Here is a 131,742-nt window from a genome sequence, read left to right as displayed (position 1 = left end):
GTTGTTTGGTAATTAATCAGCCTGCTTAATTAGAATAACCTTAATGACTGGCGATGAAGCTTTATTTTTACTTTGTTTCCGTTAACTATTCATGTAACTACTAGACAAATGATTCTTTTCTCAGCTTCTCATTATTGATGGAATAACTCGACAGCGGAGATAGAATCATCGTTTAGGTTCTTGATGGTAATTAATTCGTAACTTGCTTACGGAGTTATAAAAGGGGAAAAAAGAACGCGTTATTTACTAATCTACTTTTGCTTTCTTGTGAAAAGTTCATCTGTAATTTTTCACAGTAAGGAAAATATCCTGTCGCTCCGAAAAATCTGGTAAGATAAAATTTGGATTATTTTTAAGTGTTGATGCTTTGAGATTTTTTTAAAAGGAAATAGCTGTTTAACGCCTCCCCCCCCCCATTCTTTTTTTTTTCTTGTTTTTTGAGAAGTCACGATTGCTTATTGCTTTTACTGTCCCGCGGCTGGCGCTCGCTCCTTTTCTTCACTTTGTGATTGGTACACAGCGTTTCGCAAGATTTATTGCTTGACGATTGAAATTGATAAAAGCTATAGTGTTAAAAGGATTTTTTTCTCTAGTAATGAATACTTTCATCTTTTTTTTTTTGTAATTTCTTTCGGAATGGATATAATTTGTAGTTGTTAGTTTTTCTATATTTTTTAAAATTATAATATTATTTAACTTTAAGCGCGTTTTTACTGTAATTTTGAATAATTATTTTTTAAATCAAGTCTAGCTTAAGAATTTCTTATGATAAAAATATTTAAATGTTCAGATTATGCTTTTCATTTTGTCTGCTTAAAAATAAACAGTTTTTGTTTTTTTGTTTTTTTTTTTTTTTTTTTTTTTGATATAACAATAATTCTGTTATATTTTATGTTTTCGTTTCATGCACTGAGTAGTACTCCAACACAAAATTTGCTTTACAGTTTCGATGTTACTTATCTTGCAACATTGCTCAACTCAAAAACTCCGTTAAAGTCTTGTAAGAACTCTTATGAAAACTCTCAATATTATTTTTTAAGTAAATAAATAAGTAAATATAAAAAAAGAAATTGTTAGGAAGACGCAACAGAAAAACTGATCACAACAATTTATTATACCAGCTCAAAAAAGAATGAAAACCTTCCAAAGATCACAAACACCGCACTCTTTTCTCATAAACAATAATAACTCCAACTATTCGCAACTCCAATTAACTACAGGAGGCGCTGCAGTCACTGTCTAATGGCGAATGAAAAAGTTAAAACAAACAAATGCCGTAGCTTATAACTCGCTTTGACGCTTAGTGAATGACAGTAATGTTTCATCGTGTTTGTGGGAAGATTTCTTTTCTATTCTTCTGAAATTACAGTACACCACAAAATGTCTGAAGCCTGTAATTTATCCCAAAGAAAACACGTGGAATGGAGTGTTTTACCTTTCTCGGTAGTGGTGTTAATCACCGCAAGGTAGCGTATTCAAGCTCTGGAGTTGCGAATTGCCAAATCCTGTTTACAGATTATCAAAATTAAATAAAAGCAGACGATAAATAAACAAATTTGGCAATTTAATGGTTCTATTTCGTGTTATAGTTTTCCTATTTTAACAATATTATTTTTTGATAGCAGACTATTTGTCACAACACGAAAGAAAAAAAAAAGTTTTACATGTAAAACTATGGTATCACTACGCAGTTTAATTAAAGTAACATTTCCAATGAAAGAAGCACTAATGATATCCAAGATAAATGTAATAAACATAAAGAATGTCTGAATTGTTAATTCCGAAAAGGATTAAAATGCAGTCAACTCCAGTACTCGAGGTTTACGACCACTGAGCATGGAAAGGACATTAGTGGGGAACGAAACAGTTTATGTAAGTAATTTACATGCAGATTATTTTCAACCAACTGGCACGATACTTCATTAATTCTAAGTTTTGACTACGGATATTAAAGTCCGTAGATTTTTAATTGTGAAAAATATTGCAGGTTTTCACTCGACGATGTTACTTTAAAAGAGCAAAATTATAAGATGTAGCAATTTCGCAATAGAGTAATCATTTAAATTCCAGGAAACGTAATCTAGAAGTGATCACTTGTAGTTGTAGTACAAGAGATTGTAAATGAAATGTTCATTTTTTCGATGTCTTGTTTGTAATAAATCGGTTGTTTAACAAATTTGCGATGTCGGAAATGGGATAAACATTTTTTTATTATTATTATTATTTGCGATGTCGGAACTGGGATAAACATTTTAATATTATTATTTGTGATGTCGGAAATGGGATAAACATTTTATTATCATTACTTGCGATGTCGGAAATGGGATAAACATTTTTATTATTATTATTGTTTGCGATGTCGGAAATGGGATAACCATCCTTACATTACTATTACTTGCGATGTCGGAAATGGGATAAACATTTTAATATTATAATTTGTGATGTCGGAAATGGGATAAACATTTCATTATTACTATTATTTGCGATGTCGGAAATGGGATAAACATTTTTTTATTATCATTTCGATGTCGGAAGTGGAGTAAACATTTTGTTATTCTTATGATTATTTGCCTAAAAATATACGTAGTGTCATGGCTTGATTCTTCACTTGGCATTCTATTGGTTTTACGTTCACGAATACAATTGAAGGGCTCGAGGCAGAAATTGGACAAGCCTCAAGGAGTGACTTTTGGATCAAAATTTTTGTTTCTCATAACAAAAATTGAAATAAATATTACAATGGATTATGTCATTTTTAAGTTAAAAATTGGCCTTTCTGAAAATTCACATCATGTGGCACATCGCACTCGTGTTCCGAGCCCTTCAACTAGATTTTTTCCATCGATAATAGTGAGAGGAGTAATTACTCTTAAGAAATTGAAAATATAATATTTTTGATGAATTGATATTTCACCTGTCTCTATAGTTTAAACAGAAGGGGTAGCCCCCATCCCTCTCTCTTTCTCTCTCTCACCGACAACTACCTTTCGTTTTGTGTTAGAGGTGGCGAGAAAAAATGGTGACAGAATGCATTTTTCACCAAAACAGTTCTGAAAGTGTTTTAATAATCTGTGACTGGATGGGGAAAATCTTTTTAGTTTGGAATGAACACAAGTAGGTATGTCGGTAAACTCTCTGGAGTCGCAGTTAATGCAGATTCTCATTAAAAAAAAAAGATGAAGTGTCCAATGGAACATGAGACACTAATAACATTCCATAACTAAAAAAATAGAAAGAAAAGTATGACTAAGATAAAGACTAAATGAATGAAAGAAAAACATATTCTAAATGAATTTACTCTTTTTGAAATTTATTGAGTTGTATATTATTTTAATAATCATCATTCAGAGTTATCATATCTAAGTAATTAAAGATCTTAGGTAAGCGACAAGACGTGGCTTTACCTGAAGTTCACTCGCCAAATAAAATTAGGGATCACGTTACTAATGTCTCATTCACAAGGCGAGTAAAAGTGTCACCAAACCACGGATATGTGAAATCAACAACAAGCTGTCTTGAATGCCCCAAAACATTCCAAGATAGGTTTAAAAGTATTTTTGTCATTCGGTTTGTTGAATTACTCTTCCTTATAATTGCATTTGTATCAAACAAAACAGGATGCATCAATCGATCATTATTAATCAACGTCTTTCCAGAAAAAGCAAAGAATTTTTATTTAACACCAGTGGCACCCGCACGGCTTTGCCCGTAGTAGAAAAATTAAAAAAAATTTTGATTCGCCTGTATATTTACAAATAATATATGATTAATTTCTCGCCAGATGGCTTGCCCATGTTACGGTTACACGTTGTGATAACTTGGTAATTTACTCGTCCGTCTTACGATAATTTTGCTCCGGAAAATGTTCTTAAAATTGGAACAGAAAAAGAACAAAATAGAATTTTCGAAAAATCGCTTCGAGGTGCACACCCCCCTGCTACAAGTTAATTTTGTGCCGAATTTCATGAAAATCGGCCGAACGGTCTAGGCGCTATGCGCGTCACAGAGATCCGGACAGACAGAGAGATATCCAGACAGAGAAATTTTCAGCTTTATTATTGGTTAAGAAGCAACGATAAAATTAAAAATTTAAAAAAACCCCGACTGAGTCGCAATTGTAGAATCAAGAGTTAAAATCGAAAATCCTTTTAAAAGCCTTCTACTATTAAAAATCAATTTCAAGTATTTTATTTGCTAACAAATAGAAACTGGCAACAGATAATAATTTTAAATCATTGCGTTTTATTTCCTTGTCGGCCAACAATGAATTCGGTTATCAATCGCGTGAATAAAGGCTTAGCCGTCATTAAAATCTGCTTTAAAAAGACACTATAGTTCGAATTCTATGAAACATGAATGTTCCAAACACATTCTATCAGACGCGAAAAAAAAATCTCTTTATTTTGGTATTAAATTAAAAAATATTTTAACTACGTTTTCTCTGCAAAAATCGCGAAAAACCTTCCTTTTAGAGATTTTTAATTAATGTCTTCGTTAATTAATGTCATCCAAAGATGCAACCTAGCTAAGAACACTCGGTCAACTCTCCTTTCGAACTTTTTTTTTTTTTTTTTCAAAATCTGCCCATCTGTTTAGGCGTTAAAGTGCCACAAACAGACAGACAGATACACAGACATGACATTTTTTTTCAAAATCGGTCAATCCGTTTAGGCGCTAAAGTGCCACAGACAGACACACAGATACACAGACATGACACTTTTTTTTTTTTTTTTTCAAAATCGGTCAATCCGTTTAGGCGCTAAAGTGCCACAGACAGACACACAGATACACAGACATGACAATTTTTTTTTTTTCAAAATCGGTCCATCCGTTTAGGCGCTAAAGTGCCACAGACAGACACACAGATACACAGACATGACAATTTTTTTTTTCAAAATCGGTCCATCCGTTTAAGCGCTAAAGTGCCACAGACAGACACACAGATACACAGACATGACAATTTTTTTTTTTTTTTCAAAATCGGTCCATCCGTTTAAGCGCTAAAGTGCCACAGACAGACACACAGATACACAGACATGACAATTTTTTTTTTTTTTTCAAAATCGGTCCATCCGTTTAAGCGCTAAAGTGCCACAGACAGACACACAGATACACAGACATGACAATTTTTTTTTTTTTTTTCAAAATCGGTCCATCCGTTTAAGCGCTAAAGTGCCACAGACAGACACACAGATACACAGACATGACATTTCTTTTTTTCAAAATCGGTCCATCCGTTTAGGCGCTAAAGTGCCACAGACAGATACACAGACATGACATTTTTTTTTCTTCAAAATCGGTCCATCCGTTTAAGCGCTAAAGTGCCACAGACAGATACACCGACATGACTTTTTTTTTTTTTCAAAATCTGTCCATCCATTTAGGCGCTAGAGTGCCACGGACAGACACACAGATACACAGACATGACACTTTTTTTTTTTTTTTCAAAATCGGTCCATTCGTTTAAGCGCTAAAGTGCCACAGACATATACACTGACATGACATTTTTTTTTATTTTCAAAATCGGTCAATCCGTTTAGGCGCTAAAGTGCCACAGACAGACAGACAGACAGATACCCAGACATGTTAAACTTTAACCCTCTTCCTCTTTGTGTCGGGGGTTAAAAAAGGCAAGTTGGAAGAACTCTTAATTTTATTAAAGCTTTTAAAACCCGACCACTAATACACTAAATGCTTTCACCCCGGTTCAGCTCTCGCCGGAGTATTCGTTAAGCCTTATTGTTTCGCGGAGGAAAGTTATTTATCGGGTTGGCAAAATCCACTCCAAGTCTCTCTGGGGCAAAATAGTTGGAACATCATTCCCCGATACAAATTCGAATACCGATTCCTTTTATTCAATCCCCCGATGGGGAGCCGCCGAAGTGATTCCGAAACGAACCTAAATTCCTCGCTTCGAATGTCTTTTGTTTACTGACAAAATGGCTCGTCTTCTCTGTGGAAGTGTTACGTGACATTGTGTTAATTTGATTCTTGGCAATTTCCGAAGCTCTGTCAAGTTTCCTGGTTAATTCTTTTAGTGGTTGGCGCAAAGTCGCTTCGCTGGCGTCAAATTGAGTTTTAAATTTATGGGTGAGGACCTCTTAGGGATGCGACGGAATTTGAGCTGGGAGGATATGGTTGCTCAAAGGGGGCTCATTATCGCAACAGATTCGAAGCAAAGGGCTGTCTTCTCTTTATTTTAACTTTCATTTGGGTGAGGAAAACAACCGAATAAGTTACTTCATCTAAACTTTTTATTATTTTTTGTTTTGTTGGGGATTTGTTGCAAAAGTGTCTTACCATCAAAGAGTATTGATTTTACTGGTACTGCCACATTTGCCAATGTTCGCCAATCATGATATTTTGGTGATTTGGTATTGACAATATTGAAATTTCCTACACCTTAGTGGTAGTGCCACATTTGCCAATGTTCGCCAATCATGATATTTTGGTGATTTGGTATTGACAATATTGAAATTTCCTACATCTTAGTCTTAGTGGTGATGCCACATTTGCCAATGTTCGCCAATCGTGATATTTTGGTGATTTGGTATCGATAATATTGAAATTTTCTGCAGTCCTACTAGCAGTGACAAAAAAAGGACACTAATGTGAAAGTTACGTGACGGCAACATTAGAATTATCCTCGCGTGATGGGGTCCATATGTCAGTGTAAGGTAAGGTGCTTAAGAAATCTATGGGAGAAAAAAAAAACTTTTATTTTTGTCGATCTCGCCTTAATTCATGCCACTATATGCAGTGGTAATTTGTGTAACATTTCGTTAAAATATATTTATATTTAGAGGTCGCGCAATTGCATTTCCTAACATTGACAAAAATGCGCAAAGATACGTAATTACTAATAAAGTTATGTAATATCTTTTTTCACATCTATGAAAAAGATATTATGCAATAACAAAAAAAAAATATGAAAAATAATTCAAGTACACGCAAAATCTGAAAAGCTAATCAAATCCAGATAAAATATGAAAACCAAATCTAAGAAACAAAATGCATTATAACTTATTCATTAGGTCTGAAAATATTTTTTTAGTTTATTTCTTGTAATCTCGGTATTTGTTTTCGATGTTCTTGGACCACTTGAAGAAGACGCTGTTTCTTTAAGGGGACACTGGACGTTCAAAAGAAAGAACTTTTTGTCAAATTTTTGGGCATTTTTGAAATTTTTATTTTTTGAATTTATTTGAATATGAGGACAATTTTGTGAGTTTTGTGTTATTTATTATAGTATAGAGAATGACTTAAAATAAGTTTCAGTGTTGTGAAATCAAAATAATTACGCAAGGGACTTTTCAAAGTTTTGTTAACTATCGTTAAGGTTATTTCCCTTTTTTTAAATAATTGGTCTTCTAATTAAAATGTTTTAATGAAATTTTATAATTAAGCTTGTACCTGTGTTTAAAGTATATGGTTAAAATTTCATGCAAATCCATCAATAATTTAAAAAGTTTGTTTCAAGGTCCAGTGTCCCCTTTATAGTCCTTGGCGATCGTCTTAGCAAATTCTTCGATAAAAGTCACGTTGCGCTCCCCATTGTCATTCACAACTCCCAGTTCTTTTCTCTTTCGAAGCCTCGCTAGTATGCTTTCAAAGCTCCCAACCCTCGGAATAAAAAATCTGCAGGAACCTCTTGTCGATGTTTAATAATCTGAAAAACATGTCGGCGTTTATCGTCAAAAAATCAAACTGTAGAGTGCTTTAGTAATCAGTTCCTCAGCTTCAATAATTTCATCCTCACCATCTCTTTCATGAAGAGCATTTTCCAACAATCGCTTTTCCTCAACTGCAGCTTGTTCTGCGAGATGCTCACTGAGCTCCGGGGGTCCTAAACTGGTTAAATCACTTAGTGATAGGTACAGTGGGCCCCCGGAGAGTGAAGTGAAGTTAGATGCTCACTGAGGTACCAAAAATGAGATATTTTCAGTAAGTTACCGCCCTATAGCCAGGGCTAAGGCAGAAATACAACAAATACACCGCCAGCTCGGTCATTTCAGCCGAGGACTGCAGTCGTGCTTATTAGCAATCATCAGCCCGGCTTGGAAGGGACTGAGCTGGAGGTTGAAAACCTATTAAGGAAGGTTAAGGAAGGCTCTTAAGGAGAGCCAAACAAACTGGTAGCTAATATAGAGTTAGCACTGACCAGACGAGTGACCGAAGCAATGGTTTGGTTCAACTCGAAGGTTGAAGGCAAGGCATGGTATTTTCAGTAAGTTACCGCCCTATAGTCAGGGCTAAGGCAGAAATACAAAAATGCAGTCCTCGGCTGGAATGACTGAGCTTGCGGTGTATTTCTTGTATGCCTTCAATCTTCGAGTTGAACCGAACCATTGCTTCGGTCAATCGTTTGGTCAGTGCTAATTCCATATTAGCTACCAGTTTGTTTGGCACTCTTGACTTCCTTAAGAGGTTTTCTGCCTCCAGCTTAGTCACTTCCTAAGCCGAGCAGATGAGTGCGATTAAGCACGAAACTGCAGTCCTCGGATGGAATGACTGAGCTGGCGGTGTATTTCTTGCAAAAATGAGATAGTTTGTTGATTTGACTGCAGCCATCTTACTGACGGTAAGTTCCATCTATGTAAATGTTGCCTTAACAAACTGGTGTTATATTGGTGAAACCTTTCACCAATAAGATGGTGGCAACTAAATTTTCCTTTATTTTCTTGGTGGGACGTTGAACCGTATGTCTAAGAAAGTAAGTTTTGTAACAGCCCTCCTTTCTGTATGGGTTTTCATGGTTTGCAGAGCTCCTGATTATCCGTCAGCGCATTATCCGAGAGTTAATCAGCAATCAGGAACGTGTATTTTCGCAGAAAAAACGCAAATACAACTGGATATATTTGTCGAAAAATTGCAAATTTCAACTGGGTTGTTCTTTTTTTTTTTTTTTTTGTGCTTTCTTCTTCCTACATACACTTATTCTATATTGACGTAAGTTCTGTTGTGCAAAAATAAGAACATTTTTACTGTACTGTATATGTTTCCACTGTTTGTAACAAGTATTATGCATCAATACCGCTATGTTTTTGTGGAAGGACAATTTTCACCTTATTTGTCCCTCATTTTAGTCTTTTTGAGGTTCATCCGCGATATTTATTATCCATGGCACGCGTGCCACCCAATGGGGTTGTTTCCTTCAGTCAAAAGTACTACTTTTAGTCACTGAAATTGATAGAATAAGCAAAAATAATAACATGGGCCCAGAAAATACTTTCATTTTCCCAACAGTTATTTTTTAATTAATTTTTTAAACTGTCCGTTTTTTCAAACAAGGCGTGGTCTTGATGACGTCACAAATGATGCACTTTGGCGCATCTTTCTACAGCGTTTCCACGTTATGATAATCAAGAAGCGAATTAAACATTTTGCGCTCTACGCTTGCTATCAACCCTATCGTTGCCAATACACGTGAGTAAAGATGCGAATTAAATATTTTGCTCTGTGGATGGCAACACTAAATGGCATTTCATCATTTGTGATGTCATCGGCAGAAATATAAACAATGAAAGCTCACCGATTTAAGTTATTGAGCAATCACGATTGCTTATTGCTTTCATTTGACTGTTTTTGGCGTCCTATCATTTTATTTTCCCACCGCCACCCTCCGCACCATCACCGTCGACCGGCTCCTCACGATGCTGCTCCTCTAGCGAAAGCCGTCTCCATCAGGTTGCATCCATGTCCTACACACACGCGCATACATACACAACTACACACACACGCACACACACAAACACATACACACGCATACATACAGACACCTACACATACACACGCGCACACAAAAACATACACACACATACACACAACTACCCACACATTCATGCCTGCACACAGACACAAACACATATGCCTACACACACATACACATACCCCCCACACACACATACACATACTCCTACACACAAACACACAACCCCCCCTCACACGCCTATATACACACAGTCGTGATTGCGAAAAACATAATTTGTGTGGGAAACGCCCAAGAACTGAACTGAACTGAGTAGTTACGTTTCTATAAATTAGCCGGACTCGCGCATCTCGCGGCAGTTGTTATCAGTGTGTGGCAGTCTTTAGAATGTTATCGTAGTACGTAATAGTTCACAGTCCTTCACATTTCGCGCGAGTTCGTTACAGAAATCTTCATGTTGTGTTTATTGACCAACAAGTTTTATTTGCAACTAACATTGTAGTTTATTGTGTTATAATTAAATTTTTCCCAGTTAAAAAGTTCAAGTGTTTGTCCAAGTTGCTTGTGTCACAATTTCTACACAAAGAAATAGAAGGAATATCTGAATACTATAGTTCAAATGATTTCATTGCCCCGCGACTTTTGGAAGCGTTGAAGAGGTTAAATGTATGGTAAGAGTTTTTGAATTTAGAAACTTACTTTGACGCGCAACAATTTGAATTCAAGATGTCAAAATTCAAATTTTTTTTAATTTGAAATAAGCAAATTATTTAAAAAATGGTCAGATCCAACGTTTTTAAACATGCTCTTTCAGAAAAAAATACTTTTAAATTTTGTTTATTGTATACGTGAAAAAATGATGAAGTTGCCCCTTTTCGTTTCAGGTGAACCCGTCATCCTGGAAGGCCCGCGCAACGCCACCGTCATGTCCGGCTCCAGCGTTCTATTCCGCTGCGTCGTAGCAGGCGATCCCGAGCCCGCGGTCTCTTGGCAAAAGAACGGCCGGAGCCTGCACCACGCGGGCCAGGCCAACTACAGGGTTCTGGAGAACGGAGCCCTGAAGCTGGATAACGTCGGGCTGGCCGACGACGGGCTCTACCACTGCATAGCAAGGAACCACAAGAACATGGCCTACTCGGCGCAGGCCAGGCTGAGGGTCGAAGGTGAGTTGCTGTTATGGGTCTAAAACTCTTTTAAGCATTCATTTTTGCTTCCTTTTACGAAAAAGGAGGTATTGTATTCGCGAAAAAGTTTTCACTCAAAAATCGACCTTAATTTCCATTTTACTCACCCCCAATGAATGTTGAGTGTTTTTTTTCGTCCCGACCACACGACGACCTTGGAACGTACAGACACCCGAAATATCCATTTTGATGATCCCCGAGTTGATTACAACGAGTTTTCTCGTGACGTCCGTATGTATGTATATACGTATGTATGTATGTGCGTATGTATCTCGTATAATTCAAAAGCAGTATGTCCTAGAAAGTTGAAATTTGATACTTAGACTCCTTTAGTCTAGTTGTGCACCTTCATTTTTGCGTTCGGATGTTCCTAAGGGGGTCATTTACACCTTTTTGGGGGAAAATCATTGTTAATTTCAATGCTAACTCAAGTGATGTTATAATTTGCCAAACAGTTGGCAATGTATCGGAAGCTTTTGGCCGCCAAATTTTGTTACCTGGCGAAAAAATTGATTTTTTTTAAAATTTTAAATCAGGTTTGAATTTGGCCAATGTCGGTGACATTTAAAGAGTTAATCACTGAATCACATTAAAATTGCCAATAATGGGGAAATAAATCTGTGTAAAACTTTTTTTTTTTTTTTTTTGCTTCGGTTTGCAAGGAATTATGGTGAAAATATTTAGTGTTTCTTTGCTTACTCCAAGGCGCTATTATCATCAAATTGGCGTAAAAAGAAGTAATTTGATGCATACTTCAGCTCGTTTTAAAAGCAGTCAATTACCGCCTACAAGGCAGAACTACATGCAATAAACCGACTGTCAGGTTATGATATTCAGAGATTGCAGTTTCCTCCTTGTTATAGACTCATCTGTCTAAAATAGTCAACTGATCTGGATGCAGATGACATGTCATTGAAGCTGAGAGTGCCAACAAATTGGTAGCTAAAATAAAATTAGCACAACAATGACAATCCACAGTATTAGTGCGATTCAACTCTGAAATCAAAACTTTGGTAAAAATCAGTAAGATGCCTCTCATGAGCTAAGGCCAAGGCAAAGAACTACAATGCAATGTACCAACAGCCCGATTATGAATGACATCCAGAGACTCGAAACTGCAGCCTCGGTATTGCCCTACGGCTACAAAAAAAAAAAAAAAAACTACATAGGGTTACAACTTACTGAATACATAGGGGTAGTTAATTTTTTTTCTTTTCATGTTGGCAAATGTTCCTTGAAGTCAAAAAAAGAACCAAAAAAAAAAAAAAACATCATTTATACAGATCGTTTATTACTATTTATTTGTTGTGATTTTCATCCGAAGCAGTTTAGCAGATTTGACAACTTGGGGGTTTAGCAAGATGTGAGATCCAGCATCAAGTTTTATCTGTATGAATAGTATTTTAGTTCTTATCCCCCCCCCCCAAAAAAAAAACTGAAATTTGTGTTATGTTCTGCTTTAGTATTGTTCCTTTTACACATTCCATTTATTTGAATGTTACTGCAATAATTTTCCTTTTTACTTGAGTTGTCGATGATATTTTGCTGTTCCTCGAAAAACCTTTATCTGTATGGTAGGCTTTTACTTTCAGTGCAAAACAGCACATTTACGCTTAAAATTTGTAAGAAAAAACTTTTTCAGGGAGAATCGTCAGTTTGGATTTTTTCTTTTGCTACTCTCTAAATAGATTCCCATGAAATAAATTATTTTTTCTTTATTTCTCATAAGCTTTCTGTTTTCTTACAATCAAACCAAATCTAATAATTACTGCGTTTCCAAAACGAACAAACTCCGTTCCTTGAAGTATCATGCGCCATGATGCGATTGTCTCATTAAATGCATTGTTTATTATTCAGAAATGAATACCCAGTGAATGCTCTTAAGATATTCAACGAAACTACGAAAGAATTCAGCGGAGAGCAATTCCAGCAGCGAAGGGAAATAAAAGTCAAGTGCGCTTTCTTATTCTTGGCACAATAAATCTTTATTGAGTTGGATTTTAATTTAGTTGCATCCGAGGGATATTACGGATCTGTTGCCTATTATCTAAATTGAAAAGATATTTCTGTTTAATATATGACGTTAAGGGGGCATCGGCCCGATTTAATTTTCTTGTTTCGGATTGTGTCTTGCTTTTTCGTTTTGCATCTGATTAGAAAAAGAAAGTGTTTCTGACAACTCTGCCACGATAAAATCGCCCTAGGTTATTGCCATTTTCATAGAATGCAATAGTATTTTTTTGGAATCTCTGGGGAAATTCTTGCATCAAGGAAGCTTCCACATCTTCCTATTATTGGAATATTGAATTTTCCTTTATTTCTTTTGTACATTTGCTGCACGCAAAACATGTGATTAAGTTAGCACGCAATGTTCTTGCTTTTTTCGGCTTAGATTTTTCGTTTTTTTGACATGTTTCGTGTTGTTTGGAATGATACCGAATGAAAAGGGAAAATGTAAAGGACGCCGTACAAAACCTCGGGAGTTTTATTAAATTGTATAGTTACCAGTTTTCGATAGCAAGCAATGAACACAAACGGTTGAAAGTTTTCAGTGTTATGTTTTTGTTTTTTTTCGTTCCGCGTATTGGAAATATTTTTAGCATGTCGTTCCGTGTTCTTTAATAGATTTGTTCCGAAAGAAGTGAATTCTTCAGCATTTCATTTGATTACTTTTTTAACGCAACTAGAATAAAATATAATAGAAGAAAAAAATCTTTCTGTAAATATCATGAGTCCTTGCGGCACCTTGTCATTTCAAATTTTACCCAGGGGACGGAAGACAATCGAGAAACAGCGCACTCAAAATATATTCAATAAAATAAATTAACAACTATATTCACTATGAACGCGGTAGTATTTATTTCCAGAACTTTATGAATTTCTTTGATCACGTCACAGTACTCACGTGACTTGCTATTTGCCAGTTTTGGGACACAAATCACACACATGGATGAATCAAGGCTACTAGAAAAATTGGCAACTTTGATTTTTTTTTCAAAAAAAAGCTTGCATACTAGGGTGGTTCAAAAATACATGTAAAAAAAAAGTTTCTCCTACATAGCAAGACACAACTTAATATTTTTAGACTTGTGGATAGCAATATGTTGGGAGAATTTCAGCTTCCTATTTCAACTGAACAAGAAGTATGTTAGACTTGTTATGCTCACAAATAAAAATGATAGGCAAAACTTGTCACCGGACGATCTGACATTTTTTTTTTTCATCCATAAGCTCATTTCTTATGCATTGAAAAAGGCGTTCCTTGCGACGCCGAAACACGTGTATGCAGTAATCTGCAATGTGTGCTTTTTTTTCTTCACTTTTCAGAACAAAGGTATTTATTTATCTAACATTAAATTTCTTTCTAAGCATAGTCTTGAATAACAGAATTGTCAATAAAACCAACGAAGTCTTGAGGAACCAGTTATTTAGAAAATAGGTCACACCTCTATTTTCCTGTCAGTTATTGATGAAATGTATCTTGTAATCGATGAAGGCCAGATTGTTTGATAAGCCTGTACGATCTTGGCCTATGTACTAAATTATTTTGTGTGTACATGACAAATGCATGAAAAAATAATTTAAACTATGCTCGGGATTACTAGATTTTGGGGTGAAGAAGTCGAAGTCAAGAGTAGAAGGCTTTAAATTCCTCAAGTCAAAGTCGGAGTCTGTAATTTGTCCTCAAATCGGCCAGGGCTGCCGAGTAGGAATCGGACCAAGGGCGCCCACATGCAAAATTGTAAGGGTAGGGCTCAGATATTTTCCCCATGGAAACCGATTTCGTACAGATTAGAGTTAGTAAAATTTGACATTTTTAATAACTTATTCATTAATGGCTGAAGAAGAAATATTTTTACATTTTTGCAAACAAAAAAGTACTAAAAGCAAGGAAGTTCTAAATTCTAAGGAGGGGGCTTGAGTCCCCACCTCCTCTTCCCATGTAGGCGCCCTTGAGTTGTACTGATTTTGGGGATTGTGAGGGTCGAGGAATTCGAGTCGGGATCTCTAATATTACAGGAGTCGGAGACGGAGCTGATTATTTTTCCTACGACTCCGCACCCCTGTTAAAAACTCAAGAAGACCACGTGTTCCCAACTTTTCACTGCATTTAAAAACACGGCCAGGTAACATATTTGACTAGCTTGAAACCCCGCTTTAAAGAAACGGGGAGGTGGGATAGATTTGGCGACGCGTCTCTTACCATTATCGAACAGCCGGACCCCTACCTGATTTTCTCCTTTTCAGTGTGAAAAAACATAGGCAGCCACATTTGGAAGTCTTCCAGGATGGCACTTTCTCCCGCGACTACGAAATACTAACAAACTTTATCCGATACAGGAGGATAGCTAGTTAGGGCTCATGATTCATTTTTAAAAACAAAGCAGTACTTTTTAAGTGCTCGTTGTCCAATCAAGTCGTTACCTTTGTGCAAAAAAAAAAAAAAAGTTAATAAATTTGAATTTTGACCTCTTGAATTCAAATTATGTTTTTCGCAATCACGATTGTGTGTATGTAGGCGTGTGTGTGGGAGGGGGTATGTGTGTTTGTGTCTGTGTGCTGGCATAAGTGTGTGGGTAGTTGTGTATATGAATGTGTGTGGGGGGGGTATGTGTATGTGTGTGTAGGCATATGTGTTTGTGTCTGTGTGCAGGCATGGATGTGTGGGTAGTTGTATGTATGTGTGTATGTGTTTGTGTGTGTGTGTTTGTGTATGTGTGTGTGCGTGCGTGTGTGTGTAGTTGTGTATATATGCGCGTGTGTGTAGGACATGGATGCAACCTGGAGACGACTTTCGCTATAGGAGCAGCATCGTGAGTAGCCTGTCGACGGTGATGGTGCGGAGGGTGGCAGTGGGAAAATAAAAAGATAGGACATCAAAACAGTCAAATGAGAACAATAAGCAATCGTGATTGCTCAAAAAAAAAATAATAAATAATAATAATAATAATAGTAAGAATAATAATTTGAATCTTGACCTCTTTTGAATTCAAAATATGTTTTTCGCAATCACGAGTATGAATTTCGATAGAATGAAGCTGTAGAACGTTAAAGTATTTATTCTTTACATTTTAAGTTCATTTTGGTAATGATTTTAGTACATTATTAAGCTATTATATTGAATAATAGGTGCTGGTGCACAATGGTATGTATTTACTGCCGAAAGGAATGGGGGTTTATTAAGGGTAAATAATCTAATGCCTACTTGTTAAATACGGCGAATAGTCAGAACTCAAGTTAAGAACATATTAGAGTCATGGTTAAAAAAAAAATTAATTTGAATTTTGACATGTTGAATTCAAATTATGTTTTTCGCAATCACGAGTGTGTGTATGTAGGCATGTGTGTTTATGTGTGTAGGGGGTATGTGTGTGTAGGCATGTGTGTTTGTGTCTGTGTGCAGGTATGAGTGTGCGGGTAGTTATGTGCATGAGTGTTTGTGTGTGTAGGCATATGTGTTTGTGTCTGTGTGCAGGCATGAGTGTGATGAGTGTGTGGGTAGTTGTGTGTAAGTGTGTGTGTAAGTGTCTGTATGTATGTGTAGGTATGAGTGTGATGAGTGTGTGGATAGTTGTGTGTGGGTGTCTGTATGTATGTGTGGGTGTCTGTATGTATGTGTAGGTGTCTGTGTGTATGTGTAGGTGTCTGTGTGTAGGTGTCTGTATGTATGCGTGTGTATGTGTTTGTGTGTGTAGGTGTATGTATTTGTGTGTGTGTGTGTGCGCGCGTGTGTGTGTAGTTGTGTATGTATGCGCGTGTGTGTAGCATATGGGTGCAACCTGGAGACGGTTTTCGCTATAGGAGCAGCAGCGGTCGACGGTGATGCTACAGAGGGTGCTGGCGGGAAAATAAAATGATAGCTCATTAAAACTGTCAAGTGAGAACAATAAGCAATCGTGATTGCTCAAAAAAAATCAAACACTTTGCATTCACAACGCTTAATCTTAGAACATTTACTCTCCATTTAAAAATTCTTACATTTAATGGGAAATGCTGCTGTTCGTCAAGCGGTAAAAACGACGGATAAATTCAACTACCTTAAGAAAGATTCTTTTTCGAAATTGGGAGGATGTAGTTGCGCGACAGTTGAAAGAGCGCAATCTTCTTCAAAATATCATCAGCATAGGAAAAGGGCACTCCAATAAAAAGAATGGAAAGGGAAAGAAATTCGCAAAAGCGGGGAGGAAATTGAAGAAACGCACACTGCAAGTATCACCAAATTTTCCTCTTCCGCCCAATCTTCTTTTTTACTCCCATAAAGTTTCTCTCTTCCTTATTCCCAGATTCTTTTCCCGTATGATCTACTCGAGCTTTCCCATATTCTGCCTATCTTGTTATAGGTCCTTGCTGAATCTGTTTCTGTTGACTATGAAGCGGCCATGAATATTCCCCATCCAGTTGATTTTCCTTTGTGCCCCCTGCGAGTTTGTTGGTTTACTTTTTTTTTTTTGCAGAGAGGAAGTTTCGCTGCACAAATAGGGCTACTGCTTTTGCCCTCCGCGGATTTGCTCCATCTCTTCGAAATTTCTCTGGGAGTTCTGTGTGCTGTGGATTCTGAATACCAAGTGGTGCGTTTGCTTTTATGCGAAAAGTGGAAATGCCGCGGCAATATTTAGCTTGTTGCATATAAATGGCCACTTCTTCACAAGCACACTATTTTCCCGTTTTCCGTCGAGTGTCGAGAAAATTTTCAATTCTTCTTTTACAACTTACTTGGTTTTGATAGAAAAATAGGCTTAGGAACAATATTTTTAAAGCAGAGTAGTAAACAGTTACCTTTATGAGGAGAAAAAAAAATAGGCGTAAGAAGAACAATTTTTAAACAGAGCTAAATGATTGCTTTTTAGCAGAAATTGAATAGGTTTAAAAACAGCAATTCTTGAAGAAAGTAGGCATGATAATTGGATAACATGTTTTGGTAATGTTTAACTTGCAAGGAAAGGCTTGTGACAAGGCTGAACTCGATCCGGCTACTGAACAGTTTTACTGGTAAAACTGTGTCATTTCAGGGGAATGAGGAAACGAAAACAATGAACGCTACCTACTGGAGTTTGGAATTAATCCACTGGGGTTAGGGTTACAATTTCAACTATCAAAATATCACCCAGTAGGCAATTACTTCATTCAAATGTAGAAGGGTCGTTCTTCAAAAAGTGTAACTTTTCTGTCACACCCCTTTTACAGTAAAAACTTTAAGGAACAATTCATTCAACAATAATTTTTAATTTCATTGAAAATATATCTATTCAAACCTGCCAACAATTTTTTAAAAATAATTTTTAATTTACTATATTTTTGGTTCACAACATGTGAATTCTCACCTTCGTGGCATGTCAGACACCTTGTGTGACTGTTTATGTTGCTTAATAACTTGTTTAGTTAAAAGTATGTACTTATTTATTTATTATTCCTTTCACAAGTGTCTCAAACACCAATTGTTTTAGTACATTTATTTTTTTAATACAGTTGGCTCTCTGTTTAACGACTTTCTTTAACGACGGCTTTTCCCGGTCCCAGACAGTTCACAATAGTGTTAAAAGTATTCTATTTATGGACGCTTTCTACTTTAGGACGATTTTTTGTGGTCCCTTGAAAGTCGTTAAACAGAGAGCCAACTGTATTGTGTTTTATTTTTTTTTAGTAGGACATGGAGTCATGTCACGCAATAAATCGCCTTCGTTACCTAAACACAAAATGCCTTTCCTCTTTAACACGTGGCAGTAATGACATAAAATTTTAATTTCTGTGACACAAGGGAGCACCCTTGTTCATTTTCAGCCGTAGTTGAAGTTGTGAGATTTTTGTCGAAAAACAAGAAGATAGATTTGTCTTTTAAAACTTAGTGTGGTTATTCTGACTTGTCACCTCCGTGAACTTGAATTTCAGGGATGTAAATTAGTGTAAAAAAAAGAAGTGAACATGTTTTCGTATAACAGATATGTGCAGATTGTAGCAACGAAGAAAAAAAAATTCTACGAAAAATGTATTTATTAGGCCTATATTAATGAAAAGATCCTCACCTCCGTGACAGGCCTTATCAATGTCATTATTTCTGAGGGGAAAATAAATGATGGAGGGGAAATACATCAATAATAGGCATTCTACCAGAATTATAAATTGCCAGTATATCCTCAAATTTACTAAATACTATTTTTTAAGCATATATTTAAAACTAGTAATCAAGCCGTACTTGAATTAAGAGAACTTAATATTATATTCCCACTAATCATTAAAATAGCTGATTGTTTGCACAAATAACAAAATTACTACTTTGATATTAAATCGACCTCGATTTTTAAATATTAAAAGTTTTTTCTTTTATTTCCGTGAACAAGGCATTTTTTGATTTTTTAATTTCTGAGTAAAATAATTGGAACTTAGCTGGGCCATTGTTTATGGTTACTTCTAGTCGGTAACACTTTCATGTAAGAATGAAAAAGAAAATAAATAAAAGGTTTCGAAATTGAAAATTTTTTGCGTTTAAAAATTACGTTTTCTGGAGAATGACGCAGAAGCAATTTTCACCTGCCATACCTTGACGGGCGACTTTCTAGTCTATAGTAAAGTTCAAATTTCATCTTCGTGTAGAAACTAAAGAACGACAATACCTTGGTGTTGAAAATGAAAAATAGGCTATAGAACAGCATTTCCTTAACTTGATTTTTTTTCCTTTAATATCGTATATCAATTATTTTAAACTGTTTATAGTTGTATTAAAAACTTAAAATCCCCCCTCCCCCGTTATTCTTTTATGTAAAACCTGTATGTACAAAGGATGGCCAAACTATTATAATGAAAGAAAAATTTTTGTATTTTTATTGTGTTTTATTGTTGTTACATAGTTTTATTATTTTAACACATTTTACAGTTTATTTAAAAGTTTAAAGTGTATGCTCACAACATTTTACTTTTTTTTTAATGTATTAAATGTTACAGACGTCAGTGTCCGTTAGAATTTCAAGTTACAAGCTTCTTCTTTTAAATGATGATCTTTGGAAAAAATTAACGATTTTATAAATTGTACTCGGTTACTCAAGTAGCCATATCATACATTGAAAGCATGCTACGCCGCATCCGAGCCGTGATAGCAGCAAAAGGCGGATTTACACTAAATATTAAATAATTATTTTTTACCCATTTATAGTATCAACCATTTTAAATAAACTGTAAAATGTGTTCAAATTATGTTGTTGTTGTTGTTGTGTCCAATCCTTTAGGATCTAGCGACAGCTAGATCAAATCCATAATTCCATGCACCCTCGCAAAGTCGAGCACCAGGAGTGGGTTGTCGCGGACATCCTCAAGAGTGAGCCCCAAGCAATCCAGTAGGTGTTGCGGGGAGGCCGGCAGCAGATGGCACTTGGGACACGTTGGGAAGACTTTACGGCCGGATTCAAATGACATGCATTTCAGGTGCCCACTGAAGAGTCTTGAGATGGCCGTTTGGTCCTGTCTGTCAGCCTTGAAACGTAATGCACCTCCTGGTTTTGGTCTACTGTACCAAGAATGAGCTGGAGGAGCTAGCCAGACATGCCGGTCTCTATTTTTCGCCGCAGAGAAAATTTCTTCAAAGGTTAGGTCGTAATCAGTCGTGGCCATCTCAGAGCAGCCTCTTTTTGCCAAAGCATCCGCGGTTTCATTTCCCGGAATGTTGACGTGGGAGGGGATCCACTGAAGGTGGACGTCTCTTCGCTTTGAAATAGTTTTAAGCATATTGATGATTTGAATGCTTACTAGGTCATTTACTTGGTTCCAGTCCTGTAGATGTTGAATTGAGCTACGGCTGTCTGTAAGAATCCAGATGTCACTACAGTCTGTGGAGTGGAGAATTTGATTTAAACCCTCCTTAATAGCTATTAATTCGCTCTTAAAGACCGAGCAGTGGTCTGGGTTGCGTCGAGAGAGACGTACAGAAGGATTCTCAATATATATACCACTCCCAGTATGATTTGACTCGTCTTTACTCCCATCTGTATAAATAAGAGTAGCGTAACTCGGGATACTATTTATGACCTCCAGAGCCAGTTGTCGTAGATATTCAGGGACATCAGAGTTTTTGTTGGTTTGAGACGGTAGTTCAGAGTGGAAGTGAACTCCAAGGAGTCCCTCAGTCGGACTAACACAGGGTGTTAGAGATGAGTACTCCACTGAATGGGATATAATATCCAGTTTGTCGGCCAGACCAAGTGGGCTATTCCTTTTGAGTCTCTGGTTGCTACTCCAGCTGGACAGATATTCAGATGTACGGTTCTGATTTTCATAGCTTTTTAGTTTGTTGAAGTATTTCACCAGTTTCGAGTTTCTAACGAGGCCAAGGGGAGGGAGATTAGCCTCATAAAGTACTATATCATTTGGGCAGCTGTTTCTTAGGCCTGTTATGATGCGAGCCGCACTCAATTGCACTCTCTCCAACTGGAGAAGGTTAGATGTCGAGGCGCAGAAGTATACCGGGAATCCATACTCAAGGATAGGCCTGATTAGTGCAATGTATGTTGATCTGAGTGTTTTGGCGTCAGCACCCCAGTCTCTGCCAGAGATGTACTTAAGGATATTCAGTCTCTTACGGCTCTTGATCACCAGATTTGAGATGTGTCCGTTGCTCGTAATCTCCTGATCTAAAACAAAGCCCAAGTACTTTGGATGTTTAACATATGAAAGAGGCTGATCTTGAAAGAGGACTTGGGGGTGGTACGAGTACAGGTGTTTATTGGTGGTAAAAAGTCCAACATATGATTTAGTGACGTTAAAATTCAGTTTGTGGTTGTTTGCAAACTTCCACACATCCGGTGTTCAAATTATAAAACTATGTAACAACAATAAAAAAATACAGAAAAGTTTGGGTATAATTATTTGGCTACCCTCTGTACAGTGTACGCGTTAAAGCCCTTTCACGTATTTCAAACGAATGAAATGGGGTTTTTCTGAAAGAGTATGCTCAAAAAACATAGGATCTGACCATTTTTTAAATAACTTATTTAGATTTAATATTTTTAAAAAATTACTTAAATCGGCGAGCTTTTATTGTTTATGCTTCTGTCCGATGACATCACAAATGATGAAATGCCATTCTGCGTTGCCATTCACAGAGCAAAATATTTAATTCGCAAATTTACTCACGTGTATTGGCAACGATAGAGTTGATAGCAAGCGTTGAGCGCAATTTTAATTAACTACTTCATTATCATAACGTGGAAACGCCAAAGAAAGATTTGCCAAAATGCATCATATGTGACGTCATCAAGACCACGCCTTGTTTGAAAAATCGGACATTTAAAAAAATTAATTAAAAAATAACTGTTGGGTAAAATGAAAGTATTTTCTGGGTCCATGTTATTATTATTTTTTGCTTATTCTATCAATTTCAGTGACAAAAAGTACTACTTTTGACTGAAGGAAACAACCCCACTGTAATCTGGTTTTCCTCAATCCTCTCCATCTAATTCTATTATGAAACATGCTTTTAATTTATGATGAAACACACATTGCATCCAGTTAAGTTTCCCTAAATTTCCGAAACCAGAGCACATGACTATTAAAGCATGAAACGTCCATCAAAGCTTCTTTTCTCGGTACACTATCTTCTAACAGCACACTGCGGTATCTTGATAGCCTTTTTACTCTCCCCTTTTTTATATCTATGGATCTGATAGCGAATAATATTTGCTTTTTCGGGAGGGAAAGTTTTTGACAGCGTTATGGGGTGGAAAGATTAATGCGAACTTTGCGTGTTTTAAATGAGTATTACTTTATTTGGTCTCGAGTTTGCAGGGCATCCATAAATTTTCAGGCTGTTTAGTGAAACAAGAAATTTTTCTGCAAACTGTTTTCCGGGAGAAATGGGTTAATAATTTTTAGGCGTTTAGAAGATTCCGTGGAGAATTTTAAGTGGCAATAAATTGAGTGATTAAGTCTCGGGATTTTATTTGTTCATCTATCTGCGCTTTAAGATTCCAAAGTATATTTTTTAATAGAGACTTTTATGATTTAAATCAATATATGAGCAGAAGCGAAGTGTAGAGGTTTTTGGTTTATTTGCTTTTTTATTACTATTACTAGCGGTATCCCCACGGCTTTGCCCGTAGTAGAAAATTAAAAGGCCGTTTGGTTCTGATGTATATTTACAAATAATGTATGATGAATTTCTTGCCAATTGGCTATGTTCATTTGCTTGCCCATGTTACGGTTCCACGTTATAATAATTTGATAATTTACTTTTCCACGTTGTGATAATTTGATAATTTACTTTTCCACGTTTTGGTAATTTGCTCGGTAAAATGTTCTTAAAATTGGAATAGAAAAAAAAACAAAATCGAATTTTCGAAAAATAGCTTCGAGGTGCACACCCCATGCTGCAAACTAACTTTGTGCCAGATTTCATGAAAATCGGCCGAACGGTCGACGCGCTATGTGCGTCACAGAGATCCAGACAGACAGAGAGACTTTCAGCTTTATTATTAGTAAAGATTATTATTTTAAATTTCCGCCATAGTGAAGCGAGGAATTTCTTGGAAACTGTTTCCCGGGAAACTTGTTTAATAGTTTTCAGTCAGGTTTCAATTCAGAAGGCTCTGCGGGGAATTTTAAGTGTCAATAAATTGAGTGAATAGGTTTGGGATTTTATCTGTTCATCTATCTGTACTTTGAAAGATAATAAAGTCTTGTAGTCGGACCCCGGTTTAACGAATTCATTGGGACTGAAACTTTTATACGTTAAATCGGAGTTATTCGTAATATCGGGGTGATCAAAATTAAAAAAAAAAAAAAACGCTTACCTTATCTAAAACCTATAATAAGCAATTGCGCAAAAATATCCATAATTAGAAAGTTTACACCTTTTATTCAGAATTCCACGACTTATTACACGCTAGTTAGTTTGAAATTTAAAACTACCGAGTAATAGCTGTTTGGACAATTTCCTTGATACTTGACTCGAAATAGTTCTCTTTCGACTTTATTGAGGGAAAAAAATACTGCGTCTTTTTCAGCCTGCTGCATGAGATATGTTTCAAGTTTCCAGGCCACGCAAAGCATTTGAAAAAGTAACAGTTTTTGGGAGTTTCACTATAGCTTTCAGCATCAGAATCGTTATTCGTTGGTTGCCCCCCCCCCCCTCGCAATCGCCTGTCAAAAATTGCTGATTCCAAAAAAAAAAGTTTTCCTGCTTCGGACAATATGGATTTTACATTTAGAAAAGAATCCAATTTCCTAACTCAAATTAACCAAAAAAAAAATTGCCCCCCCCCCCAAAGTATTTAGCGTAGGGACCCTCGATATCTTAATCGGGCCCTGATCTAATTTAACTATGGGGCATCAACTCTTATTTAAAATACTTTTTATCTTTTATTTGTTATATTTATTTATTTATTGATGTGGCACTGCATCAATCATTTGCTGTCTTACTGCTATTTCTCTCTCTCTCTCTCTCTCTCTTTTTTTTTTTTTTTAATACTGTCTAAAATACAAAAATACGTAAATTGTTACAGGTCAAAACGTAAGCGGATGGAATTTTTATGCATGAGCAGTTTTTTGTTTTTTCTTGGTTCCAAGACTTATTTTCGATATTGGTTGTTACTTGACATTATAAATTATTATTTTTCTGATGTTATTAGTCTTATTTGAGAGTAGATTTCCTTCTTTATTTTATATTTGTACTGCAAAACAAAATTAAATATCGTTTCATAATTTATGCATTTCTAGTATAATAAAACCAATAAATAAGGCAAAGGAATTTCTGTTTTTTCAAATATTTGGAAAAAATGCTTATGGCGGTAGCCAAGGGGGCCCATATGCGAAATTGAAAAGGGGGGGGGGGGGCTCAAATATTTTCCCCATGGTTTAGCAGGATATTTTCTCCATAGAAACCGATTTCACTGCAGATTAGAGTTATTGAAATTTGACATTTTTAATAACTTATTCATTAAGGCTGAAGAAGAAACATTTTTACATTTTTGCAAAGAAAAAAGTATTAAAAGCAAGGAAGTTCTAAGCGGGGGTTCTAAATTCTAACTCTTAACATAGCACTTCAATCTGATATGTCACGCCTTTTCGTTGTCTTCGGAAAATTAAAAGTAAATAAAACCTCGCTTTAAATTTGAGGCCGCTAAAGTGAAAAAATTACGAAAAGTTGTTTTTTCATTTTTATAGTTTTATTTTAATAAATGGACAAAGCTGACGTTTTCTATTTATTTAAATTCCCTGTAGTTTAAGCTGCAAGTTTGGATTCTTATTCCATCAAAAGACAATAGAAATATAATGAATTCACTTTAACAATTGGGTGGTTCCCTTCAGTTAAAAGTACTACTTTTAGTCACTGAAATTGCTGGAATAAGTGGAAAAAATAACATGGAGTGAGAAAAAAACTTTCATTTTCCCAACAGTTAATTTTTAATTATTTTTTTTTAAGTGTCTCGTTTTGAAAATAAGTCGTGGTCTTTAGGCGTCTCAAATGATGTACTTAGGCGCGTCTATCTACAGCGTTTCCACTTTATGATAATCAAGAAGCAAATTAAACATTGCACTCTGCGCTTGCTATCAACCATATCGTTGCCATTACATGTGAGTAAAGATGCGAATAAAATATTTTGCGTTGCGATTTGGCATCAGTGAATGGCATTTCATCAATTGTGATGTCATAGGCAGAAGCGTAAACAATGGAAGCGCACCGATTAAAGTAATTTTTTTAAAAATATTAAACTTAGTCGAATTATTTTTTAAATGTTCAGATCCTGTGTTTTTAAGCATGCTCTCCTAGAAAAAAATACTTTTAAAATTTCGGAACCGACCCCATTGTAAACTTTTTTCTTTGATGATGTTGTAATAAAAGAAATTGTCCTCTTGTTTAATAATTTACGATTTTATTCTGTTTTTTTTTAAAAATAAATACACATACATTTGTACGTTAAATGAATAGGTACTTTTAATGACCTTGTTTATATTACGGTCTCGGATCTACCATGCTATCTTATTGCCTCCCGATACGCGCGATATATCGAGCAACTACCATCGATATATCCCAGCGAAGTTTTTACAAAGTAATCCGGTACAGCCAGGGGTGATTGTGCTCCGGTATTTTACCGAATTTCCGGTTTTTCGGACGTATTTCCGGTATTTTTATTTCCGGAAATACCGGAATTATGTTTTTTTTTTTGTTATGCTTTTATCTCCCTACCTCCGCAACTTTTTAAAAATTATATAATACTCATCAAATACACCTGCAAGAGCCTTAAGATGGACACCTATCCCTTAAGAGGGACAAATGTCAAGATAATTTTGTATAACACCAGCTCAAAAGTAACTTTGTAACCCATTAAAATTTGAATCAAATGCACACACACTATTTTGACTCTGACTATTGAACTATTTAATGCTATGACATAGGTGCACTTAAGTAATAGGGGCCAAAGATTACCCCCCCCCCCCGTTCTCGCTTTGAAACTTTCAGGTATTTTTTGATGAACTCACAATCAGCCCTGGGTACAGCGTTAAGGGGAGTCAGTACCATAAATACTTTTAAAAATTCGATTTTTTTTTTTTAATACATTTTGAAACTTTATTTCAATAACTTTTTTAATGATACAAACTTCTTGATCGTGCTCATATTAAAAGTAAGTTTAAATAAGCTTTAAAAAAGGTAAACCTATTTTGATGATTTATGATTTTCCCCTTTAAATTGCAATATATCAAAATGGTATTTTTGAAACTTAATGTTCCTTTTTCTCCGAAACTAAATTGTGTTAGGCTTTGAAATTTTTACCACCTAATCCATACATCTAATTGCATATACTGAAGTAAAGTTTTTCTTATTTTAGAAAAATATTTTTTATAGAGCTGATTTCGTGTTGCAAAATGGCATTTTTTGAAAAAAATACAGTGACTTGCACAATAGAATTTAAAAAAAAAAAAAAAAAAAGAAGCTTTCTTTCTGTAAAACTTGATTTCAGTATAGATAAAAGAGTCTACTTAAGGTACAGACAAAATTTCATAATTGTATATTTAATAGATTTTCAGAAAAAGGTACACGAACCTGTGCAATTTAACATTGACGGTATGGGGATACTGACTCCCCTTAAAACAAAATACGGAATATCCGCAATGTGTTTTTATTTTTTTTTGGTAAAGCCACTAATCATATCCAAGCATAAAGAAACAAATCTTAATTAATGCTGAAGTCGTTTCTTTCCAAGTTAGATGCAAAAAATGATGTTTCTGAAGCAATGCATGACTTCCGTTTGACTCGGTACACCTGTCATTAACAATTTGCTGAAAAAACGAGTTCGGGTTGAAACTTCGCTAATATTTCATAACATTCCATTTAAAATGTCAAGTCCTCAATTAGGAGGATTCAAAAATTCCAAACCTGAATAAACTGTCTGACAAAGTGACATATATTATTCAGTGAAGAATGAACAAATAAGAGATGGCTGGAAACTGAATGGAACTGAAGGGAGTTTCTTCTACTTTTTCTTTTTCTTTCTTTCTTTCTTTCTTTTCTTTTTTTTGCAAAGAATGTATTCAATTTAATGTCCCTTCTTTATTATCAAAATAAATAACAGAACCCGAAAATATTATAAAGCTTGGGAAAACATTTCCATTTAGTCAGGAATTTATTCGCGATACTGATGAGTTGGAAAAATATTTATAAGAGGTTTTAAAAGTAATTTATTTATTTTTTTCCTTTTAAGAATTAAGAATATAACATGTAGCGGTTAGTGAATAAAAAACGAACTTTCAAAAATGGTCAACAAAGTAGACACTAAAAAATAAATCATTTTAAAAATCGTTGAAAAGGAGGGGGGCAAAAAGGAAGCTTTTCTAAATGCACGTCGTATTGAGAGTTCATTTTGAATTTACTTTCTTCATTACAACACTCAAAAATTGCATTGTATATTTATATTTATGTCAGTTCTCAAGCAGTTAATAAAATAAAAATTAAAAATTTGAGAGAAGATATATTCGGTCTACAGCTTTGTACGAATAACTTTTACTGCATTTTCTCTTCTCAAAATTTTCATTAACATTTTGTAACTGCTTTAGAGTTGAGCACATATAGTGGTGTAAAATACCCGGGTATTTATTTTAGGGGTAAATACCCAAAATGGGTATTTACCCGGGTTTTTTATTTCACAAATTTATATTCAACTAATATACTTTTCTGTATGTATTTCACTATGTATATATATAACCAACCATATACAAAACAATAAATTTTTGCCCAAAATTGTATTTTGATCACATATTTAAAGAATTATTGTGTGAAACAACTTAGCAATCGAATATCACATTAACTGTGTCGGATATGCCTAGTCTTTTATAACCCAGTAATATGTCCCTGCATGACGTCAAAATGTAACGAAATGTCCCTCAATTATTATACTATTTATTTGCCTATATCTTTTGCAGAATGTTAATGTGAAAACAATATCTATATTTGCCACGTTATCACTTAAACAGCAATAAAATAAATAACATCATAGTCTTAATAACTTCTCAGTTTATTCTTCCTATCATCCCTCATGCTTCCTTTTTTTTTTCATTTTGATATGACTAACCCAGATTGTGATTTTGAAATCCTGAAGTTCATCATTGAATTGCTTATACTTCTCCAATTATGACATTGAAAAGAAAAATTCTTTGGTTCACGATATGTTTCTTTCATAACTTCATCAAGTCTTTCAATAAAAAAATATTATGAACTGTGTAATACATATTTATGTATCAGTTTTACCAATTATTTCATATTTAGCTTTAAAAAAAATTTCCCATTCACCTTTTGCTTTTTTTTTTTTTTTTTTTTGTAATACCCAGTTTTCGAGTATTTACCCAGGCCTTGGGTAGATACCCTATTATTTACCCGATCCACGTCACTAAGCACATATAAAGATATTAAGGACAACTGCCTCGTTTGAGTGTTGTAATCAAGAATTCATGTTACTATTTTAGAAAACCATTTTTATGCGAACGATGTTAAAACACTTTATATTTTGCTTGTTCTCCAGAGTTTATTTTGGTTTGTTTAAATGTTGTGCTCTACTTACAAAAAAAAAATTGCATCTTTCAAAGAATCTGTTTCGCCCCATGCAATCTTATGCGAAAGGTAACACTACAGTAAGTGTTTTCTTTTCCTACATCACTGAAAAATTCTACGCCTGCCTACTGCTCCTCTCTGACGCTACTGCAACTGAAAAATCCATCTCTGGAGAGATTAAAATACAAAATGTGTAAAAAAAAAAAAAAAAAAAAAACCTTTTGAAAAGATCTTTTTTCAGTGGTCATCTTTTTTCCCTCGCAAACTTTTCTTAAGAGTACGGTTTTATTCTTTTTGATGGATGTTCTGCGGGCTTGTTCTTTTTGCTTGCTCTCTCTCCAGTGGAATATTTTTTAACCGATTTACATTTTATTTTACCATGACGCTCCAAGTTTTCGACTTTGTCTGGACCAGAGGTTCCCAAACTTTTTTGTTCTATGGATACTTTTCTTTTTCGTGGACTCTCAACCGAGGGTCAGTTCCAAATTTATTAGGCAGTGTAATAATTACATTTTGAGCATTTCAAAACAGAGCGAATAAGATAGTATAGTTTCACACAAGGCTTTTTAAAATCATCGTGTGAAAACGAATTATGGAAATGTCACGGGACTAATGGCGGGGTCTTTTCCAAAATTAAAAAAAAAAAATTCTGAAAAAGCATGCTTGAAAAAATAGGATCTGTCCATTTTTTAAAAAAATTGCTTAAGTTTAATATTTTTTAAAAAATATTTAAACCCTGTGCGCTTTCATTAATTACGCTTCTGCCAATGACATCACAAATGATGGAAATGCCATTCACGGTTGCCATTCACAGAGCAAAATATTTAATTTGCATCTTTACTCACGTGTATTGGCAACGATACGGTTGATAGCAATCGTAGAGCGCAATATTTAATTTGCTTTTTGGTTATCATAACGTAGAAAAGCGGTAGAAAGATGCTCCAAAATGCATCATTTGTGACGTCATCAAGACCACGCCTTGTTTGAAAAATTGGACAGTTAAAAAAATTAATTAAACATAACTGTTGGGAAAATGAAAGTATTTTCTGTGTCCATGTTATTATTATTATAATTATTTTTTGCTTATTCTATCAATTCCAGTGACTAAAAGTAATACTTTTGACTGAAGGAAACCACCCCATTAGGAATTTACCCTACGCTGAAAGTTGACGCTGAGAATTTTGAAATTCTCTCTTAATTTTATTGAATTTTTAACATTAAATTTTGGCGGAATTCGTTTTTCTGTCATATAAAATCTTATGACATAGATAAATATCATGTAAGAACAAAGGTAAAATTTTGTTTGGTGCACTTAATACCCCTATTAGGGGGGGGGGGGGAATCAGGGTTGGCAAGTTTCTGCCTAGGAGGTTAAAACCGGTATGGCAAAAACCCCTTTCTGCAATATTTGTGGCAGAAACTGGCAAAAACTAACAAAATGATATAAAAGTAATTACTGACATATAATAGGAAATGCACAGGAAAAACAATTATAAATGTTAACCAAAGTTTATTTACAATATTATCACCATTCACAATAGAGAAGATTTTACCAAGTCCAGCAGATCTAAGAGGAATTTTAATCCCAGGAACAAGCAGGATAAACAAGAGTTTCATGTATTGCATTTTTTTTAACTGGTCTGCTATGTTATAGATGATATATAATAACTTGACTATAAAAATACATTTCAGGAAATGAGGCTACTTTGTTGTGGAGATAGATATGTTACGTAAAAAAATCTGCGTTAATATTGGCAAATAAAATTCTGACATTTTCTTCTGGAGCACATGATTAACTCTGTCTCAAGCACTTTGGATGAAGCTTATAAGCTAGCAAATCCAAATCCAGCGTAATCCAAATGCACCAATTTTGCTTTTTATTGGCATAGACCTCATACAAATCGGGGGGGAAACCCAGGAGGCACCACATTGGGAACCACTGACTCAACTGTATTGACGAATCTTTTTGAGCTTTTTGGAATTTTAAATCATAGTCAGATATATCAATCATAACTTTTTTACTAGTTTGCTCCCAAAGTGTGCGATTTCACATTCCACAAAACAATTTGAATCCAAAATGCTACTGCGGTGGGTATTTTTTCGACTTGCAACCATAGATAACATGATTAATGCTAACCAGAGAACCACACGACTATTAGACGGGCAAAAGTTCGAAAAGCGCTTGTACTCAAGCAACTTTTGCCATTAGCCGATTGGGTGCAAACAGCGTGTCTTCCTCGTGGGCCGGTTTAATTCAAGTTTCGCGCGTTCGATGGCGGTCAATACTTTCCGCTACACGGTTGTGCATCTAGTTATACTACATCTATGGTGACAACTACAGGGCCGTATACAAGGGGGTTGGGTTCTTAGGGTTCAACCTCCCCCCGCCCGAAAAGTTCGGTTTGACATTTAAATGTTCGTTTATATTCAAAATTCCCAAAAAATATTGTTCCAAAACTCAAGTGTCTTTCATATGTATATTAATTATATAAAATGCTTTCATAATAGATAGCTCGAACGACTTGAACATTAGCACAAAAAGCGCAAAGCTCCGCATGAAAGTTTTTAAACCCGCCCCGAAATTATTTTCTGGTTACGGCCCTGTGACAGCACATCCATTTGCAAAGCTTGTGAAATATGTCATCCATTTCTCACTGAAACTCGCTAAATTTGGCGACTTTTTTTTTAAAATTTCTGCAGACTGTAGGGCTTCATATTTCGATAACAGGGAAACGAGGGAAAATATTTTATGCGTCTAAACACATGTTCTGCTGCGCTCTTTGGATTGCTACTTATTCAGGTTTTTTTTTTTTTTTTTTTTTTTTTACACTATCGTTAGGTTTCCTGGTAAGATTCACTCTCAAATCATCGCACTGAATCAATGTCTATCTCATACTCAAAGATTTTCCTCCATTGCATAGTTTCCTTTCCGATTACTTATATCAATTGCTACAACAGCAAGTCCAAGAATACCGCTTATTTGCAAACTAAAGGATTTGTTTTCCTTTTTGGTAAGCCCCCGAGAATAGGCCTTACCGTGAAAGCTCTTTTGTTCGCGCCTCATCGCGCAGCATTCTCTGCTTACAACATTTTTGAGCGCAACTGTAACTGGAGAATCCCTCCCTCCCCGGGGATTTTCGCTGAAAGTGCCTTTCTCGTCTTATGTTCCAACAGTGGCCATTCCATTTTTAGGCGGATTGTTTACATTTCTGATATTCTCTTTGTTGAATGTATAATCTCGGTGTTTTCACAAACAATGTTCGTCTTTTAAATTTAATCCTGGATTTTAATTTAAGACGAGCTGATGTGTGCATCACATGACTTCCTTTTACACCAATTTAATGTCATTTTCTCATTATTGGCAGTTTTAATGTGATTCAGTAGTCAACTCTCTAAATATCACCAACATTGGCCAAATTGAAATTAGATTAAAAGGAAAAAAACGGCAAATTTATCGCCAAGTTGGCGAGAGAACTTGGCGACAAAAAAATGGCGATATATCGCCAAACGTCCGCCAAATTATTACACCACTTGAGTTTGCATCGAAATTAACAATGACTTCCCCCAAAAAAGGGCAAAAGACCCCTTTAGAAACACCCGAATGCAACCAAAAGGGAAGGTGCACAACTAGACAACACTAGGAGTCTACGTACCAAATTTCAACTTTATAGGACATACCGTTTTTGAGTTATGCGACATACATACGTACATACGCAGTTACATTGAACGAGCTGATGTGTGCATCACATGACTTCCTTTTACTCCAATTTAATGTCATTTTCTCATTATTGGCAGTTTTAATGTCATTCAATAGTTTACTCTCTAAATATCACCAACAGTGGCCAAATTAAAACCAGATTGAAAGAAAAAAAATCGCCAATTTGTCGCCAAGTTGGTGACAAAACTTGGCGACCAAAAGGCTAGCGATATATCGCCAAGTGTCCGCCAAATTATAACATCACTTGAGGTTACATCGAAATTAACAAGGATTCCCCCCCCCCCCCGAAAAGGGGCAAAAGGCCCCCTTTGGAGCATCCGAATGCAACCAAAAAGGGAGGTGCTCAACTAGACCCCACTAGGAGTCTAACTTCCTAATTTCAACTTTCTAGGACTTTCCGTTCTTGAGCTATGCAACATACATACGCACACACATACATACGTACATCCAGACATCACGAGAAAACTCGTTGTCATTAACTCGGGGATCGTCAAAACGGATATTTCGGGTCTCTGTACGTTCCTAGGCATATATCCACGTGTGGTCGGGTTGAAAAATAAACTCAACATTTCTTCGGGGGTGAGCAAAATGGAAATTAAGGCCGATTTCTGAGTGAAAATGTTTTCGTGAATAAAATACTTCCTTTTTTGTAAAAGGAAGTAAAAATTCATCATAAATGCAGTTAGAACTGACACTTTTTTGATATAATTCTGTCGGAGCACGAAGGGTTACCTCCCCCCCCCCTTTTTCATTGTTGGGGGGAGGGGTGGAGAAGAATCTATCGTTTTGAGTATTTACTTCAAAGTAAATACTTCCATTCCGGGCCCCAAGATTCTACTTTTCAAAAATATCTCATCGAATGTGCACACACACACAATCTTTTGTATCAAAGTAATTCCAAATGCACTGCATCTGGTCGATTCCCTACCCTCTTTTATTGAATTGAGCTGGGGCAAAAAAAAAAAATATCTGCCCCGGTTCGGAAATGAATTCCTGTAAAAATGGATTCTTCGGGACGTTGTTAGGAACATTACGGAATGGTACGTTTGGGAGCTGGGACTTCTTGTTTTCTTTAGGATTAGAGTCCGCTATTCGGGATTTCCCTTCGATTTTTATTTATTTTCCGGCATCGTCTAGTCTTGCTTCAATCTCGGTTTTTTTTCTCTCCTTTGCTTTTTCGATCAGTTTATTACTTTCTTCTATATCTAATATATAGAAGAAAGTATTGGATTCGTGCAAATTTTCGAATTTCGAATTTTGACGGATTCGAACGTTTTGAGGTGTGCTGAGTCCATTTCGACCATTTTTGGAAAATGTCTGTCTGTCTGTATGTGTGTGTGTATGTGTGTGTGTATGTGTGTCACGTCTGTGTGTGACCAGTTTTTTGTGGCCGCTCTACAACAAAAACTACCGCATGAAATCGAACGAAATTTGGTACACATATGTGCCCCTATGTGAACTTGTGCCCATTAGTTTTTGGCGCGAATTCCTCCAAGGGGGGTGGAGCAATGGGACGTTTTTCGAGTTACGCGTGCTTGCTATTACTCAGGAAGTAACTGACGGAATCAAACAAAATTTGGTCCATATGTTGGTATTAACAGGAACAGGTGCTGATTCAATTTTGGTGTCAATAACGCAAACGGGGGTTGAGCTATAGAACGTTTTTTGTCGTCAATTGTGACTGCTGTATCTCAAGAAATAATGAACGGAATGAAAGAAAAATTTATCGGCAAGTAGCCCTTAGTGGGTATAAGAACTGATTTTATTTTTGTGTCAACAGCTAAAAAGGGGGTAGCGCAATCACCCGTTCTTTTTTTCCATTTTGAGTGTCCTATCTCAAGAAGTAATGCTACGTTCTGGTTGAAATTTGGAATATATGTGAATCCATGTGTAAACAGGCTTTGGTTCAATTTTGACGCCGATCGCTCCAAGAGGTGTTGATTTTTTTTTTTTTTTTTTTTTTTTTTTTGCGAATAAAAATATTTTTATTAATGCAACAATAAGAAAGATAAATCGTAATAGATTGTCGTCTGCGTATTTCTCGTGATTTTAATTGTATGGAAATGATAGGAAATATTATCTCAATGATTTAAAATTTTTAACTGTTGCCATCTTATGTTTGTTAACAAATAAAATATTTGTAATTAATTCAAGCAAGGCTTTTAAAAAAACTTTCAATTTTCGCTCTTTGCTTTGCTTTTGCAATAATTCAGACATTGGGATAGTCGTCAAGTTTTTGCATGTGTAATTTTGTTTTTGTTGGGAATATTGCTTCCTCGTCAAGCATGGGGAGGGATCAGAAAAAAAAAAAGAAAAATATAGAAGAAAGTTTCGTGATGGCCACAACATACTAGTTACACTTCGGAGTGGGACTGAATTCTATTGTTTCGTTTGTCGCGCAAAGTCCCTCGCGACTGAATTGTATTATTTTCAAGTAGATAGTTTTGTCTGTATGTGCGTGTGTTTGTAGGTGCAAATAAATTGATCATTTCCAAATATTTTTTATTTATTTTATTGGAAAAGCTCTCTGTTACGCTAATGCCATACACACACACAAAATAAATAAATAAATGAAATTAAATTTAAACAAAATAAAATAAAAAAATTAAATTAAAATAATCAACAAATAAATTTAAATAAATAAAAATATTGAAAAATCCCCCTCCCCCTTGAACATTTTGATGGCGTAACTTGCGCCATAATCCCCCCCCCCCTTTTTGGGCACCCCTGAGAGCAGACATTCTGCTTCGAAACTCTCTGTATCACGTTAACAGGAGCCTCTTGGTAAACTACAATAAGTATTTTTCTATGAAAATAGTTGTGCTATCAGCAGTAATGCTGTGATTTTATGTTATAACGAGAACGTAAATGAAACTCTATTCTGTGAAATAATTTTATTTTGAACTAGTGGTACCCGCACGGCTCTGCCCGTAGTAGAAAATTAAAATTTTGGTTCGCCTGTATATTTACAGATAACGTATGATGAATTTCTCGCAAATTAGCTTGCCCATGTTACGGTTCCACGTTATGATAGCTTGGTAATTTACTCGTCCATCTTGTGATAATTTTGCTCGGGAAAAGGTTCTGAAAATTGGAATAGAAAAGGAACAAAATCGAATTTTTGAAAAATCGCTTCGAGGTGCACACCGCCATGCTATAAACTAATTCTGTGCAAAATTTCATGAAAATCGGCCGAACGGTCTAGGCGCTATGCGCGTCGCAGAGATCCTGACAAACAGAGATCCGGACAGAGAGATATCCAGACAGAGAGACTTTCAGCTTTATTATTAGTAAAGAAAAGATGTATTTTTGTGTTATGTATAATGATTTGTCGCAATTTACGGGAATTCCATGTTTGATTATGTTGTGGCATACAACAATAATATTATTTTATTACTTCAATAAGCGGGGAAAAGGGGGGGGGAGGGAGGGAGTTCGCTTCTCTTGTTCTCAAAAGTCATAACTGAGTCCTGTTAGTCTATTTGTTTTCCAATCTTCTCCTTTAAAATATTATTTTTGTTCGAAATGGCTTCGCTAAGGAAAACAAATATAGCTTGATTCATTTTTGTTAACATTTCTAGAATTGTGAATGCATTTTAATATTCTGATCGCAAATTGAATGGAAATCTTTTTTTTGCTGGAATTGAATCGCTTGTCTAGCTGAAAGCCACTTAATGTTTGCTTACTAAATTAATACTAAATATTTACATTGCACGTTCAAAAGTAAAAATGTTTCTGCTGGTAACTTTCTTTTTTTAATAAAGAACAAATAAAGTAATGCAATTTAGAATAATATTTACCCTCAAAAAAAGTGAAACTTTAAACTTTCCGAAAGCGCTCTGTTTATTGATTACGTATAAAATAAATACTTGAATGTGCAGAATTTTATTTTTAATACTTGAAATTAATTTTCCTCTCTAGATTTTACATTTTTATTAATTTCAATTATATTTAAAATGCATTAGGAACGTCTTAAAAAGTCACATGTTATTATTTGCTTAAATATGAGAGAAAAAATATTCACCAATAGCTTTTTTGGTACAATGCTTTCCGCTACAAAATTTTATTTACGTTACATATGATGCAAAATTGAAAGCGAATCCTCAGAGCTGTTTTATAATTTATTTAGAAAAGTGTTAAGTAAATAATGGAGATGAGAGAGAGAAACGGGGGGGGGGGTTGTGAAAGTTTCCTTAAATGATGCATAAAATACTGCATATTCGGCGATTCTTTTAGAGCACCATATGAAAAGTTCGTCTTTTATGTAAATATCAGGACGTTTTTCGCTCTGGGTTTCGTTGATAGAGCGGCTTCAAACAAATTTGTGTCATTGAGGTGCTTAAGATGGAGGGAAGGGGGGGGGGGGCTGAAATTCTTGACAACTCAGCAAATGAATCGAAACGAATTCTAGCAATTTAACGTTCACATTTGAAAAACAGCTTTTAGTCAACACTTGATTAAATGCTCATGCTCATATTTATGATTTTTGCGCTATTGAATATGTACTCTAGCGAATAGTTTTCAATTCAAGTTCTTAAATAGTTAAGGCTGCCGTTGCTCCTAGAAGGGCTAAAATTTATCAGAAGCGTTTAGTATAAAAAAGTTAAATGCATTTTTAGAAAAAATACAAACATTTCCCGCTCGACCTACTTTAAATTTCCGAAATATTTTTTTTTTTTTCGTTTGAAAAACATTCCGTGTAGGACTTCATTTTTCTTTTCTTTTTTTAAATGAACTGCATTGTATAATGATAACGGATAAAAATTATTTGGATTGAGATGGTTTCGAAGAAAATAAGACTTATTAATTGTTATTTTTTTAATTCGCCATTCAAATTAAATTCATGTAGTTTATCACGTTTATGTCTGCAAAACTTAAATGTTATTTGATTAAGCAATTTATTGTAACAATGCTGTTAATGTTACCCGTACGTTTTTGCAGTGACGATGTGACGATCTAGTAAAAGCATTGATTGAACTAGTTTTGAAGTAAAACTGATATTTGGCAGCTGGAGTTTGGCCTGATTGAGAGAAATTCATTTCAAATCGCTTTGTGGCGTGATAATAGACAAAGAAGTGTCAAATGGGGTTGTTTCCTTCAGTCAAAAGTAGTATTTTTAGTCACTGAAATTGATAGAATAAACAAAGAAAAATAACATGGACCCAGAAAATTCTTTCATTTTCCCAACAGTTATTTTTTAATTAATTTTTTTAAATGTCCGATTTTGCAAACAAGGCGTGGTCTTGATGACGTCACAAATGATGCTCTTTGGCGCATCTTTCTACTGTGTTTCCACGTTATGATAATCAACAAGCGAATCAAATAGTGCGCTCTACGCTTGCTATCAACCCCATCGTTGCCAATACACGTGAGTAAAGATGCGAATTAAATATTTTGATCTGTGAATGGCAACACAGAATGGCATTTCATCATTTGTGATGTCATCGGCAAGAAATATAAAGCGCGCCGATTTAAGCAATTTCTTAAAAATATTAAACTTAAATAAATTATTTAAAAAAAATGTCAGATGCTTCTTTCAGAAAAAAAAACTTTTAAAATTTAGGAAACGACCCCATAATGAAGAAAAAAAAAATATAGTACACTTCTGAAAATTCATGGAATGAGCTGGATTTAATAAACTTATTTGATTTAATAAAATGAGTTTCATTAGGCCATTTTGAACATTATCCTTTCTCCTTTGTTAAAACAGAAGTGGAATTTGACTTTTTCAAACTTAAAGGAAAAAACCTTTGTAAGGAATGTGCCGTAGTGTCATCCTGATTTAACCATTTTAACAGTTCAATTTTTTTTCCGCATATTATGACCCCAAAAAAAAAATTTTTTTTTAATTTTTATTTTTACATTTATGATGCGCATATGAATTGAAAACAACAATCAAAGCTGTTTTAATTATTACTGTATTAATTAATTCATGATAATTTTTAAAAGCGATGCGGCCAAAAATAAGGCATTTTTACTTAAAGTTGGCTTTTTTCGGAAGGAGTAGCTGAACCAAAAAAACCGCTTTACAGAAGATGCGTGTCGGAAAGGAGCACGCGTTAAAAAAATCCATTCATTCATCATTACCCCTTCAAACCTGGTGTCCGGTATACCGGACAACCGCTTTAAACAGCTGCTAATCATTTAATAATTGATTTAATTAAGTGATTTTTTTTTGTAGTTGACTCTTTACATTCTACTTATTATAATCTGTGAAATAACTTTTCGTTTTGGGATTGACAACACTGACATATAAGGATTGAGAGATAGAGAGTGGCTCATTTTTCCAACAATGGATTTTCATCTGAAAAGCGAAGTTTTTTTTCCTGATTTTTTTAAAAACATATAATCTTTAATTAATCGTTTCAAACGCTTATATTATGTTTTATAATTGTTTGTAGAACATTTTATAATGAAGTTTGTTTGGTATTTTATCGTTTTTGTATATGAAATATTGATTTCAAAAATATAAGTCCGGAATATTGGAGGTGCCATAACTCTTTTAATTTTTCTCCTACAAACTCAAAATTTTGTCTATAAGATACCCTTTAACATAGTACACTGTGTACCAAATATCAACAGTTTTGGTCAAATATTTCATAATTCCGACGGAAGGGGTTTAAACTCGTTTTTTTTTTTTTTTTTTAAATGTCAGTTAACACGTTTATCCACTGATCCCTTCAATTATTAATGAAAATAATAGGACATAGTATGAAATATTTAAACATTGTAAAAATTCAATTCAGAATCTTCCAAAATTGCTTTGCAATATCCATAGAATATTTTTTATGCTTCCATTTTTCCAGTTTTTTTACTGATGCATGTTTGAATAATTTACTCTTGCAAATTTCAATAAGACTCGGTATTAACAAGCAAAACAATCTTTTAAATCAAAATTGTTGCTTTTAATTAAGTTCATTTTAACACAATTTCCGTTTTCCTTAAATGAAAGATCATTTTAATGTATGTTATTCACAAAATAAATGCATGAATAGCTTTGCTTTATCTTCATAAAAAGAAAAACTTGTATTCAATTCAGCTAAGTTTATTAATATTGTGAAGACATTGAAAAGAGAAAAAATATACTTAAAATTTTGTTACATTAAAAATTAAATATTCTGAAATGTTTATTTTATTACTAACAATGTAATTACGTTGTGTTTACATAAAAGGTCCTTTCTAAATTCATATAAAATAGCATTTGTAAATTATTTAATGAAATCTCTTAAAAATTATTTAATGAAAGTGGCAAAAAACGATACATAAGAAGCTACAGTTTTTGGAACTACAATTTTCTGTTGAAGTCCTGCGGAGTAATGTTTTTTTTTACTAGTTAAATGAGATTGTAAGTCTGGAATGTTCTTTTTGATTAGTTTACTTCGTTCTTGTGTCTTCATAACGAAATTTAAGCATTACAGTTTACAAATTTCGACTATGTCTGATTCAGTTAGCGACTAGTATACCAAATTTTGATGAACTGGATGTACGTTCATCTGGCGGTGCAATCATTGCTTTGAGTGTACAAAATATATTCTTTTCTTTATTTACACATTTGTCACGCATTCCAAATTCTAATGCATCCTAAACTTCTGTTTCACGTTAATCTAAGAAATCTAGTTTTGAGTGTCTTTAATGCTAAAGTTAACATGGTGGCAAGCAAGGACGAATACAAGGGAGGAGCGTTGGGGGCGATCGCCCCTCCTTTGAGAGACTCTACATCGGTAATTTTTCGAAAACGCAAGTATAGGCGATCTTTAATGACGTTCAGGAAAGGAATAGATTCGATTCTTCCTCCCGGAGTCTTTTCAGACTTGAAGCTTCAAAAAGGCTATTTCAGACGATCTTTGGTGATGTTAAACGGAGAAGTCTGGAGGCCTTCCCGCAGGTATTTTGTAAAATTTTAAACGTCGTAAAGATGCGATTGTCAACATCTTTGGTAGAGTTAGGAGAAAAAATGGGTTCTGCTACTTTTATCTAGAAGTTTTTCGAAATTGAAGTTCCAAAAAGCGCACTTTTAGTCAACCATCCATGATTTTAGGGGCAGGGGGTTCCAAAACATGTCCCCGGAATTATTACGAAATTGAAGTTGGGCAATTTACGGAAAAGGGAAGGAATAGATTCGGAGACCTCCTTGGATAAACCTACAATTATGCTACAGATCCCCCCCTCCCCTCTTCCGACCATGTGTAAATCAATTGCGTAGCAAGAGGTAAGTTAAAAGAAAAAAGTCAACCCCCCCCCCTCCTTGAAAAGTTTTTGGATCCGTCCTTGGTGGCAAGGGGTTGAACTTATAATAACCAAGGATCGCCAGTGATTTATTGCTCTTCTTTTTCGCTTCGTCAGAGGACAACCCTGTGTGTATAATTCAGTGGTTTTTCCCCAACCTACGGCCTACAAAGCTGATCCATGTGGCCCGTTATATTCAATGTTACGAAGCTAAAACTACTAAAGCAGGTCATCTTCATTCTGTATGAAGAATGCTTATTGTAAATTTGGAGCCAAATTGTATTTTTTTTCCTCCAAAAACGGATGAAAACTGCGTACGAACAAATATGCATTTAGCAATGATAACAGCATTTCTTGATTTTCATAATTTTTTCTCCTCTTTACCATGCTATCCAGATACAATTTACTTTAAAATTCACGTGTTCCGACCCGCGAGGTTCATCTTAATATGAGGTGCGGCCCTCGTGTAAGGAAAAAGGTTGGGCAATACTGATATGATTAATATCACTCGGGAGACATTCAGTGGTTCCTTTCTGCAATTAATGTGAAAGAAATTTAATCTGGTAATTTATTTTGTCCTTAATTTCAAAATAAACTAATTGACATTTCAAAATATTCTAATTTCAAATGATATATTTTTCTTCCTTTTTAATGATTATTATTAATATGTGGATTATATTGAAGTGTGTTTTTTTATGTTTTCAGAACCAGCGAAGCTGAAAGGGGGTCGAACTGTGTATAACGTCAGTTGGGGATCGAGTGTCCGCCTGGAATGTTCTGCACAAGGCGAGCCACCGCCAATCATAACGTGGTATCAAGACGGAGAACCGGTAGGATATCTTTAATATAATTTTCCATACTTTCCTTTTAAAATGATTACTTTCGTATTATGGTTTTCATTAAAAAAAATTGAAAACTTGAATTGAAAACAAAAACTTGTCATCGGGAGTTTAAACTCGGTTGTCGCAAAATGTATTATGCTGTACTGTGGCTGCTTGTTGAGCGCCAAGATTTTTTTTAAATATAACTGGCAATAAACTATCAGTTAATGTATTTGAAAAAATAAGATAACATTGAATGACTCAATAAAAGTTTTAAACAGTTTTTTTTTGGGGGGGGGAGGGGGTGTCCATTGTTTAAAAAAAAATAGGTAAAAACTAACTTCATGATGTCGTACACTGTATGCATAACTTTCGTTGCGTGTTGAAACCAACTAAGAATTAATCCGATGGAAAATCTATACAAAAATTATGACTTTAAAAAGTATAACTTCTTTCACACTTACATCTGTCTATGCACCCATTGCCCGCCCCCCTTCCTACTCTTTTGTTTTTGCATAAATCCGTTCTCAAGTTAGATTTTTGTTCAACGATGCATTTCTTTTTCGGGTATATTTGAAGAAGATTAATTTAAAGATTTAAGTAAAACTGTTTCATTTATGCTGTTCATTATGTTAAATAGTTAGATATTTAAGTTTCTTTAAAAACAATATAAAGAACACAGGCGTGGGAGCTCGTTAATGTTTTTCTCTCTCTGACTTCTCCCCCCCCCTCAACTCTTATTTTTGCATAAATACGATTTCAAATTAGTTTTACGCAAATCTTTTTCCCACAATGCATTTCTAATACGAGTAGAATAAGATACATTTTACGATTTACTTAAAACTGTTTTACCAACCGCTTATTATGTTAAATAATTTGATATTTAAGTTGTTTAAAAAAAAACTATATTTTAAATAACACAGTTGTGTATGCTTGGTAGTGTTTTTTACTTCCCATTCTAATTTTCGATATTGTTCTAACGTTTGTCAAATCAAGTCCTCGGAATGGATTTCTATTCTCATTACAATACAGAAAGAGTTCGCGGCGAACAAAAAGCTGGCTATATAAATATACGAATCCGTCACAAAAATAAAAGCTGCAGCCAAGGAATTGAAATCGCCATCCATATCGTAATGGAACCGTGGGGCTTCCGACGGCGGAGTTCATTTAAGGTGGCGTTCCGTTCGTAACCCCTGGCAACCGGAGCAGTCACCTGTCAGTAGGGATTCAGAACTACGCCGAACCTCAATTACTGCGGATGTCAAGCCACGCTAAAAGCCTCCTTCCTATATATACCTGGCAATAATAAAGCAAACTTCCCCCTTCGCGCGCGTGAACTGTTGTTTTCGAGTTTTGTTCTTTTCTTCCTCTTGTAGTGTTCCTGCTTGGTAGTTAGATGACGGGGGGCGGGGGGGGGGGGGGGGGGTTAGTAACATTCAGAGTCTTTCTCTTAAACAAGATCAAGGTTTCACAAAATTTGACAAGTTCCTCCGCGCGCTGAAGTGCAGATTCTGCGGAGAAATGTCGGGAACCCCTTAACGCTTGGAGAGTGCTGGTGAAGAAGAAGAAGAAAGCGCAACTTGTCTTTTCCAGTTTTAAGTTAAGCGAAAGCGTTTTGGGGATTTTTTGAGCAAATGGAATGGGGTGTGATGTGCTTGACAGTATCTGAAATATAGTAGGAGGAAAGAGTGTCTGTTGCTGGGATTAATAAATACATTTTGCGCTAAGATTTTCGCGGTACAGGAAGATGATTTTGGATTAATACCATTTTTGCCACTTTTGATTCGATTATAGTCAGTCTTTGATCTGTGTCGTTTTTAAATCTTCTTTATTTTTACTTCGTTTTACAAAAAAGGAAGTATTGTATTCGCGAAAATATTTTCACTCAAAAATAGGCCTTAATTTCCATCGCCCCCGAATGAATATTGATTTTTTTTCAACCCGACCACACGTGGATACATGCCTAAAAACGTATAGACACCTGAAAAATCCATTTTGACGATCCCCGAGTTAATCACAACGAGTTTTCTCGTGACGCCCGCATGTACGTATGTGTGTATAACTCAAGAACGTTATGTCCTAGAAAGTTGAAATTTGGCACATAGACTCCAAGTGGGGACTAGTTGTGCACCTTCTCTTTTGGTTGCATTCGAATGTTCCAAAGGGGGTCTTTTACACCTTTTTGGAGTAAAATCATTGCTAATTTCAATGTAAACTCAAGCGGTGCTATAATTTGGCAAACACTTGGCAATATATCGCCCAGCTTTTGTCGCCAACTTGGCGGTTTTTTTTTTTTTTTTTTTATAATCTGGTTTCAAATTGGCCATATTTAGAGAGTTAACCATTGAATCACATTAAACTCCCAATATTGGGAAAATTTATCTGTATAAAACGTTTTCTTTGCTTCGGTTCGCAACAGACTTCGAATGAAAGTAGTATTAAAAGTTTTTTTTTTGCTCACTCCGAGGTACTATTATCTTCAAATTGGAGTAAAAGGAAGTCATGTGATGCACACATCGGCTCGTTTTATTTTCCTTCTAATGGTTCTTCTGAGGTCCTCGCACCTAAAGCCCTAGATCGTAGCTTAAGTAGCGACACGTCCGCCATCTTGGGGCCAAACGATGCTTTCTTCTATGTCTGCTACGGTGAAGTAGCCTGTTTTGCTTCTTGAATGTTATGTTTCTTGATTGTGAATTACCATGGAATTAATCGGAAACCGCAATTAAGAATCAAAACGCGCTACTTCACCATAGCAGACATAGAAGGAAGCATCGTTTAGCCCCAAGATGGCGGACGTGTCGCTACTTAAGCTACGATCTAGGGCTTTACTCGCGCATACCGTTTGCACGGTGTATCGGTTTTAGGTGCTCAGGCAAGGGGCTGAGTAGATTTGACCCCAAAGAGTTCCCAAGGAGTCCAAGTAGTCCCAAGGACAGTTCAATACAGCACAACATCCGCTGGTATCCTCCATTCATAGGCTTATCTCCGACAGCAATTCTGTGACTCTACATTGGGTGATAGGACATTCAGATGATATAGGTAATGACATGGCAAACTCATTGGCCAAGGCTGCTGCTAATTATCCCAACTTATCTTCCTCTGGGCTCGTTCCTTTTCCAAAATCTGCGCTTTTAAATGGATCTTGACCATGAAAGCGTCTAGGGAGGTTGAAGGGCAGTTCAATCTTCAATCCTCCTGAGATCCCTTGGTTTTAGCCCATATTGCCAGTCCTAATGTTCAAGTCCGTAACATATACGACGGTTGGAACTTGAATAGTGGCAACTATTTATTTACATACTTGTGTGGTGCCCGCACGGCTTTCTCCGTAGCAGAAAATTAAAAGGTCATTTGAGTCATCTGTATATTTACAAATAATGGATGATGAATTTCTCGCCAATTTGTTATGTTCATTTGCTTGCACATGTTACGGTTACACGTTGTGATAATTTGCTCGGTAAAATGTTCTTATAATTGGAACAGAAAAATAACCAAATCGAATTTTCGAAAAATCGCTTCGAGGTGCTCCCCCTAAGTTACGAACTAATTCTGTGCCAAATTTCATGAAAATCGGCCGAACGGTCTAGGCGCTATGCACGTCACAGAGATCCAGATATCCCGACAGAGAGACTATCAGCTTTATTATTAGTAAAAATAATACAGAAGTTATACATGCAACCAAATTTTGCAGTCCTTCAATATACTGCCGTGTGCAGGTAAAGGGCAGTAACTGCAAATTTTTCATTTTTCATTTTCTTACATTTTTGTCATCTATTGTACATTATCTTTATTGTACAAGCTCGCTTATTTGGTTTCCGCTGAAAAAAAGGCGCCAAAAAAAAACATCTAATTCCAACATTTTCCTATTATTAGTATTAAATACACCACACATTTCTTCAAATATCTCGAAAACTCATTTCTGCAGATACTGCCGTTTACTTGCACACGGCAGTATAGTCGACAGCATTGTGTACAACCCGTGTCCAACGATGTGGAAGTGTTAAGACACCTGTAGTATCGCCTTGATAGTTCGAATGAAGCTGTTTACTGCCGCAATAATCTCTGGAACAGTTCTGAAGCGAATTCCGCGAAGTATTTCTTTCATCTTAGGAATTAAGTCAAAGTCGCAAGGACTTTGTGATGATGAAAACATTGAGAAGAAGCCTCTGCCGCAATAATCTCTGGAACAGTTCTGAAGTGAATTTCACGAAATATTTCTTTCATCTTAAGAATTAAGTCAAAGTCGCAAGAACCTTGTGGTGATGAAACCATTGAGAAGACGGAACCACTTTATGACATTCGCCTCAAAACTGTTCCAGAGCTTCTTGTGGCAGTAAACCGATTCAGTCGAACTATGAACTGAACAGGTGCTACTACTGTCGTCTTAAGGCTCCCACATCGTAGGAGGTGGGTTGGAAACAATGTCGTTGACTGCATTGAAGGACTGCAAAACTTAGTGGCATGTGTCACTTTCGTATTAGGCTTAAATTGCTAGTTATACAAATACAAAAGTGCCGACCAGCAACAGGCTCTGGGTCCAGCTAGACTGGTCCTAGTCAATTAACAATCCCCAGTGAAGATCAATGGCCCTCTTAAAACTATCTACTCCCTTGCTCATTACCACCTCTTCCGGTAAGCTGTTCCAAGGTTTCACTACCCTGCTATAATAATAATTTTTCCTAATATCCATGTTAGCCTGAGATTTAAATAGCTTAAAACAATGACCCCTTGTCCTGTTTTCAGTGCTAAACTTCAGCCCCGTGACATCTTTCATTTTAATAAATTTAAACAACTGAATCATGTCCCCTCGGTCTCTTCTTTGCTCAAGACTGTATGTTTTTAGCCTTCTAAGCCTGGAATCATAATCTAAGTGGCAAAGTCCACTTATTAGCCTTGTAGCCCGCCTTTGAACCCTTTCCAGTACATTAATATCTTTCTTAAAATAAGCAGACCAAAACTGAACAGCATACTCCAAATGAGGTCTTACCAAACTTCTGTATAAGGGCAGAACTTCTTTAGATTTTTTTGAAATGGATCTATTGATAAACCCAAGCATCTTACTGGCTTTGTTACTAGCTATGCTGCACTGTGTTAGCTCAACTTTAAGTCTTGACCTATTAAGACGCCCAGATCAGTAACTTTTTCTGCCTGATTAATGACTGAACCTTGCAAATAATAGTTGTACTATTAAAGTTCCAACCTTCGTATTTTCAAACTTCACGGGCATTGTCAGGGCAGTAAAATATTAATGCAGAGGAATAGTTGAACTTTGTTGTAAGAATTCGTTAGTTTTATGCGTAAACTTCTATTTACAATGTATTACAAAAACTTAAACATATCTGAATTCAAAAACATCGACTTATTCTTACAATGGGGTTGTTTCCTTCAGTAAAATCTACTACTTTTAGTTACTGAAATTGATTGAATGAGCAAAAAAATAACATGGAGCGAGAAAAAACTTTCCTTTTCTCAAAGCTCAATTTTTAATTGATTTTTTTTAAATGTCCGATTTTGAAAATAAGGCGTGTTCGTTATGACGTCACAAATAATGTATTTGGCACATCTGGCTACAGTGTTTCCACGTTATGATAATCAAGAAGCGAATTAAACATTACGCTCTACGCTTGCGATCAACCCTATTGTTGCCAGTACATGTGAGTAAGAAAGGAATTAAATATTGTTATCTGCGAATAGCAACAGGGAATATCATTTCATCATTTGTGATTTCATCGGCAGAAGCGTAAATAATGAAAGCTCACCGATAATTTTTTTTTTAAATATTAAACTTTGTCAAATTATTTTAAAAATGGTCAGATTCTATATTTTTAAGCATGCTCTTTCAGAAAAAAAAAAAAATTTAAAATTTTGGAAAAGACCCAATTTTAATAAATTTTTTCTTACTTATGCATTGTTGTTATAGCCGTTGCCACGTGATATATTTTCAACCTCAGTACATCGCAAGAATGGAATTACGCGACAATGCACGACATGTTAAAACTGCAAAATGCTTTCTAATAAAATCTTTAAAAAAAACCCAAAAAGAACATTCTGTTTTGACAGCTACAAGATTCCCTTCGGATCTTGGAATGGAAGCGATGACGTTAAATAAATGGATTCCTAAATTGGCGAAGAAAAAAATGGACTCGCTATTTTCGGGAAATGACAGGAAAAATGCCGCCCGTGATGGGGGAATTTGGCGAGGAAAATCCGGTTTAAATTGCTCGCGCTTTCTGACGCGCGGGACAAAAATATGAAAATATTCTATTACGTCGAGTGATTTGCATTCGAAAAGAGAGAAAAATACGGATTATTCACAATGGGGTTGAACGTTTTAAAGAAATCCTAAAGAAGAGATTGCCATTTCTTCCTGTTTAGTGAACAAGTGTGTCCTTTAGGTTTCGTGTAGCGTAATAAAAGGGAGGCGGGATATTTTTGCAATCGAAACTCAACACCGTGATTGTCGGTTCTGTGATGGATTCCTTTTTCAAAAAAGTGTAAAAGAACAAACTGTTTTTCCCATTTATAAATAAATGAAACAAACACATTAGAAATCTCTACATAGTATAAAATGAAGTCTCCAAAAAGCGTCTGTGTGTTTGAACTCGCAAAACTCGGGAACTACCCGGCCGATTTCGCTGAAATTTTCACAGTTTTTTCCTTTAAGTCCTGAAAAGGTTTGCAGACCAGTTCAAAAAAAAGTTTTTTTTTTTTTTTTTTGTTCCAATTTAGTCCTAATTTTCATATAAATTCCTGAATATGAGGATAAAAAATTAATTGCAAATAGTAATATTATATATAGTTGGAAAGAGTAGAATTTTCCGCGTTCTACGCAATTTGTTTCAATGATCTAACTTAATTACGGCGGGAGTTATTTACGTTTTTAGCTCGAATTGGTTTACTCTTAGCTGAAATTTAAGCACTATTTTCTTCATTGAATCTACCAATAAAAAGTGAAGGAGTTGTCCCACAGTTTTCTTTTTGACATCATTGGAAAGCGCTGCTTTTTTTTTACTCCAGATCTAACTCGACCTATGGTGGAAAGTTTAACCCTCTATCTCAATTAGAAATAAAGTTAAGAGCGAATTAAATGAAGTTCAAAAATCTGTTCTCTGCTTAAGTTTTTAACCATTTTATTTTTCGTTTCCACGGTAACGCTTTTTGAATCCATTGTATAATTTCCATCTTTCTCATTTTCAATTCTCTAACTTATTTTGTTTTGTGTTTCCATAGTTACGCTTTTTAAATCCATCTTTCTCATTTTATTTTAATTTCTTAAAGGTATTTTAATATCTGTCGTCATTGTTTGGAGGGGAAATTTTGCATGATGTTTTTTTTTCTCTTTCATTTAAGCCTGGTTATTGAATATACTACATTTGACACAATGGTTATTTTCAAGGTAGACCGGGCAAAGCCGGACAACGCAGCTAGTACAGGATAAATAAATAGAGAGAAAGTTTTCCAAAAGAAAGATGGTAAAATATTTTGGCCTGTCAAATAAAAAGGATTTGAAAGAAAAGCAAAACTCAATTTTCTTTTTAAAATACAGGGTGATTATAATTAAAGTTCCACTTTCAAAACGCTGTAAAAATAAAACCGCTGGTTAGAATGACCTCAAATTTCAACGGAATCTTATCGAAGAAGGGGGAAAACGTATGACAAAAGAAAAATAAATAGTTGGAATTTTTAGCAATAGATGGCGCTGCAAGTGTCAGAATATGTCAATCAAAACACCTGTCATGCGCCCGACTCATTGAAGTTGTTATAAAAACGCCAAATACACGTTTTTTTCCTCATTTCGCATCTGAGAAGTTCACTATGACTGTCTCAATGAAAGACCTTGCCGTCTCGATCACCTGATCTTAACCCGTGTGACTTCTGGATATGGGGCTATCTGAAAGCTGTTGTGTTCAGTGCTCCGATTACAAACTTGGCTGAGCCGAAGGCATGCATTGCGCAACATTCTAAACGTGACCCTGGAAACACTTCAATCAGTCTTGGAACATGCTGATACTTTTCTCGATTTCAACTTGTTACAGAAAACGAAGTATATAATATACTTCGTTATTATATTGAACATCTTTTGCGCCAGTCTCACGAAAATTAAAGACCGATTTGATTTTTACTGATGCTTTTTATGCGGTTTTCGGCCTCAGAACAATTAAAAAACAATTTTTCCCATCCGATGTGATATGACCTTTCCGTGTTGGATGGGCTTACTTAATTAACAGTGTCACACCAATACTCTCGTGCACACTGAGTAGTACGGAGTTTTAACGTATAGTTTACACCTCAGGTAATATTTTTTGATTTATTTGTCATTTGTAGTCGACCATTATTAAATATGATTCTTACAGCGCCATCTATTGCTAAAAATTCCAATTATTTATTTTTCTTCTGTCATCAAGTTCCCCCCTTCTTCGATAATATTCCGTTGAAGTTTGACGTCATTCTGACCAGTGGTTTTATTTTTATAGCGTTTTGAAAGTGGAACTTTCATTATAATCACCCTGTATTTCTTAGACAATCAGGAAGCAAGGTTGTTAGTTCAAAATGGTAATAAGTTTCGGTACAAAAAGAATTTTTTGAAAAATGAACTAGTCTCCGTTTTAGACAGCTGATTGGGCAAATTGGGGTGTACTCATATAAAAGTATGATTTTTCCATGCTTAATTCAAAAGTTTATCAAGACTTTTCACAGATGAAAGAAAGGGGAGATAAAATTAAAAAAATGGAATACAAGAGATGTGCTCACTATTGTTTAAAACTTTGCGGTGTCAGCTTTTCTAATCAAAAAAACTGAAGTGAACTCGAACTTGTTTTAACTGCAGCTGTACTCGCATGCATTTTTTTTTACTAGCGCGTTCTCTGTTCTCCCACTGCTTGCGGAGAGAATTCAAATCTGATAGTCTCAAAAACTCAAATGTCTTCCTGATGTATATTAATTGCATAAAAAGCTTTCGTAACAGATAACCCGACGACTTTGGCATTAGCACAAATCGCGCAAAGCTCCCCATGAAAGTTTTGAAACCCTCCCCGAAATTATTTTCTGGTTACGGCCCTGATTTTGTGTGAAAAGTAGTGCAATAAACACCAAATTGAGCTACAAATTAACCAGAAACGAGCTAATGTGTGCATCACATGACTTTCTTTTGCACCAATTTAATGTTATTTCTCCATTAATGCAATTTTAATGTGATTCAAGAGTTCTCTCTAAATATCACCAGCAGTGGCCAAATTAAAACCAGATTTAAAAAGAAAAAAAAATCGCCAAATTTGTCGCCAAATTGGCGACTAAACTTGGCGACCAAAAGAATGGCGATATATCGTCAAGTGCCCGCCAAGTTATAACACCACTTGAGTTTGCATCGAAATTAACAATGGTTTCCCCCCAAAAAGGGGCAAAAGACCCCTTTAGAATGCAACCAAAAGGGGAGGTGCAGAACTAGACCCCACTAGGAGTCAACGTACTAAATTTTAACTTTCTAGGACATACCGTTCTTGAGTTATGCGACATACATACACACATACGCACATACATACAGACGTCACGAGAAAACTCGTTGTAATTAACTCGGGAAACGTCAAAATAGATATTTCCGGGCGTCTATACGTTCTTAGGTACAAATGAACGAGTTGTCGGGTCGAAAAAAAAAACTCAACATTCATTCGGGGGTGAGCAAAATGGAAATTCAGACCGATTTTTGGATGAAAATTTTTTCGCGAATACAATACTTCCTTTTTTGTAAAAAGGAAGTAAAAATCACTGAAACATAAAAATAACAATCATTTACAAAATTTGTAACAACATGAAGTGCCGCAAAGTCAACTACCGTGGTTCAAAGTCTACCATCAGTCACTCCATCGAGACTGTTTCCCTCTATCATTCGGTAATGAGAATAGTTAAGAAACTCCTTGTGCCTCTTTCGTGTAAAGAGCGTTTCCCAAACTACGTGCCTCGGGAAGTCTTGGGGCCAACTATTCGGGAACTTATTCCATCTTGTTTTTGATGACCACGCCAGATGCCATTGATGCCTCACGGTAATGGGATGCGCCGCGGAGTTATTAGCGACAATGCGCTGCACTAATCTTCCTCGGCCTCCTCTTTCGGAGATAGGTGTTGGCCGAGTTTATTATTTCTCGGCTTCGGGTCGAATGATTCGATTCGGAGTGGAATCGGAGAATAACAGCGCTGTTGTAATTCTAACCGTAAGCGTTTACTGTTCACAAAGTGCTCAAACCGTTTTTTTTTTTTTTTTTTTTTTTTTTTTTTTTTTTTTTTTTTTTGTTCTGCAATTTTTTGCCTTTGATTTACTTCGTTTTACAAAAAAAGAATTATTGTATTCGCAAAAAAAAATTTCACTCAAAAATCGACCTTAATTTAAATTTTGCTCACCCCCGAATGAATGTTGAGTTCTTTTTTCGACTCGACCACACGTGGATACACCTAGGAACCTACAGACACCCGAAATATCCACTTTGACGATTCTCGAGTTAATTACAACGAGCTTTCTCGTGACGTCTGTATGTGCGGATGTTTGTCGCATAACTCAAGAACGGTATGTCGTAGAAAGTTGAAATTTGGTACGTAGACTCCTAGTGGGGTCTAGTTGTGCACCTCATCTTTTGGTTGCATTCGGGAGTTTCTAAAGGGGTCTTTTGCCTCTTTTTGGGGGAAATCATTGTTAATTTCGATGTAAACTCAAGTGGTGATTTTACCACTTGAAGCGCAATTTGGCGGACACTTGGCGATATATCGCCAGTATTTTGGTCGCCAAGTTTTGTCACCAATTTGGCGACAAATTTGGCGATTTGTTTTTTTTTTAATATGGTTTCAATTTGGCCACTGTTGGTGATATTTAGGAAGTAACGTATTGAATCCCATTAAAAATGCTAATAATGGGGAAATGACATTAAATTGGAGTAAAAGGAAGTCATGTGATGCACACATCAGATCGTTTCTGTTTGAGCTTAACAAAACGTTAAAAAAATATCGTTGATCATGTACTTGTGGTACCACATGTAATTCCTTCAAAAGTTGAAGTTTTAAAAAACGAATTTTTAATTAAAATGTATCAGCCAGAAATATTGCATGTTTTAGGGTATTCTTAAACCTAAACAAGTAATAAAATCTCCAAAGGTGTATTATTAAAAGTATGTTTACCATGAGAAAATTAAAAACTCACTTAGCGTCGTAGTCTGTTCATTATGGAGGATTTGGAGATACGACTTGAATGCTTTTAGCCTCAATAAAACCTATTCACTCGAAACAGTATTGGTAACTGTAACTGAACTAATTTTTCAGTTCATTAAAAAAGGCTTTTTTACAGCGAATCTCTGATTTTTTAAAAAATCTTTAGAGCAGCGATATTGCCAGTGATACCATGCCCAGTAACGGGTTTAGACCATGGGATATATGTGTCCCGACTAAAAATTGCTTATAAATTTTTTTATACGTTATTGAGGCATCAAAGTCTTAATATTGAAACGAAAAGTAATTTTTGTTTTAAAAATTACCCTGTAATTTTTTAAGCAAATATCATTGTGCCGAAAAACTAAAAAGTCTTTAATACAGTTCAATTTGGAATCCAAAGGAACACTGTTTATTATGCACTTTTATTTTGCGGCCCTTACATAACTATTACTAACTTTATTTGCACTGTGGCACAAAAAAGAATAAAAAGGGGTAGTATCACCATTCCTGAGCCTTCGCTCATTTGCTATGAGAGATAGATCTGAAGCTGAACACTTAAATTCTTGTTTGAAGTGAATGACTGCTTCTGTAAAACTAGTTCTTTTGCCGGCGGAGTATCAGCGCAGAAAAAACAACTACTCCTCGACAACGTGTTATTCACTGAAGTTTTAATAATTTGCTTTTCGTCTTAAAACTGTAGGTCATTTTAGGGGGAACGCCTTGATGTAATTAATTCTTTGGATTTCTCGAAAAGTCCTGGGGCAGTTTTTCGAATTTAATTATTGTAATGAATGAAATACAAACTTGAGGCTATTAAGGTTATTTTGTCGATCCAGCAACAATATCTTGGCCTTAGCTTTAAAAAAAACGGTCGAATAATAAAATTAAATTTGTTTTTTTTTCTGAGCAATCACGATTGCTTATTGTTCTCACTTGACTGTTTTTGGCGTCCTCTATCATTTTATTTTCCCGCCAGCACCCTCTGCAGCATCACCGTCGACCGAGTCCTCACGATGCTGCTCCTATAGCGAAAACCGTCTCCAGGCTCCAGGTTGCGTCCATATCCTACACTTACACGCATGCATACACAACTGCACACATACACACACACACGCACACATACAGACACCTACACATACACACAACTACCCAGACATTCATGCCTGCACACAGACACAAACACATATGCCTACACACACGCACACATACCCCGCCCCCACGCACACAAACACTCATACGCACAACTACCAACACTCATGCCTGCCCACAGACACAAACACACATGCCCACACACACACATACCCCGTACACACAAACACACATACCCCCCAGACACACACTACACAAACACACACGCCTACATACACACACACTCGTGATTGCGTAAAACATAATTTGAATTCCAGATGACAAAATTCAAATTAAATTTTTTTTTACACATTCATTTTATTAATTAATTCATTTTAGTTTGTCGCAACACATAGATTTTACTTTAAAAATGCCGTTTCAGGCTCATGACATCTTATTGCGCACGACTGTTACCTTCGATGAACCCGGTCTTGCGCAGTCAGGTCACTTTAGACGGTAACGGCAAACCTCAGTTATTGAATGGAATTCAACCGCAAACATACTTTAAAAAGCCAAACTAGTTGTTAAAAACTGCCACGACAACCAAGAACGCCCATTTGGGGGAAGTTCGGGCTCAAGCCCCCCCCCCGCCCCCCCCCCCCCCCCCCCCAGAAGTTAGAACTTCCAAACTTTTAGTACTTTATCTTTGCAAAAATGTAAAGCATTTCTTTTCCAGCCATTAATGAATAAGTTATCAAAGATGTGAAATTTTACTAACTCTAATCTTTACTGAACTTGGTTTCTATGGGGAAAATACCCTGCTAAAGCATCAGGAAAATATCTGAGCCCCCCTTTAAAATTTTGCATATGGGCTCCCATGACGAGAACAACCGAAAAAAATTATATTAATTTGAATTTTTGGCATCTTGAATTCAAATTATGTTTTTCGCTATCACGAGAGTGTGTGTATATGAACGCGCGTGTGTGTTTGTTTAGGCGCATATGTGTGTGTTTGTGTCGGCGCATGTGTGTGGGTGCGCGTGTGTGGGTGCTTGAATGCATGTGTGTGCGTGTTGTGTATGCAGCGCTGTGTGTGTACGCGTGTGTGTGTATGTAGGCATATGTGTTTGTGTCTGTGTGCAGGCATGAGTGTGTGTGTATAGGAGTGTGTGTTTGTGTCTGTGCGCAGGCATGAGTGTGTGTATGTGTGTGTAGGCGTGTGTGTGTTTGTGTCGGCGCATGTGTGTGGGTGCGTGTGTGTGTGCATGAATGCATGTGTGTGCGTGTTGTGTAGGCAGCGCTTTGTGTGTAGGCGTTCGCGTGTGTGTGTATGTAGGCATATGTGTTTGTGTCTGTGTGCAGGCATGAGTGTGTGTATGTGTGTGTAGGCGTGTGTGTGTGTGTTTGTGTCGGCGCATGTGTGTGAGTGCGTGTGTTTGTGCATGAATGCATGTGTGTGCGTGTTGTGTATGCAGCGCTTTGTGTGTAGGCGTTCGCGTGTGTGTGTATGTAGGCATATGTGTTTGTGTCTGTGTGCAGGCATGAGTGTGTGTGTGGGAGTGTGTGTTTGTGTCTGTGTAGGCGTGTGTGTGTAGGATATGGGCGCAACCTGGAGACTTTTCGTCATAGGAGCAGCATCGTGAGGAGCCGGTCGACGGTGGAGCTGGCAGAGGGTGCTGGTGGGAAAATAAAATGATAGCACGCCAAAACAGTCAAATGAGAACAATAAGCAATCGTGATTGCTCAAAAATAAATACCAGTGACAATTTCTTTTTCCGCAGATAAAAATGTCAGCTAGACCTAGCTAACTGTCTCTCGGTATAATTCCCAATTTTATTGAGTGAAATATTTCATGTAGTTATCTCTTCTTTCAACTATTTCCCTCTGTTCTATTTGGTTCGTCATGCGCTCTTCCCCATTCAGCGGCAGTAAATTGGAGATGTCAGAACCACGAACTCTCTCTGCGTCCATCGGCACTATCCCCGAAATACATAATTAAACCAGAAAGACGGGCAAATTAATTATCTTAATTCGGGCAGACTGCGATTTAGGGTTTCATCTGTCAGAATCGGCCCTCGCATTCATTTTCACAGCCACATCCTCCGAAAGCCCGGTGGATGGTGAATAATAGAAACAATAAAACCGTAAACAATGAGTCGAATAGTTAGTTGACTTTGAACTTCGGGAATATTAGACACTAGTGGTACCCGCACGGCTTTGCCCGTAGTAGAAAATTGAAAGGTCTTTTGGTTCGCCTGTATATATTTACAAAGAGTGTGTGGTGAATTTCTTGTCAATTGGCTTGCCCATGTTACGGTTCCACGTTATGATAACTTGGTCATTTATTCGTCCAGCTTATGATAATTTTGCTCGGTACAATTTTCTTAAAATTGGAACAGAAAAAGAACAAAATCGAATTTTCGAAAAATCGCTGCGAGGTGCACAACCCCATGCTACAAACTAACTTTGTGCCAAATTTCATGAAAATCGGCCGTACGATCTAGGCGCTATGCGCGTCACAGAGATCCAGACAGATAGAGATCCATCCAGATATCCAGACAGACTTTCAGCTTTATAATTAGTAAAGATGAACCGTATTTCGTTGTTTGTGATGAGTTGGTGCAGCTGGGTTCAAAGTCCTTGTTGAAAGTTGCAAATCTCCTGTACCAGCGGGGCTACCCATTAAATACTACCTGATATTTCAGTGTGCTCTAATAACTTTCATTACAAGCAATGACCTAGAAGAATAAAGAGCCTCAAACGCAAGCCAGTCATTTCGAAGTTTTCGGGGGGGGGGGGAATAGACAAAATATTTACAGTCAACTCTCAATAACTCGAAGTTTTAAGGAATCAGCTAAAATGTTCGAGTTATGGGAAATTTACAAGTCTCAAGAGTTTAAGGCCCGATGAAAACTTTGAGATAAAGGAATATTCGAGTTATCGAGATTCGACTGTAGATACAAATTATATTGAAAAACATCGAAATCCGAACCCACTCGTATGTATAAAAGCTAGGGGAGGGAACTCCCCCTTCCGTACCAGCCAAACAACGGGCTTTCCCAAGCAATCGCAAATTTGGGCGGGAGAGGCGTAGTTCGTACGGGATAATTTGTTAATGATTATTTCTGCCGTAAGCAGGTAAACCGCAATATATCCGCCCATGAGATGCAGAAATGTGCTTTCGAGATATTTGAAGAAACTGGTTTTGTTTTCAATGCTAACAATACTTAAATGTTGAAATTAGACACTTTTTTTTTTAGCTGAAACCAAATAAGCAAGCTTCTTTACTAATAATAAAGCTGAAAGTCTCTTTGTCTTTATATCTGGATTTCTGTGACGCGCATAGCGCCTTGACCGTTCGGCCGATTTTTATGAAATATGGCACAAAGTTTGTAGCATAGGGTGTGCACCTCGAAGCGATTTTTCGAAAATTCGATTTTGTTCTTTTTCTATTCAAATTTTAAGAACATTTTTCCCGAGCGAAATTATTATATGATGGACGAGTAAATTACGAAATTATCATGACGTCGAATGGGAGAGCGAATGAACATAGCCAGTTGGCGAGAAATTCGTCATCCGTTATTTGTAAATATACAGGCGAACCAAATGACCTTTTAATTTTCTACTACGGGCAAAGCCGTGCGGGTACCACTAGTATTCCATAACAAAGGAGCTGTGACAAAAACAGAGGAGACATTATCCTACCATTTGTGCTGATTGTCTCCGAATTTTCAATTTTGGCACTCATATCCCTTTGGTTCTCAATTGTCACCCACGCACGAAACCTCCCTTTCACTAAAAATGACACTCCCCGTAATATTCCCTAAGCTCCTGACTTTACAATGGGGCGATTTCCTTCAGTCAAAAGTACTACTTTTAGTCATTGAAATTGATAGAATGAGCAAACAAAATAACATGTACCCAGAAAATACTTTCATTTTCCCAACAGTTTTTTTTTTAAATTAATTTTTTAAGCTGTCCGATTTTTCAAACAAGGCGTGCTCTTTATGACGTCACAAAGTATGCACTTTGCCGCATTTTTCTACCACGTTTCCACGATATGATAATCAAGCAGCGAATTAAATGTTGCGCTCTACGCTTGCTACCAACCCTATCGTTGCCAATACACGTGAGTAAAGATGCGAATTAAATATTGTGCTCTTCTGAATAGCATTTCATCATTTGTGATGTCATCGGCAGAAGCTGTAAACAATGAAAGAGCTCCGATTTAAGTATTTTTTTAATATTAAACGAATTATTTTAAAAATGGTCAGATTCTATGTTTTTAAGCACGCTCTTTCAGAAAAAAATACTTTTAAAATTTTGGAAACGACCCCATTGCCTCCATTGGAAAATTCAGCTGCGACTGCGCAGACGAAAACTCATCACTAGAATTACATTATACATAATACTCCCCTACTGTATAAATTCTTTTATGACACTAAAAGAAATTTCGGAAATTTCACTAATGGCTGCCACATAAACTCGATTCACAGACGGAAGAAAAAAAAAGCCATCTAAAAGAAACGGATTCATGTTTCTTTCGGTAGGTAAAATAAGCACGTTTCCAAACGATGATAATCAAGAAGCGAATTAAATGTTGCGCTCTACGCTTGCTGTCAACCATATCGTTGCCAATACACGTGAGTAAAGATGCGAATTAAATATTGTGCTCTTCTGAATGGCAACACTGAAAGGCATTTCATCATTTGTGATGTCATCGGCAGAAGCCGTAAACAATGAAAGCGCTCCGATTTAAAGTTGTTTTTTTAATATTAAACTTAAACAAATTATTTAAAGAATGGTCAGATTCTATGCTTTTAAGCATGCTCTTTCAGAAAAAAAAAAAAAAATACTTTTAAAATTTTGGAAATGACCCTATTGCCTCCATTTGAAAATTCAGCTGCAACTGCGCAGACGAAAACTCATCACTAGAATTACATTTTATATAATACTCCCCGACTGTATAAATTCTTTTATGACACTAAAAGAAATTTCGGAAATTTCACTAATGGCTGCCGCATAAACTCGATTCACAGACGGAAAAAAAAGCCATCTAAAAGAAACGGTTTCATGTTTCTTTCGGTAGGTAAAATAAGCACGTTGCGACGGTAAAATATGCAACCGGAGTCGCAAATATAACTTCGCGAGATCACAAAAAACAGGCACGTCGACTCATATTTAATGCAGGCGCTGGGGGTATTGCGAATAGGCGAATCTTAAAATGGATAATGGGTAGGATACGTTATCCTATCATATTCGTATGCTTCACGTGAGGCATATAAGCTTTCGTTCCTGTTATTCTACGCTTGGCCTACGCCTGGAGCGTCAAAGCTTAGGATTTGTGGAGCTTAATTTTTTTGAAGCTCCCTGGGCAGCTCAAGGTTATATTTATGATTAAAGGATGATTTTTAATTTTTTTTAAAGTGCATAAAAATAAAATTTCCAAGTTCTTCCGTTAATTTGATTCTCAAGTATGAGTATGTCAAATCGTACATTTTTATATTGGCACACTAAGGTAACTAAGATAGTTACTGGCAGGCCCGTGTCCAGATTTTCATAAAGGGAGGGGTTTTAATCTTACCTGGGGGGGGGGGGATTCAATCCCTCACAACCTTTATTAGTTTGTTTTACTACAAATTATCGATTCCAGTATGGCGTTTATGCATCTGTAAGTACTGCTGTACCCACCCCTCCCCCTTCCTCTTCCCCTAGAAGAATAATTCTGGCTGCTCAAGTGACCAAAGTATTCCTTCATTTTACAGGTTCACTTTTATCAAACCTTGTTTGTTTCTTTTTAATTAAATCTCTTAACTATGCGGTTTATTGCAACAAGTATTAAAAACTCTCCACGAATTCTTTTTATGGAAGAGAATGCATATCAGATTTTATGTTCTGAAATAGTGCTTAGAACGAGCGTATTGCAGATGCAAATTACATTACTAAACACAATCACTAATACATCTTCATAGCTGCAACACATGCCAAATTCATCATTACCTCCTTACAATAAGCAATACTAATGCTTTGTATTGGTAGATAATTCAACGGTTCTACCATCGTAGTTTTTCCAAAATGTTATTTCAATCGGCAAAGCTTTAACAGTTGTAAATTACATAACATTTGAATGTTATGCAAAGTTATAAAAGAAGAAAGAAATGCAAGCGTTTAGGTCCAACTGAGTTGAATTAGAGGGAAAAAATACAGAATTACTGAGTTAAAATTACAGAAAAACTTCAAAAAGAAAGGGGGAGGGGGAGTTCAACGCAGGCTTTCACATTAAAGTTAATTTAAGTCGATCATTTTCTTCATTTGACATACTTTTTCTTTTTCAATGGGAGGGGTTTAACCCCTAAAACCCTCCCCTTGGACACGGCTCTGGTTACTGGGATAGAACAAAACTGCGCTTTTGATTTTGAGACTAAAAAATTTTCATCTTCGTTGTTTTATTTACATTTTGTTACATTTTTAAATGTATAAGTAATAAAATTTTCTATCACTACTTCCGCATGTTTTACGGTGACACGGGGGCGTGCACAGAAATTTTGGGGCCCGTCACAAATGACTTTCCCGGGCCCCCTCCATATTTTTTACCCCTATATTTCATGCTAATTTTTAAAATATTGGGCCCCCTTCAGGCTCGGGCCCGGGCCAACGGGTGTTCCTGTACACGCCCCTGCGGTGACACATATATAAATTTGTACTTTCCCATTCTTCCATACGGAGCTTAGAAACTTATTAAGAACTAGTGGTATTCGCACGGCTTTACCCGTAGTAGAAAAGTTAAAAGGTCTTTTGGTTCGCCTGTATATTTACAAATAATGTATGGTGAATTTTCTCGCCAATTGGCTTGTACCCATGTTACGGTTCTACGTTATGATAATTTCGTAATTTACTCGTCAATCTTATGATATTTTTGTTCTTAAAATTGGAATAGAAAGAGAACCACATCGAATTTTCGAAAAATCGCTTCGAGGTGCACACCGCCATGCTACAAACTAATAGGGAAGTTGCAACCTATTAAATGTTCATATTTTGGCTATTGGATATTGTTAATTGACCCTCAAAACTAAAAATTTTGAAAAAAAAAATAGAACCGACTTCAAAATTGCTCTAAAAAGTGAAAAATAATTTTATTCTTTAAACACCATCGATAATGCTTTTAAACATAATTTTTGAAGTTGGCGCAAAAACAAAACGTAAAATCCAGTGTAACCATGCTTCGTTCATATTTTTTTCAGAAAAGCATCCAAAATTACGAACGAAACATTTATATCGCTATTCAAATATACTGTCATCAATGCATAATGTATGTGATAGTGAAGAAAATGGTCCCGGTTAAATTTACAGTTGTATTTGAGTTATGGCTGTGAATGATTTTATCTATCGTTTTTGCGCCAACTTCAAAAATTATGTTTAAAAGCATTATCGATGGTGTTTAAAGAATAAAATTATTTTTCACTTTTTAGAGCAATTTTGAAGTCGGTTCTATTTTTTTTTTCAAAATTTTTTTATTTCATTCTTTTTAGTGTAAATGTAGGTATTTCAGAAATAATAAGAACTTACCATCATGAAACTTCACTTTTTTTTCTTAAAAATACTCCATACTAAAAAAAACTATTGACACGCGTTAAACTTTAAGCGATTGGCACTAAAAACTTATCTTTGTTCCTCTCTGGAAATCATGCGTAGTTAATTTAATTATAACCATTTAAGTATTACGTTTTTCCTAACTAATTTACATTCCACAGCATCTAAGTTGCTCATGATGCAATCCTGTATTTTCTTACTTAGCCCCGATCATCTGTTATCGGCATAGATGATAACGATAAAAATACTACAGAATAGTTGAGTCAAACCTAATGGTAGCATTGTGAAGGCTAAGCAGATCCTAATCACTGCATCACCTCGCTTCCAGGTTAGGTTTACCCCTACTATGGAGCAATAGCACTGAAGAAAGGAAGATTTTGATAATTCACATAGGGTTACTATAAATCAGCAGGGTTACTAAAATAAAATTATTTACGCCAAAAATGAGACGACAGCGCCAGATTCCCCATTATCGAAATATCGCTTGAAGAAATTTGATGCTTGCTTCAGAGAAGCCTTCATTCAAAATTATCATTACAATTACTATTAATGTTACTGTTATATGGCACCAAACTTTTATAACAATGAGTTTCCTATTGTCGCGTAGATGAAGATAAGGAAGACAATGTGAAAGCCAAATGAAGCGAATACTCTTTAGTCTCAACTCGAGATCTTTATTCAGAACCACGAATGAACGTTACATCTCCTTATATACAACTTGAGAAAGTGCTGGAACTTTCCAGACTTGGAAAGATACAAAAATTAATAGAAGATTCGAGAAAATACGGGAAACAGTAGAAACGAAATTTTAGTAAAATTCACGTTGTCCTAGTCGGGATTTGAACCCAGGTCGCTCGTGTGGGAGACGAGAATTCTACCACTGAACCACCGTTATCCACGGATGAAACGTGCGAACTTCGCTACAAAATCATTTAATAGGGAAATTGCATAAAATTTACTGTTTTTTGCCCATAACTTTTTTTCTAATGAACAAATATGGTCAAACAAAGTAATGGGACCTAAGTTGAGCCATCCCCTATCCATTAAAAAAAGAATCATCAAAATCGCTTCACTAGGTGAGACGCTATGAGTGGACAAACAAAAAAAAAACATACATACGGTATGAATTGATAACCGCCTCCTTTTTGAAGTCGGTTAAAAAAATTCACCATCGCCGAATTTTAATACACAGAGCTCCAGACATCCTACAGACATCCATGCATCCTCCGGACATTCAGACAGAGAGACTTTCAGCTGTATTATTAGTAAAGATAACTGATGATATTTGTAAAAAGTTTTAGAAATAAGCTAAGTAAATAACAAAACATTTTACTAATTTATTCATATACTAGTGGCATGCCCGTAGTAGAAAATTAAAAGGTCTTTTGGTTCGCCTGTATATTTACAAATAATGCATGATGAATTTCTCCCCAATTTGCTTGCCCATGTTAAGGTTCCACGTTATGATAACTTGGTAATTTACTTGTTCACGTTGTGATAATTTGCTCGGTAAAATGTTCTTAAAATTGGAATAGAAAAAGGACAAAATCGATTTTTCGAAATATCGCTTCGAGGTGCACACCCCCATGCTACAAACTAACTCTGTGTCAAATTTTATGAAAATCGGCCGAACGGTCTAGGCGCTATGCGCGTCACAGCGATCCTGACAGACAGAGATCCAGACTGAGAGACTCTCAGTTTTGTTATGAGTAAAGATTATAGTACGTATGAAAATTATAAAAAAAATTACTTTCAACTTGAGTCATGAACATTTTATTTCAGTACAATGTTTTTTGAAAAAAAATCTGTAATAGTTAATTGGTTGCTCCAAAATCTTTTAGGAACACTTTTCCAAGTTTTTTTTCTCCCTTCTCGTCTGCCGTGTTTTACATTCAATAATTTTCAATTTATTACCTTCTGAAATGTGTATATTTGTTATTTAATTTAGTTTTTGACTGCGCTGTTTATTTATTTATTTTTATTTTTTTATTTATTTATTTATTTATTTGTAATGGCAACGACAAAAGAAATTAGATAGAATAGAGGAAATGTTTTGTCAAGCCCGCGTTGAAGGCAAAAAATATTGTTTTATATTTTCACGTCAACGGTTGTTTTTATTTAACTTATTTCTAATTTATTCAAAAAGTTTTTAACAAAAATATTTACGAAAGCTGATAAATATTATTCGATTATTCGGGGAAATTACTCGATTAAGCGGGGATTTTTAAAATTGCGTCTGTTGGGAAATAGTCGGTTCCGGAAGGTTTTATTCGTATAAGCGGGGTATTCGTTTATCCGTTACCCGATTAAGCGGAGCTGACAGTACTTAGTTTTTTTTTTTTTTTCCTTTTCTTTAAGATAAAAAAAAGTAATCTTTCACTATTTATAAGCTCTTCGATGTAATATTCAAAGATGGGATATGCTTTGCTTCCGGTTCTTCTTGTTCATCGTCATTGGCGGTCGAAAAGTCCGGTGAAATTTCTATTTTCGTAGATTAACTTTCAACAACGTGGATTATCTTTACTAATAATAAAGCTGAAAGTCTATCTCTGGATCTTTGGATTTCTTCATGTCTGTGTCTAATGGAGATCTTGATCTCTGTATGTCTGTTACGCGCATAGCGCCTAGACCAGAGAAATTCGGCACGGTATTAGTTCGTAGCATAGGGGGTGAGCACCTCGAAGCGATTTTTAGAAAATTTGATTTTGTTCTTTTTCTATTCCAATTTTAAGAACATTTTCCCGAGCAAATTATGATACCGTGGACGAGTAAATTACCAAATTGTCATAACGTGAAACCGTAACATGGACGAGCAAATGAACACAGCAAACTGGCGATAAATACACCATTCATTATTTGTAAATATACAGGCGAACGAAATGACCTTTTCATTTTTCAACTATGGGCAAAGCCGTGCGGGTACCGCTAGTCTTTAATAAAGCACAAATGAAACATATTGCTTATTTTAGGACATTTCTTTTCCTTTTTTTTTTTTTTTTTTGCAGACCAGGGAAAACGTAAAATGCGAGAAACTTGTTAACAACAAACTTACAATCCGAGTTAAAATAACAGTATTAGTATACGCGGAAAACTGGAACTTGATGAACACCTGAAATGCGGGAGAAACATTAGATCGGGGTTTCGCCGTAATGAACAGTCCACACTTTCATATTTGATAGAAATAATGTCAGTCCACATTTTAAGTTTAGAATTTAAGTTGGAAACATCCCTTCAAACAAAAGTAACAATAAGCATTTAACAATTTGGATCAAAACTGCAACAAGGTGTGGAAAAATCTGACGGAAAAAAAGTGCTAATTAAAAGCTTTAAAGCTGATATCTTATAGTCGGCCTTTTGTCACCTGCCTCATCTGGGCGGTCATTCCAAGCTCGTCAGCTTGCGAGATCGAGATTCTCGCTCACGTGATCGGTTGTGACGTATAAATGTCGCAAAGTAGCATTCTAATCTACTGGAACCTAGCAGCAAGATGAGTTCGAGTAGATTAGAATGCTACTTTGCGACATTTCTACGTCACAACCGATCACGTGAGCGAGAATCTCGATTTCGCAAGTTGACGAGCTGGAATGACCGCCCTGCTAATTCTTTCAGTTGTATGCAAAATACATGTAAGAAAAAAATTGTCAGCATTAAGTTCGAAGCATGACGTTCTAGTTTCAGTGCCTAAAAAAATGCAGTTATGATAGAACCTAGTAGCCAACTAGGATCTAGTAATACAGGAAAGGTATTCGAGTATTAGACGTTAAGAAGTATTCCCGTGAAAAAGAATGTAGATAACAAAGAAAAACAAAAAGATTCCTCTCCCCCCCCCCTTTACATACACACAAATATGAATAATACGTTTCATATTACTTCGGAGAAGTTCTCTTTGTGAATCCCTGCATTCAGATATTTGTATTTCTGTTTCTGGAAATAAACTCGGAATATTTTTTAATGTATAAATCCAGTTTTGTGTCCCGGACGAAGTTGGTTTTTGAAACCTCCAAAAACATGTATACACGTTTTGTTGCCGACTTTAGCTGAGCTGTTTTTTCCCCCCGAAGTGTTGTGTTGCTTTTATTTCAAGTTAGAGCAAATGAGGTGCGTCGTTTCTTAACTGATTTGACCAGCATGACTAAATGGGGCTAAGCTTAGCCAGCCTTGCTAAATTGATGATCTGCGGTTGAGTTTTAAGTTTAGGGTTTGCTTACAGTTTTCGTTCTACAATGGATGAGAGTTGAAATAATTTTAAAACTCAAATATAAGTTATATGCAAGTAAAAATTAACATATGTTTGTGTGTGTGTGTGCGCGCGCAGTGATGTTCCCATCAATTTTTTTGAGGGGGTATACTCCTAGTAATCCACTACGCAAATATGTGTATGCGATCATATACATAATATTTCATAATATGAAAATTTTTGAAGCTTGAAGGTATATCTGAAGTATATCTCGCTGTATTATCTAAAAAATGTTTGAGACTATACTGCGTATATTGAGTATACCCTATGAGAATACCATTGTGTGTATGTTCCTTTCTCAAATCTACAGTTTACGTCGGATTTCTTCCAAATTTGACACAGAGGTCGCTGTTAGTTGAATATTTGATACTTGACTCTTACCGTCATTACGTATTTTAAAATAGTATCAACTAACTTCTTAAGCAAATATTAGTGAAATGTTTGATGCATTAAACCAAAAATGACGTTTATGTAGCCAAATGTGTTTCAAATGCGTTATGTAGCCAAACGTTTATAGCACTGTCAAAACTGGTTTAGTGTCTGTAAAACGAAGATCATTGTTCTTGAAATGGATGCCTTCATTGCCAAATCGATTAACTCCACTTCAAAAAAAAAAAACATCATTTCTGCTTTAATAGTGCTTAATCAACGCTTAGAATGTGAATTCATATTAAATTCAATACATTTCTGATACTTCGATGGCAGAAAATGTAACACGAGGACCCATTTACTCCTATGGGCAACACTATCTTCTTCATCACTTTTCTTGACTTTTTATTTTGTGGAGTTAAGGAGTCTAAAGGGCCTTTAACCTTCAAAATTTTCGACTTTCCGGAAATATATGTTATGCATATTTTAATTCTGAACAATTTGATACCTTATTTATTACCATATGCAAAAAACTTTTCAAGTTATCGTACAAATGCGTAACCTTTCCCCGTAGAGATTTATGTTAACAGCAGCTGTTTAAGCCTCTTTTTCTCAGGTGCCGGTTTCTTCGGTTTTCTCGTTTTGCGCGCATGATATCTCAAAAAGTTTCTTATATATTTCCATAAAACTTTTCATGCATGTTTGTCTTGTATATTTTTATGATCTGAACCTAAATTTTAACTAAAAATTAAAATTAATATTTTTAAAAAAAAAATTTTTTTTGGCCAAAATTTTGAAAATTTTTGATATTTACTTATAAAATTTCAAAAAAAATAAATAAATAAATAAATAAATAATTTTAAAATAAATAAATAAATTTAGGTTTCGGTCATAAATATAAACCAGATAAACATACATTAAAAGTTTTACGGAAATATATAAGAAACTTTCTGAGATATCATGCGCGCAAAACGAAAAAAAACCGAAGAAAATGGCACCTGAGAAAAAGAGGCTTAAACAGCTGCTGTTAACATAAATCTCTACGGGGAAAGGTTACGCATTTTTACGATAACTTGAAAGGTTTTTTTTGTATGGCAATAAATAAGGTATCAAATTGTTCAGAATTAAAATATGCATAACATATATTTTTTTCTGGATCTAAATCATATATAATCTAAATCATATTAGCACTATAAATCATCATGGCTAAATCTTCTGAACTCTGTTTTCCAGCTGGACGAATATGCCCTGGACACCCCCGTCTACACGCACTCTGAGTTATCTGTGAATGCGACGCGCACGATGAGCTTCACTTGCAAAGCGACCAATTCCCTCCTGAGCCTCAACTCCTCTGCCGTCACAGACATCAAGCACTTCCAGCTGTATGTCTTACCGAAAGAAGGTGAGGATTTTGTTAGCCTTGTTGAAATACAAGGTCATCAAAACTGTGATGACTTTTATCTTTCTTTTAAACATTTTTTTTTACTTCCTTTTACAAACGAGCTGATGTGTGCATCACATGACTTCCTTTTACCCCAATTTAATGTCATTTTCTCGTTATTGGCAGTTTTAATGTGACTCAATAGATTACTCTATAAATATCACCAACAGTGGCCAAATTGAAACCTGATTTAAAAAAAAAAATCGCCAAATTTGTCGCTAACTTGGCGACAAAACTTGACGACCAAAAGACTGGCGGCATATCGCCTAGTGTCCGCCAAATTATAACACCACTTGAGTTTACATCGAATTTAACAATGATTTCCCCCTAAAAAGGGGCAAAAGACCCCCTTTGGAGCATCCGAATGCAACCAAAAAGGGAGGTGCACAACTAGACCTCACTAAGAGTCTACGTACCAAATTTCAACTTTCTAGGACATGCCGTTCTTGAGTTATGCGAGATACATACACAAATACGCACATACATACGTACATACAGACGTCACGAGAAAACTGGTTATAAGTAACTCGAGGATGATCAAAATGGATATTTCGGGGGTCTATACGTTTCTAGGCATATATCCACGTGTGGTCGAGTCGTAAAAAAAACCCAACATTCATTGGGGGGTGAGCAAAATAGAAATTAAGGCCAATTTTTGAGTGAAAATTCTTTCGCGAATACAATACTTCCTTTTTTGTAACAGGAAGTAAAAAGGAAGTATTGTATTCGCGAAAAAATTTCCACTCCAAAATCGGCCTTAATTTCCATTTTTCTCACCCCCGAATGAATGTTGAGTTTTTTTTTTTTTTTTTCGACCCGACCACACGTGGATATATGCCTAGGAACGTACAGATACACGAAATATCCATTTTGACGACCCCCGAGTTAATTACAACGAATTTTCTCGTGACGTCTGTACGTCTGTATGTGCGTATGTGTGTATGTATCTCGCATAACTCAAAAACGGTATGTCCTAGAAAGTTGAAACTTGGTACGTAGACTCCTATTGGGGTCTAGTTGTGCACCTCCCCTTTTGGTTGCATTTGGGTGTTTCTAAAGGTGTCTTTTGCCCCTTTTTGGGGGGAAAACATTGTTAATTTCGATGTAAACTCAAGTGGTGTTATAATTTGTCGGACACTTGGCGATATATCGCCAGTCTTTTGGTCGCCAAGTTTTGTCGCCAACTTGGTGACAAATTTGGCGAGGTTTTTTTTTTTCTAATTTTAAATTTGGTTTCAATTTGGCCACTGTTGGTGATATTTAGAGAGTAAACAATTGAATCACATTAAAACTGCCAATAATGAGGAAATGACATTAAATTGGCGTAAAAGGAAGTCATGTGATGCACACATCAGCTCATTTTGTCCCAATTATGTGTTTAAATTACGGAGAGTTCCATTTTTCTCTTCCATTTAGTCTATTGTCCTTTGTGCAGTGGTGTACCTATAGGGTCTAGTGCCCCTGGCGAACTTTAATGATAGCGCTCCCCCCTCCCCCCTCCCTCACCAGTTCATAAAAAATCAATAAGATCAACAACATTAGCAATTCTATATAAAACATTAATAGTACTCGTTTCTTGAACTAAAGACACAGTACATATATATATGTACATTTTTTTTTTCAAAGGGGCAACAATTTTGAAATTGTTCTTTAGAAACACCAGAAGACTTTGCGTACAATAAACATAATTTGCACACTTATGAAAAGAAAGAAAAAGGAACTTTGGAAGAAAATGAAAGAACTTTACAAGGGGCTCTTTCAAGTTTTCGGGTGTCGGCAAAATTATCATCACTTGGTTTGTTTTGATTTAGTTCAAGATAACTTTTTGGGCTATTTTCTGCGTGAGACTTTTATTTTTTATGCGGTCCCTATTCACCGCATAATTTTTTTTTTTTTTTAACTGTGTTGCGAAAACAACTGTTTAAAGCTACTAATGAAGTTTCGAACAATTTTTTTAATGCAGTCCCTACCCACCGCATAAAAACAGGTTTGGGTGTACTTTTTTTTTTCATTCTTTTTTGAAAGTCAGTCGTTCAAGAAACGAAAGGTAGCAAAACGTTTTCATGAGTAAAGTTTTTTGTAAAATTTAAAAGTAAGTTGTGCACCTGAAATTCCTTCAATTAGAAGCTCCCTCAAAACCATAATTTTCACAACCAATTCATTTTTAACCCGAAACATAAAGGAAGGGGGTTATAAGTTTGACGTGTCTGTGTATCTGTCTGTGTCATTCTAGCACCTAAACAGATGGATCGATTTTGAATTTAAAAAAAATTATTCGAGAAGATTGTTGATAGAGAGTGTTCTTAGCAAGGTTGCATCTTTGGATGACATTCATTAACGAAGATATTAATTAAAAACCTCTAAAAGGTTTTTAGCGATTTTGCACTGAAAACATTTTTTTAAATTTTAAAATTTAGTATCAAAATAAAGAGAATTTTTTTCCGCTTCTGATAGAATGTGTTTGGAACTTCCATGCTTCATAGAATTCGAATTATAATGTTTTTTTAGGCAGATTTTAAAAATGGCTAAGCCTTTATTCACGGATTGATAACCGAATTCGCAACTCCAGCGCTCGAATACGCTACCTTGCGGTGATTTATAAAACTGCCGGGAAAACTAAAACATTGCCACGTTGCGTTCCACGTATGTCTGCTGACGTAAACACAGGCAGTTTGTTCTGAGTATTTATTAACGCAATCGATGTGTCTTAGTTTGCTTTCAGCTACGGAAATTAATTCGTCCCTTAGTAGTATTCTCGAGCTTCTCAAAATAATGTTAATTTTCATTATTTCCTTCTAAAATATGATTTGATTGAGAAATGGTGAAAGCGAAAATTCTGGATTAACAAACTTGGATAACGTTATACAAGGTAAAAAATTTTATTGTTTTGTATGAATTTGTAAGAATATGGGGTTTTTTTTTTAATCTTAAATTAATTAAACTAACCATATTTTACAGCAGCATTTAGTTGGAATGGACAGTATGCAAAATATTTTCTTGAATATATTATCGTAGAACAAAATGAAAAATGTTTAACCGAGAAAGAATTTACTTTATTCCTTTTATTCTCAGCTCATGAAAGGTTTCGCCGAATTTGTTTAGGGTTATAGTTTTAGTATTGTGCGAGCAAAGTAGCCGTGGCGAGATTTCGCGTTTTTAGTTAAACCATTTTTAATTTTTATCATGAGTGGAATAAAATGGTAGTAAGATTACAGAATTCGATAAGTAAAAAGAAATAATGGTCAATCAACTGAAAAGAAAACTATCACCATATGTCCGTGAGAATTTTGTTGATGATTTGCATAACATGACATAATTAAATCGTAACTCAGAAATTAGAAAAATCGAAACAGAAAAATTTTAAATTAACCGATTCGGGAATTCGAGAGAAATAACTCAGCAACAAATGCAAAACAATAAGCTCTAGCCAAAGCAAGGCAAAAAGGATCATCTTCTTTCGATAATAATTTGTAATGTCATATTGAATTTTCTAGCATTAATTGTTATTTTTGTCAGGCCACAATTATTATTTAGTTTTATCAAGAATTGATAAATATCGAATGCAACATCGTGGAAATAGCTGCTTAGAACTACGAACTACGTAGTTTGCATTAATCTTTGACGTTTAGTAATGCTTCTTGAATTCTCATTTCTTTCTACGTGGGCCAGAATATCCACAAGACTTTGAAAATTAATTTAAAAAGAATAAAGCGAAAAAATCATACATCCGAACAAAAATCACAACACTTTTAGCATTTTCTTCGTTACCACATGCGTTTGTTTTAGTTTTTTCGTCCGCCATTAGACAGTGACTGCAGTGCCCCCTATAGTTCGTTGGAGTTGCGAATTCATCGTTGGCCGAAATTAAAAGCAATGATTTAAAATTTTTATCTGTTGCCAGTTTCTATTTAATAGCAAATAAAATACTTGACATTGATTTTGAATAATGTAAGGCTTTTAAAATTATTTTCAATTTTCCCTCTTGATTCTACAGTTGCGACTCAGTCGAGATTTTTAAAAATTTTAATTTTATCGTAGCTTGTTGGAACTTCATAACAGAAAAAAATGAAAAGAGCTTATTTGATTGATTCTTAAGGGTTCCCCACTGTTTAGGAATTCGAATTTCTCTTGCGAAAATTTCTGATGACGACTTACGGCCTTTATTTAACACTAATGATTCGACTCTGAACAGCGATCTATTCTGTTCTATGAATTGAATATCTATTCTATTCTATGAATTTATATCTTGCAGTGGTTGCGTACACAACAGCTTTCAAATTGTGATATAGCTAAACGTTTAGTTAAATAACTAAGTACTAGACCGAACAATAGCTGGATTCACAAATCTTTTGTGTCACATATTCGTATGCCTTTTGATGTGCGGTATGTATGATGGCCTTTTTTAATCATCAACTGATTCAGTTTACAAAGTAAAAAACGTATTTGACCGAGAATCTTTCCCTGAGGTCGAACGTTTTAGACTCTATGAATTATACTTCAAATTAAGTTTATTTCCATTTTTTAAAACAAGAACACAAAACATGTTTTTTACTTTTTAAAATGTATTTGCGACAAATCTAGATGAGAAACTGAATGTTGCGTTCTAGTCATGCACCAAAAGCTGATAAATTCTTCTGCCCCTCCCCCCCCCCCCCTCCGGGTTTTTTTTTTTTTTTTTTTTTTTTTTTTTGAGCAATCACAATTGCTTATTGTTCTCATTTCACCGTTTTTGAGGTCCGTGCCGTTTTCGGCTTGGACCAGATGCCTCTGCAGCACCACCGTCCACCATCCTCTGTAGGCGGCGCGGCTGCGCCGGTCCTGAGCTATCCACTTCTCCTGGTCGGAGGCGTCCATGTCCTACACACACGCATGCTCATACACATACACGACTTCCCACACACACCTACGTGTATACACACAGGTATACGTACACACAAGCCGACACACACACACATAACTATGCACACGTAACCGCCCACCAGGAGCGGCAGACTTGGGGGGGGGGGGGGGGACAGGAGCCGTTTCTAGAAACAATAACTCCAATGAGTAGGGTCCTGTCTCAGTTCATGATTGCGAAAAACATAATTTGAATTCAAAATTTCATAATTCAAATTATTATTATTATTATTTTTTTTTTTTGAGCAATCATGATTGCTTATTGCTTTTATTTGACTGTTTTGAGGTCCTATCATTTTATTTTCCCGCCAGCACCCTCTGCAGAATCACCGTCGACCGGCCGCCTCACGATGCTGCTTCTCTAGCGAGAACTGTCTCCAGGTTGCGTCAATATCCTACACTTACACGCACGTACACACACAAACACATACACACACAAACACATACACACACAAACACATACACACACGCATACATACAGACACCTACACATACACACACAACTACCCACACACTCATGCCTACACACAGACACAAACACACATGCGTACACACGCATTCACATACCCCCCTACACACATAAACACACATGCCTACATACACACACATACTCGTGATTGCGAAAAACATAATTTGAATTCAAGAGGTCAAAATTCAAATTAATTTTTCTTTATTTATTTTATTTATTTATTTATTTATTTTTTGAGCAATCACGATTGCTAATTGTTTTCATTTGACCGTCTTTGATGTCCGTGCCTTTTTCAGCTTGGACCAGGGGCCTCTTGGCGCGTCTCCTCTGGTCCTGACCACTGCCCCCTGGAATCCAGTGGCGTGCATGTACCACACACATGCACGCTCATACACATTCACACATACACGCGCGTGCCTTTACACACATACACACTACACATATACACACTGACACATATACACGCTGACGCACACACACCCGCCTTTACACACATACACTCACGCCTACGTGCATACACGCAGGTCTACGCACGCACGCCTACACACACACACGCCTGCACACCACACACACACCATATCAACACACACCATAACACAGGCACACAACTAAACACGCGTAACCGCCCAGAAGGAGAGGCAGGTTTGGGGGACAGAAGCCGTTTCTAGAAATAATAACTCCAATGAGTAGGGTCCTGCTACAACTCGTGATTGCGAAAAAATAATTTGAACTCAAAATTTCAGAATTCAAATTATTATTTTTTTTTTTCGTATCTAAAGATGTGATACTTATTAAAATTTGAATGATAGTAGGGGGTTATCCAAAACTGTATTCATTATTGCTTATGAAATAGATGAGTCTCTTACAGTTAGTATCCATTTCTATGATATTGGAAATCTGATATCAGTATTACTTAGTACGAATATACCCCTTCCCTCTTTTTTTTTCTCTTCATTCAGCTCACAATGTTGTTTGTTTTTAATTATTTTTATCCTTTAGTAAAAAAGATCAAAAGGAAAATGCATAATTGGAGGCTTTGATTAAAAAGAAAAATCCGACCTTATTGTTCCTATATCTACTTCATCAACTGGCAAAATTTTCAAATCCAGCGGAACGGAAAGATTCCATTTCGTGGTCACCCCCCCCTCCCCCCAGATGGATGCCCGTAAATTGAAACTTTTCGACCCAAATTACTTTTCCTTCAGAAATGGATCCAAATTCTATCTCTTAGATAGTTCAGTTTGATTACAACTGCGTGATCTTCTAGAAAATATTACCCGGCTTCATTCTCGATATTGAAAAAGATTTTCAGAGTCTGAAATTTTTACTTATCGTTCCATTTCCCGTGCCCGTCTTTCGAATATTTCTTTTGATATTATTTCAAATGTAAATTGGTAGAGTGTTTCTGAAATGCATCTTCCAGAATATCATTAACTTATACCAAAAAGAAATGTATCGCGATAAAACCCTCTTTTTAGCCTGCTCTTCGAAAACTACTGATTGTAAGCCATTTTGATTGCTCCGAATAGCTATCTGCATAAATATGCTGCAGCCAATTAATAGGCTGCTTTTTTTGAACGTAGGTAATGGTTTTCTCTTCAAAAAGATCATATTTGAAATTTAATATCCCTTTTTAGGAAAATGACGTAAAAATGTTTCAATCGATATTTTTATTTTATTTATTATTTTTTTGAGCAATCACGATTGCTTATTGTTCTTATTTGACTGTTTTTGATGTTACGCTGATTTTATTTTCCCGCCAGCACCCTCTGCAGCATCACCGTCGACCGGATCCTCACGATGCTGCTCCTCTTGCGAAAACAGTGTCCAGGTTGCATCCATTTCCTACACACACACGCATACATACACGCACCTACACACACACATACACACACTCATGCCTGCACACAGACACAAACACACATGCCTACATACACACGAACGCCTACACACACACACACACACACACACACGAACGCCTACACGCACACGCGCCTACACAACACTCACACACATGCATGCATACACTCACACACACGCACCCACACACATGCGCCTACACAAACACACACGCTCGTGATTGCGAAAAACATAATTTGAATTTAAGATGCCAAAAATTCAAATTAATACAATTTTTTAATCATTTATTTGTACTGTAAAACCTATCAATGTCAATCGGTTCTGGTCCTTACTTTAAGGCAACTACAAAAAAAGCATTAAATTTACATAAGCCGAGATTTTCGCGAAAATGAAGATATCGGCGCTTTTGTGAACTGGAAATTTCGCTAAAGCACAGAACCGAAAGTTTTGCCATTGCAACGGCCTCGTCAAAATTTAAGCATCGCGAAAAGAAGTGCTTTTATAGTATTTTAAAGTGCAACCACAGAATGGGGATTGTCATGAAACGTTTGAAAAATGATCTGAATTCTATTTTAGTAGTCACTATTTGGTAACTCTTTTTGAATCTGATGATCCCTTTTTCTATTATTTTATGACCCTTAACTGCGTCTAGACCTTAATAGTTCTATTTATTTTGATAGTGACTATTTGGCAGTCACGTGTGGTCCGCCCTAGCAAACCAAGCAGTGCTTGGGCACTCCTAAAGATGAATTAAAAAAAAAATAATAATTTGTTAATTTTATGCTCATTGAAGACACGGAGTATGAATTTTCTATTCCTTAAAATGAGTAAAACTAGCGAATAGCTCGACCGAGTTCCCCCTTGCTCATTTCTCCCATCCGGCAAACAGCAAACCACGGCAGTTCAATAAGCCCAATCAATCCAAGCAAAAACGGAATTGAAGGGTTGTGGCCATGACAACCCACATTACCCTATCCAGTGTGAGAAGACTGGCGAAGAAGCGCGTTCTACAGCGTCAATCGCGCAAATGCAAGCAGGCTTGGTTTGCTTGGGCAAACTTTTGGTCACTTTTTGAAACCTGTGGTCACTTTTTTCACTATTTTGAGGACACTTAACTCTGGAAAGACGGAGGGGCCTTGCGTAGTTTGTTGTTCAATAACTCGAACAATATCCAGCGAAGCTTAATTGAACTTTCTGAATTGTCATTATACGTCACTATTTGAATGCTTGTTTAATCATTTAATGATTCGCCTCATAGTACTGTAAATATTGATCCTTATACCTATAAAGAAGGGAGGGGCCACAGTGGCCCCTTAGCTATTTTGAAATTAAAAAAAAAATCCCTTTCACCTAGTTGTAGCATAAAACAAATTTTATCCACTCTAGTTTACCTGTAACTTTCTCTTTATGCAGCCGGTTGGATATCCAAATGCTAGAAACAGTACCGATTGCTTACCAGCCAAATCGCGGCCATTGCTCCTGGAAGATAAACTAGTTCTACCTTTTGGCAAGTAAAGATACAAAAGCCGAAACTAATAATGTCCTAAGTTTCTATTTAGTTATATAAGAAGGTGCATCGGGCATGTGGACTCACTTAGGAAGAATTTTTAAAAGAATTCACCCAAACAATGGGTAGGGGCCACACTGTCCCCTTTAGTCTTTCTAGGTATACAGAAAATTTCAGTCTTTCTAGTGTTAAGCTCCGTCGAACTTTTGAGTAAGTTCGTACGATTTTCTTAGCAATAAATTGCTACGTACTTGTATTTACACTTGGAATGCATCCCCCTCTCTTCAAACTCAACGAGAACTTGCTTAATTTCTTGAAAAGTACCATTTCATATTTCAATATGTATTTGCAGATGATTCAGTCGAAGACTTCAGCTCGGAAATCAACAGGTCCCAAGACGAAGATGACGACCCATTCGAAGAAGACTCTCTACTGGTGAATGAAGTAGACGAAGAGGAGGACACCGGAAAAGAAGAGGAGAAACGACCGCCAGAGGACCTCATAGGAATCGACATGCCCAAAGAGGATGGACCTGTCGGGGGTGACGAGGAGGCCTTAGGTTACTGCGCACCTTACACTGGGCAGGTGTGCAGAAAGTACATCAATGGCACCAGTCTCGTGTATTACAACTTCACCAGTGAAAATCATCCTATCCCCATCAATGAACAGATTTCTTTAGAACTTTGGAGGGAACTTATCTCCTCGCTGCTCGAACCTTGCAAGTATGTTTATTATTATTATAATTATTTAAGAGGTATGTTAATTATTAACGTGTGAGATAGTTGAAATGTTTCAGAAACATCTGTTTGTGCTCCTTAATTCTGAACCTCAAAACTAGACTAATGAAAGTCCAAAAATGGCGATTTTCTGTTACATAGTGCGTAGAATTCCATTCCACAGAAGCCAAAACAACGTAGTTCTATTTTGAAAATATCCTTTATAATTTACCAGTGATATGACAGAGGCCCAACCTTTATATGCATCCGACAAACGTTTTTACGATCTCGTGAAAAGTATTGATAGTGTGACCAACGTTAGTCTGACTTTAAGGTACAGAATTAATGATTTTTCCGTTCGTTTGATGTCTAATGCTGTAACGTTTTTAAAAAACAAAATCCAAAACTGTTCATCTGACTATAATTTAAGAGTGAAGAATGATGTTTGTTGCATTTTCTGCAATGAAAGACTGACAAACGTATTTCAAAATCTGTAGCAAAATAATTTGATACTTCCGATAAAAACGGAAATTAATATACATATCCCCACCCCATTTCCCTGTCTTATATAACCTTTTCCCAGACTCTTTTTCCAGTGAAAAAAAGTAATATTCCTATAGAGTAAGAAATAAACAACGTCAGAAAAGCACAAATTCGCAGATTACTGCAGACACGTGTTTCGGCGTTACAGGAAACGCCTCTTTCAATGCAAAAAGTATTGAACTTAGGGATGAAAAGACATCCGACAAAAGCGGATGTCGGATGTCTAAGCTTTTGTCGAATGTCTTTACATCCATAAGCGCATTACTTATTGCATTGAAAAAGGCTTTCCCTGTAACGCCGAAACACGTGTCTGCAGTAATTTGCGAAATTGTGCTTTTCTGACGTTGTTTATTTCTTACTCTACTGTTCAGCGCAAAGGTATTTATTTATCTTAATATTCCTATGTTCAAATTTTACCTGCTGTTTATTTCTTGGCTTTTCTTTGAATACTGAAGTTACAATCTTATTTTTTGTATTTTCAAAAGTCTATTTTTACCTAGTTGCAAACGGCAGCAAGCTGATTCGCCAGCTATACTCTGAAATTACAAATTTCAATATTAAAATTTTACAAATCTTGAGACAGTAAATGTAGCATTTTCTTTTGCATGGCAGAAAATGCCCCGAAATTTTATTTCATAAAACCCTGTCGCTCTTAAAATTAAAATGTCTCCCATGTTCTGTTTTCAAACTATTTATGTGTCATGAGTTATAAATCTAACTAAAGACCATATGAATGGTGATAAAATATCTGCAGGAGTGCTGCCGAGGTGATTCTGTGCTACTATGCTTTTCCCAAGTGCGAGTGGTCGGAGGGGGTGGCAAGGCTCAAACCACTCTGCCGAGAGGACTGCATCGCGATAAAGGAACTCTTCTGCTACAACGAGTGGGCCCTGGTGGAAGACAACAAGCAGAGAGGAATCTTCTTCAAGTCGAGGGGCCACTTCAGACTGCCCGACTGCAACTCGCTGCCCATGCTGGGTTCCAAAGGAGGGAAGGAGACCTGTTCGAACGCCCATCTCACGGACATACAGCAAGAGGAGATAACAAGTGAGTCTTCTTGTTCTCTCTTGTTGGGATTCGTAATTATCACAATCTGATTGGGCTTAAGAATCTTCGAATACCTTTCTCCTGGGGATTCGTGAAGTTGTGACAAGGGGGAGGGAAAGTAAAGGGTGTCCCAAAATTAACGCAAGATTTGAATTTGCCACAATTTTTGCTGTGAATTGTTGGCAGCCACGGAAAAAGAACAACTTGACAGCTGGGAGTTTAGGGTTCGTAAAAATGGAGTGTTATGCTATTATATACAGCCAGCGAAACAATTCAATCACTGCATAAGGAATTTCCTGTTCGTGTACTCCCTCGTTTCGGTGATATGAATTGTACCCTAGATCGTGTGATTTTACATCATTATTCTCCCTATGGGGTTATTTGAAGTCAAACGTCTATGTCAGCCATCCCACAACCACCTGCGCATTACTTAATTGCGATATCGAGCGCCAATAACAGTAAACTGCTTGACCCGCCCAAACTTTCATTATTTTTCAAATAATTGTTCGATAATGAAAACGCATTATAGAATCGAAAACGCTCCATTTGTAATAACCCTAGACCCTCAGCTGCCAAATTGTTCTTTTTTCAAGATTGCCCACAATTTATTGCAAAAATGGCGGCAAATTCAAATCCTGCGTTAATTTTGGGACACCCTTTATAACAAGAGTGTGACATCATACGTTTTGGTTGAAATACAAACTTTTTTCCGTAACAATTTGTTTATATGATTTAGCTTGGCATGTGACAATGGAAGGGGAGAGGATTAGGTGAACTATGTCATCTGATCCTCTCCAACTGCAAAATTCAGAGATCGCCCGCAGTGCTTAGAGTCAGAAATCACACAGTATTTAGAGTATTTTAAACGAGTAGGAAGCGATGTGTTAAAATAATGCGAGTGAATACAGAAGTACAACAAAGTACTTTGAAGAAGTGTCTACAGTTGACGTTCAGCTACTTGGACCGTGCTGAGACCATAAAGCTTCACCATGAAAAGAAGACGGATGACCTTGAAGCGAAACATCATTTGTAATAGGTAGAATCTGCCAGAAAGCACCAAATAGTTAGAGGCATCATCTCGCTAATCCTATCTGTTCCAAAATAATAACAAACACCCTATTACAAATGATGTTTTTGCTTCAACGCCATCCGCCATCTTTTCGTGGTCAAGCTATACCAGGTATTCTTGAAAGTTCCAAGTACGACATCCCGAGTGATGGCCTGGACACTGCTCTACTACTAACTAGATAAAAGGAAAAGATAGCAGTAGCCCTTATATAGAAGTTTGGTAAGACCTCATTTGGAGTATGCTGTTCAGTTTTGGTCTCCTTATCTTAAAAAAGATATTAATGTATTGGAAAGAGTTCAAAGGCGTGCTACAAGGCTAATAAATGGACTTTCTCACTTAGACTATGATTCCAGGCTTAGGAGGCTAAAAATGTACAGTCTTGAGCAAAGAAGAGACCGAGGGGGCATGATTCAGTTCTTTAAATTTATTGAAATGAAAGATGTTACGGGGCTGAAGTTTAGCACTGAAAACAGGACAAGGGGTCATTGCTTTAAGCTATTTAAATCTCAGGCTAACATGGATATTAGGAAAAACTACTACTTTAGTAGGGTCGTGGGCACTTGGAACAGCTTACCAGAAGAGGTTGTAATGAGCAATGGAGTAGATAGTTTTAAGAGGGCCATTGATCTTCGCTGGGGATTGTAAATTGACTAGGACCAGCCTAGCTGGGCCCAGAGCCTGTTTCTGGTTGTCACTTTTGTATTTGTATTATTTTCCAATTTTTTCCCAAGACATTTTCCAATTTCTTTTATTTTTCTTCGTCAATTTTTAACTTAACTATTGCTTTGTTCTGTGCACGTTTTAATAGAGATGTACATGTACAGGAGAGCTACTTTTATCTTTTCAGCTGATTGCATACGAGGGCGTGGTCGATTTTACCAAGGAACTGCTAACGTGACAAAAAGTGGTATCCCTTGTCAGAGGTGGGATGTACAGGTAATACTTGATTTCTTATTATTTTTCAGTGTGCCTATTGTATGAGATATGTTCAGATACATTTAGGTGCGTACCGAATGTTTACATACATCAGTGCCGGATCTAGAGGGAAGCAAGCCAGGAACTTTGCCTCGAATCGGACTGAAAATTCTTAGGGCTGCAAATTTATCTTATTGCTGTGTTTTTTCGTTGATTCGATAGAAGAACTTAAAAGAACATGGGCAAGGGCATTAGTTTCATGGTTTTGACCAAGCTCGGGAAAATCGTAGATCCGTCACTGAACGACATGGGTTTATCAACTCATTTCGCGAATAAATAAGATGAATTATATTATGCTAGCACATGATTTTGCTCATGTGCTTGCATACTGTCTGACCACGGATTGTATGGAAAGACAAACATCCGTTTTACAGCCGAAATGGACGAATCTATTATTTTTTAGCGATGTCAGCTTTTGCAGAAACAGAGTCTCATTCAAAAGAGCGGAATACCGGCATCAAATTCTTACTTTTCCCCCTCATTCACATAGATTCGTCTTATCTGGGCGTTTGAAAATTCCATACAATCCTTGGTTGGACAGTAATCTTAATATATAAAAATCAATGTCCTGAGATAACATATATATATATATATATATATATATATATATATATATATATATATATATATATATATATATATATCAACGCACAGCCAAAACCACTGTAGCTTCAGACTTGAAATTTGGCAGGCATGTCCGCATGATTACGGAAGTAACCACTAAGAAAGGATTTTTAGAAATCTCAATTAGTTCGGGAGAAATTAATTAAAACCCATTAATTTCTGAGAAATTAAAACCTGTCGTTGAAATTCAAATCCCTTATTTTCGAAGGCTTTCCTCCATTCAAATCATTATTCAATACTTCATCTCAACTTTTGGTCGATAGCGAACTATAAATTTGATATTGTTTTTGTTTCTCACGTGATTCTTCGAGGCTTTTCTCAAGTCAAATCATAATGTTTCTGTCTATTGCTTTCATTTTTTCAAAACTAGAAACGAAGTTTTTAAGAACATCATCACAGGCGGACTATCCTTTTGAATTTAGAAGAGTGCAGTTTCCTGTTAAAGTTTGCTTTGCAATAACCATTAATAAGTCACAAGGACAGACATTAAAAGTAGCAGGGATCGATTTAAGAGAAGACTTTTTTTCACACGGCCAATGTTATGTAGCTTGCTCCAAAGTCAGTTCATCAAGCAGCTTAATAATATTAGCACCAGAAAAGAAAAAAAAAAACTAAAAATGTTGTATACAAAGAAGTTTTTGCTTAAACATAGGTATATCAATGAAATGTGGATGGCCTGTGTTTGCAAAGATAATCAATACTTTAAAAGGATAGTTAATAACAGTTACAGATCGGTTAAGGACAAGGGCATATATGTTAGGAGTCCAGGGGCACCGGGATCCTCCCCAAATTAGAAAAAGTTATAGGTAATAAGTAATTATTATAGGGGATTTTCGAAACTAGGTGCACCAAGCACTGTTAACCCCTGCTAATTCCATTACCAGAGCAATGCCGAATACGGGAATGCTAGTAATAGATATATGGGTAATAATCAAGTGTTAAAAGCCGATTTAAAACGTTAGTTGCCCGATCGCGCTCCTATTTATATCAATCAGTTCTTTTAGATATGTTTACCGAATGCAAATCTACTATACATCGACAGATATTTGGATGACTTAAGATTTAAAGGGTTATCATATAAGTCATCAATAAATATTATTGTTGGGTAACAGCGAGCATGTTTAATGTCTCATTATTTCTCAATTTGATGTCGCTCCCAATCCAAAAGACAAAGATCCCGTCCCTCGCTTGCTTTTGCTGCATATAAATGATGATCTCGTTTCCCCTCCAGGAACCTCACCATCACAATCGTCCCCCGAAAGTGTTCCCCGAGGTGCTCAATTCAGAGAACTATTGCAGGAATGCGGGCGGTGAGGAGCCCGTGCCTTGGTGCTACACGATGGATCCCAGAGTCAGGTGGCAGCACTGCGACATTCCTCTCTGTGGTAAGTAATGGATCGTCTGGCTCTCTAATAGGGAAGTTGCAACCTATTAAATGTTCATTTTTTGGCTATTGCATATTGTTAATTGACCCTCAAAACTAAAAAAATCACCATCGCCGAATTTTAAAACACCGTGGTTGATTTTTAATGAATTTTTAAAAATCCACGCGCAAAAGTGCGCGCTTCTGAAACGTCACGAGCCTACGTCACAGGGCGCGAATGGGCAGCCTTCCGCCGAAGATCCCTTGTTTTCGCTAGGGACATTTTGAGCGCGCTGATATTTTTATTTTTTAGAAATTCAATAATCCTTTTGAACAAACTATGGAGGCCGGATTCGTTAAAGCACAATCTAAATAATCTTCCTCAAATAATATCAATGGTGATATTCGAATATTTCCGAGAGGATGAGAGGTTTAATGTTCCAGAAACGCGAGGAGTTTAATGCGAGGAAGCCTTTTACGTTTCATCTTCGAAGTCGAATGCACGTTCTTCGGTTTCTCCCATGACATGGGAACCGGTTCGCTAGCGTTTCTCTCCTATCGGACGTCACTTCCTATGCCATCTGACGTCACAGGCGCTTGAACTTTAAAAATTAATTTAAAAAAAAACTACTTATCGTATCGCAAAAATTTTTTCACCTATGATGTTTATACATGTTACTCTATCATATAAAAATAAAATTGAAAAATCGAAAACTTCCCTATTGATGGTTCGATATGTTTGCGTCCTGGATGGAGTTGCGTCTCCTTCCAAATGTGCTACACTTGTGTCTTCCGAGTAGGTTTCAGTAAACCGTTGTACATTTCACGAAGAACTGATTCATAAATTTGTTGCTTAACCCGAGATTGCTCGCGCAGCATGGGCGCCCATATGCAAAGTTGAAAGGGGGGGGGGGGCTTAAATATTTTCCTCGTGGTTTAGCTGGATATTTTCCATGTGGAAACCGATTTCAGGGCAGATTAGTCATTAAAATTTGACATTTTTAATAACTTATTCATTAATGGCTAGAGAAGAAATGTTTTTGCATTTTTGCAAAGAAAAAGGTACTTAAAGCAAGGAAGTTCTAATTTCAATGGGGGGCTCGAGCCCCCCACCCTTTGCCCCCCTATATGGGCGCCCTTGTCGCGCAGGGTATGACATATCCACCTCTTCGCTTTCAATCAAATTTCTCCCCACGCTTTTTTTTTTGAAGTGGACGATTCCTTGAGCAGCTGACCCATAGGTGATAACCTTGAAGGGGTAGAAACGGTGGGGACATTCTAAAATTAGTTTCTATGGAATTGACTTCTACGGGGTGTATCATACCCTGCACGAGTATTTCTGCTACAGTTCTGAACTAAAGCATACGCAATGCTTCCAAGAGACTTAAAATTGAAACTAGGATCTAGTGAAGACATTGCACCCCCTGCTAAAAAAGCAAAGTCAACGTACAAAAGCTGTACTGAAAATCCCAATATAAAAGACAGAAACCAAATTTGTGTGTGAAAAATGTGACAAAACATTTGCATGGACCATATGGCATGCATTTGCAAAAAAAGGAAAAAAAAAATGTAGAAATTGAATGCAAGTCTTTTAAGAAAGTATTTTATAATTATACTCTTTTCTCTTATTTGCATTTTCAACCTTTTTGGGAAAAAAAAATTGAACTCGAAAATACTAAAACCTCCTCGGGTATGAGATACCCTGCGCGAGCACTCCCGTTCGTTTTGGTCGCGCGAGCAATCTCCGGTTAATATTGCCTTCATTATTTTAAGCTATTCAAATCTCAAGCAAACATCGAAACTAGGAGAAGTTACTACTTTAGTAGGGCTTTGGGCACTTGGAACAGCTTACCGGAAGAGGTTGTAATCATCAAGAGTGTAGAGAGCCTTAAGCGGGCCATTGATCCTCAATGAACACTAATGAATTGACTAGTAACCGCCTAGCTGGGCCCTGAACCTGTTGGCTGGTCGTCACATTTGTATTTGTTGATTTGTTGGCTACCACAGCTTTAATTTATAAAGACATAACTGATTGAAAGATAGATGCAGTGCTTTCTTATTTTCTTGGCGAATTGTAATTTACTCGGCCTTCCAAAAATGATTCATACCAGTGTAAAACTAATCCTCTTGATAAGGAATGTTCCCCAAAGGCCTTTTTCTACTTTTCGAAGATCCCACTCACTGATTTCCAAAAGTTTAGCATAAAACTTGACAACCTATGGATTCTCTAAAATCCAGTTTCTTTCTAGTAACAGACAACGAGAACACAACTGTATCGATAATTTTAGAAAGGGTGCAAAGTCCCCTTTCTAAAATCATCGATTCAAATTTAATCTATCGTTTCCCCAATACAGGTAATGCATTCTCAAGAGTCACGTGATTGCGGTACAGAGCTGAAACTCGCACCCCTGGTAGCCGAAACTCTGAGTCTTCAGAAAGTCTGCAGACTATTTCTTAGTTGAGGAGAAAGAACCTAAAGGTTTTAGAGGGAAAAAAATCCGATTTTTGCGTTTTTTTCTGGGACCATAATCCATAGATAGCGTGTACTTGTATTAGCATCTCATTTTAAGACTTTCTTGTTGCCGATTTAGATTTTACGAATGTCGGTTTATCTTGCCGTCTATTTTTTTTTTTTTTTTTAAATTCTTGACCCACATCCAGTGGCATAGCTTGGAGGGGGCGGTCCGCCCCGGGCGGCATATTTTGAATGGCGGCAATTCAGCACCTTTGATGTGGGAGAAAAAAATCTAAAAGTAATTGAATCATACTTTAAATCAATTAATGGAGGCAAAAAAAAAAAAAAACCTTTTCGAAATGTAAGGTTTTGTCGTGACTACAACTGCGCTTCTCAGTGTTCTGTTCAACATTGAAATATTTCCGTAGTGAGCCTCTGAACCTTCCTCATTCCCTTAATGTGAACTAAGACACACTAAAACTGTATTTTTAAAACGTAAATTTCGGAAAATATTCGAGAAAAGACCCTGACTTCCTAATGTCACCAAAAGCTGAAACTGATCAGTTTTGGCGAAGATTCGTGAGAGAACTCTATACCCCTAAACGTTACTCCTAACTGATTTTTGGTTTAAAGTGAGAATATTTCTCCAAGATATGCGCCTAACATCCCCCCCCCCTTTTTTTTTTTTGTAGGAAGAATACGGGTTTTAAATTAGTTTCCGTTTTCTTCTTTGAATGAAGTTTTCAATTTGTTCAATGATTTTCGACGGATTAATGTATTAGATATGTCGCGGTGAAATGGTGGCAAATAGAGGTACCGCCCCGGGCGGCAGAAACTAACTACGCCACTGCCTACGGCCCGGACTTCTGAAACAAATTCTGCTACTAGTTGTGCATCTAGAAGGGATAAATACACCTTTATCTAGACATGCCATAGACTAATAATAAGAGTAGACCGAGCTTTCCCAGACTTGCTGATGAAGAAATTGGTTTATGGATGCATCATGTGACTGGTGGGAGGCTTGGCGAAAACTTTGGCAGCATGGTTGCTAGATGGCAGGATTATCTATAGTTTGGCACTCGACATGTATTTTAAGAAGTAATGTGTTTTGATTATAATTTTTTTTTCCCCAAGTGCAGAGATTAAACTGTTTTTCTTTTAGTTATGCATTATTTTGACATTAGTAATTAGTTTTTTTATCACCGTTTTCAGTAACTTTTATTTCATTTGGAACTGCTACATCAGCGTTGGCGTGAACATAATGGCGTAAACGTTTTGCGTTAACGCAAAAATATGCTAATCGGTATCTTAAATTGAAATTGTAGGTAAAAATCTTACCGTTTGAGGATTCTTTTTGGGCGCTTGCATCTTTAATTGCTTAGAGAGTTGTTGAAATTGACTAAAGAAAATGCACAATACTATCTAAACACGAAAAACTCACTATATTAACAAAATATTTACAATTTAGAATAACAAATTTACAAATCGGACTCCATAAAAGATCATTCTTTCGTGTTCCGCCCGCTGTTACTAGAATATCCACCAGTCACATGGTTTGGTTTATGAGCAGCAAAAGGTTTGCCATAGCTCGGTCTATTCTTATTGTTAGTCTATGAGACAAGCAGATTAAAACTGCGTTGCCAGATCTCTCGCAGTGTAGACAGCCTCATTACTTTTCTAACACACCTCTTATATGATCCATCCTTTGCCCCTAGCTGAGAGATGTCTTTTGGCAGAGTGATGAAGGCTGCAGATTATCTTCACGGTAGAGCCCAAGATCAAAATCCACAGCCACGACATCGTCTCTGCATGCAACTAAGGCCCCTAGATCAGCCATTTTGGATCGGCGCGCGTGTTTGAGTGGCTGTCTTTTCTGGCGAGTCATCGTATTTGGTGATTGTTCACTGCGAGTGATTATTACCGGCATGTGCATTGTCTGTAAAATAAAAATTTTAGAGACGATCGGCAAATTTGGCGAAACTTGAAGCTTAGTTGTGGTAACCTTAGCAGCGCAACAATGAAAAATCCGATCCAAAATGGCTAAACTTAAGCTGATGCGGCCAACTATATAGCGGCTAACTGTCTCAAATCCGTACGTCACAGTGCTAGGCGTTAATATTTGGCGTGGTTTCACGATGAGCGGTGAGATTTGGCGCATTATGACGTCCGACATCTAGATAACGGAAAATTATATGTTACTTTTGAATAACATTTTACTAATATCTAAGCGAAAGCACATTTAATGTTTTAGAGTAATTAATACTATCCCATTTAAATTGCATATCCATTGCAAGTTTGGAGTGAAAGGTTAACGTGAAAAATATCACGCGTAAATATGCCACACCTAGAATTTTAATTTTTTTTTACTGTTTTTTTAAACCTACTTATTACAGGGCGGCTAAAATAAAAGCGGCCCCGAAAATATAAGATTCAATACCTTCCAGATCGCTTTTATTTCGGTCCCTCTATACGTCCTTCATTGACCTTCAGAGCACTAGAAACTTAAACCCAATAAAATTGAACTGCAGTTCTAAAATTTCCTAAATACGAGCAAATAGAGGAGACAAATTAACTTTCGTTCTTTACCTCGAATTTTCTTTGTCAAGCAAACTCTATTGACGTGGGATTGAATTGACTTTTTAAAAGTGAACTAGAAATTCCATTTATAATAGAATTCTTTGTGCAACTGAACTAAAATTATACTTGAAAGTTTTCTCTGGGTACGCTAAATTGACACAAGATTCAGTTTAAAATGCTTTCTGAAAGAAAAGTCATTTTTATTATTATAGGCTTAATTTTTTTTATTTTTTTAATGCATTTTATACTTAACTTTTTGTTTAAATTGCAAGTATACGCCTTCAACTGCCTTTTAGAAATACTTTATAGATTTACGAACTAGTGCAATAGATACTGATATACATCAATGATTTTTTGTGGCAGTCAATAGTAAAAAAAATTTAAGACAATTGGCGATTTTTTTTTTCGAGAAAATATCACTTATATTCATGAAGATATAAGCATTTCTCTCAGAACAACGAATTTTATTTTAAGATTTTTGGCTCATAACACACAAAGTTTTCCATCAAAGCTTACCAAACTTTCAGAAAACTTGACAGCACACAATAGAAGTATAATATTAAGATTTAAAATTAAAAGGTTGAGAACTTGATGAAATATGAACGTTTAAAGCAATTAATTTTTCTCTGCGCATGCGCGAAAGATAGCAATTTATAACTTTCATAATCTAAACCCCAACTAGATTTTCCGACTCATAATAAAATTTCAGTTCAATATCTTAAAAATTCAAAAAGTTATCAGCGTTCTACTAAGCTGATTTTGAATAGATCTTGGGCAGATTACGAATCGCGAGGGATCGTCCGCAAATATTTTTTTATCACGAATCACACTGAGCGATTGCAAGCAAATGTTGCAAACTTGCGAACGACGCCTAGCAAGTCCTCGCAGCATACCAAGATCTGTTCAAATTCAGCTTAGTAGAACGCTGATAACTTTTTGAATTTTTAAGATATTGAACTGAAATTTTATTATGAGTTGGAGAATCTAGTTGGGGTTTTGATTATAAAAGGTTTAAGTTGCTATCTTTCGCGCATGCGCAGAGAAAAATTATTTGCTTTTAACGTTCATATTTGAACAAATTTTCAACATTTTAATTTCAAATTTTAATATAATACTTCTTTTGTACTGTCTAGTTTTCTGAAAGTTTGGTAAGCTTTGATGGAAAACTTTACGTGTTAGGAGATAAAAAAAACCTTCAAATAAAATTCGTAGTTCAGAGAGAAATGCTTATATCTTCATGAATATCAGTGATGTGAATTTTCGCAAGTGTCCCAATACCTTTGGTCATATAGTGTATCTTATTAGTCAAAACACAGGAATATGAATTGTTTTTAAAATTTCCGGCGATAATTTTCTTATGACCCCTTAATTCATTCTTTTGAAACAGAGATTTCAACCTTCAGCCTTTTAACTTCATTTTCTGAAAATACTCATATAAAATCCAAAAACCCACATGAGTTTCTTGAAATTTATAAATTTAACTTATTAAATTGCTGAGTGCAGTTCAAAAAAAAAATTTTTTTTTTTCTTCTGGGTTAAATTTCGACAGACAAGAAAAGTTTCGCTCTTTGTCCACCAATTGAGATTTTAAACACACCCTCCTATGTTTTTTTTTTTTTTTTCAATCTAACTTCTCCATTCCAGTTTTAATGTTATTCAGATGGGACATCATTAGTGCAAAACATCGGCATTGTTAACTAAAACATTCTATTTTTCGTTTCTAGCATTATTGTGAACCCCCCCCCCCCCTTTTTTTTATTCCATTTGTTTGTGAACAATAAGTAAAAAGCTATGATTTGCGTGCAAAATGCCAAATCATTACTGCGGAAAAATTTCAACCCATATTTCCGCCTCCCTCTGGTGTTTTTTCATTCAACAATCTCGAATATTTCAAATTCTTTAGAGTGTATTATGAACTAAGAAAACACTTAGTATAAACGGTTTCATAATTTAAAACTTGCTATTAAATCCTACATGTTTTTTTATTTATTTATTTTTTTTTTTTTTTTGAAAACATAAAAAATATCTTTAATAACGTAGGCAGTCTTTAGTCATAAACTTACCTTTCACTCTTTTTGGGAGCATTTGGAATAGTTCATCCCAGAAGCTTTTTTTTTTTTTTTTTTTTTTTTGAGTAGATTATTTATGAAAGAGATCCTGATAATTAAATTGTTTTCAGAATTTTGAAATATGCAGAGAGTAAAAATTATAAATTAATGTGCATTTGAAACTTTTTTTGGTTGATTTGATGCAACCTGAGGATGCTAAAATGTTTTAGTTTTTGGATTCTTTAGAAAACGACTTTCCAAGAACTCGATACTTCGAAACATGTTGCTCTAATTATCTTTGTGAGTGGAGGGGGAGGGGCAAATATACTTTTCTCCTCCTTCAATTAGTTTTTCATAGAAAGAAGATATCTGCTTGAAAAAAGTATTTGATTCCTTTAAAATTCAGCTTGTATAGTTTAATGACTAAAATATGTCCTTATAGTTTTACTGAGTTGTGCAGGTACTATCCACGTATAAAAGAGAAAACTATTTCTTCTAATGTAACAACTATCCATTTATGAAAGAGAAAATTATGTTCTTCTTAGGTATCTTTTGTAACAATTTAGAAAAAGGTTTTTTAATGTTTAATGTAATAACTCTCCATTTATAAAAATGGAAAATTATCTTCTTATATAACTACTATCCAATTAGGAAAAAAAATTATGTAACAACAACTATGCATTTATAAAAAGGGGAACGAAAATCTTCTAACGGTACAATTATTCCACGTATGAGAGAGAAAACCATTTTCTTCTAATGTAACAACTATCCATTTATGAACGAGAAAATTTTCTTCTTATATAACAACTATCCATTTATAAAAATGGAAAATTATCTTCTTATATAACAAGTATCTAGTTGGGAAAGTTATTTTTTAATGTTACGTACAACAACTATCCATTTATGAAAGAGAAAATTATTTTATTCTTGGGTAACTTATGTAACAATTTAGAAACAGGTTTTTTCAATGTTTAATGTAACAACTCTCCATTTATAAAAATGGAAAATTGTCTTCTTATATAACTACTATCCAATTAGGATTTTTTTTGTTTAATGTAACAACTATTCATTTATAAAAGGGAACGAAAATCTTCTAACGGTACAATTATCCACGTATAAAAGAGAAAACTATTTTCTTCTAATGTAACAACTATCCATTTATGAAAGAGAAAATTATTTTCTTCTTATATAACAACTATCCATTTAGGAATTTTTTTTTTTTTAATGTAACAACAACTATCTCTTTATAAAAAGGGAGGGGGGAGGATTTCTTCTATCGTAACAACTATCCATTAATGAAAGAGAAAACTATTTTCTTCTAATGTAACAACTATCCATTTGTGAAAGAGAAAATTATTTTCTTCTTATATAACAACTATCTATTTAGAAAAAGTTTTTTTTTTTTTTTTTTTTTCATGCAACAACTATCCATTAATAAAAATGGAAAATTATCTTCTTTAAAACACGTATCTAGTTGGGAAAGTTATTGTTTAATATAACAACAACTATCTATTATAAGGGGGGGGGATTTCTTCTAACGTAACAACTACCCATTTATGAAAGAGAAAATTATTCTCTTCTAATGAAACAACCAAGTTCTTCCAATCGAACCTGATCACGAAGAATTAATCGTTCTCATGACGTTCCACCACATTTGCATCCGATTCGACAAAATTCTCTCTCGTAATATAATGCGGCTCATTTTCGCGCGGCCATCTACTGGGTCGCAAAAGAACAAGGCAGACGATATCGTCAGCACAGAGCTCTTGCCGCCGCTCGCAATTTCTGATGCAATTCATCTCGCATTATGCAGATTTGAGTTTTGTTTTTGCGCGAATGGCTGCGAAGCCCCTTTGCGTTCGAGGTCCATTTGCATTTTTATTGCGGCCTCCCGCCTCTGCCCGCGAAAACACACCTCTGATGAAAGCGAATGTTGTCGAGTGTGCTCAGTCGAAATAGAAAGCCCGTTCCCTCGAACGTATTAAGAAGGGGCGCGTGGAACGTTCTCGTCTTAATTCGTGTTTAATGGCCAAGAATGCAGACTGCGTACACGTGTTGATCGCATGCGAGAAAGTCGATTAGAGAGCCGGGAAAAAAAATATGTAATTGCTTTCCTAGGGTTCATAGGCTGGCTGAGGATTTCTTTTCGTTATTTTATTCTTGAAAGAACTGTGCTTCGGGTCGAGCACTCTTTTGACTTTCTGTTGCTCCCCCCCCCCCCCGACCCCTATACGTATCGGATCATTCTATTGATTGTTATCGCAAGTACAGGGTGTTCCATCGATTCATTTTCATGACTAGTATGTTTAATACATCGACTTCTAGGGGCGAGATAACTCGTCCTCCAGAATTATGCTGTATGCGCTAGGACGAGATAACTCGTCCTCCAGCCAACACGTTGCTATTTTTTTTCAGCGGGTTCCATTGGCTTTCCTGGCTGTTCTGCCGCGCATAGACGAACATTTAGACAAGGTTCAAAAGAGAACACAAAATGGCGCCACTACTGCGTTTGTTGTGAAAACATTTTCTGATGCAAGCACGCGTGCGCGCGATCAAACGAGATGCCTTATGTGTTGCCCCTTGCTTTGAAAAATATCAGTGTGGAAAATTTCTAGAAAAAAATACATAGAATTTGTTTTGTATGCTGTATTATTCATGAAAAAGTCCAATAAAACTGTTTCCTTCAAATTGTTTCAAATAATTAGCTTAGCGCAGGGAGTCAATATATAGGCCGTCGACGACGCAGTCAGTGTGTTAACGATGGATACAAATACATACCTATACTCTATTCACGGTATACATTGACCGAAAGTAAGCAAGAAGATTTGCTGCTATGCCATTTTTGGGGATTTTTTTCTTTGGGGAAAAAAAAGTTAACCAATAGGGATACGCATTCGCCATCTGCGTGGCATTAGTTTGTTCTTGTTCAAGCCATGCACGTGATTGAGGTCATCAAATGGCACAATCATTTGTTTGCATCTGGTCTATCTTTCCTTTGAATGAAGTTTAGAAAAAGGAACGTATATACGTTGGTAATTAATATAGTTCAACGTCTCAAGCCTGAGTGTCAAAGCCAGGTATGTTTTTGTGATCCGAATTTACCGACTTTTCCGCAAATCTTGGGTTGCCGTTTTCGAAAATTTTGGTGTGGCAACATTCTAAAACTGAAAAATTATATTTAAAAAAAAAAAAATTGAACTTTGACATCTTGAATTCAAATTATATTTTTCGCAATCGATTTAGCGTGTGTGTAGGCGTGTATGTTTGTGTGTGGGGGTATGTGTATGTGGGCATGTGTGTGTGTGGGTAGTTGCGTGTGTGTTTGTGTGGGGGGTATGTGTATGTGTTGGTAGTTGTGTGTATGTGTCTGTATGTATGTGTTTGTGTGTGTAGGTGTGTATATATATATATATATATATATATATATATATATGTGTGTGTGTGTGTGTAGGTGCGTGTATGTATGCGTGTAAGTGTAGGATATAGACGCAACCTCTAGACGGCTTTCGCTAGAGGAGCAGCATCGTGAGGGCGCCGGTCGACTGTGGTGCTGCAGAGGCTGGCGGGGGGGGGGGGATAAAATCATAGGACATCAAAACAGTCAAATGAAAGCAATACGCAATCGTGATTGCTCAAAAAAAATTAGTTTTTTTAATGATTTTTTAAATGCATGTTTGAAGAGTATTGACGGGGAGTGTGTGTGTGTGGGGGGGGGAGGGGGTCGATCTTCGGAAAACTTCACACTGTCTCCAGAAAATTTTACTCAAGTTCACTTGTACTCCTGGTCGAAGCACAGAGAAACATTTCGTCTTGGAACGGAGCGCTTTCTTTAGTTGATCCACGGTAACGCTCCTTCCTACTTTCCGACTTACAGAATCTTCGCCCGCAGCTGATGCAAAATTGTAACTTTCGCTGTTACATCATGGGATTTGATGTAACAGCAAGTGAAGAAGTCGAGGGATTTAACTCAAGTGGGCTCGTTAGATTGGTGGCTATTTTCGGGTTTTTTCGCTCGCACATCGGACGCATCTCTTCATATGATTTACCACCAAGTTTTTAGGAAACGGTAGCTATTATTTCTTCTAAGTAAAGTATTTCTTGTAACAGAAATTAGTACATTAGTGTTTGTATGTAAATGAATCGTTATTTTTAAAACATCTGCATTGCGTTCCTGCTGAAGTGACGTAATTTCAGCTCGTATTTTACTTGTTAACCATTTTACGAAGTCTTGATGCAATATATTGAAAATTATAAAACATAATTTCAGGGCCGTATTCAAGGGGTGGGATTTCAAAGTTCAAACCCGTTCCGAAATTTTTCAAAAGTATACCAAAAAAAAAAAATTTCATCATACGTTTTTGCTGAAAAATATTGTTGCTACTATTTTTTGTTTTCAATGTTTAAAATTCAACTTTTCTTTTTGTGAATTTCATTTGAAAAATGAAATTTTCATTACAGAAAAACTACAAATTCAGTGCTATATCTGCGGCATTTATAAATTTTATTTTGTAGTTATTGCGACCATCATTTCTTACAAAATAATACTTTTTCTTACAACATCGAAATTCTTTGCTCACTGTGGAGGGACGGGGGGGGGGGGGTTGAAGAGTGAGACAGGCACGACCTTAAAAGTAGTCATTTTTAGAAATGCCCCTTCTATTCTATGCGTGCGATATGTCAGCCTCAAAACCAATCTTAAACTCATTTTAAAAATATCGAATTTTTTGAATTTGAAAGGGCCAAATTCTATAGTTCACGTGTTTTTACTTGTGTCAAAAAATACGAATTTAAGAAGTACTACTTTGAATATGAGTAATGAGTACACGCATCTATTCGTTTGAGTTATCGATAACGGGTACAAGGAAGTTATTTAGTGTACACATCATACTTATTATTCATTAAATAGGGACGTCATCTTTTATATTTTCCTAAAATTGTAACGAGAGTCAGTAGGATATATGAACAAAATCAAATTTACTTGGATCATATAGATTTCAGGAAAAATGTTTGGTGAAACTTTCCCCGAAACAAAAGTCTGATTATGACCCTGTATGAATAATGGTGCTAAAATTAACGAACTACAACTTAATTAAATTCCAATATCAATTATGTCGTTCAAAAGGAATGCAATTTTTTGGAAAAAAACTAAGGGAGGAGAATGTAAAATGTTTCTGTCTTTCCTGTAAATTTAAGAGAAAACGAGCTGATGTGTGCATCACATGACTTCCTCTTACTCCAATTTAATGTCATTTCCCCATTATTGGCAATTTTAATGTGATTCAATAGTTTACTCTCTAAATATCACCAACAGTGGCCAAGTTGAAACCAGATTTAAAATTTAAAAAAAACCGCCAAATTTGTCGCAAAGTTGACGAAAATCCTTGGCGACCAAAAGACTGGCGATATATCGCCAAGTGTCCGCCAAATTATTACACCACTTGAGTTTACATCGAAATTAAGAATGATTTGCCCCCAAGAATGGGGCAAAAGACCCCTTTAGAATGCAACCAAAAGGGGAGGTGCACAACTAGACATCACTAGGAGCCTACGTACCAAATTCCAACTTTCTAGGACTTGCCGTTCTTGAGTTATGCGACATACATACGCTCATACATACGTACATACAGACGTCACGAGAAAATTCGTCGTAATTAACTCGAAAATCGTCATTATGGATATTTCGGGTGTCTATACGTTCTTAGGCACTTATCCACGTGTGGTCGAGTCGAAAACAAAACTCAACGTTCATTCGGGGGTGAGTAAAATGGAAATTAAGGTCGATTTTTGATTGAAATTTTTTTTGCGAATACAATACTTCCTTTTTTGTAAAAGGAAGTAAAAATAGATGGAGTTAGTGTTGATACTAAATGCCTTTCATATAATATTCGCAACTCCGATAAGCTATAGGGGGCGCTGCAGCCACTGTCTAATGGCGAATGAAAAAGGTAAAACAAACAAATGCCGTAACTTATAACTTTCTTTGAAGCTTTGTGAATGACAGTAATTTTTCATCGTGTTTTCGGGAAGCTTTCTTTTCTATTCTTCTGAAATTACATTACACCATAAACTGTCTGAAACCTGTAATTTACCCCAAAGAAAACACGTGGAATGGAATGTTTTACCTTTTTTTGGTAGTATTGTTAAGCACCGCAAGGTAGCGTATTCGAGCTCTGGAGTTACGAACAATACAAATATTTATTTCATTTTTTCCGCAACCGATAAATTTCTTATTCCAGGAAACCGTTTTTCGGTTGATTAAACTGAACTATATTTCTGAATTTTATGGCAATCTATGATCATTTGAAAGTTTTCACTTTACACAATTTTTTCCCTTCCTACAGCAGACTAGGAAAAAAAAAAGGCTTGCTTATCATTAAAATGTGTGTTTAACAAACGACTTTTCTCCGATTTAGAACAGCGCTTATCGCTGGAACGTGTCGGTAAATTCAGCTCGTTTTCGGTCGATAACTTGTCGCAACTACAACTTTCAACTAAGGTTTTCTTTTTCTCCTTCGTTACTTTTTGACTTTTTTCCCCCCTCCACTTTGCTTTGTAGTTTATATTTATAGTTCGCGAATATCGAACAGGGCGTTTTATATTTATTTCCTCATCTTTTTGAAACGAAATGAAATTTCAATACTTTAAAGCTCGGTTTTTGGAAAGGAAAATATAAAAAGATAGAGAGAAACAAGAGAGCGCGTGTATACAAAAAGGAGTTTCGAAAAACAGCGTATTGATTCAGGTTTGTTAGAACATTGTTGAGTTACTTGCCTTTTTTTGGCTTGCAAATTGGCTGTTGAATAAGTTTTGCAATCTTGAAATGCGTTGAAATAAGTCAGACAGTTTTCAAATTAGTTGTGTCTTTTCTTTTCCCGCTAAAAATGGCTCTTCTCTCTCATTATGTGCAATGTTTTTTTTAAAAAAAAACTTGTTAAATTGAAAAATAAAAGCTCAAAAATTATTTGAAATATTTTGATTTTACCTGCGAAATGCGGGTAAAAAATCCAATATTTTATAGTTTAAGGAACCAAACAGTTTGGGTTCAATTGAGATGAAGGTAAAAATGTATTAAATTGATTTTAACCTCATATTTACAAATATTGAGCACTTTAGAATTTTCTTTTGTGCGTGATTGAAAATGAATTAAAAATTTTTGTAACTGCTAATACTCTAGACTCTCGTTTTACGCGGGGGTTACGTAAATGCCGCGTAAATTGAGACCTAATAATAGTGTTAAAATAGGGGTTTGGTTCCGTAGATAACAATTTATTCAAGTGATGAATAATGTTTAATGTGTACTTATATCGACTTTTATGCACAACATCATTAAGAATTTTTTTCTGTAATTCTTTGCAGAGCATTAACGCATCCGTGATCACTTGCGTCATTTCCATGATAGAATCTTCCTTCACCAACAAACCAGAAGGATCATTTCTATTGTCTAGGAATGGCTCAAAATTTTCAATGTGAACGTTTTTGGTTGTGCGTCACCGACGTCAGTATCCTCGTCGGTTTTGTCATCCTTTGTTACTTCTAAAAGCTCTTCTTCCAGTGAGTTCTGAACTGTGTGAGTCTAATAACTCTACTTCTCGAAAGAGCTCTGGAACCTATCGCATAAAATGTCTCCAGTGGCCCAAGCTCGATTGTTAGCACGCCAAGATGCAGTTGATTACGCGTAATCCGCAATCTTTAGGAGTTAGGATTTTGAAAGAGGGGAGAATTTTATCTGTTTGCATTGCCGCATCCGCATAAAACCGAAACTCATCCGGGTAAAATAAAATAAAGGTGTCAAATCTCAAACCGCGTAAAATAAACCCGCGTAAAACGAGGGTCTACTGTATAGGGAAAGACTATAAATAATAAGTGAAATCTTACGCAACAAGATCAATTATGTTGGCTTGGTAAGATTGTGAAATACATCACTTTACTATCTCATGGTTTACAGTCCATTATTTACCCTCAATTACTGGCATTTTTGTTCCTTGTTGGTCTAGCAAAATGTAAAACTCCCAATCTATTTCTAGCTGTATCATTTTTAATTTTTAGTAAACAAGTCTTATATGTTCTAAGTAATAGTTTTAAAGAATTCTTCTTTTGAACCCTAACGACTGAAATATCATCACTACGTGAAAAACGCAAACGTCACTGTCAAGTTATCAACAGGTTGTCAGCAGCTTAGAACGTAAGTTCGTAGTGACGTCAAAGTGACCATTCACAAATTAAATGTTGTAGCATACCATCGTATTGAAGTCACATTAAACATATCACAAATATGTCTCTATGACTTATGTGAGACGTAACAATTCTGTTTTTTTTGGGGGGGGGGGACTGTGGTCATTGTGACTATCAGAGAGGTTCCTATAAATTTTCTGCGACATAAGGCTATTAGGGTTTTTCCGTACATTCCATTTTTTTCAAAGATGTAAATTCGGGAAATTTAAAATCTAAAACATTTGAGACTCATTCATCGATGCATATTACATTTGGTGACAAAATCTTGAAATGAATAGGTTTTGAGGTTGACATATCGCACGCTTAGAATAGAAGGGGCAGAGTAATTCTCAAAATAGCTACTTTTAAAGTTGTGTCTGTCACCCTCTGCCCTCCCTTCACAGTGATCAATATAAAACCAGTATCAACCGCTATCTGGCGGCGACTGTTTACACTAGATCAACACGGGATAGCTTCATGTGTAAAACGCGCTATGGTGCATTTACTAAAACGTAGTTTTTGAAATGTGACTCCTTCGTTCTACCTGTACGATATATTTACTGCATTCATTTTACACTTCAAAATAGTTGGCAAATAAATGTAGACCATTATTAATTTTCGTACGAATTTATTTCAATGTCACCTCCATTTTTGTATACGCAACTGAAATTGATGTCCATCTCTTGTTGCAGATAACAGCAGCCAGTGGTCTCAGCCGGACACCGAGCTCATTGACATTTTCGAACCTCCTTCGGAACCTCTTTTCACGCCTACGTTCATCCTCATGACGTGTTCCCTGAGTCTGGCCGCTGTTGTCATTCTTCTGGCCATCGTTCTAGGACTCAGACGAATCCGGCAAAAGACAAGCACCCAGACACCGACCCCGGGATACGTGTCTCCCGGCGAGAGGCCTCCACACTTGGGCAGCGGAGACGATCCGGATGTAGAAATAGATCTAGATAAGTTACCATCGAACGTTTCTTACCATCGCACTCAAGCTAAACTGCACCCCAAGCTAGAGAATCTGGAATATCCCAGGAACGACATCATTTACATTAGAGACATCGGCCAGGGTGCTTTCGGAAGGGTGTTCCAGGCGAAAGCGCCTGGCCTCGTCAAAGGAGAAGACTTCACGATGATAGCAGTGAAGATGCTGAAGGACGAGGCTTCCGATGACCTCCAGAGCGATTTCGAACGCGAAGCATGCCTCATGGCGGAGTTCGATCACCCGAACATCGTGAAGCTGCTCGGTGTCTGTGCCATCGGCAAGCCCATGTGTCTTCTTTTCGAGTTCATGGGCAAGGGAGACCTGAACGAGTTCCTAAGGTCTTGTTCTCCGACAAACTACATCGTGACTACTGGCAACGGAAACCTGTTTAGTGATGTGCGTCTGACTTTCGTGGACCTGACTACCATCGCCAAGCAGGTGGCTGCCGGTATGGTGTACTTGTCGGAAAGGAAGTTTGTCCACCGTGACTTGGCCACGAGGAACTGCCTCGTCGCCGACGATATGGTCGTCAAGATATCGGATTTCGGACTCTCGCAGAAGATCTACGCGGCAAACTACTACAAGGGGAATGAGCACGACGCCATACCCATCCGGTGGATGCCCCTGGAGTCGATTCTTTACAACAAATTCACAATAGAATCGGACGTTTGGGCATTCGGTGTAGTCCTGTGGGAAATTTTCACCTTTGCCCTGCAGCCTTACTATGGAATGACGCATGAAGAAGTCGTTAAGTATGTTCAGGAGGGAAGCATCTTGAAACGCCCAGACGACTGCCCTACCGAGATCTACAACCTCATGAAGGCCTGTTGGAACAGAAAACCGACCTCCAGGCCTTCTTTCAAAAGCATACACAAAACTTTATGGCACATACACAATGACCTTGTCAAAAGACAGTCGAAAGATCAGCGGACTCACGTATGATCCCTCACCATGCAAATTACCTTATGGACCAAAGAGACAGCAAATGAATATAGTTTAAACACTTTATTTCTCCAAAGATATCGCGTTGTTCCATTCAGAAGTTTCTATTTCCGTTAGAACTAACTTTTCTCAATAGAACGAACAGCATTCTAAATGCTGTTTTATTTTAAGTGAACTTCAAGTGAGAACAGTGGCTTTGACTGAACGTTTTTAAAAACTTATCGCGTAGTTTGGTAGCTACTGGATGCAAAAACATTGACTTTGTAATTGGAAAAACTATTTTCGCTGTTTCGATTTGTGTTCATTGCAAATTTAAAAGTGTGATGCAACTATTTGCAAAACAAAAAGTGCCGATTTTCTTCAACTCAAGCGTCAAAATGTAAATAATTGCATTACCATTCTCAGGCTGTAGATATGAATTCTTTTCAAGAAGGCAAATTGTTTTCCATACTTCTGCTCCTAATTCTTATCAAATTGAGTTCGGAATAGTTTTATCATTAGTGTAAACTTGACAATCATCTCCTACTTTAATTACATTAACGATTGTCATTTTATGTCCCTATAATTAATCCTAATGAGTTTATCTCTCTGCAGCCTGAGAAAGTTTCGATGTGTGAATTTGTAAATAAAAATGGGAAATATGTTTTTAAGAATTTGTAATTTATTGTGATGTCTTTATGTAAATTCTGAAATTGTTTTAAATGAGGTTTTAAAAAGTTATATTATAAGTTATGTATATTATGTTCACATTCCAAATTACATTTACGAAGCAAAACCCGTAAATAAATTAAGTACTTAACACGGTTTATTACCAGTACTTATAAATTTGATCTTTTGCTAAAATCTTTTGATTTTAGCAAATCTTTTGATTTTTTGCTAAATTTACTTCGTTAAAAGAATGTTTTCAGTGCTTCAGAGGTAAAATCTTGGATATGTTTTAAAATGAAAATCGATTCATTGAGAAGTTGAAACTGATCACCTAAAATTTTAATAGATAAAGTGTAATTTAGCGTTCGTCTTTGCATTATATTTAGTTGATTGCATCTTCATTAAATCAAATGTTTTATTTTAAAAACTGGTGTTTAAAATAAAGGCTGAAAAATTGCGAGAACAGTGTTAATTTCATTTTCAACGAATAGCACATATATGTTTGAGCATTTGAAGCATTGTAAAATTATTTCTAGTTGATTCTTAAGTAAATCCGGCACAGATTTGGAAACTTTAGGTAAATAGACAGTCTTGACTGAAAACACACAAGTTTTTTTGGTAAGAGCGGGGAAATTCTGAACACTTTTGTACTTAACATGTGATAATCAATTATCTCGTTAACTTTACTGAGTAAAAAATGAACTAATTATTAATGAACTATTTTATTCTTAGTGTTTTGTAAACAGTATCCAAATCGTGTGTTTTATACACATTTGTATGAATGTGCAGAAAAATGAAAACATAACAGGCGTCATTTAAAACTGGTTACATGTCATTTTAATTCTACCCTGTTATTCAATTAGTAATGCAACCCAACATTTTATTTTGAAAACTGGAATGTTGATAATTCGTAAACAGTACTGTAATTTTTCAACTGTACATCATTTCTGTAAAAAAAAGTGCAAAACGATTTTAAAATACTAAAGCTAAAACCTTATTTATAGATATGTAAAATATTATCGTAATTGACCTTGGTATAAGAGCCTTGAGGTTTACAGTGTCTGAATTTTATTATGAAAAACTATTTTATTAACTAATTTTAAAAGCATATCATTTGTCCACATATCGGGGCTTTTTAAAATTTACATTCCAAAACTAAAAATACTTTATTTGGGTGCCTTGGTCGCTTACTTGTAAATGAATCTCCTGAAGAAGTGATATTTCTAGTATACCTCAGGCGTGTTGGCATTCATCCTTGGACGAGTCCACTTCAAAGTCGCTTGAAAACAAAAGAATCAAGGGTTGCCATAATCAAGCCTACGGGAAACGAGTTTTTTCCTCGAAGCGCCGTTTTTAGTTATCATGGAAGAATAAACTTAAAAATTCGCGCCAAACTCCATATTTATATGGGTTTTTTCCTTGAAGCGCCGTTTTTAGTTAACATGGAAGAATAAACTTCAAAATTCGCGCCAAACTCCGTATTTATATGGGTTTTTTCTTTGAAGCGCCGTTTTTAGTTAACATGGAAGCATCAATTTCAAAATTCGCGCCAAACTCCATATTTATATGGGTTTTTTCCTTGAAGCGCCGTTTTTAGTTACCATGGAAGAATAAACTTAAAAATTCGCGCCAAACTCCATATTATTGAGCACGTTGTGGACGTCTTGATTGGCTGGTCGTGTTTACTGCTGCTCTCCCCCATTTCCTGCGAATTTGATGTGTTTGACTCTTCCGCCGACTGCCAACAATGCCGAGGCGCGCTATATCCGTGTTCTCTTTTACTCGACGTTAAATCCCAGTTATCACAAATTTGCCATTTCAACTGCGCTTGCGCGCGGACTTAGCTGATTTCAAAAATCTTGCTAAAATTAATTACAAACATTTTAAATTTGGTAATAAATATGAGATGGCAACTGATAAAAAAAATTAGAAATCACAAAATTTTCTCTGATTTAGTTTTTAGGCCTTGGTAAAGATTGAATTTTGCGTCTTAATTATTAATGGATTCGGTGTCTGATTTGTCTGTCCTTTTTTGGGTACAAATGTTTAACCTCAGAAGAGTACTAGAATTGCAGCATCACTTCTAATACAAATCCGAACCCTCAACCTAAATAAAAATGTATAATACTAAGTTGTTTACGCCTAACTTAAAATATCCGCAAAAGACGGATTTCTGTACTAATATTAAAATCATTTTTGAACTACACTTACCTTACGTGTTTTACATTTATATAATTAAATAAATATTTCCAAGCTAATAAATATTGAAGTGTCATTTTTCTCTTAAGATTATCAGTTATTCATATCCGTAGTTTCATATATTATATCACGAAATCGCTGTGAAAATATTCTAATCGCATTCATTAATTTGGTGGGACTCTCGCTCAGCCTAAATATAAACAAGCAACACGAAATCTTGAAACAGAAAGCCCAAAAAGCCAAGTCCGCGCGCAAGCGCAGTTGAAATGGCAAATTTGTGATAACCGGGATTTAACATCTAGTTTCTCTTTTACCTTTGAAAGTTCTTATTTTCTGTTTCATGTCCAAGTGCCATATTCTCTATATATATTGTGACGACATATCATGAGGATTGTAAAAACTACTTATGCACATTCTGTTTGTTTTTTTCCCGCCCGTGACTAGTTGGATATGCGCACACGCCATTGTTCTTCCGAGATACGCACTCTTGGCCTTCTCTGCTGATGATACTTCAGAATCATTATTTTATCTTGTCAAGCGGTAGAAGAGGCCATTTTTTATACTTGTGGCTCAATAAATATTTATTTGGTACTGTACATCTGTCTTTCTTGTGTGTGCTCTTGTTTTCTTTTTAACACGCTTTTATTAGCTTCACCTGTATGTATGTATGTATGTATCTTGTAAAGGAATCTTGCAGCTCAAATTTCGCCCACTTCCTGCGATCGGATTCTTTTGAAATTTGGCACGCGATCTCAGACCCGATGACAATGCAATATTCTATAATCAAATTAATTAATTAACTCTTTTAATTGTGAGTTTCCTCCAATTTTAATCAATAGTTTGGCATAAATCCAACAATGTGAACAAGGAAAAATTAAAAAAAAACAAAAAATGCTCGCAAAAATTATTTAAAAATATCTACAAAAACCTTTTAGTTTTCTGCATCAGACAAAATTTGTTCCAATGTTCCAAGGTAATTAGAACATGAAATGTAATTGTTTTTAACTAATTTCATGCCAAAATTTAGGTGAGCCTTCAATTGCAAATTCATTGCTGATCAGACCATTGTTGAACAAAACTTTTACTCAAATGTATCTCAAACTTTCAAAGTAATATAAATATGATTTCCGCAAACGTACATCGATGACTCACAGTAGCTTCCCATCGGGGTGCCCTTGTCTTAACTTTAAAATATTACCTCGCACTCGTTTTATAAATTTTTTCGTCGAATAATAATTCTCCAACATAAGACTAAAAAACAGAAAAATAAAATAATAGTTTAAAAAATTAAAAAAACACGCTTTCGTAGCAAAATGAACTAAAAATTGAAAAATAATCTTTGGATGATAGTAGTTGACCAATCACTTAATTTTAATGTAATACAAAAAAGCGCGGGGGGCTTCTTACCAGTTGTCTTGAATTTCTTCCATTTGTTATCCATGAAAAAGTGTAAATAGACAGCACCCCACGATTTTTTGTATTTCATTAAAATTAAGTGATTGGTCAACTACTATCATTCAAAGATTATTTTTCACTTTTTACTTCATTTTGCTACGAAAGTGTGTTTTTTTAGTTTTTTAAACTATTATTTTATTTAACTTTAGAATTGAGGAGTAGTTTATCAAAAGAGAACATATCCACTTTTTAGAAAAAATCATTTTAAGACATTTTCTAAATCTTTCAGATGACCTTCATCGAATCGCCTACTCTCTAGAAGTCCAAACGTGGAAAATCCTATTTTATTTAAGGTCCTATTTTATTTATGTCCTATTTTATTTATGTCGAAATCTGAGTGTCATAATGAATAGTTTTTAATTGATATCTCTGCTAATTACTATCGGAGGAATATGTTAAATAGCCAAACATAAAGACGGAAAGATTACGAATCCATCGATCCCTGGTTCGATGGTCAGTTCACTGGCGTTCGAGAGAAGTAACTTGGACATACGTGCATAGTTACATACGCTCAGTTTTTAATTATATAAGATTCTTATAATAATAATGTGCTCATTCAACATTTTACCAACTCTCTCTCTCTCTCTCTCTCTCTTTTTTTTTTTTTTTTGAGCAATCTCGATTGCTTATTGCTTTCATTTGACTGTTTTGATGTGCTATCATTTTATTTTCCCACCGCTACCCTCCGCAGCATCACCGTCGACCTGCTCTTCACGATGCTGCTCCTCTAGCGAAAACCGTCTCCAGGTTGCGTCCATATGCTACGCTTACACGCATACATACACGCACGTACACATACACACACATACATACACCTGCACACACAAACACACGCACACAAACACATACATACAGACACCTACACATACACACACACACACCACTACCCACACACTCAAGCCTGCACACAGACACAAACACATATGCCTACACACACACACGCATTCCCCCCTCCCCACACACAACTACCCACACGCTCATACCTGCACACAGACATAAACACACATGCCTACACACATACACATACCCCCTACACACAAACACACATACCCCCCCCCACACACACATAAACACACACGCCTACATACACACACACACATACACCTACACACACACGACCACGCACACAAACACATACACACGCATACATACAGACACATACACACACACACACAAATACCCACACACTCAAGCCTGCACACAGACGCAAACACATATGCTTACACACACATACGCATTCCCCCCTCCCATACACAAACATTCAACTACCCACACGCTCATACCGGCACACAGACATAAACACACATGCCTACACACATACACATACCCCCTACACACAAACACACATACCTCCCACACACACAAACACACATACCTCCCACACACACAAACACACATACCTCCCACACACACAAACACACATACCCCCCCCCACACACATAAACACACACGCCTACATACACACACACGTGAATGCGAAAAACATAATTTGAATTCAAAAGGTAAAAATTCGAATTATTATTTTTTTTTTCTTAAGGGAAAAAGTTCAGGAAGTGAGTTTCCGAAGAATAAGATTAAATTCAACATTGGTCTCCGAGCATGAAATGAGATTTCACTGAAAATTTATTCAAAAGTCTTATGAGCACCTTTCTCCCCGCCAACAACAAAATAAATTAACTTGTTACGCTGAAGAAATTTCGAGGAATGAAAAATGCAGGTAAGTTTCTATTGTGCAGTTCCCCAAACGCAGTTATGTTAATAGTAGTTTTTAAAGTTTTGGGCATTTCTTTGTGCATTGTTTGTAAATTCTTCCTCTATGTGATATAACTGCCTGCGTTACCTGACATTGTACGGTCTACCTCGGAAATAAAAGTTTTTTTAAGTGACGCATTTTCAACAATCAGCCAGAAATAGAACAAAGAAAAAAATATGTAAAATTTAAGGTCAATATGTAGAAAAGAACAATTTTTTAGACCTGGATTTTCTCATTTTCCCGAAAATTCAGTCATTCTAACTAAAACGCGAAAGCATTCCATTTCACGAATTTTCTTGCGAACCCCCTCCCCCCTGCCATATGTGAATTCCTGAGCATCTAAGGACCTCTGGACCAAATTAGGCAAAGATTCGACGTAAAACTGAGGATTTCTATAAGGAACATATACAGTGGCTCCCAAAAGTGTTCGTACACTTTGAAATTTTTTAGTAAAACCAAAATAACGCAAAACTGAATTCGAATATGACGTCAAATATTTTTTCACATTATTCCTATGTCATTCTAAATAAAATCCTGCAGTTTTTTCAAAATATTGACGGATCTTCTTTTTTAAATGGGTCAAAAAAAGAAGAGACAGAGAAATAATGTGCCACAGAAGTCATCGTACACTCAAATATTTTCGAATAAATTCATGATTAAAATTATCATATGTCGTTCTTGTATTATTTTTGCACGATGCCGTCAGAAACATTTATCGGCATTTCAGAGACTTAGAAAATCAAAACTAATTTTATAAGCAAGCAGTTCGTTGAATTGCTAGAATAAAATATAACGCTCCATTTTTTTAACTTCTTTATATATATTTCTACTAAAACGTAAGTTTCATTTACTGCTTTGGCAACACTTGACAAACTCTAGTATCGGCCAATTGCATCAGTCCATTAAATTATTTTTACTATGCAAATTCAGCTTAGTTTTCAAAATATTAATCTCTCATCAATGAAAGTTTAACTAAATTTTTGAATGCATAGTACAGGAAACACTCATTATTCGGGACCCTTTAAACCGGTCTTCGCTTGGCTCAAAATTTATAGTTTTTTTTTTTTTTTTAAATCCGCACTTTTTTTCATTCGAACAACCTGGATCACGTATTAGTCTGGATTACTGTATCCTATTTCGGTTGGATTAAAATTATTGCAGAAAAGCAATACATGTCATGTATAGCTAAACTCAGTTTCACGAAATGGCAAAAATTTTACAAATTCGTTCGTGCTAGCCGTTTTACGTAAATACCATGAATCAGTGAAACTGTGAAAAAAAAAGCATGCCTGCATTTAAAAAATATATATGTATTAGTAGTGGCGTCTCTGCGGAGAGGGGGAGGTCCGCCTCGGGTGTCACCCCCCAGACGGGTGACACCCGAGGCGGTTTTCGAAAATATGAAGCTAAAATGCATTTTTAAGACTACTATTCCAAAAATTTTACGGGGGCAAGCCTCCGGTCCCCCACTTTTATTTGTTTTTTAACATCAACCCTCATTAAAATTTCGTTTTTCAGAAATGTAGTTGTTTCTGAAAATTGTATGAATTTCATGTTTCTCTCTCTCTCTCTCTCTCTTTTTTTTTTTGCGTTTGTAGAAAGGGGGGGGGAGTGCCACCCCAATTTCCGCCCCAGGTGTTACCCATGCTGGGTACGCCTCTGGTATTATTATTTTTGACTACTGTATACATGCAAAGATATTTTAAACACCTTTTCAAGCGGAAAAAAATCTCGTCCAATCATCCTCAAAGCTAAAAAAAAATTCCTTCGTATTTGAGGACGAAGTTTGGCTTCGTAAAAAATGCTCTGAGTAAACTTTTCGTCAAATTGATGGACATTTCGTGAGATTTGAGCATGAGTTTATGAACCAGCAGAAGAAAAAAATCGTCTTAAATTGTGAAATTTTTCTAATGATTGAAGAGTATTCGGAAGTGAACGATGCATTTCCGAGAATGAAGGGGGGGGGGGGGAATCAAGTTAACTTTTGAAATTTATTAAGTTATATTTCATTCAAAAATAGCACTTTTTCGCATTAGCTCGAGGCTATACATTTAGTTTCTCCTTCCCGGAATAAATAAAGCTTACAAAAAACGAGAAACTGCAACACATTGGGGTCGTTTCCAAACTTTGAAAGTATTTTTTTCTGACAGAGCATGCTTAAAAACATAGAATCTCACCATTTTTTAAATAATTTGTTTAAGTTTAATATTTTAAAAAGTACTTAAATCGGTGCGCTTTCATTGTTTACGCTTCTGCCGATGACGTCACAAATGATGAAGTGCCATTCACAGAGCAAAATATTCAATTCGAATCTTTACTCACGTGTATTGGCAACGATAGGGTTGATAGCAAGCGTAGAGCGCAATATTTAATTCGTTTCTTGATTATCATGACGTGGAACCGCCAGTGAAGATGCGCAAAAGTACATCATTTGTGACGTCATCAAGATCACGCCTTGTTTGAAAAATCGGACATCTTAAAAAATTAATTAAAAATTAACTGTTCGGAAAATAAAAGTATTTTCTGGGTCCATTTTTTTTTTTTGAGCAATCACGATTGCTTATTGTTCTCATTTGACTGCTTTTGATGTTACGCTGATTTTATTTTCCCGCCAGCACCCTCTGCAGCATCACCGTCGCGTCGACCGGCCTCACGATGCTGCTCCTCTTGCGAAAACCGTCTCCAGGTTGCGTCCATATCCTACACACACACGCATACACACACACACACACGCATACACACACACAGACACATACACACACTCATGCCTTCACACAGACACAAACATATATGCCCACATACACACACACACGAACGCCTACACACACACGCGCGCGAACACACACAGCACTGCATACACAACAAACACACGCATACACACACACAGACACATACACACACTCATGCCTTCACACAGACACAAACATATATGCCCACATACACACACACACGAACGCCTACACACACACGCGCGCGAACACACACAGCACTGCATACACAACACACACACACGCATACACACACACAGACACATACACACACTCATGTCTTCACACAGACACAAACATATATGCCCACATACACACACACACGAACGCCTACACACACACGCGCGCAAACACACAGCACTGCATACACAACACACACACATACATACATACACACATATACACGCACCCACACACATGCGCCTACACAAACACACACGCGCATTCATACACACACACGTTCGTGATTGCGAAAAACATAATTTGAATTTAAGATGCCAAAAACTCAAATTAATATATATATATATATATATATATATATATATATATATATATATATATATATATATATATATATATATATATTATATATATATATATATTATATATATATATATATATATATATATATATATATATATATATATATTATATATATATATATATATATATATATATATATATATATATATATATATATATATATTATATATATATATATATATATATATATATATATATATATTATATATATATATATATATATATATATATATATATATATATATATATATATATATATTATATATATATATATATATATATATATATATATATATATATATATATATATATATATATATATATATATATATATTAATTTGAGTTTTTGGTATCATATATATATATATATATATATATATATATATATATATGTTACTTTTTTTTTGCTTATTCTATCAATTTCAGTGACTAAAAGTAGTACTTTTGACTGAATTAAATAACCCCATTAGAAGTTCCAAAACAAGATGCGACTGAAATATTAAAATCTTACTTATGATAGTTCCACGAAAAAGCTGTTTACTTATCTGAGAAAATTCAATCTTTGAAGGAAACAACAAATATTGACTTAAAATCCATATTTCCGAACAGTTCTTTTCTTTGCATATAGATGAACAGTTAAAATACAAACACTCAGCTGCTTTTATTTTTTATGATATGCAAATTTCAGGCTCCAGACGAACAATTAGAAAGCAATGAAAATGCAAAAGGAAGCTCCATTATTCAAATTACTTAATGCTGTCTCTAAGAAAACCCGTCGGAAGAAATCACAGTAAATTTAAATGTGTCTAAATTATTCACATCTGCGAGGAAATTACCCAACGAGTTAATGGAAAAATCCTCGTGGTTAAAAGGAATACTGAAAAAAAGCGCTTAGGAACTCGTCGGATCGAATTATTCATGGGTAGAGATTTGAGAATTCGAATTTTTTTTTTTTTTTTTTTTTTGAAAGAAAATGATTTATAGGAATTTCTTGTTTTTCCAATTGTATTGAAAATAAGTTTTTAGGGCTCTTAAAAGTTCCCTGTGTATTTCGTACAGATTTATTTATTTATTTTTTTTTTTTTTGAGTAATCACGATTGCTTATTGTTCTCACTTGACTGTTTTGGCGCCCTATCATTTTATTTTCCCCCCGCCACCCTCAGCACCATCACCGTCGACGGGCTCCTCACGATGCTGCTCCTCTAGCGAAAGCCGTCTCCAGGTTGCATCCATGTCCTACACACACGCGCATACATACACAACTACAAACACATACACACACATACTCCTACACACACATTCAAACACATACACACACATACACCTACACACACATTCAAACACATACACCTACACACACATTCAAACACATACACACACATACACCTACACACACATACAAACACATACACACACGCATACATACAGACACCCACACATACACACACAAAAACATACAACTACTCACACATTCATACCTGCACACAGACACAAACACATATATGCCTACACACACATACACATACCCCCCCCCCCCACACACACACATTCATACACACAACTACCCACACACTTACGCCAGCACACAGACACAAACACACATGCCTACACACATATACACATAACCCCTACACACAAACACATACACCCACACACAAACACACACGCCTACATACACACACTTGTGATTGCGAAAAACATAATTTGAATTCAAGATGTAAAAATTCAAATTATTTTTTTAATTGTTGTTGTTTTATTAGGATCATTTTTGTCAGCGATTGGCAATTCAAATTGACTATTGGAGCTGGGCTTAATTTCTGTCAAAATAAGTGCAGGAACCCTGTAGCACTAACAGCTTATTTTTACGCATAAATAGCCTGCACTTTGCCAAAAATGTTAAAAATTTGCAGACATCTTTACTAATAATAAAGCTGAAAGTCCCTCTGTCTGGATATCTGGATCTCTGTCTGTATGTCTGTCTGGATGTCTGTGACGCAAACAGCGCCTAGACCATTCCGCCGATTTTCATGAAATTTGGCACAAAGCTAGATTGTAGCATGGTGCACCTCGAAGCGATTTTTCGAAAATTCGATTTTGTTCTTTTTCTATTCCAATTTTAAGAACATGTTACCGAGCAAATTATCACAACGTGGAAGAGTAAATTACGAAATTATCATAAAGTGGAATCGTAACATTGGCAAACAAATGAACATAGCAAATTGGCGAGAAATTCGTCATCCATTATTTGTAAATATACAGGGGAACCAAATGACCTTTTAATTTTCAACTACGGGCAAAGCCGTGCGGGTACTACTAGTTTGAAAATAAGTGGAGGAGCTCAGCACCCGTGAGCTTCTATACAAATTAAGCACTGTGTATAGGAGGTGCTACAGTCTCTCGCTAAAATCTACTGGAAGAGGTAAAACCGCTTGCGTAGGATATGACCTGTCAAGTTACCTCTTTGGCTACTTCTTTAAATCACCGCAAGGTGGTGTATTCAAGCTCTAGAGCTACTAATTGGCATTAGCCGTGAAGAGTTCTTCAAAATCAATAAATCTTTATCTTCTACTAAATATAAGGAGCCGAAATGTCTACTAATGTTGACCAAAATTAAATATTGTTTCTAGCCACTCACTCGTGTAATTTTTTAATCAATCATCTACTAATATTTCAACTTTTTATTTTGATTTTTAACATATAGTTTAAAGCATCTCGTTTGCCGAGAAAGAAGCAAGCGAAATTAACCGCAATTGAACTCTTAACTGGAACTGGAACTTCATTCGGCTGCTGAAAATTGAACATTCGAACTGTGCAAAGAAAATGGCGGCGTCTATAGTAGTTTTATGCACACAACTGTATCGTACTCTATGTGCAAATGTTTTTAACGACTTAAATATCTTTTGTAACTAGAAATCAGTCTTTATTTGGTTTATGAGTTTAACATTTCAGTTAACATTTGATATGAAATGAAAATTCATTCAAGATATTCAATTATTGGCCCGGGAAACTTAAGAATTGCGGTGTTCGACTAGAAAAACAAAGGTAAGCGGATTTGATTCACCTTTGGTTTTTGAAATTGAAAACTAAATTTAACATCGTTATTGAAGTTAACATAATAAGCAATCATTGATATGCAGTCGGAAGTTAAAGTTTTAAATGTTATGGAAATCGCATAGTTATTATGCGATATAACTTTGGTGTTATGCGAATGTTGTCCTATGTGACAAAATGACTTTGCTTTTTAATCCTAAAAAACTATCTGAAACAAGTAAATAAACTTGAGTAAGACACTACAGACCTCATTTTTATAATGAAGCACCCTAAACAATATATTTCTCTAAAGGTAACGGTGGTGATACATCTCAAAATTTTAGAGAAACGTACTAATTATTTATTTAAAATATAAATTTAACGCTCTTTAAAAAGACCCGCCCAAAGACGATGTAACCAATTTTTAGTAATACAACTCTGTTACACATCATAATTACAGTAAATCATTAATACAGTAATCCTGATTATACGTGAGCGGATTATCCGCGAGTCATTTAACAATCAGTGACACGTATTTTCGCAGTAAAAAGCAAATACCAATTTCAGATTTTTTTTTTTTTTTGAAAAATTGTAAATAAACCGAGTTGTTTCTATGTTATTTATTTACTGCGCTTTTTCCATCGTGCATACACTTGTTATTTATTGATGTTAAATTCTGTTGTGCAAAAATAAAAAACGTTTTCACTGTACTGTATAAATTTTCACTGTTTGAAGAAACTGTTTTGCATCAATACAGCTAAGATTTTGGGGGAGGACAATTTTTACCTTATTTGTTCTTCATTTTAGCTTTTCCGCGATTTTTATTATCCGCGGCACTTATGCTACCCAATTCTGCGGATAATCGGAAATTTACTGTATTTCATAATTAAGAAAGAATTTCTTTCGAGTTTGAGCTAGATACTGAAACCCAACAGTAACAACAATGTCGTGTTTTGCCTGTATTGTTATATTTTTAACCGACTTCAAAAAGGACGCGGTTATCGGTTCATATCGTATGTATGGTTTTTTTGCTTTTTTGTCCACTCACAGCGTCTCATCTAGTGAACCGATTTTGACGATTCTCTTTTTAATGGATAGAGGATGGCTCAACTTAGGTCCCATTACTTTTTTTGACCATATTTCTTCTTTGAGCCCTGTTTTGCATTCTTCAATTTCACGCTTTATGTGCTTCTAGCACGTCAGCATTGCGTTTGCGACCATATAGTTCTATATTCTTGCTTGTTTAGATGTTTCTATTATCACCCTGTAAAGGTTTTTCCGTCTTGTTCAGACTCACGACTCCGATTCCTTTACCTCAAAATCAATTTGAAACCGACTCTTGGAATTTAAAGCCCTTGACTCTGACTCCTTTACGCCATAAGCAGGTTGGCTCCGACTCCATAACTCCGACTCATCAGCTTTGGTTTTCACTTACGTCCTTAAGGGGTCTAAGGACCCTTAACCTTCAAAATGTTCGATTTTCTGGAAAAAAATATATGTCATGGCTAATTTAATTCTGAACAATTTGATACCTTATTTATTACCATACGCAAAAAACTTTTCAAGTTATCGAAAAATCGCGTATACTTTCCCCATAGAGATTTATGTTAACAGCAGCTGTTTAAGCCTCTTTTTCTCAGGTTGCGTTTTTTCAGGTTCATCGTTTTGCGCGCATGGATATCTCAAAAAGTTTCTTATATATTTCCGTAAAACTTTCTGTGCATGCTTGTCTGGATTAGTTTTGTGATCTGAACCTAAATTTATTTATTTTTTGAAAATTATTTAATTCATTTTTGAAATTTTATAAGTTAAGTAAATCAAAATTTTGGGGGAAAATATGTTTTTATTTTAATATTAACTTTTATTTTTAGCTAAAATTTAGGTTCAGATCATAAAAATAAACTAGATAAACATGCATGAAACGTTTTACGGAAATACATAAGAAACTTTCGAAGATATCATGCGCGCAAAACGAGAAACCGGCACTTGAGAAAAAGAGGCTTAAACAGCTGCTGTAAACATAAATCTCTATGGGGAAAGTTTACGCATTTTCACGACAGCTTGAAAAGTTTTTTACGTATGGTAATAAATAAGGTATCAAATTGTTCAGAATTAAATTAGCCATGACATATATTTTTTTCCAGAAAATCGAACATTTTGAAGGTTAAGGGTCTTTAGGCCCCTTAACATCTAAGTATCAGTGCACATCTGTGATCGTGATCAATACGTTTTTTCATTAACATTTGTATGTCTCAGCCGCACACCTGATATAATGTTTCAAGTTAACTAAGAGGAGACGATTGGTCCTACCTTAATAATGCATCCCCGTGAATAAATCCGACTAACCTTTGCTACCGGTCATTAAGACTGGCTTCCACGAAGACAGCTTCTAGTTTAATAATTCACAAGTTTGCTCTCATCTGACCATAATTTCAAAGTCCAATCGCAACACTGAAAGAGTGAGAGCACGTCTCGACTTAATGGGCTTCGTTCATTCGAGCCTCTGGATATGAACGATGGGGTGTGGAATGAGGCGGTGACGTTCAAAAAGGGGTTTAGTCAGGAAGCTGGAAATTTTCAGCAAAAGCCAGGCGTGGATCACGGAGGGGGGGGGGGGGTCACAGTAGTCAAGGTCCCTTTCAGGCTTCGTACGCTCCTTCAGAACTCCTCCAATACCCCTTCATTTATGAAAATTTTTTAAGGGGCCCTTCAAACTCCTTCATTTTGGTTTGAACTCCTTCAAAACTCCTTCTTTTTTTAGTTCATGGCTACATAATCTTCCTCTATAACAGAAACTTAAAATACTTCGATTGACAACTAACTTCGTTACAAAGGCGATTTTAATGTAGTAATTTCCTGCATTTTTTTTTTTTTTTTTGATTTACAAATTGATCATAGTTAATTCATAAAAGTTGAAGGTGAGAATTTTATTAGAAGACGAAGACATTTCCTAAGTGAAGTAAGACATGCTTAAATGGTGCTTGGCTATTTTTTCAAGTTTTATTATTACTGTTTTTCCCTCCACCACACTCGGAGCAGCAAAAGTCAGGTTGTCTAATTATTATTTAAATATACATAAGTAGATGTATTATATTAAGTGATTGTGTTAAAAAAAAAACAATTATTTAGTTAATTGCAGTTATGATATTGTAAAAAGGGTTACCCACAAGTGATGTCATGCTTTGAGGAGGAGACGGGCTCATGAAATTGTGACAAGGGGAAGAGAGAGGGTGACAAAAAGTGACATCACACAGCTATTGTAACGATATGTTTGTAAAAAATATGACGTGACAAGAGGAGTTTGGGGTGAAGTGTGACACTTTGTGATAAAGGGTGCAGATGGTCAAATATATTGAAAAAAAGTGTGACATCATTTAATGACACTCCATTTGTACTCCTTCAAAATCTCATTTCACTCCTTCAAAACTCCTCCAAAACTCCTTCATTTTATTTTTGAAATTGAGTACAAACCCTGCCTTTTAAATGACCAAAGATAGCCTAAAACTTTGTTTTGAAACTTGTATTGTGAAAATTAGCTCCAGACCCCTCTTTGTGCCCTAATTTTATACTTATGACCCCTCCCCCTTTCCCACAATGACTCCACCCACAAGCAACGATAAAATTAAAATTTTTTAAAAACCCCGACTGAGTCGCAACTGTAGAATAAAGAGGGAAAATTGAAAATCCTTTTATAAGTCTTGTATTTTTAAAAATCAATGTCGAGTATTTTATTTGCGATTAAATAGAAACTGGCAACAGATAAAATTTTTAAATCATTGCTTTTCATTTCCTTGTCGGCTAACAATGAATTCGGTGATCAATCGCGTGAATAAAAGCTTAGCCGTTCTTAAAATCTGCTTTAAAAAAAAACGTTGTAATTCGAGTTTTATGAAACATGGAAAATCCAAACACATTCTATCAGACGCTGAAATTTTTAATTTTATTTTGGTATGAAATTTTAAAAATTTTAACTATGTTTTCACTGCAAAAACCGCGATTTTTTCTTAGAGGTTTTTAATTAATATCTTCGTTAATTAATGTCATCCAAAGATGAAACCTAGCTAAGAACACTCTCGATCAACTCTCCTTTCGAACAAAAAAAAGTTTTTTAGAATCGGTCCATCCGTTTAGGCGCTAAAGTGCCACAGACAGACACACAGATTCAGACATGTCTAACTTATACCCCCTTCCTTTGTGTGTCGGGGGTTAAAAACAAACTGGATCTGCATCTTGATATAAGCCAGAAACTGCTTTTCCAATATAAAGCACAAATAAGCAGCAAATGAACTTTTCTTTTACCTTACTCATTTAAACTAAAGTGTTTGCTAAAATATTCATACTAATTTAGTTCTTTGGGGCATTGCTTGCTTTTAATCGAACAGTGAAGATTAAATTCTTAGTTTATTGAACTTACTGGATGGCCTTCGTGGATTAAACCCTTTTCTAAGTTAAAAACTACTATTCTACTTAAGAAAAGACTAGGTATACGATATGAGTGCAGATTTTTCGCAGGTTACAAAATACATTCAAAGTATACCCATAATATAATACCTATCCTATTAACTTAAAATACAAGTTGTGATCTCATTTTATACACACACAAATTTTTTGTTCACAAATTTTCATAATAAACGCAGTTTTTGCATAAAATCTTGACTTTTGACATTGATATAAGCAAGAAACTGCTTTTCCAATATAAAACACAAATAAGCAGCAAATGAACTTTTTTTTCCCTTACTCATTTAAGCTAAAGTGTTTGCTAAAATATTCATACTAATTTAGTTCTTTTGGGCAATGCTTGCTTTTAATCGATTCAAAGTATACCTATAATATAATACCTATAGTATAACTTAATACAAGTTGTGATCTCATTTTATACACACGCAAATTTTTTGTTCACAAATTATCATAATAAACGCAGTTTTTGCATAAAATCTTGACTTTTGACCAAGGTTGTAAGAGTTTCCAGTGGTGGTTTTAACCATAGACAAAACCGGTTTTAACCGGCCGGGATAAAATCAGTTTTATCCAGTTTTAGCCACTTAGATAATTTTCAAATTTTAAATGAAAACCAAATAATTTATTAAAAAGAAACGTAAAACAAAACATAATCAATCATCTTTCATTATTTATCTAAATAGTAGTATGTTTTACAGATAGCAGAAATTACAGCATGTTTAGAAGATTAGGTTTACATGAAAAATATGCAGTAACATTAAACAAATAATAGAGTGAAACATTGTAAGTTGAATCGATAGATTTTAATTCTCACACACAAATGTACAAAGTATGTGAAAGTATTTCAAATATTTTTGAAGAATAAATAAGAGAAAAAAAAAGCTTCTTTTAGAAACATATATAAGCATTTTTTTAAAAACAAAACTAAAGGTACAGGGGGAAAACACTTTTGAAAATTAAAAGGCAAAAGTTACTATATTTATGTTACAGGCTGTTTTGTATTCCTTATGTCTTTTGTTTTAGTTGTGAGCAATTTCAGTTATTAATTTTGAAGAAAGTTGAAATTTGTTCACTACTATTGTTATGATAATGTAAATTACTTCACTAATATTATATTTAATCAACTAAAATTGTTGTGCTTAATTAAAAAACTTCCAACTAACAGATTTATTAGTTGTAAAACACACATCTCTCACATACATCGAAATTAGAAGTGTATTTTCATGTAATTAAGTTTTGGCCAGTTCTATGGTGATTAAATCCAGTTTTGGCCGGTTTTAACCGGTTTAGCAAAATCAGTTTTGTCCGGTCAAAACTACAACCCTGCTTTTGACAAAGAAATAAAGTATGTTTTTTTTAGGATTTCTCTAGTACTGGTATTCTCTATTATCACATTTTTAAAAACACCGAGTACCGGTTTTTGCATTTTGAGTCCGCTTTTGCAATCACTAAATACAACTTCGGAAATACAGCCTAAGAACATAGTAGTCTCATAACTAAGACTCACTACCGCGTTTTGATAACTTTCAAATTATTCATTTTTTTAGGCTAATGCCCAAATATCTCGTGAATGCAAAACTAGGAGGCAGTAAATATGGGGTAAAGCAAGTTCTTTTAATTTAAGTCGAGCCCTTTGCTTACAGCCTTTACCAATCTGATTCATTTGCAAATATTCAATACACTTACACATATACTGCATAAATCTTCCACAAATTTAATCACGTGTAGCAGAGAAATCTGAAAATTTCCATTCTATTTCCTTTCATCTTTTGCATAAAAGTTTTTTTAAATATTTTTTCTGAGAACAATTTCCCCGCGAAGGAGAATTATGGTATTTCTGAAGACTTAAAAAATGTAAATTATGAAAACAAACGCAGGTGCAAGTGAAGAAAATTTTGAGCTTTATTTAATACTTATGCAAGTGGGAATGGAAGTGGAAAACAAAGCTAACAATTTTGTGAAGAATATCTAGTTTGCTTAGTGCTTTTTATGCTTTTTTTATTGTTGAAAATGAAATACAGATGTAATTGAAAATGGTAATTTACTATTTTAAAAGGAAGGTAAAGGGCCGCAAGTGCAAGTAAAGCAATATAATTTAGCGTCCTGCACTTGAGGTGGGGAGTTGAATCAACTTTTCGAAAAAGTTGTCTGTTCACTAGTTGAGTGACGGTTTTCGTTGCCTTCACACGATGCAACTTAGTTGAACCAACTTTTCTTCTAATTAAGCCGAATTTATTTGAACAGCTGCTCCACAACGCCGTTGAAACTAAACCGAGTTGACTCAACTAGTTTACTCGCGTGTAGGGGCGAACACTTGGCAATGCCCCGATGACTTGAATCAACTAAAAGTTGATGAGAATGGTAGCGGCACACGGCACATGCGCCGGATGTCGTGTGAAGGATGCCGGCTGATTCCTTCACTTTTCTACCTGATGAGTTGACTATCGTGTAAGGATGCCGGCTGATTCCTTCACTTTTCTACCTGATGAGTTGACTATCGTGTGAAGGATGCCGGCCGATTCTTTGACTTTTCTACCTGATGAGTTGACTCGGGTGAAGGATTCCGGCTGATTCCTTCACTTTTCTGCCTGATGAGTTGACTGTCGTGTAAAGGATGCCGGCTGATTCCTTCACTTTTCTGCCTGATGAGTTGACTGTCATGTGAAGGATTCCGGCTGATTTCTTCACTTTTCTACCTGATGTGTTGACTCGTGTGAAGGATGCCGGCTGATTCCTTCACTTTTTTACCTAATGAGTTGACCGTCGTGTGAAGGATTCCGGCTGATTCCTTCACTTTTCTGCCTGATGAGTTGACTGTCGTGTGAAGGATGCCGGCTGATTCCTTCACTTTTTTACCTGATGAGTTGACCGTCGTGTGAAGGATGCTGTCTGATTCCTTTACTCTTCTACGTGTTAAACATCCTCATAACAGCGCGCTCGAAAATTGATTCAACTGAGTTGCCCCGTGTGAAGGAGGCCTTCTGTCAGTTAGGATAAAAGGAACGAAAATTTTATCATTTTTAGATCCTGCTCTTTTTTTTTGATGAAAAGGGACTCAAAATATTGTGCATTGTGTCCAAAAAACACTCAGAGAGTAACCGGGAATTAACATTACACGTTATGACTGTTTGTTAGCGAATGAAATCATGTTTCCTTTAGCACTAGTTGGAGGGGGGAGTAAAGGGGGTAACTAACACTAGGGGGTAAATGGAAACACCCCATTTTTTTCCCCATGAGGTTCATGAAGGTGAAAAACCACATTATACGCTATCCGTTTAGAAGTTTAAGAGGCAATACACCAATAGTAATCAATCTGTGGCCCGCAGGTTGCACAGACTGGCTGAATCCTCTAAATATAATCTAAAATCATTTAAAAAGAAAATCATTCAAAAATTAAATCATGCGATAAAGTTATGCCCGCAAATGGTGTAATTTATTTTTTTCTTATAAAAAAGAAGTAAGAATGAAAAACTCCGTTGTTTCCATTTTCCCCAGAGCAGCGTACTTATAGGGGGAATGAAAGTACCAAAATTACACATCAAAAGCAGCTGTGATGGTGAAATTCATAAAGGTTTTTAGTAGTCTTCCACATGACAAGCAAAATAAGTTGAAGCCCTTTATTTCACAGTTGTAGACCTGCTAGAGAAGAAAATATAAGATCACTAAACTTCAAAAAAAAAAAAAAAGCACATTTTAAATGCTCACCAACAGCTTAGTTTCAGAAATTACCAGAAGTGTGATAATAGAGTTTGTTTCCCCGTTTTTTTTAATGCCCCAAGCTGTATATATATTGCTCGAGTTTGTAATAAGTATAATTAAATCGGCTTGGACTAATTATTAGTTTATTGTGGTATTTCAACGCTAGTTAATATGTACGAAAGTTCTAAACTGCTTGCATTTTGAATACAAGACATTTACATTTTTATAAACGCTGCAGATGAGAATTCAGTTATTGCATCAAGTTTAAGTGCACTTTTAAATTATCGCCTAACAATTGCTTATAAATTACGAAACTAATCGGATATTTTTTGCGATTAATTTCTTTTTCGTTCCAGATTTCGCCGTAAATGGAAACATTCTAAAAAAAAACACGCCGGCTATGCAATTGCAAATCAACAAAATCTTCGCAATTCAAAGAATTTCCAGCATAATAGGAACGTCTTAAATGTCACTACAGCAAAAAAAAATAAAGGGCATTTTCAAAAACATTTCGTAGAATGGTAAAAACCTTTCTGAACCATTTTCGTCTTCGCAACGTTAATTGCGTCCTTAGTTCGTAAAGGTTTGAGATTTTTTTGTAGCTGATAAAAATAAGCTTTTATTTTCGAGTTTTTCCTGAAATGTGTCAAGCAGCTATGAATGTTTTATTAACCGTTAAAGATAAAAATTTTTATTCAGACATCATGTTACTGGAATTCTTAAAATATCTTTTTCAAAATAGCTGCGACATTTTAATAAGGATCAAGTTTTTTTCCTTTCGATGGAAATGTTTTCGAATGTTGCAATTATTTAAAACGCTTTTGTGCTTTGTTACGGAAAAGGGATTGTTTTAGAACAATGGAAATATCGGCAGATTGGGAAAGTAACATAATGCCTAGAGTTTATTTTAGAGATTAACAAAAAAATCAACTTATATTTGAACAGCTCACGCCCACGCGGTTACTCATTGGCTCTTTGTTTTATATTGCTTATATAATGGTGTTCAACCCCCTAAGAGCAAGGGCGCACCCACTAAATATCGCAAAATCCACTTTCCATCTCCAAAGCAAGAGCCCGCATCCCCCCCAAAAAAGAAATATAACCCTCAAAACAACCTCCAAAAAATTTCTGTGGCACAGTCTGCACCATGTACCCCCCAACCCTTGACTTCTAATCTGACATAATTAAAAACTGAGCGTATGTATCTGTGTATGTACCTATGTCCGAATTTCATCTCCCTGTTTGGCTATTTAACATAATCCTCCAATAATTAACGGATAAATCAATTGAAAACTATTAATTAGGACACTTAGATTTCCACAAAATCCCTATATTTCGAAGACTTTCCTCCATTCAAATTATTATTCAGTGCTACAATTCAACTTTCCGTAACAATGCTTTTATTAAAACTTGTAGCGTGAAGAAAATCATTGAGAAAAAAATCTGTCGCCATTTTTTTCCTCGAATATGAACAAATAAAATTTTGACTTTTGTTTTGAGGCTTTTCCTGAAATTGGGCAACCGAAAATGTTTAATTTTTGGTTATTTTTCCGCAATTTACCGCAAAATTTTACTGTTTTTTTTCCCGCTCAAGTCTGATTGTTGAACACGCGTCATTTGACATAACTTTTATTTTCGAGGTGGACCGTGCAAAGCCGGGTGACGCAGCTAGTAAGCAATAATCCGCGGTAGTGTGATCGGATGAACGATGAGCTCTAATCGGAGGATTGCGAGTTTTAGCCTCGACCCGACCAAAGAATGAGGAGGACACGGAGAAATTCGATGCGCCCGTTTTGTTCATTTCAATGTGACTCTACTTAATTTAAGGACTAACACCCATCTTGTAACGACAAATTAACAGATGCGTCCCGTTTTCTCCTGTAAACCGGATATTCGCTTTTCCATCTCATCGGCGGTCGAACAGAATGTCTTCTCCTGGTGCAGGGGATCCCCCCAAAGGGGGCATGGGGGTCAAAACCCCATGACCCCCTCTTTTATATGACCAAATACAGTCGGATCTCGACAACTCGAAGCTTATAAATTGAATATTCCTTTATCTCGATGCAGAGCCGGATTTGGAAGTGTGGAGGCCCCGGGGCAACGAAGGAGTGGAGTCCCCTAATCGGGGTTCGAAAAGATCATCATATTTTCGAAAATATCCGATACTTGGATATATATCCGAATATTTTGATATATATGTATATATCCGATATTTTCGACCCGTGAAAGTCAGGATATTTTGTAAAAATTTTATTGTGGGGCCCTTTTGTTGTGGAGGCCCCGGGGCAGGGCCCCTAAATCCGGCCCTGTCTCGATGGTTTCCTCGGGTCTCAAACTCTTGAGACACTTGTGGAAACTTCACATAACTTGGACTATCAATAACACGAATGTTTTAGCCGGTCCCTCGGGAATTCGAGTTACCGAGAGTTGACTAGTGCCTAAAGCTGAATTTTTTAGGGACTTGCAGTGGAGCTTCAACTTGAAAAATTCGCCCCCATACACACTATTTGAGACCAAAAATTGCATTTTGACCCCCAGTCCGATAGAGAATATCTACAAAACCTGAACCTGGATCAGTTCCTTGTCTCATTCTAGTTCTAAAAATAAATCTGTCCGAAAAAAAAAAGCTCATAATGAGAGGGCTAAATAAGGAGAAAAAGTCTGCAAAGGATGCTTTGAAAGCGAATTAATTCTTTCACGTAACTAAAATAATTTAAACCTAAAATAATTTAGCTCTGAATCTTTTTAACGTTCTTCCGCTCTCTAATTTCAAGCAAACTTTAATGGTCAATTTCTTTCTCGGTGCCTAAAAAAAAGAAAGAATTAATAGTATCAAGGCTGCATTAGAACAGTTTATTTCTAATTGTAGGGCATTAAACTTTTGTATCGTCGCAAACAGTAATTACAGTGAAACCGGCCCTCAGCATTTTCCGCAGTGTGATTTAGCCTTAATGCATCTCTGCATTAACACCTCAGACGGCTTCATTAAGAATCACACTGAACTTGAGCAAAAGGCTCCGATTCCCCGCAGGGAGTTTGGGATAAGGGAACTGGAGGGCGAGGGCCGACTCATCCGACATCTTGGTCCCAGAAAGGGGCGGAGGATACCACTATAGTCGAACTCTAATTTAATTCTGAACAATGATACCTTATTTATTACTATACGCAAAAAACTTTTCAAGTTATCGTAAAAATGCGTGAACTTTCCCCGTAGAGATTTATGTTAACAGCAGCTGTTAAAGAGCCTCTTTTTCTCAGGTTGTATATTCTCAGGTTTCTCGCGTTCTGCGTGCGTGATATCTCAGAAAGTTTCTCATATATTTCCGTAAAACTTTTAATACATGTTTGTGTGGTTTATTTTTATGATCTGAACCTAAATTTATTTATTTTTATTTATTTATTAATTATTATGATTATTATTATTATTTGAAATTTTATAAGTTAATATCAAAATTTTGGGGGAAAAAATATTTTTTTTAATATTAACTTTTATTTTTAGTTAAAATTTAGATTCAGAGCATAAAAATAAATCAGACGAACATGCATGAAAAGTTTTACGGAAATATATAAGAAACTTTATGAGAAATGCACGCAAAACGAGAAACCGGCACCTGAGAAAAAGAAGCTTAAACAACTACTGTTAACATAAATCTCTAATGGGGAAAGTTTACGCATTTTTGCGATAACTAGAAATGTTTTTTGCGTACAGTAATAAATAAGGTATCAAATTGTTCAGAATTAAATTAGGCATAACATATATTTTTTCCAGAAAGTCAAACATTTTGAAGGTTAAGGGTCCTTAGACCCTTTAACGAGGAAATCGGAAAGATTTGGGTGGTACAATTTTAAGTTCAAGGGATACAAATGGGATTTTTCGGGAAGCCCAAGATTGAGGTCCTGAAATTCTCGAGATGTGCGCAGGAAACCTCAAGATCATTGAAATATGAATTCTTGAAACTTAATTGCAATTTTGTAATTGCAACTTTTACAGCTGGGCGACTTAAATCTAAATGGTGATGAATAATAAAATTGGTCTCTAAACAATTATTTGCTGTGCAATTAAAGTATGGAAGGCGCTTTAGCCTCTGGCTAATGGCGACTCAAGGAGGTAAAATCAAGACCGATCTATTTACGTAGAATATAATCTGTCCAATGAGTCATCTACCTTGTCCGTGCAAAATTGAAAAGTTTTACCTCCTTGGTCAATTACGTAAATCACCGAAATGTGATGTATCCACGCTTTAGAACTGCGAATTACTTTGAAACAATTTCGTTTAAAAAAGGTGTAAAAATCGTCTGCTGAAAAAAAAAAAATACTGTCACTATTCGCAGTTCTAGAGCTTGGATACGCCACCTGGGCGGTCATTCCAAGCTCGTCAGCTTGCGAGATCGAGATTCTCGCTCACGTGAACGGTTGTGACGTAGAAATGTCGCAAAGTAGCATTTGAATCTACTCGAACGTATCTTGCGGCTAGGTTCGAGTAGATTAGAATACTACTTTTCGACATTTCTACCTCACAACCGTTCACGTGAGCGAGAATCTCGATCTCGCAAGCTGACGAGCTTGGAATGACCGCCCTGGAAATGATGTAAGAAACTGGTCAAAGAGGTCAAACATTTCAATTTTGCCCGGACAAGGAAGATGTCTCATTGGACGAGAGTAAGTAGTTCAGAGTTGATTTTACCTCTTTCAGCAACTATTGGCTAGAGAGGCTGCAGCGCCTTTTGTGTTTTCAGAATTCAGAATTATACAAAAAATACAAGAAGGATAGGCGGGAAAGATATACGACATGAATGGATAAGTTACATCCTGTGCTAGAGCGGAGAGTATTTTCCTTCTTTTTGTTTGATTTTTGTTTCTTCCCAACGCAATCGTTCTATGCAGCATGTCCTCGTTTCACCTACAAAACCTCTATTTTCACAACTGTTAATCTTAGAAGCATACCTGCGATTGCAAAACTGATCTAAATAAGATTCAGAGATTAAGACATGACATTCTGAAGCAAAAAAAAAAAATACTGAAAAAGTACGAACTGTAAATTTTTATATTAATCCCCCACTTTGCATTTAGAGAAATTAAGACAATAAAAAAAACATTCGAACACAAAAAGTCTAGACATTAGTATGACTAGGTGCGTGCACGAGGGGGGGGGGGGGAAGGTAAATCGGTAGGCCCTGGCGCGAGCCTGAAGGGGGCAAGAGATTTTTTAAATGAGGGTGAAATACATATTGGGACATAAGGGTATACAATATTTTAGAGGGTAGAGTGGTTCAAAAAAACTTTTTTTCAGCTCGAGTCCAGGACACCTCTTATTTTTTTTAGACTTACTAATAGCATTATGCTGTAAAAGTTTTAGCTTCTTAATCAAATTTTAAGACGGTGCTCAAAGACCACTCAATTTAACATTAGTCGTACCATAGAAAATGTCTCAAATTTAGAAACATTAAATTTCAAAGCTGTTTTTTTTTCTTGTAAATAATTATTTTATTGCAATGTATATGCATATTACTCGTGTAATATAGTATAATATGTAGCACTGCTTTTTCAGTTCAATGTATTTTTAACCCCCTCCCCAAACGTATGAAGTTTGGGGGAGGGGGTTGAGCACCCTCTTTCAGTTGAAATAGGAAATTAAATTCTTCAAGTATATTGCTATCCACAAGTCTAAAAATATTGAGCGTGTGTTTTCGCATATCATAGCAAAACATTTGCATTTTTTTTTTCAAATGCAAAGTTCCAATCTCATCTTCTGCGTGGTTCCCGAAAACGTTGAACTCGCATATCTCCTTGAGTTTTGGTCTCAAATGTTTCACTTTTTGTGTTGAACTTATATTTCTATAGAGATTTTTCTCCTAAATGTAAGCTAGGGGACTAGGTTCCGCATAAAAAGTTAGATTTCGTATTTGTTCACATTTTCTTTCTTGCTTCAAACTGTCAATATCTTAAATCTGCATCTCATTTTGACCATTTTTGCAACTGGATGTATGCATCTGAGATCAACGGTTGCGAAAATGGAGGTCTTTTTGCAGGTTTAACGGGGACACGCTGTATAGTCATAGCATGGGCATTAAAATATCATGTTTTATCTTAAAAACATTGAAGAAATGCGCCTTTTTCATCAATAAAGCCTAAAACCTAAGAATTTCTATTTCTAACAAAACTTCTGGAACCCAAGATATCTTTTGAAGACTCAAACAATGGCATCCCTGAATACCAAAACCGCGTTGATGGACACTGGTGTCTACCTTTCAGATGTTTCGCTTGACTGATGTTTGACTGTTCCAGTCTATGAAAAGAGAAGATATTTGAAACAAGTGAGCACAGGCGGCTAATGAAGCTTAAAGGTGCTGGGGCAATTTTTTTTTTTTTTTTTTTTTTTTTTAGGAAGTTGAAGACTATTTTAGGCTATCTTGAGTGACTGTGAGGGGGGAAAGAAGGGGGGTTTCTGATGTTCTCTCGTGTAAATGTTTTGGAATTGTAATTTTAAAAACGCCGTTTTTGTAGAGTTTTGCCAACGTTTGGAGAACGGAAAGGAGTTTCCAGGGTTGTCTCCTTAACTTTTTTTAAAAATAATGTCTAATTACTAATACTAATAATAAAAACGAAGAAGTTTGAACTGCCTTTGGTAATGTAAGGGTAAGGAAAGCTGATGAACTGATGTCTTAAAGACGCAAATTAAAGCCATCTTTAGCAAACTTAGAGCAAGGGGTTTGTGGTTCGCTCCCAGAAGTTTTGCAAAGTTTAAAACGTCTTTTAAAACATTGTTTCAGACTTCTCTTCTTCTGACTTAAAAAACAAAAGGGTTCGGAGGTTCTGCTAGTTTTTTTTTTTTTTTTTGAACTGATGAAATCTTAAGAACTCAGTTTTAAATTTCCTTTGGAGATTTCAGAAAGAAAACTCCGGATTTTTTTTTCTAAGTTGGAGCCTTAAAAACGCAGTTTTGCGTTATCTGGGAGAATTATTTTCCTGATTTGTTTTTCTGAAACTGGAATCTTTATAATGCAAATTTAGGTCATCTTTGAATTTAAAGGAAGGAGTACGCTGGGAGATTTTCTCTCGGAAAAATTTCAAAATTGAAGTTCTAAAACTGAAATTTTAGACTGTTTGATGACGTTCAGGTAATCTCACCCAGAATGGTTTGAAATTAAAATATTAATGTTGGGGAAATCTTTGATGAAAAAAGTGCGGGGGCAGTTCCCCCCTCCCCCCCCCCCCCGAATCGCCGCCACTGCAAGTGAGTTATAAGAAGGACGATTTTCACAGGAAACAGTTCCCAATAACCATTATTACTTCTACTCAGTCATTCTTAAAAGGTAGCAACCAGCGCAGGGGTGCCCTGGTAAGCACGGGAGGCCATTGTGATCTTCCAAAAATTTCCTTATTCGGCAAATTTTGGCTGACGATTCGGCAAAATTGTCATCATTCGGTAAAATTTGGAGTTCCATTCAGGAAAATGAGAATTTCCGCCCTCTCAAACGTTTAAGTGCCCCTGAACCAGCAACCATAATAAAGCATTTACAAATGCTTTTTAAAAGACTGGATTTGAAGCTCCCTTAGAACCAAAATGTCGAACGGGTCGGTCTGTCTTTTTAAAAGGGTTCTTGTTCAAGATAAGGGGTTTTAAGATACGCGTTCAAATTTTCGATTATTTGTGCTCTATAGTTGCAGAGAAAAGAAAGCTATTAAGCAAATGTAGCTTCGAGCTAGGATTTCAAGGAGAAGGTAGATAAATGAGATGTAAAGGGGCAGGATTTGAAAAATGAGCAGAGTTGTTTAATATATTGCATACGATGCATTAATCCGTCATTTGCTTTCTACAAGTTTCGGAAAAATACATTGAGTAACTCTGACGGGAACTGGTCTGGAAAAGCAGATCAAGTCTTTCTCGATGCTACTTTCAAGGAAAAGACTGTAAACAAAGAAACACTCCAATTTGCAGCGCCAACGATGTGTTTGGCGTGAATAATATAACACATACGGGGCTGTCCATGAATGAGGTTACATGTTATTTAAACAAATTTTGCCCAACCCCTGTGTCACAAACTTACACTGCACCTAACCCCCTCTATATCAGGGGTAACCACCTAGGGGTGGTGGGGGGGGGGGAGGTATACCATGTGTTCGATATACCGTGTTATATCGAAACCAAGTTTCATATAAACGAAGTAGAAACTTATTAGAGTTCTCAATCATTGACAGAATGTATTAAACAAAAATGAAATTCCATCTTTTTTACTTCCTTTTATAGAAAAGGAAGTATTGTACTCGCGAAAAAATTTTCTCTCAAAAATCTACCTTAATTTCCATTTTACTCACCCCCGAATGAATATTGAGTTCTTTTTCTTTTGACTCGACCACACGTGGATAAGTGCCTAGTAATGTATAGACACGCGAAATATCCATAATGACGATTTCCGAGTTAATTACAACGAATTTTCTCGTGACGTCTGTATGTACTTATGTATGTTTGTATGTATGTCGCATAACTCAAGAACGGTAAGTCCTAGAAAAATGAAACTTGGTATGTTGACTCCTAGTGGGGTCTAGTTGTGCACCTCCCCTTTTAGTTGCTTTCGAGTGTTTCTTAAAGGGGTTTTTTGTGCCCTTTTGGGGGGGGGAATCATTGTTAATTTCGATGTAAACCCAAGTGGTGTTATAATTTGGCGGACACTAATTTGAGATGTATCGCCAGTCTTTTGGTCGCCAAGTTTTGTCGCCAACTTGGCGATAAATTTTGCGATTTTGTTTTAAAAGAATCTGTTTCAATTTCGCCACTGTTGGTGATATTTAGAGAGTAAACCGTGTTAGACGAAGAACGGGTGTACTCACAAATGATACTCGTGTGTTTCGAAAAATAACACGGACAATAAAATAACGCGTTTTAATAATTTAACACTGTCTTTCAAATAACACACCGTTAAACAGTGCAACTAAAGCACCTCAAACATTCAGGGATAATTCATTCAACTGATTTAAGCAAGTCAAGTTCGATAGATTTTCATTCAATTTATCCCTCTTCAAAAAGCATGTTCTACACTGCTAAAATGTCTGGAGACGATAGAATTTCAATGGAAATCGTGCATACAATTCAATCTGTTTCAAAAATTCAATCTGATTCAGAATTAATCTTTACTAATAATAAAGCTGAAAGTCTCTCTGTCTGGATATCTCTCTGTCCGGATCTCTCTCTGTCTGTCAGGATCTCTGTGACGCGCATAGCGCCTAGACCGTTCGGCCGATTTTCATGAAATTCGGCACAAAATTTGTTTATAGCATGGGGGTGTGCGCCTCGAAGCGATTTTTCGAAAATTCGATTTTGTTCTTTTTCTATTCCAATTTTAAGGACAAAATTATCATAAGATGGACGAGTAAATTACGAAATTATCATAACGTGGAACCGTAACATGGGCACAAGCCAATTGGCGAGATACAAAATTATCATGACGTGGAACTGTAACATGGGTACAAGCTTGGCGAGAAAATTCACCATACATTATCTTCTTTACTAATAATAAAGCTGAAAGTCTGTCTGTCTGTCAAGATCTCTGTGACGCGCAAAGCGCCTAGACCGTTCAGCCGATTTTCATGAAATTTGGCACAGAATTAGTTTGTAGCATGAGGGTGTGCACCTCGAAGCGATTTTTCGAAAATTCAATTTGGTTCTTTTTCTATTCCAATTTTAAGAACAATAGTATCATAAGATGGACGAGTAAATTACGAAATTATCATAACGTGAAACCGTAACATGGGTACAAGCCAAGTGGCGAGAAAATTCACCATACATTATTTGTAAATATACAGACGAACTAAAAGACCTTTTAATTTTTCTATTACGGGCAAAGTCGTGCGGGTACCACTAGTATACAATAAAACCATGGAACCAACAAATAAGTTTAAAGCATAAAAATTCGCCGGACATTAACTCGAGCAATGCTTGAAAAATTAGTTAAATTAGTGGAAGTTTATTGAATTGAGTGGAGTGAAAAAGAAGAATATGCTTAGCATTTCGTTGCTTTTTTTATCAACAAATCTTAAGCAGCTAATTTCGTTTAAAACAACATAATTAGCCGAATATTCATTGCTTTTGTACTACTTCAGGAATTAAAACAAAACCTTGAAGAAACTAAAAATTAGATTAGGGCTGACATTCGCAATTTGGAAAACAGCGCAATAATGAATCTTTTGTGAAAGACATGTTTCAACGTATCCGAGTGGAAATGCAGTGATTAAATCTATTCATTTAATTGTTTACAATGTACTAACTCATTTCAGAGAAGGTAAATAATTTCACTTTTAATGCACCTTTAGTTTTTGTTTTTCTCGTTTGCGGTGCTTTTTAAAAGAAAGTTAACAAGCTTACCGTCACTCTTATAATTGTGTAAATTGTTGGATTTTAAATGATTTTCTTGTTAATTTTGGTTATTCTTTATCCTCTAAGGGGAACCCCTTAAGTAAGGATGGCGATTAGAAAGAAAAGATAAAGTTAAAAATGAATTTGAATTTTGACATCTGGAATTCAAATTATGTTTTTCGCAATCGCGAATGTTTGTGTATGTAGGCGTGTGTGTTTGTGTCTGTGTGCAAGCATGAGTGTGTTTGTATATATGCGTGTGTGTGTGTAGGTGTTTGTGTATGTAGGCGTGTGTGTTTGTGTCTGTGTTTAAGCATGAGTGTGTTTGTATATATGTGTGTGTGTAGGTGTTTGTGTATGTGTGTAGGTGTTTGTGTATGTAGGCGTGTGTGTTTGTGTCTGTGTGCAAGCATGAGTGTGTTTGTATATATATATGTGTGTGTGTAGGTGTTTGTGTATGTGTGTAGGTGTTTGTGTATGTAGGCGTGTGTGTTTGGGTCTGTGTTCAAGCATGAGTGTGTTTGTATATATGTGTGTGTGTAGGTGTTTGTGTATGTAGGCGTGTGTGTTTGTGTCTGTGTTTAAGCATGAGTGTGTTTGTATATATGTGTGTGTGTAGGTGTTTGTGTATGTGTGTAGGTGTTTGTGTATGTAGGCGTGTGTGTTTGTGTCTGTGTTTAAGCATGAGTGTGTTTGTATATATGTGTGTGTAGGTGTTTGTGTATGTGTGTAGGTGTTTGTGTATGTAGGCGTGTGTGTTTGTGTCTGTGTGCAAGCATGAGTGTGTTTGTATATATGTGTGTGTGTGTAGGTGTTTGTGTATGTGTGTAGGTGTTTGTGTATGTAGGCGTGTGTGTTTGTGTCTGTGTGCAAGCATGAGTGTGTTTGTATATATGTGTGTGTGTGTAGGTGTTTGTGTATGTGTGTAGGTGTTTGTGTATGTAGGCGTGTGTGTTTGTGTCTGTGTGCAA

The 131,742-nt window shown here is 35.9% G+C and overlaps 1 protein-coding gene across 1 annotated transcript; it reads left to right on the top strand.

Moving 5' to 3' along the window:
* Positions 1 to 10,373: 10,373 nt before the first annotated feature.
* Positions 10,374 to 100,657, top strand: LOC129220425 (tyrosine-protein kinase transmembrane receptor Ror2-like). Its single transcript, XM_054854850.1, has 9 exons — positions 10,374 to 10,380; positions 10,594 to 10,872; positions 41,568 to 41,692; positions 67,368 to 67,536; positions 76,660 to 77,029; positions 78,321 to 78,613; positions 80,530 to 80,618; positions 82,513 to 82,666; positions 98,628 to 100,657. The coding sequence occupies exons 1-9, from the start codon at positions 10,374 to 10,376 to the stop codon at positions 99,863 to 99,865; spliced, it is 2,724 nt and encodes a 907-aa protein (XP_054710825.1). The 3' UTR covers positions 99,866 to 100,657.
* The last annotated feature ends 31,085 nt before the right edge of the window (positions 100,658 to 131,742 follow it).

Source organism: Uloborus diversus, chromosome 1 (genome assembly GCF_026930045.1).
Source record: "Uloborus diversus isolate 005 chromosome 1, Udiv.v.3.1, whole genome shotgun sequence".
NCBI lineage: Eukaryota > Metazoa > Arthropoda > Arachnida > Araneae > Uloboridae > Uloborus > Uloborus diversus.
Note: the sequence above shows the minus strand (reverse complement) of the source record. Positions and strands in the feature narration are given on the sequence as shown.

Coding starts and splice junctions, on each gene's coding strand:
- LOC129220425 (XM_054854850.1), top strand. Junction 77,030..78,320: donor TCGCTGCTCGAACCTTGCAA/GTATGTTTATTA, acceptor AAATATCTGCAG/GAGTGCTGCCGAGGTGATTC. Junction 82,667..98,627: donor CTGCGACATTCCTCTCTGTG/GTAAGTAATGGA, acceptor CTCTTGTTGCAG/ATAACAGCAGCCAGTGGTCT.